General features: G+C 45.4%; 1 protein-coding gene, 1 long non-coding RNA gene and 1 pseudogene across 4 annotated transcripts; 1 reads left to right on the top strand and 2 right to left on the bottom strand.

The window, feature by feature from the left end:
• Positions 1 to 15,042: 15,042 nt before the first annotated feature.
• LOC139359822 (uncharacterized) lies at positions 15,043 to 57,033 on the bottom strand. The gene is made up of 3 exons (XR_011616296.1): positions 56,909 to 57,033; positions 36,894 to 37,093; positions 15,043 to 15,153 (listed from the first exon to the last, which is right to left on the bottom strand). It is a non-coding gene; the product is annotated as an uncharacterized lncRNA (long non-coding RNA).
• On the top strand, positions 23,011 to 74,939 carry LOC105467803 (transmembrane protein 114). 3 transcript variants are annotated; one of them, XM_011717527.3, is made up of 4 exons: positions 23,011 to 24,435; positions 24,761 to 24,841; positions 42,351 to 42,488; positions 44,876 to 46,349. In XM_011717527.3, exons 1-4 carry the CDS (start codon positions 24,216 to 24,218, stop codon positions 45,106 to 45,108), a joined length of 672 nt encoding a protein of 223 aa, XP_011715829.1. In that variant the 5' UTR covers positions 23,011 to 24,215; the 3' UTR covers positions 45,109 to 46,349. The 3 variants fall into 3 exon arrangements, with proteins under 3 accessions (XP_011715829.1, XP_070940191.1, XP_011715831.1); XM_011717529.2 differs by having other exon boundaries at positions 24,379 to 24,435; positions 24,718 to 24,841; XM_071084090.1 differs by lacking the exons at positions 42,351 to 42,488; positions 44,876 to 46,349 and adding an exon at positions 74,685 to 74,939.
• A 12,929-nt stretch (positions 74,940 to 87,868) lies between these two features.
• Positions 87,869 to 107,637, bottom strand: LOC112424267 (small ribosomal subunit protein uS11-like; annotated as a pseudogene).
• Positions 107,638 to 130,233: the final 22,596 nt, after the last annotated feature.

Below are 130,233 nucleotides of genomic sequence, written 5' to 3'. Positions count from 1 at the left end.
TTGGACCAATGTGTAATGACGTGTAGCCACCATTAAAGTATCATAAAGAATAATTTCACTGCCTTACAAATCCTCTGCTCTGCCTGTTCATCCGTTCTTTCTCCCCAACCCTTGGCTACCACTGATCTTTTCACTGTCTCCATAGTTTTACCTTTGAATGTCATACAGCTGAATGTCATAGAATTGGAATCATCCTGTATGTACCCTCTTCAGGCTGACTTCTTTCACTTGGTAATATGCATTTAAAGTTTGTCCATATCTTTTCATGGCTTGATAGCTCATTTCTTTTTAGCACTGAATAATTTTCCACTGTTAGAGGTACTTCAGTTTTTATCCATTCACCTGCTGAAGAATATTTTGGTTGCTCCCAAATTCTGACAATCATGAGTAAAGCCTGCTAGAAACATCTGTGTGCAGGTTTTTATGTGGACATAAATTTTCACTTCATTTGGGTAAATATCAAGGAGTATAATTGCTGAATCATATAATAAGAGTAGGTTTAGCTTTGTAAGAAACTCCCAAACTGTCTCCCAAAGTTGCTGTACCATTTTTCATTCATATGCTTGCCAGCATTTGGGGTTGTCAGTATTCTGGATTTGGCCATGCTAATAGGTCCCATTGTTGTTTATAATTTGTAATTCCCTAATGACATTCTTTAATTTTTTTTTTTTGAAACAGCGTTTTGTGCTGTCACCCAGGCTGGAGTGCAGTGGTACAATCATAGCTCACTACAGCCTCCAACTCCAGGACTCAAGCCATCCTCTCACATCTTTCTCCTGAATAGGTGGGACTACAGGTGCATGCCTTCATGCCCAGCTAATTTTTTAAACTTTATTTTCAGTAGAGTCAGGGTCTCGCTATGTTGTCCAGGTTGGTCTCAAGCTCCTGGGTTCAAGTGATCCTCCCACCTTGGCCTCCCAAAGTGCTGGGATTACAGGCATGAGCCTCCATACCTGAGCCGGATGACATTCTTAAAACATTTTTATTATGATATATAGCATTCATATAACACATCTGTGCAACATATACAGTACACAAAATATAACAACTAGTTATAAAGGAAACACCCATGTAATTACCAACCAGTTCAAGATATTGATATTGCCAGAACCCAGAAGCTTCTGTTTATTTCCCCTTCACTCCCTTAGAAATACTCACCATCCTTTCTTCTGTGGTTCTCAGTTGTTTGCTTGTTTTTATAGTTTTACTGCCTAAGCATGCACCCTCACAACGTACTTTAGCTTTGCTTGCTTTGAACTGTAAATAGAATCACACTGTATTGTATTCTTTGGTGTTTGATTTTTTTGTTTACTCAGTATTATAAGATGAATTGGCCGGGCGTGGTGTCTCACGCCTGTAATCCCAACACCTTGGGAGGCCAAGGTGAGTGGATCACTAGGTCAGGAGATCGAGACTATCCTGGCCAACATGGTGAAACCCTGTCTATACTAAATATACAAAAATTAGTTGGGTGTGGTGGTGCACCTGTAGTCCCAGCTACTTGGGAGACTGAGGCAGGAGAATGGCTTAAACCCGGGAGGCAGAGGTTGTAGTGAGCCAAGATCGCGCCACTGCACTATAGGCTGGAGACAAAGCGAGACTTTGTCTCAAAGAAACAAAAAATCAAAAACAAAAAGATAAAATCAAAAAACAAAAAGTAGCCGGGTGTGGTGGTTCACGCCTGTAATGCCAGCTATTCGGGAGGCTGAGGCAGGAGAATTGCTTGAACCTAGAAGGTGGAGGTTGCAGTGAGCCGAGATCATGCCACTGTACTCCAGTCTGGGTGACAGAGTGAGGCTCCACCTCAAAAAAAAAAAAAAATATATATATATGAGATGAAATATATGTAGATGAAATATATATGATGAAATATATATATGTATATGTATGATGAATCTATGCTGTGTCCCATATGGTTTGTTCATTTTCATGGCAGTATATTTCAAGGAATGAATGTAATATGATGATTTATTCAAACCACTGAGATGGACATTGGGTTGATTCCATTTTAGCTATTTCATCGCTGTTCTTGCCACAGTATTAGGCTGGGTTGACCCCACATGGAGCAAAAATGACACAGTTAATTTGCTCAGGCAACTTCCACCTCTCTTTCAGTGGTATAGTAGCACACAGAGCAAATAGCATTCTAAACTCTACCCAGTCCTATCTGGGTGGAAATGACTCATGTAATTATAAAGCATTGAGGCATCTCAGATTATCCCACCGGGTCTCTTCTTTACAGAGAATATCCAAACTAGCTCCAGAGAACATTCTGTGCTGAGTGTTAGTTACCTATTTCTTAGTGGCATCTTGAAATCTCCAGTGCGGGTGGGCAGGTGTGGTCTTGACATTTAGTAACATGGTGCCATGATGGATGACTATGGATCCATGATCATGATGGGATGGGTGGTTCTGCTCATAGAGAGGCTTTCTTGTTTGTTTCTGAGACTCCTCTGGGTGTCATAGCTGCATTGAGTAAAAACCTCTAAGAACATGTTGTGGTTTGAAATGCTGGACTTGGTGGATGGGGACTAGGCTGGAGGGTGAAGGGAAGAATGGAATCAGATCAGGAGAGACCTCAGACAGCTTAAGGGAGGCTAGGGTTGAGAGTCTGGCCTCTGGATTTGAGCAGACCTGGATTCAACCCCACCTGTGATTCAACCTCTCTGAAGGTCAGTTTCCTCATGGGTGAAATGGGACAGGCTTAGTCAATGCCTCCCTGACTGAAATGCCTTCCCTATCAGAACCATCCCCCAAGAACAAGAGTGGGGCTGCTGTTAGAGATTCAGAACACAGACTGCCCTTTTCATTGTGTTCCTGGCCTTTGTGATTTTTCCCTTTCCCCTCCAACTTGCATTTTTCTCTTTTTCAGCTGATGATATACCACGAGCCTTCAGATCTAACAGATATGCTTTGATAAGATGGCTCGCCATTAGCTCCTTTCATCTTGGGAACATTGCGCAAACCAAATCTAATCCGTACAGGACATTGAGGGCTCACGGAGGGTCCACATCTTCCAGAGCACTGCCTGGGGGCAAGATTGCATCACCTGAGTCCGCACACCTGGCTAGACGTGTCTGCCCCATACCTACCCAGTGGTTCAGAACACAGTACCCAAGGCCTGGGCTCCGGCTGCATCCTTACATACACCGTCTCGAATTATCCTGGCTACCCTGAGGGGGAGATAGCAAGACTGGCCCCATCTTGCAGATCAGGAAACTGAGGCTCAGAGATGCTAAGCCACTTACCTATGGTCACTCAGCTCCTAGGGGGCTGGCCCAGGTAGGTCTGATTCTGAAATAAATTACATGAGTCTTCTAACTTTCTGGGGTTAGATAGCCTCGGTGCAAATCTTGGCCCCGCCCCTTATTACCTGTCTTAAGTCAGATGGCCCCAGAACCGACTGAAAATGGGAATTGATATGCAAATGATTTATTGAGGAAGGCTCCCAGGAGAAACTGGAAGTCGAGTGAGGAAAGCAGACTAGGGAAGGGCAAGTTCAAGTTCAAGTGGGATTCCAGCCTCAGCCTGATTCTGTGGGTTTCTGGAGCATAAATTACATTTTAGCATTTGTCCTGCCTTGAAGCAAGTGTGGTAGTTTCCTAGACCTGTCTAAAAAATTACCACCACTGTGTGGCTTAAAACCACAGGAATTGGCCGGGCGCAGTGGCTCATGCCTGTAATCCCAGCACTTTGAGAGGCTGAGGCGAGTGGATCACCTGAGGTCAGGAGTTCAAGACCAGCCTGGCCAATGTGGTGAAACCCCGACTCTACTAAAAATACAAACATTAGCCAGGCATGGTGGCACATGCCTGTAATCCCAGCTACTTGGGAGGCTGAGACAGGAGAATCGCTTGAACCCAGGAGGTGGAGGTTGCAGTGAGCTGAGATCACACCACTGCGCTCCAGCCTGGGTAACAAAGCGAGACTCCATTAAAAAAAAAAAAAAAAAAAGAAAGAAAAAATCAACAGGAATTTATTCTCTCACGGTTCTGGAGACCAGAAGTCTGAAATGAAGGTGTTGGCAGGGTCGGCTTCCTCTACGAGCTCTAGGGGAGGATCTGTTCCATGCCTTTCTTCTAGCTTCTGGTGGCCCTGCAATCCTGGGAGTCCCCTGGCTTGTAGACACATCTGTTCCATGTGTACCTCCATCATCATATGGCCTTCTCTTATTTTCTGTGTCTATGTCTTTTTCTGTTCTTATAAAGACAGTTGCCATTGGCTCATTGACCTGGATAATCCAGGGCTATCTCATCTCAAGATCCTTAACTTAATTACATCTATGAAGACTGTTTTTCCAAATAAGGCCAGATGCACAGTTTCTGTGTGGACCTATTTTTGTTTATTTATTTATTTTTGTGAGATGGAGTCTCACACTGCCTCCTGGGCTGGAGTCCGATAGCGCTGTCTCAGCTCACTGCAACCTCTGCCTCCCGGGTTTGCACAGTTCTCCTGCCTCAGCCTCTCGAGTAGCTGGGATTACAGGCACAAACCACCACACCTGGCTAATTTTTTGTAGAGATGGGATTTTACCATGTTGGCCAGACTGGTGTCGAACCCTCCTCGTGATCTGCCCGCCTTGGCCTCCCAAAGTGCTGGGATTACAGGCATAAGCCACCCTGCCCGGTCATGAGTGGCACCATTTAACCCACGAGAGCAAGGAAACTGGGCTTTCATACTCCTACTCTAGTCAGTGATTGGCTAAGGGGCACCATGGGAGGATGTGAACCCCCAGGCACTACCAGCTTTCTGCTAGTGTAGACAGAGTAATCCAGTACCTCCAGTCCCCTCGGGAAAGTCTGTTAGAAGAAGTCAAGCTTATAGACCCTGTGGATAGATGCAAAAAATGGTAATAGGGATTCAAAAATATGTTTGCATTATATAATGTTGAGTAAAAAACTACTCTAGGCTGGGTGCAGTGGCTCATGCCTGTAATCCCAGCACTTTGGGAGGCCTAGGCAGGCAGATCACTTGAGGTTAGGAGTTCAAGACCAGCCTGGCCCATATGGTGAAACCCTGTCTCTACTAAAAATACAAAAATTAGCCAGGTGTGGTGGCGGGCACCTGTAATCTCAGCTACTTGGGAGGCTGAGGCATTAGCATCACTTGAACCTGGGAGGCAGAGGTTTCAGTGAGCCAAGATTGCACCACTGCATTCCAGTCTGTGCAAAAGATCGAGACTCTGTCGCAAAAAAAACAACAAACAAGCAAGCAAACAAAAAAAACTACTCTATAATGTAATGTCTTGTGCAACTGTTTTATTTTGCTTCTAGATCTATGGGGCAGGAATTTAGGAAGGGTTTGGCTGGGCTGTTTCTCTCTGATGGTATGGACCAGAATAGCTGGGGCTGTAGGATCCACTCGCGGGCTAGATTCTTCACTCATGTGTCTACTATATCGATGGCCCCTGGCCTCTCTCCCCACATGGCTGGTCATGCTCCAGGCCCTTTCCTGGAGGTGGTGTTCTCCTCACCACCCCTTGGCAGCAATCAGAAACTTGCCAGCCCTATGAGGGAGCCACCTTGGCAGCAAATCCTCCAGTCCCAGTCAAGCCTTCAAGTGATGGCAGCCCTGGCTGACATCTTGACTGTAACCTCATGAGACCACCCAAGACTGTCTTGAATTTTTGACCCACAGAAGACAATGGACCGTCATTATAGTTATGATTTTATGCCAGTAAGTTTTGGGGTAATGTATTATGCAGCAATAGGTAGCTGATCCAGGAGACAAGCGACAGATGACAAAGAAACAGGCAGGTGGCCACAAAGATGGGCAAATGTTGACCACATTTTAGGTGCTTAAGAAATGCTTGCGATTGAATGAGTGATACATGCGTCTACTCTTTGGGTTGGTCCCTGAGCCCTTCTCTGTGTTCCACAGTTCATTGTCACAGTTTGGGCCACCTAGTTGCTCACCTGTATGTCTGCAGTCACCAGCTACCTGGCATTTCTGATCCCAAACTCACTCCTTATAGTGTCTGATCCATTCCCTACTCTCCCCATGGCCATGTGACTGAGTCCTCACACCCGGCTAGATGTATTTCTGTATTTGTTTATATGGCTTGACTGGAAGCCCCTGAAACCAGCAATGGCTAATTTATGCTAAAAAATGTGATGGTGTGTATCTCACACCAAATGGAAAGAAAAGCTGGAAAACCCAAGCCTTGAAAAAGAAAGGGTCCAGAAAGGCTCAGGAAATTTAGGACAAAAGCAGAGACCTTCTTCAAGGCATTGTCTCAGAAACGAGTAAACCTTATGCACCAAATACTTTCCATCATTATATTTCCTGTTTATGATGCAAATTCCAGGGAGAAAGCATCCGGCCTACCTTGGCTGTAGGGGGGTGGGTCAACTTGATTGGCAGTCCGGCTAAGACCGTGCAGTGGGAAGGGATGGTTCCCCTAAGGAAAACTGGGGTACCATTACCTGAAGAAGGAAGAATAGGTGCTGGGCAGCTCCAATCGTCAGATGCCTACCTCACAGCCCCTGGTCACTCCTGGTGTGACTGCCACACTGGGCTGTTGCTTGCTTTCCAGAGACCATGCTCTACCTCTGGATCTCTGTATCTGAAATGCTCTCCCTCCTGACTTGCCCACTGATTAATTTCTGCACATCCTTCAAGCTCTCCATCCTTTGGATAGTTTTGTCCATTGCCTGAGCAGGCCGAATTAAGAGGACTCTATTCTATGGGGGACCTGTGCTTGTTTCTGTCAGCTCCCCGAGGAGGCTTGGTTTTCTTCCTCCTCATCTCTCCAGCCCCCAGGCAGCTGCTGGCCATGGTGCAAGCTCAGGAAATATTCCTGAAGGAGGGCCAAGTTGCCAGCTTCCCTTTTGTATGACTTTGGTTGTTATTCCTGTTCTGTGGGGGGAATTTTAGCCACAGGTGAAAAGGGCAGCTTGTACAAAAACAAAATTTTTGACTTTTTCTTTCTCTCTTGGGAAAATGTGTGCAGACAGAGCAATGCTGTTGAGCTCTGTGGAGAAGAGGGAGAGAGAGCTGGCATGGGCCGGGAGGGAGGGAGCCTGGGGGAGCTGGATGTGGGAGGCTAGGATACCTGGGAGCAACAGGGGCTGAAAGACCTGTAATAGGATATCCAGGGGAGGCAGTGTGATGTGGGCACAAAAGCCTGGGCTCTGGAGTCTTGGATTCAAGCTCTGCCCCTTTCCCTAACAAGGTACATGACTTTGGACAAGTTATTGGTATCTGGGTTAAGGTCCTTGACTCACTGCACCAAATCACTCTCCAGAATCATAGCAGTTGTGTTAGTTTCTTGTTGCTGTGGGTCAAATCACCATAAACTTTGTCACTTGAAACAATGCACATTAATTCTGTCACTGTTTCTGTTGGTCAGGAGCAGTTTGTCTGGGTCCTTCGCTTTTCCATCTTTCATGAGGCTGCAGTCAAGTTGTCAGCTGGGGCCAGGGTCTTATTTGAAAGCTCAACTGGGGAAGGAGCTTTCTGTACCTTTTGAATTTTCTATACCTTTTGAATTCCAAGTCACTCAGGTTGTTGCTGAATTAAGTTCCTCCAGGGCTGCTTACAGAGGATCTCAGTTCCTTGCTGGCCAGCCTCAGTTTCTATCCCTGTTGGCCTGTCCAACATGAAGTGAGCAAGCTAAGAAGGCACATAGACAGAGACCACTAGCAAGATGCCAATTACAAGCCCATGTAACATAATCACAGAAATGAAATCTCATCAACTTTGCTGCATTCTACTCATAGAATCAAGTCACAGAGCTCAACTACATTCACAAAGATGGGGTGAATACCAGGATGAGCGATCACTGGGGGTTACCACTTTTTTTTTTTTTTAATGAATTATGCTCTTTGTGTCCTAGCTAAGAAATTCTTGCTAACTCAAGTCACACAGATTTTCTCCTTTTTTTTTTTTTTTTTTTTTTTTTTTAGCTCTATAGCTTTAGTTTTTACATTTAGGTCTGGCATCCATTTACGGTTTATTTTTCTATATAGTACAAAGTAAGAATAGACATTTATTTTTACGTTTATTTTGATATCCAATGGGGTGACATAATTTTAGTCCTAAAGCACAAAATGGAAAACTCTACATGCAGGATGATGAAAATTCTAATAATCATATTTTACATGTGAGTTCTTACTATGTAACAGGCTCTGGGTAAGTGTTTTACCTGCGTTATTTTATTTACTTCTCACAATGACCCAAATGGAGGTGGAACTCGTTAAATATCCTCCCAACACCATGGAACTGATAAATTAGAAACCACTCTTGACTGACATGTAATGACCTGTGAGACGTTTTGTTATATTAACAAAGCAAAGCGTAGACTATACGCTTCACCTGTGTGAAGAGAAATGCATGCACAGATACACACACACACACACACACACACACACACACACGCACGCACACCTCTCCAAAGCTATATTTGCCTGCATAAAACAACTCTGGAAAGATAAAAAGAAATTGCTAAATGTGGTTGCCTCTGAGTAGCTGGGCTCAGGAGAGGGAAGGGGACTTTTCACAGTATGACGTTCTGTACCTTTTGAATTTTAAAACACATGCATTTTACGACTTGTGTCAATATTACCGTATAAGGAATATATAAAATTAGGGAAAAATAGGAAGTGGTCTTCTTCCAAAGACTATACTCTTACCATCCTGGCTTCCATTTCCATTCATATATATTTACATCTATTCATCCTTTTATAGTTTCATCTCTCTTTGCCTCTGTATTTTCAGCTGTTAACTAAGATGATAATAGTCCCTGCCTGGAAGGATGGCAGTGAGGATTGGGACCATGCACACAAACATTTAAAACAGGGCCCTGCACTCAGAATAAGCTCAGTAGATGCTATTATCTTTATTTTATTCATAGAAAAAGCATTGTAAAAGAAATGCACCTGACATGTTAATAGAGTCTTCTCTGGTTGTGAGATCATAGGTGACTTTTATTTTCTTATTTTCCCCAAAGTTTAAAAAAGTTACATACTATTTTTATAATAAGCATGTTTGCTCCTTCCCAGCCTGGATGACCCCAGGAGTCTCTGCTCGCAAGTTCTCTGGGGGATTCTATTCAGACTTTAAGTAATGGCTGAGGTTGGAAAAGGCCAGGCTAGTCTGGCCTGTGTCTAGACAGTTTATTTCCCTCGCCTGCTGTAGAAACGAGATGCTTCTTAATACTGGAAAATGTTTTTGAACAAAACCCCAGGCTCTGGGAGATCATAATATATCAGTGTGGGTTCATCAGTTGCAACAGATGGTGGTAGATGCTGATAATGGGGGGAGGCTATGCAGCGATGGGAAGCAGGTACACAGGAAGTCTGGGTATCTTTTGCTCAGTTTTTCTCTGAAACTAAAGTTTCTCTAAAACAAACAGTTTATGTATTTATTTATTTTTTAGATAGGGTCACACTATATTTCCCAGGCTGGTCTTGAACTCCTAGACTCAAGTGATCCTCCCAAGTAGCTGGGATTATAGAAGGCCATTATTTTAAGTGAAACAAAATTCAGAAACAGAACGTCAAATAATGCATGTTCTTTCTTATAAGCGGGAGCTAACTAGTGTGTACACATGGACATAAAGTATGGAATGACAGACATTGGAGACTTGGAAGATTGGAGGTGGAAGGGGAGTGGATGATGGCAAATTGCTTAATGGATCAAATGTTCATTACCTGGGTGATGAATATACTAAAAGCCAAGACTTCACCACTAGGCAAGACATGCATGTAACAAAATTGCACTTGGATCCCTTACATGTATACAAATTTAAAAAAATCTGTTAAAAAACAAACAAGTGATGGGCACTGTGGCTCATGCCTGTAATCCCAACACTGTGGGAGGCTGAGGTGAGCAGATCACCTGAGGTCAGGTGTTTGAGACCAGGCTGGCAAACATGGTGATACTCCGTCACTACTAAAACACAAAAATTAGTGGGGCATGGTGGCGCATGCCTGTAATCCCAGCTACTCAGGAGGCTGAGGCAGGAGAGTTGCTTGAACCCTGGAGGTGGAGGTTGCAGTGAGCCGAGATCGCACCACTGCACTCCAGCCTGGGCGACAGAGAGGGACTCCATCTCAAAAACAAACAAACAAACAACAACAACAAAAGACAAAGCCAGGTGAAATAGCGCACACCTGTAATCCCAGCAGTTTGGGAGGTCAAGGTGGAAGGATTACTTGAGCCCAGGAGTTCAAGACCAGCCTGGGCAGCATAGTGAGACCCTGTCTCTACAAAAGTATAAAAATTAGCCGGGTGTGGTTGTGAGCCTGTCGTCCCAACTATTCAGGGGGCCTGAAATGGGAGGGTTGCTTGAGCCCTGGGGGCAGAAGTTACAGTGGGCCAAGATTACACCACTGCACTCCAGCCTGGGTAACAGAGTAAGACCTTGTCTCAAACATCAACAACAACAAAACAACAACAACAACAAAAACCCTCTCCAGGGTTAGGGAGAAGAAGGAAAGCAGGTAGAGGAGGATGGCTAATGTGCTTGGGTTAATAGGCATTAATAATGCCCATTTTTCAGACAGGAGGCTGATCTTCAAGAAACGTCCCAAACATTAAAGTGAATTCTGGAATGGAGATCACCAGCTGAACTGTTGAAGTCCTTCCTGAAGCTACTGTTTTTGCCTTGACATTATGGAATTATAGGGGAACCTGGCCTGGTGTGTTTTGGTGACGTCACCTGCATAGATGTCACTCTGGCAGGCAGTGTGTAGCACTGCCACCCTGGAATGCCCTACTTATCTTGCACAGCTTATCTTGGTTCCCTCTCTTTCTGGAAGCTGTCTTCTCTGGCCTGCTCTTGACTTCTGCATTGCCTTTTGTAGCACAGTGGAAACCAGACCCAACTCCCACAGCTCAGATAAACCTGGTTTCCAATCCCAGCTACTTTTGTGACTTTGCACGCCACATTACCTCCCTAGGCCCCAGTTTCCTCATCTCTAGTGCAGAAGTGATCAACAGTCCCTACCTTATTAGGGTTTGTGGAAGGCACAGTCATGGCCCACCAAAGATGTCCACATTTTCATCCCCCAAACCTGTGACTATGTTCCCTTATATGGCAATGGTGACTTTAAGGTGGGATTGAGTTAAGGATCTCGAGGTGGGGAAATTATTCTGGACTCTCTAGGTGGGCTTGGTGTAATCACAAGATACCTTGTAAGAGGCAGGTAAGAGGGTCAGAAAAAGAAGATGGAAGGGTGGAAGCAGAGGTCAGCTTTGCAGATGAGGGAGAAGCCACAAGCCAAGGAATGCAGGTGGCCTCTAAAAGCCAGAAATGGCAAGGAAATGATTTCTCCCCTAGAGCCTCCAGATGAAGCAGAGCCCTGCCCACACCTTCACTTTAGCCCAGGGAGCCTGATTTCAGACTCCCAAGCTCTGGAATTCTAAGAATACATTTGTGTTATTTTAAGCCACAAAATTTGTGATAATCTGACACAGCAGCCGTGAGAAACTAATATAGGGTTGCTGTAAAGATGAAATCTCACAGGTTATGCGGGAGAGTCACTGGGATGAAGGCAGGAGTGGGGGCTATGTGAACACACTGGTGTAGGAAGCCCTTTTTTATTTCAGCACTCAGCAAATGGTGGTTATTATTAAATAGTATTATTTTGACTTATTTTTAGGACTACAGGTGTGACACATTGTTACATGTATTTCTTTCCTTTTCTGTTCTCTGCAGGACATTGTGAGCTCCCTGGAGGAGGCAGAGGACCTTGTCCTATTCCTGTTGTATCCTTAGTGCCTGGCATACAGTAGTTGCTCAACAAACAAGTGCTTTAAATACATGCACGGATTTTTAGACGTCTGTGTCTGACTTACCTAGGCCTGAACACAACGGAACAGGATGAGAAGAGCTCAGGAATGAAGGTGAGGATGATGATGGTGCAATGACGATGTTGGGGATGACGACAGTGATAGTCATCACAACAGCACCACTTACTAGACATGAATGCCTGCTATGTGTCAGACACTGGTTGCATCCATCATCTTTCATTAACCCAACAATCCTGGGAGGCAGATATTGTTTCTATCAGAGGTGCTGTGAGGTCTACAGTCAGCATGTGGGCTCTGCAGGCAGGCTGTGGCTGGGCTGAACCAAGATACCTTTCTTCTTGTCTTTGGTGAGGGCTTGAGTAACCGTTTTATGTCTTTTCTGGGTCTCACTTTTCTTCTCTGTAATATGATGGGCAGATGCTATGGGTTCTCCCAGCTCTGTGGTTCTAGTGCTTTGCTTCTTCCTGGATCCCCACCAAGCCGCAGTAGGGAGAAGGACAAAATCTGTCTCTCAAAGGCTCTCACTGCAGGCCTGGGCTGGGGGAGTGGGGTGCCAGTGGCCCCAGCAGCAAGCAGTTTCAAAACAACATGACTGGGGAGACCTGACTGACTCCTGTCCCCACACCCACCATCCCCTGTGATGTTCAGAATCTCTGTCAGTGAATTTCTAGCATGGCCTTCGTATGCCCTGGCCATAGATGGCAGGCAGGGGTGGGTGGAGCTGGCTGGAGGCTGGCGCTGGGCATTGATGTGGCAATTCTGGCTTTAACAAACTGTAGAGATGCTGATTCCTGGCAAACACTAAATGTTTTCAGCATGGAGAAGAGGAGTAGGCTGCCTGCTGTCTGTGGCGCTGGGGCAGACAAAGGTGTCAGACCTAATTGTTCAGATGAACACCTGGGTAGCAACAACAGCCTTGAATTTGGAGCTAGGCCTGGGTTTAAATGCCAAGTCTATGCCTTATTAGTTGTGTGACCTCGCTGGGTCACACTCTGAGCTGCCGTATGGCGTTTCATAGGAGAAGGACTTGAGCTAATAGCTGGAGCTAATGTTTACCAGCTGTTTTTTCTGGGCTGCCTGGGACTCTGCTCAGGACTTGGCATGAATGATTCCAGGTCACGTCCTTATAATCTCGCAGTCAGGATTATCTTTATGCCTCCATCTCCTAGGCTCAAGTGATCCTCCCACCTCAGCCTCTTAAGTAGCTGGGACCACAGTTGCTCACCACCATGCCCAGCTTATTTTTAGATTTTTTACTTGTAGAGAGGGGGTCTCACTATGTTGCCCAGGCTGGTCTCAAACGCCGGGGCTCTAGCCATCCTCCATACCTTGGCCTTCCAAGATCCTAGGATTCTAGGTGTGAGCCACTGTGCCCAGCCTCTCAGATATTGTCTCATTTAATTTCGACGATAATTCTGTGATTTGGTATCATTACGCTCATTCTTCTGATGAGGAAAATGAAGTTTGGAGAACTAAAACCATTGATCACTGTCCCTTGGCAAATAAAGGACGGAGGTGGCATTTGAAATGAAGTTTCTTTGATACTTCAATTCTTTCCGCTACATCTCTCATATTAAGCTATTGTCAGGCCATATGAGTTAATATTGACTGAGGCCAAGCCCCATGGCTCATGCCTGTAATCCCAGCACTTTGGGAGGTCAAGGCGGGTGGACCCCTTGAGGCCAGGAGTTTGAGACCAACCTGGCCAACAGGGTGAAACCCTGTCTCTACCAAAAATACAAAAATTAGCTGGGTGTGGTTGTGGGCACCTGTAATCCCAGCTACTTGGGAGGCTGAGGCAGGAAAATCACTTAAACCCGGGAGGCGGAGGTTGTAGTGAGCCGAGATCACGCCATTGCACTTCAGCTTGGGCGACAGAGTGAGACCCTATCTCAAAATAAATAAATAAATAAATAAACAAATAAATAAATATTGACTGAGTATCTCTTACATGTGAGTCTTGCTTTATGCTCTTGTTACTCAAATGCATGAAACCAATCCCACATTCAAAGCGTGGCTTTGAAGTTAGACAAGCTTGTGTTTGAATCCTGCCTCCTCTACTTAATAGCTGTGTGATACTGATTCACTTACTCAACCTTTCTCTGAGCCTTGAGTGTTCCTATCTGTAACATGGTTGTGTTAGGCATACTTCTCTCCCAAAATTGATGTGAAGGTTCAAACAGGAACGTGCCTGATGGGCCTGCCTCATTATCACAATTCAGCATGTATCAGCTATCGCTGGAATAGATTCCCAGAGAAGGGCTTTTACCAGCCCCTCTTACAGATGAGGAAACTGAGGCCCAGAAAGGAGAAGTAACCAGATCAGGACCTTTCAGCCGGCTAGTGGCAGAGCTGGTGCTGGAACCCAGCTGTCCTCGTTCCTGGTCTAAATTCTTTCCCTTCAGCCATGTGATGCCTGGAAGAAGTTTCTCTCTGGCTGAGGATTTCTATTCCAATTTGGGAAGAAGTTTCCCCAAGGAAAGAGAGCTCAGACTTTAATATCTTGGTGTTATGCCAGGTGGGTAATGGCAAAATTAGACCAGTGGGTTACTGATCTCTTTTCATTCTAAGCTAATTACATCACCTAGGATATGGAGAGTGGCAGCTAGCTCTTCTAGATGTCCTTAATGGATGGATAAAGGCTTTATACTTAAATGGTTATGCAGAGGTCAGGTCCAGGGAGTCCAGTTCACCAGCAGAACATCATGACCTCATGAAACTTAATACAGAGAAGAGGTTCTCTCTAGCGCAGCAATCTTAATAACTGTACCACATCCTAGCTATATTTCTAAAGCCTTCAGCTGGTTCCTTACAGTTCCTTACAGCCACACAAAATAAGCTCCGTGCTTGCAAGAAGATACTTTTTGCAGGATTCATTTATTAAACCAACAAATTTCTATTACACACATATTGTGTCTCACATACTAACCCAAAAGCCATTGATACCCATTGGATAGCACCAGTGCAATCCCTCTCTGCATCAATTCACAATGCGTTCAGTTGCAAATAACAGACAACTCTAAGTTAATGGCTTAATAGATAAGGGTTTGTTTTTTATCTTGTAACAAGAATTCTGGAGGTAGGCAAATCAAAGATGGGGCAATGATACTATTGGGTATTCATATGGTCACCCAATGGAGAGTTGCATTGTTCAATGATACTATTGGGTGCTCAGATCTCTGTAACTTTCTGTTTTTGCCATCACAGATGGTTTATCCTCATGGTTGCAAAATAGCTGCTGCACTTCTAGACATCACGTTTACATTCCAGATGGACAGAAAGCCTTCTTCTTCCAAGGTCTTGTCGTTTTTGCTTGGGGGAGCCATTTCCAATAGACTCTGTGTCTATCTCATTGGTCTGAACTATGTCACATGGCCACTACTGGCTGGAAGGTGTCTAGAAATGTGAAAGAGAAGTGAATCTGAATGGTGTTGAGTGAGCCATCCTGTAGTATCCCATATTGCCTGAATGAGGTTTATAGTCCAAAGGAACAGACACGTAGCTAGCAAATAACTTCGTTGTTAAATATTCCTTAATTGCTATTAGGAAGGTCTCTTTGAAGTTGTAAGAGTGCTAGATAACATGTCTTAGGTTGGGTTTTTCGGAAGTAGACCCTGAGATAAGGATTTAAGGGCAAGTAATTTTTTTTTTTTTTTTTTTGAGACGTAGTCTCGCTTCATCACCTAGGCCGCAGTGCAGTGACATGATCTTGGCTCACTGCAATCTCCACCTCTCAGTTTCAAGCGATTCTTCTGCCTTAGCCTCCCTCCTGAGTAGCTGAGACTACAGGCGTGTGCCACCTCACCCAGCTAATTTTTTGTAGAGATGGGGTTTTGTCATGTTGACCAGGCTGTTCTCGAACTCCTGGCCTCAAGTGATCCACCTGCTTCGGCCTCCCAAAGTGGTGGGATTACAGGCATGAGCTACCGTGCCTGGCTGAGGGCAAGTAATTTTATTTGGAGGGTTATCCTAGGATGCCCTGGTACAAGAGTGGGGAATTGAGTTGCAGGAGGGAGAAGAAAAGTAAACCAATATAAGCTGTACTATTGAGCAGGACACCACTTTGGGGAGCTGCAACTCAGTCTCCTTGGGAACCTCTGGGAGCCAGAGTAGAACATGCTCAGAGCTTTCCCCTGCCCTAACGGATGAGATCACTGGGGGCTATTTATCCTCCATTCTATTCCCTTTCACACTGGTATTTATCCTAGTGAAAGCCTTGTAGATCTAACCCTGTCTGTGTCAGCTTCTTAGAAAACCTGAACTAACAGACTGGGAGTGGGGACAGGCCTCAAGTAGGATTGTCTTAGCAAATGCGAAGCCATAAAGAAGCTGTGGGAAAATGAATGACATGTTCTGAGTTGTGTTTCATGATGACCGTGCAGGCTTTTGTAAGAATGGATGGTCATAGTGGTGGTGGGGCAATGGCAGACAACAGCAGAAGCAGGGGCACCAGTGTTCAAGTTATTAATAGCTGTGTAACAAGCTACCCCCCAATTCTCTGGCTTAAAACAACTGTTTTATTTTGTTCATGCTTTTCTGGTTTAGGAATTCAGGAAGGGCTCAGCTGGGGGGTTCATCTCTAATCCATGTGGCAGCAGATGGAGCTGCTGGAGCTGGAGGGTCTACTTCCAAGATGGCCTCTCCACTCATAAGCCTGGCACCTTGGTTCTCCCTGGCCCCATCCACCTGCTCTCTGGCATCTCATCCTCCAGCCTTTCCTCATGACCCAGGCTTCTCACAGAAGGGTGGTCTCCAGGAATTTGCATCCTTACATGGTAGCCAACTTCCAAGAGATTGAAAATGGAGGCTCCCAGGCCAGTGAAGGGTAGTGCCTGGAACCGGCCCAGCATCCTTTCTGCCAAATTCTATTGGTGAAAACAAGCACAGTCCTCCTCAGCTTTGAGGCAGTGGAGAAATACAGTCAACATTTTGCTGGGGAGTGTCAAAGTCCACTGGAGAAGAGCCTGTGGCATGGGCAATATTGCTGCTACCATGTTTGGAAATGACAGTTGGTTATAACCAGGTAGGAGGTTTTGTAGCATCCAGGCAGAGAAACAAAGAAATATTAATGACATGGCTGTGAAGATGGAGAGTTGCAGATACATAATACATTTTGGAAGTAGAACTGATCGGAGGTGGTGATGTCTTGGTTGTGGGCCTTGCAGGTGAGAAGAGCGCTGAATGGCTTCCATGTTTCTGTGAAGGCAACAGAGGACATGATAGCTCTGTTTCCTGAGGTGGTAATGTCCTGAGATAGAGAAGGAGATCAAGAGTCCAGTTCTCAGGGCACTCATGGGTGGTCATCTGTTGAGTCAGACAGTTATGCCATCTCTGCAAAGTTATTGACCTTGGGCAAGTTGCTCAAACTCTGAACCTCAACTTCCACATCTGTAAAATGGGCATACATCACCTCTCTGATTGAATAGTTGTGAGGACTTTGTGGGTGTGGCAGTGACCTGGGGTGGATGCTTTTTTTTTTCTTTTTTTTTTTTTTGAGGCAGGGTCTCACTCTGTCACCAAAGGTAGAGTTCTGTGGCACAGTCTCGGCTCACTGCAACCTCTGCCCCCTAGGCTCAAGTGATCCTCCCACCTCAGCCTCCTGAGTAGCTGGGACCACAGGTGCACATCACCACTTCTGGCTATTTTTTTTATTTTTTATTTTTGGTAGAGACTGGGTCTCATCATGTTGCCCAGGCTGGTCTCAAACTCATGAGCTCAAGTGATCCTCCTGCCTCGGCCTCCCAAAGTGCTGAGATTACAAGTGTGAGCCGAAGTGCCCGACCTTAGATGTTTAACTGATGCCCCAAGGTTTCCCTGCTGACCCATCTGGGCTCAGTCTGGGCTAGAACAAACTGTCCAGGTCAGAGAACTTCCTGGGAACTGGGAAAGGGGAAGGGAATTCATGGACTTATTGAACATCTACTATGTTTCAGACGCTTTTTATACATTATCTTATTAAATTCCTCTGCAACTCTATTTGTAAGATACATGTAGAAATAGGGAAACTGAGGCTCCAGGAAAAAGGGACTTACTCAAGTTCACATAATGGTGAGTAAAAGAGCTGGCAGCCAAATCTGGGTCTCATTAATTTTTTAAAAAATATCATTTTTTCCCTATGATGCCTCAGTGCTTCATAATAAGAGGTAACCTTTCTTCCCTACATCCTGATACCTCCCTCCCTCTTCCTTTATTCTTTCTTTTAAATATATATATTTTTTATTTTTTTAGGGACAGGGTCTCACTGTATTGCCCAGACTGGAGTACAGTGGCATGATCATAGCTCACTGCAGCCTCAAACTCTTGGACTAAAGTGATTCTCCCACCTCAGCCTCCCAAGTAGCTGGGACTATAGGTGTGCCATCACGCCTAGCTAATTTTTTATTTTTATTATTTTTTTGATGGAGATAGAGTCTTGCTATGTTGCCCAGTCTGTTCTGGAACTCTTGGCCTCGAGTGATCCCCCCATCTCAGACTCCCAAAGCATTGGGATTACAGGCATGAGCCACTATGCCCAGCCCTTTCCTTCTCTTTCTTTTAAAATATTTCCTCTTTTCATTCTTAACGTGCATTTCCCTCCACACTTCTGAAAGTGCTTTCCACTTACCTTATTTTTTGAGACACAGTCGCACTCTATCACACAGGCTGGAGTGCAGTAACGCGATCTCAGCTCACTCCAACCTCCGGCTCCTGGGTTCAAGCGATTCTCCTGCCTCAGCCTCCTGAGTAGCTGTGATTACAGGTGCCCGCTGCCACGCCCAGATAATAGACAACTTCTCTGGGCTCAGACAGCCTGTCAGATGCTGATTTAAGACTCAAAACCAGCCTCTGCAATCCTTGCTGAACGTTGTGCTCCCCCACGCTGTAGTGAGCTAGCACGGTGCCTGGTGTAGCCTTAATCTTAAACGCCATGGCTTGTTTGGATCTGGCCTTGGGAGCTTTCAGATTTTATCAAGCCTCTTCAGTTGACTGGCTGAGTAATGATATTACATGATGTTTGATGTGCTCCTCTCCTCCTCAGAATCATAAAAAAAAAAAATTACTTTCTGTTCCTTTTAGAATGACTGAGCATGATTCAGGTGGAGTACATTAAAACCCTCGGGGAAAATACATCGAAGCCTATAAGGTTATCTTTGCCCAGGAACCTGGAAGAAGGTCTCCTTATATAGATGAGGAACATGGGACCCAGTGAGGTGACAGGCCCATGGTGGGTGCAGGGGGCAACCCCTGTTTTGGCCTGCCATTGTCTGTTCTCTTGGTTCTGATAATGGCACCTTGGTTTTTCTTTCAGGAGTCCGCTAGGTTTGCTGGATACAATAGAAGCCATCTGGTTAAATTTTAACTTCAGATAACACAAAAGTTTTTTTTTCTTTTTTCTTTCTTTCTTTTTTTTTTTTGAGATGGAGTCTCGCTGTGTCTCCCAGACTAGAGTGCAGTGGCGCGATCTCGGCTCACTGCAAGCTTCGCCTCCCGGGTTCACACCATTCTCCTGCCTCAGCCTCCCGAGTAGCTGGGACTACAGGTGCCCGCCACCATGCCCGGCTAATTTTTTGTATTTTTAGTAGAGACGGGATTTCACTGTGTTAGCCAGGATGGTCTCGATCTCCTGACCTCATGATCCACCCGCCTCAGCCTCCCAAAGTCCTAGGATTACAGGAGTGAGCCACCACGCCCGGCCTAAAAGTTTTTCTAGTATACCTCAAGTATTGCATGGGACATATGCTGAAAAATTATTCACTGTTTATTTAAAATTAAAATTTAACTGGATTTCCTGTATTTTTGTTTGTCACATTTAGCAATCATAACACCTTTCAACTCAAATGGCTTAAACAACACTTTTATTTTAAATTCAAGGGCACATGTGCAGGTCTGTTATACAGGTAAACTCATGTTACAGGGGTTTGTTATACAGAGTGTTTCATCATCCAGGTATTAAGCCTAGTATCTATTAGTTATTTTTTTTCTGATCCTCTCCCTCCTCCCACTGTCCACCTTCAGGTAGGCCCCAGTGTCGTTGTTCCCTTCTATGTGTCCGTGTGTTCTTATCATTTAGCTCCCACTTGTAAGTGAGAACATGCAATATTGGGTTTTCTGTTCCTGTGTTAATATACTAAGGATAATGGCTTCCAGCTCCATCCATGTTCCTACAAAGGACATAATATCGTTCTTTTTTATGGCGGCATAGTATTGCATGGTGTAGTGTACCTCATTTTCTTTATCTAATCTACCATTGATGGGCATTTAAGTTGATTCTATATCTTTGCTATCATAGTTGAACTCAAATATTTAGGGTGGGACTGACTTCTCCCACTCTGGCTCCAGGAGTAGACGGGTGACTGAGGCTTGGCCAATTAGCACATCTGGTCCCTTTGAGTGACAGAGATTGATTCAGAGATGGGCACATGACCAAAAACAGGCCAATGAGATTGAATTCTGGGGATCTGGCACTTTTGGGAGAGAGATTATTTCTTTTTCTTGGAGTTGCTAAGCTGTGAAACTGGCTCCTATGATTGAACAAATGGGAGCCTGCTTGAAAAGTGAAGTCAACCAAGAGGAAAACAATTGAGAGATGGCAAGGAGAAGAGAAACAGGGAAGAGATTGAACCTCAAAGACATTGTAAGGGCTCCTGGGATCAGCCTCAACTGAATTTTACCTGCATCTCTCAAGTTGATGGTGAGGACTATTTGGATGATGGTGGAAGTAAAGATAATAGTAGAAGTGTGATGGAGTTGACAGCAAAATTATCAATGATGATGGTTTTGGAAAAGATCTATTTTCATCAAGATAGTGGTGGAGGGGTGATGAAACAGAATGGTCTGCAGAATCAAGGGAGGGTATATTCTTGCTGGTGATAGCTCTGCCAGGGTGCTGATGCCCTTGATAATGAAGATGAGGATGACAGTGATACAGATTAAGGTGGTAAATAGGCAAGGAAGAATAAAGTAACAAGGAAAAGGATAATTCTCAACCCCAGCCTATCACCAAACCCTACCAGTTCTACTCCCTCAACTTTTAAAAACTCTACACTTTACTGTCTGTTCACTGCTGCCCCCACCCTAGCCCAAGTCAGCAGGATCTTGCTGCTGCTTCTACAATGTCCTCCTAACTGGCCTTCTTGTTCCCTTTCTTGTCTCTCTATATTCTATATTCCACACTACAGCAAGCATAGTGAGATTTTTTAATACGTTAGTTAGAACATTCTACTTTCGTGCTGAAAACGGTTCAGTAGTTTGGACTAAAATCGAAACTCTATCGTGGATCTCAAGACCTGTGTGACCTGACCACTTCTTATACCCTCCATCTGATTTCCCTCTGCTTGCTCTTCCCTTACTACATTCTAGTCTGATAGCCCTTCTTTCGACTTCTCTAGAATGGACGAAACCCCTCATATAAGCCATTCTCTAGACATGGATACTTTTATATCCTTCATATCTCAGTGTCAATGTCACTTCCTCAGAGAAGCCCAGTGAGATCTCCCCTCTGGTACTTTCTCTCATAGCACCCTGTCTTAGGCACACTTTGATGATTCTCTTCCAACCTGACCAGCACCTGTCAACTTTTGGACCTTGACACAATGGTCCCTTAAGAATGGATCACAGGGCCAGGCACGGTGGCTGAAGCCTGTAATCCCAGCACTTTGGGAGGCCGAGACGGGAGGATCACAAGGTCAGGAGATAGAGACCATCCTGGCTAACATGGTGAAACCCCGTCTCTACTAAAAAATACAAAAAACTAGCCGGGCGAGGCGGCGGGCGCCTGTAGTCCCCGCTTCTTGGGAGGCTGAGGCAGGAGAATGGCGTAAACCCGGGAGGCGGAGCTTGCAGTGAGCTGAGATCCAGCCACTGCACTCCAGCCTGGGCGACAGAGCGAGACTCTGTCTCAAAAAAAAAAAAAAAAAAAAAAGAATGGATCACAGGAGTGCCAAGATTTTGATTCCTCAGCCATAAGGTCAGCCTTGAGGGGCCTTTAGTAGCTGTATCTCCTGAGGATTGGTCATCCCCAGTATCTAGAAGCCTCTTCTATTAATAAGCCATGCAAATATAGGTATTTTCTCTGTGTCCCCTGTGTGTAAAAGGCTGGGAAGCCTGAACCCTATACTTCTTAAGGGCAGGACTTCTTTTTGGATTGTTCACGCCTATATTCTTAACATAGACTATAGGATCAGACACATAGAAGGTACCAGAAGTATTTCTTTACAGAATAAAAGGTTTTATAGTGGTGAAGAAGGTGGTTGAATGGATAAGAGTGATGGTGATGATAAAGAGGAGAGTGGTGCTGGTGCTGGTGGTGGTAGTGATGATGATGATGGTGATGGTGGTGGTGGTGGTGATGGTAATGATGGCAGTGGTAATAGTGATAATGGTGGTGATGATGGTGATGATGATGGTGATGGTGGTATGATGGTGGTGGTAATGGTTGGTGGTGATGGTGGTGGTTGTTGTTGGTGGTGATGACGACGATGGTGATGACAATGGCAATGGTGGTGATAGTGATGGTGGTGGTGGTGGTGGTGATGATGATGGTGATGATGGTGGTGGTGTTGGTGATGCTGCTTCTGGTGGTGATGGTGGTAGTGGTGGTGATGGTGGTGATGAAGATGATGGTGATGGTAGTGATGATGGTGGTGATGCTGGTGGTGGTGGTGGTGATGATGGTGGTGGTGTTGGTGATGCTGCTGGTGGTGATGGTGGTGATGATGATGATGGTGGTGGTGATGATGATGGTGATGGTAATGATGATGGTGGTGGCATTGGTGGGGATGATGGTGATGTGGTGGTGGTGATGGTGTTGCTGTCCATGGGGATGGTGGTGGTGGTGATGATGGTGATGAAGATGATGGTGATGGTGTTGCTGTCTGTGGTGATGGTGGTAGTGGTGGTGGTGATGATGATGGTGGTGGTGTTGGTGATGCTGCTGGTGGTGATGATGATGGTGATGGTAGTGATGATGGTGGTGGCGTTGGTGGGGATGATGGTGATGGTGGTGGTGATGGTGTTGCTGTCCATGGTGATGGTGGTGGTGGTGATGATGATGATGGCGATGGTAGTGATTATGGTGGTGGTGGTGGTGCTGATGATGGTGATGGTGGTGGTGATGGTGTTGCTGTCCGTGGTGGTGGTGATGATGGTGGTGGTGTTGGTGATGCTGCTGGTGGTGTTGGTGATGCTGCCGGTGGTGATGGTGGTGGTGATGATGGTGATGTGGTGGTGATGGTGTTGGTGGTGGGGGTGATGTTGGTGATGGTGGTGGTGATGCTGCCGGTGGTGATGGTGGTGGTGATGATGGTGATGGTGGTGGTGATGGTGTTGGTGGTGATGATGGTGGCAATGGTGGTGATGGTGTTGGTGGTGGTGATGGTACTGGTGATGGTGGTTATGATGGTGATGGTGGTGGTGGTGGTGATGGTGATGGTGGTGGTGATGGTGGCAGTGGTGGTGGCTATGATAATAAAGAAAGACTTTGGGGGTACAAATGATAGATTCTGAGGACCTGGACTACCTCAGTGCTTTAGAGAACTTTTATGAAAAATTGATGTGCCTTTTCCCATTCTAGTCAGCCCAGACTACACTTGAAGGTGGATTTTGGAGGAAGGGTGCTTGGAGCTGGAGGGACTCTTGGAGATGATTTGCAAATCTTGGCAGGACTGTGAGGCCCGCCACACCCCTCCTTCCTACTGCCCCAGGTGGTCCCAAGGCCGCCTTCCCTTCCACACTCCTAGCCTCCAGCACTCCAGGGCTGGGGACCGCCCCTGTCTGTGCTGCGTGCGCACTCCGAGTTTGTCCTCGGCGGCGAGAAGGAGGGCGCAGAGGGTCAGCTGCGACCCGGCCAGAGCAGGAGCTGCGGGAAGACCCTAGAGAGCAGGGCTGGGAGTGGGGAGCTGGCAGTGTGGGGCCAAGAAAAAGGGTTAGGGCGGAAAGCCAGAGTCAGAGGCAGAGAGGGGAGCAGAGAGGGGAGCATCTAGGGTCGGGGGAAGGGTTCGTGGAGAGTGAGGCAGGGGAATGGAGGGAGTAGGGGTCTGGGGAAAGTGAGGATTTTGAAGTGAGAGAGTCCGCTTGGGCTGGGCGTGGAGGGCTGAGGGTGGAGTGGGGCTGGGGGACAAGGTGGGTTAAGGTGCTGGTGGGGAAGGACTAGGGCTTCCAGGAGGGTCTGAAGGCGGAGGTGGAGGTCGGACAGCACACAGGTGAGGGGGTCTGCAGGTAGAGCTGGCATTGGAGGGCTGGGAACGTGGACGGGGGCTGAGCGGGCGCGCGTGCAGATCGGAGCCGGCAGGTGAGGCTCTGAGGGTGGATCCAGGGTCTGAGCTAGGGCTAGGGGTCCAAAGGAAAGGCTTTCAGATCTGAGCTCGGCGGCTCCGGCGGTGGAGCTGGGAGCCCGCGGTGGCCTACTGGTGACGGGGGCGGGCACAGAGGGGTCACGCCTCGGCCGCAGGAACCCGCGGCTGCTGGTCCTGGGCTCGGCGATGCGGGTGCACCTGGGCGGGCTGGCCGGCGCGGCTGCGCTGACCGGGGCGCTCAGCTTTGTGCTTCTGGCGGCCGCCATCGGCACGGACTTCTGGTACATCATTGACACCGAGCGATTGGAGAGGAGCGGCCCGGGGGCGCAGGACCTGCTGGGGTCCATCAATCGCAGCCAGCTGGAGCCTCTGAGCTCCCACTCCGGTCTCTGGCGGACCTGCCGGGGTAAGGGTGCACCCCGGGGCTGGGAGCTGTGGCTGCGAACTCCCCCTGCGCGGTGCCCTGCTCGCTTGGGACCTGTTGCTTGGCGCGCTCTCCTCCCCCAAGTTCCTAGAATGCAATGTCTAGAGACTCGGGGGGAAGGTGAGCAGAAGGCCGGGACTGTGAAAGCCCTTCCGAGAGGCGCCCGCCTGCGATCCCAACTGCTCTAGTTCTCCCCATGCCCTCCCCGGGTGGGGCACTTAGGGTGAGCATGGGGGCAAAGCCGCAGACAAGGGTTCTGCGCAGAACTCCGGGGTCCTGCGCCCATGGATTCCTCCGTCCTATCCAGTCCAGAGTCCGTGCACACCGCTGATGAACCCCTTCTGGCTGGAGAACGTGACAGTCAGCGAATCCAGCCGGCAACTTCTCAGTGAGTCCGGGGAGGGTGAGGATGGAGGAAGCGCCCCAGTCCTAGCCGTGGGTTCTGGAGCCTTTCCCCAAACTTCAGAGGTTGCGGAGGGGGTGGCTGGGGTGGCCTCTGACAGTCCGGCCTGAGAATGCAGTGGGCATAAGACCCAGGGGTGGGGTCTCTCCTGATCCACCTGTGACGTTTTATGGTTTAGGGTTCATTCAGCTGACGTTGACTAATGGCGTTCTTTGCACCGTTTTGATTGATGGTTAAGACACAGGCCATCCCCTTAAGGAGCTCACAATGGTGCTGGGGACAAATGTGGAGATGCGCAGTTAGAGTTCAGAGTGAAGAGCAGCATGATGAGGGGAAGGTGGGAAGACCCTGCAGAGACCTAAATTAGCCTGGGGAGGTGAATGGTGAAAAGAGAGGTCTCATTCCACAGATTCCATGCCAGCGTTGTTTGTATCCACATTTCCTAGAACAAGGACTTTGCAGTAGTGGGGTATGATAAAAATTTGCATATAAATATGTGATTGGAGCCAGGCAATTAGGAGGTGGGAACAGCCCCTCCTCCCAGGGCCATTGTGTCCCTGTTATTCAGAGTTGGTTCTTAGTACCCAGCTCAGCGCCTGGAACTCAGTAAAAGTTGTGAGGACTGAAAGCAAGAAAGGAAATGGGATGAACGAGCATTTGTGGAGGGAGGGAAATAAACGTAACAGTTCAATTCATTGAGGCTTGCGATAAGCCAGACATGCAGCGAACTGCTTTTCATCTATGTCTTCATTTGATTCCTACAGCCACACCCTGTGAAGTTATCAGTATCTTCATTTCTGCCTTCATTTTTTCCAATGAGGAGGCCCAGAGAGGTTCTGTAGGACGATCTGATGAGGAAATGAAGACTGAGTTTTGTAGGCTTTGAAAATGTGGGCAGGTTTTTTTTGAGACAGGGTCTTGCTCTGTCACCCAGGCTGGAGTACAGTGGCACAATCTTGGCTCACTGCAACCTCCTCCTCCCAGGTTCAAGCAATTTTCCTGCCTCAGCCTCCCGAGTAGCTGAAACTACAGGTGCTTGCCACCATGCCCGGCTAATTTTTTGTATTTCTAGTACAAATGGGGTTTCATCATGTTGGCCGGGCTGGTCTCGAACTCCTGACCTCAAGTGATCTGCCCATCTCAGCCTTCCAAAGTGCTAGGATTACAGGTGTGAGCCACTGCATTGGTACCAGGTTTTTTTTTTTTTTTTTTTAATTAAAAAAGATATTTATTTATTTATTTATTTATTTTAAATAGTGATAGGGTCTTACTATGTTTCCCAGGCTGGTCTTGAACTCCTGGCCTCAAGTGATGTTCCTGCCTTGGCTTCCCAAAGTGTTGGGATTTCAGGTGTGAGCCACTGTGCCTAACCTTCTCCCTCCACCCAACCCTACCCAGAGACAGGATCTTGTTCTGTTGCCCAGGCTGGAATGCAGTGGCACGATCATAGCTCACTGCAGCCTCAAACTCCTAAGCTCAAGCGATCTTCCTGCCTCAGTCTCTCAAAGTGCTGAGATTATAGGCATGAGCAGTTTTTGATAGACTTATTGAGGCTGTGGATAAAAAAATAGACAAGTGCCTAGCATGGCCCACAAGGCCTGGTAGGTCCCTCTCCAGCCCCATTCTCCCTTTTACTCCTTTCTCTCCAGCTGGGCTGGCCTTGGTCAGTTCTTGGAACATGCCAAGTTTCCTCCTGCCACAAAGATTTTGCACAGGCTGTTCCTTCTACCTGGAATCTCCCTGCTTTTATCCCACCACCTTGACTTGGCTAACTCCCACTCATAGTGCAGGTTGTATGACTTTTTTTGGGGGGGGTTTAAATCTGACTCCTTCGTTAGATTGAAAGCTTCATGGGGACAAGGACCATGTCTATCTTGCCACTGCTGAATTCCCAATATTTAGCATAGAACCTGGCACATAGTAGCCCACGAGTCAAAGTTTGCTGAACAAACATGTTAGTGAGTGCAAATTATATTATGCTGTAGGTGGAGCTCAATATATGTATTTATTGTATGAATGTATGGGTTTATGGTGAACTGAAACTGTTTCTCTAAAGTCCAGAGGCATGCTGGAAATATTGAACCACTGGATCTCTGCAAAATTAAAAGAAATAAAGCCCTGGTTTGTAGCATTTGCCAATTTCTGTGGTGCAAATACTTCCACCATGGCCAATTTCAAGATACCAACATGATGTTACCTGGCTCACAAAATTCTCAAAATCTTAATTGGGTCTCGTGAGTTGATGAGTCAGCTCCTGCACACTGCTGTGTAAAGTCCCACCAAAGGAGACATACCCTAGACACCTGGAATGTGTGGGAGTTGACGAAAGGTGAAGGTACTGCATGCTCTGTCCTGAGCCCCAAACTGCACAACGGGGAACTTTGAGTGTCTTTGAAGCACTGTTTCAAGAATTATAAGAATTTGGCCAGGCATGGTGGCTCATGTCTGTAATCCCAGCACTTTGGGAGGCTGAGGCAGATCACCTGAGGTCAGGAGTTCGAGACTAGCCTGGCCAACATGATGAAACCCCATCTCTGCTAAAAATATAAAAATTAGCCTGGTTTGGTGGCACATGCCTGTAGTCCCAGCTACTCAGGAGGCTGAGTCACAAGAATCGCTTGAACCTGGGAGGCAGAGATTGCAGTGAGCTGAGATTGCGCCACTGCATTCCAGCCTGGGCAACAGAGTGAGACTCTGTCTCAAAACAACAACAACAACAACAGAAAACGAATTATAAGAATTATTGTCATGGAAGTGAGGGAAATGGGGGTCACGTCCCAGCTAAAACCCTTATAGAGGCCTTCTGTGATCCTGGGATAGGTGTCTTAACCTCTCTGGGCCTCAGTGTTCACATCCATCAAACTGAGATGTGGATACCATCAAGGGATATGGTTAGAATTCCATGAGAGGGGATAAAAATGGATGAACAAAATGGACCTTGCCTAGGACCAGTCATAAAGGAATGACCAGACTTGTCAGCAAGGAGTGACTTGACATCAAGGTTCCAGACATATGGTAAGTGCTTAGTAGGCATGAACTCTTCCTTTGCCCTTCCTTCCAGCCTCCTTCTAGAGGTAGTAACATCTATGGAGTGCTGATCCTTTGCCAAGCTGGGTGTGGGCATTCAGCCGACTTATTACATCCGTGGGTCAATTGGACAGCTAACCACAGTAGGCACTGGGCTGGCTTCCTCTTCAAACTTGACAATGCAACAACTCTGCTTGTTCCAGGATTTTGAGAAACAGCATAACTCACATGCACAGTCTATTCACTCGTTCACCCTCAGTCCTAGGGCTAACCGGCAGTTTCACCGCCAAGTAGGCACGTGACCATGGGCGTTTCCTTATTTCGTTATACCTCTCTGAGCCTCAGTTCCCTCCTGTACAAAATGAGGATAATTGTCATCTCTTTTTCTAAGGTTATTGTGAGGCTAAAACAGGAGAGTGTATTTAAAGAGCCTAATGTGGTGCCTGGCCTCCGTAAGTGTGCTATAAGTGGTAGCTGCTATTATTTCCATTATACCATCCAGGAAAAAGGACAAGCTGCCCCTTCATACCATGTACTCCTTGCAAATCACCCCCAGAAAGAGCTTTTTTTTTTTTTTTTTTCCCTCCGCATAATCTCTTTTTCTTCCAAAATGAATTTTGAGTTTGGTCCAAGCTCTTCTATTACATGAAGACATTTCATTCCTTTAAGGACCTGCTGCAGAGGCCATAGAGGAGAAGGTAGCTGACAAGCAGCATGTTCGACGAGCAGCATGTTCTCTTAAGTTCAGCCTCCTAGACAAATCCTTGTGGGGGTGTATGGGAAGAAATCTTGATTTTTCCTCTAAGAAAACCCTCACAGAGAGACCACTTCAGTGCCAAGTAATTCGCTGTAATCACCTGGCAGATGGAGGGCTGTGAGGGAAGTCCCACGATCTAACTTGCCTTCTGATACGGTTTGGCGGTGTCCCCACCCAAATCTCATCTTGAATTGTAGCTCCCTTAATTCCCACGTGTTATGGGAGGGATCTGGTGGAAGGTAATTGAATCATGGGAGCAGGTCTTTCCCCTGCTGTTCTCATGAGAGTGAATAAGTCTCATGAGAGCTGATGGTTTTATAAAGGGGGTTGCCCTGCACAAGCTCTCCTGCCTGCCACCATATAAGACGTGACTTTGCTCCTCATTCACCTTCAGCCAGGATTGTGAGGCCTCCCCAGCTGTGTGGAACTGTGAGTTCATTAAGCCTCTTTCTTTTATAAATTACCCAGTCTCAGGTATGTCCTTTTCTTTGTTTGTTTTTTGAGATGGGGTTTTGGTCTTGTTGCCTAGGCTGGAGTGCAATGGTACGATCTTGGCTCACTGCAACCTCCACCTCCCGGGTTTAAGTGGTTCTCCTGCCTCAGTCTCCTGAGTAGCTGGGATTACGGGTGCCCACCACCACACCTGGCTATTTTTTTGGTATTTTTAGTAGAGACGGGGTTTCACCATGTTGGCCAGGCTGGTCTTGAACTCCTGACCTCAGGTGATCTGCCTGCCTCGGCCTCCCAAAGTACTGGGATTACAGGGTGGGCCACTATGCCCAGCCAGGTATGTCTTTATTAGCAGCATGAGAACAGAGTAACACATCTCCTTAATTCTACTTAGCCACCTTGGGAGAGTGGAGTTGAGCAGAAATATCAAGTCCATAAACAGGTACATCCCATAACCTCCAGTCTTTCAGCCACAGAGAGAAGTTTTCAATGAAACAGGTTCCTTGTCAGCAAAATCCACTTTGCTGAATGAAGTGTTTTGCCTTCCAGATTAGCTCTGGGGAAGTCATGGGTTTGTTTCTTGGGCTAGGGACTGGAATTATTTTTGGTAGAAAGGAGGTCTTCAAATTCAGCACAGTGTAGATGAAAGAGCTATGGTTTAGAATGAACCAGGCTAGCTGTATCAGCCAGGATCTTTTTGGTGGCAAGTGACAGAAACTCAAATCTTACGGGCTTCAATAAGAAAAGAAATTACTGGTTCAGGTAACTGAAAAGCTCGTGTCTGCTGGAATCCACTGTTAAACTCAATTTCTTTCCTCTTTGTTTTGGGCTTTGCTTTCTTCTGTTTGAGTTCTGCTTTCAGCTAAATCCTCTCCCACCTTAGCAACCGTAGTAAGAGAGACGTTTTGTTTCTCAAGAATTCCACCAAACTTCCAGCTAGGTTTTCTACTGGACCACATTGGGTCACATGCTCAGTCCTGAGCCAATCCCTGGAGCCAAGGGGATGGAATATGCTGATTGGCCAGGCCGAGTCATGTGCCCACTTGTAACCCGGGTGGGTTGGGATCAGCTCCATAGATAGGGGTGGGAAGGTGGGGAGGAGTGGTCACATGGTCACAGGCAGATCAAGTTGCTGTTGTTAGGTGTAGAGGTGGTCAAAACCCACATGTGCCTATATCACTGGGGTTCAAATCCTGGCCCTACTTCTTGCTGGCTGTGGGACTTTTTTTTTTTGAGACAGAGTCTTGCTCTGTTGCCCAGGCTGGAGTGCAGTAGCATGATCATAGCTCACTGCAGCCTCCACCTCCCAGGCTCAAACAGTTCTCCTGCCTCAGCCTCCCAAGTAGCTGGGACCACAGATGTTCACCATTACACCCGACTAATTTTTGTATTTTTTTTTTTGTAGAGGTGGGGGTCTTACTATGCTGCCCAGGCTGGACTGGAACTCTTGGGCTCAAGCGATCCTCCTGCCTTGGCCTCCCAAAGTGCTGGGATAACAGGCCTGAACCACTGTGCTCGACCAGCTGTGTGACTTCTGATGAGTCACCTGCATCCACAAATGGGCTGTTCTAAGATGAAATGAGATCGCATAAATAAAGCAGCGAGCACTGGGCCTTGCGCATAGTAGGAGCTCAGTTAATGCCTCCTCTTCCTGCTCTAATTCATATTGCCATCCTGAGCCTCAAGCTTTTCATCTATGAAATAGAGCAAATCATTGCAGACCCACCAGACACATTTATTTGCTCAGTACATACTGATTTCATCCCCAGTACTGGGCCAGCTGCCTGGTGTAGAACATGGTGAGACAGTTGCTGTGTGCCGGACACTATTCTGAGCTCTTGGTTTGTATCTACTCATTTAATCTTCACAGCAGCCCAACAGGCACTATTATTATCATCTTTATTTTGCAGATGAGACATAGAGAAGTTAGGTATGGTATTTAAGTTTGCACAGTAACTGGAACTTCTAGGATTTGAACCCTAGCAGTTTCTCTCTCTCTCTCTTTCTTTCCCTTTCTCCCTCTCTCTCTTTCTCTCTCTCTCTTTCTTTCTTTTGTCTCTCTGTCTTGCTCTGTTGCCCAGGCTGGAGTGCAGTGCTGAGATCTTGGCTCACTGCAGCTTCCACCTCCTGGATTTAAGCAATTATCCTGAGCCTCCTGCCTCAGCCTTCTGAGTAGCTGGGACTACAGATGTGCACCACCATGCCCGGATAATTTTTGTATTTTTGTAATTTTAGTAGAGATGGGGTTTCACCATGTTGGCCAGGCTGGTCTCCAACTCCTGACCTCAAGTGATCCACCCACCTCGGCCTCCCAAAGTGCTGGGATTACAGGCATGAACCACCACACCCAGCCTACCTAGCAGTTTGTTTCTACTCCGTTGAAGCAATGCAACACTGATTATAGTTTCAGCGTAATGTGTGTATATTAAGACTAGAGGTCATGGTAGCCCTGAGGAGCTCCTAGCCTGTTTCTGGGGTTCAGAGTCCTGCTATCCAACATTGCCTCTTTCAGACAGGAAACCAGAGACCTGCATTACGGGAAGGAACAGCAGATTCAGAGTCATGAGGCAGGACTGAGTTTGGTATGTTCCAGAAATAGCAGGAAGACTGGTGTTTCTGGAGGCTGATGTGGAAAGTGCTTCTTCAGGGCACTTCCTGTTTTTTTTTTTTTTTTTTCTATGTCTTACCTCAGCTGTGTCTCCTAAGAGCCCGTGAGAGAGGCCAGGCTGGCCAGATGAGGACACCAGACCCAGAGAGGTCAGACGCCTTGTCCAACACAGCACGCCAGTGGTGGAAGCTGAACTGAGAGGAAGTGGTCTGGCCTGGCTGTCCTCTGAGGCGACCAGGTTGGAAAATCACAAGATTTGATTTCCAGTTTCTCTGGGTGCTGGGCTGTTGCAGTGACATGGAAAATTAAAACCGGCCCACCCACGATGCCTGGTGCAAATTGCAGGAGTGGAGGAGGTGAGGGACAGAGCAAGGATTGGGAACATAAGTGCGTGAAGAGGCTGCCTGAGCCCAGGAGGGAGGAACTCTCAGTGTGATTTACGCATCGCTGTGCTGCAGGCAAGCAGGGAGGAAGCAGGTGCCTGTGGATCTTCGCTCCTCTGGGCACAAGGGACTGGGCTTCAGGCTGCCTTTCTGAGGTGCCCATTAAAAAGTCAAGGCCACATTTTAAACTAACAAAAGTTCATATTTAAAGCAAGTCCACTTCTGGCTGGGCCCGGTGGCTCACACCTGTAATCCCAGCACTTTGGGAGGGCAAGGTGGTGGATCACTTGAGGCCAGGAGTTTGAGAGCAGCCTGGCCAACGTGGCAAAACCCTGTCTCTACTAAAAATACAAAAATTAGCCAGGCACGGTGGCGTGTGCCTGTAGTCCCAGCTACTTGGGAGTCTGAGGCACAAGAATTGCTTGAGCCCAAGAGTCAGAGGTTTTAGTGGGCCGAGATCACACAATTGCATTCCAGCCTGGGCGACAGAGTGAGACCCTCTCTCTCTCTCACAAACACAAGTCCACTTCTTGGTATCGGCCATGTGAGGCTTCTAGGAAGTTCACCATACCAGTTTGAAACTGAGAAACAAGATATATACAGCCCACTGTCCATAGATGGAGAAATGGCTAGACATTTATAGGTGTATATTCATGTAATGGAGTATTATATAGCCTGTAAAAAGAATCTACTAATGCATATTAGTATTAATATATAGCCTATAAAAAGAAAATATTAAGATGTATTGTGGAATGAAAAAAGCAAGTTACAGAGTGTTATGGGCAGTAGGATGTCATTCATTATCCCCACCTCAAAGAAACTCCCTAGTATTACACCTTTTCTGCGGGTATATAACAAAATTGTAAGATGCACGTTTACTTTATGTGCCAATAAGATAGACAAATATACTGCCAATTATGATTGTGAGGTGCTGTGGATGGTCAAACATACTCTGTTTTCAGATCTGTTAAAGTATGATAAAGGCTGGGTGTGGTGGCTCACGCCTGTAATCCCAGCACTTGGGGAGGCTGAGGCAGGTGGATCATTTGAGCTCTGGAGTTCTAGACCAGTCGGGGCAACATGGTGAAACCCTGTCTCTACCAAAAATACAAAAAATTAGCTGGACGTGGTGGCATGCACCTGTGGTCCCAGCTACTTGGGAGACTGAAGTCGTTGATTGCTTGAGCCTGGGAGATGGAGGTTGCAGTGAGCTGAGTGCCCATGGCACTTCAGCCTAGGTGTTAGAGTGAGACCCTATCTCAGAAACAAACAACAAAAAAAGTATGATCAAGTGTGCATTGTAGAATTTGAGGAATATGTGAATATATAAAAAATTATAAAGGTATAAAAACTGGGAAGATGCACCCTGAGTCATTTACAGAGGGTCACTCTGGAAAGGAGAGGAAGACACAGGGCTTGGAGTGGTGACCAAAAGGGTCTTGTTTTAATTTTTTCTTTTTTTAAATTTCTTTTGAGATGGAGTCTCGCTCTGTCGTCCAGCCTGGAGTGCAATGCTGTGATCTCACCTCACTGCAGCCTCTGCCTCCCAGGTTCAAGTGATTCTCCTGCTTCAGCCTCCCGAGTAGCTGGGATTACAGGTGCATGTCACCACGTCCGGCTATTTTTTGTGTTTTTACAAGAGACGGGTTTTCGCCATGTTGGCCAGGCTGATCTCAGACTCCTGGCCTCAAGTGATCTGCCTGCCTTGGCCTCCCAAAGTGCTGGGATTACAGGCATGCATTGTACTGGGCCTTGTTTTAATTTTTTCTAAGAAGAATGTTATCATGTGCTGATGTAAAGCAAGCTCCAAGAGGGCTGCCTCTGTGGTTGGATTTCTCATTAGTGTGGCTCGTAGGGTTATTTTTGATCCTGGCTCACCTCTCCAGCTGCAAGAGCTGAGATATTGCTACTTTGGATGTCTCCTGCTTCTGGATGTTGGCATTTTCTGTCCCCACTTTTGGGAATCCCTCTCCTCCCTCTCAGCCCAGTTAATGCCTCACCGTCTTGTCTCCAGGTCTCAGCTGAGACCTCTCCCCACTCAGGAAGCCTTTCTTAACTTCTCAAGCTCGAGTACGTGTCCACGTCTGCAGTCCCATGACCCCTTTGTCTACTTCCTTTGTAATCTCATTCCAGCTCTGACACTTCATGGCCAGTAGATCTTGGGGTATTTGATGTAAGTTCCCTGAACCTCAATTTTCCCACCTGTGAAATGGGAATTAAAAACTCCTACCTGGTAGAGTCTAAGTTGAAGATGAGAAAGAGACAAGTATTCTCATATTCGGTGCCCACGGCTCTAGAAGGTCGGAGTCCAATTGACAGGTGAGGAAAACGAGACTTTTGAGCGATGATGTGGTTTGCTTGGGTAAGAGGCAGAGTCAGGATTTGAACCCACGTCTTTGCTTGGAGACTCCTGCTCTTTCCATATTCTAATAATACCTCTTGGAGGTAGTCCCCATCCTCCAGGACAGACTCAAGGATGGATATATATATATATATATATATATATATATATATATATATATATAATTTTAAAAGCCACTTCCTTACCGGGCATAACAGGACTGCATAGCTCTGAGCTCTTTCTGAAGTCTCAAAGTCACACTGACAAGGTTAGAAAATAAAGGCGGTGATATTTCTTCCTTGTAGTAAGTGGATCCTGAGACCTTCTTGTTTTGCCAGAGCTTTGAGACATCCCTCCAGTCTGCGTAAGAGCACTGACCACCCCGGGGCTTCCCGACCTTGCAAACATCATGGAAGGCTGCTTTCCCCCTTGAGCAGCTCTTCCAACAGCACGATAATGGAGCAGTCACAAACACTTCTTTTGTTTGTTTTTGGTGTGAACATCTTTGCTGATTTCTGGGCTTGCTTTTCTCTTGACTTGCAACAAAGCATTTCGCATCTAAAATATCTCTGCACTTGAGCACACACGTTTACCATTGATGAAACAATGCCCTGCCAATATTTTATTTTATTTTCTTGAGATGGAGTCTCACTCTGTCACCCAGGTTAGAGTGCAGTGGTACAATCTCGGCTCACTGTGACCTCCGCCTTCGAGGTTCAAGCAATTCTCCTGCTTCAGCCTCCCAAGTAGCTGGGATTACAGGCCTGTGCCACCATGCCCAGCTAATTTTTGTATTTTTAGTAGAAAGGGGGTTTCACCATGTTGCTCAGGCTGGTCTTGAACTTCTGACCTCAGGTGATCCACCTGTCTCAGCCTCTCAAAGTGCTGGGGTTACAGGTGTGGGCCACCATGCCCAGCCAACATTTTAGTATTACTAGTAATTCCATGTAATAATCATAGCTATCATCTATTGAGTACCCACTGTATGCCATCCAAGACGCGGCACTGTGTGGATGGCGTCACTCCTAAAAAGATACGCTCATGAACTAAGCCCCAGTACCTGCGAAAGTGATTTATTCAGAAAGAGCATCTTTGCAGGTGTAATTCAGACTCTCGAGATGAGGTAACCTTGGACTAACTTGGTGGGCTCTAAATCCTATGACAAGTGTCCTTATAAGAAGAAGAGAAGGTGGCCATGTGTGGATGGAGGCAGGGATTGGAGTGATGTAGCCACAAGCCAGGGAGCCTCACAGATTGCCAACGGCTCCCAGGACATGAGAGAGGCGAGGAGGGATTCTCTCCTAGAACCATCAAAGGGAACATGGTCCTGCTGATATCTCGATTTTGTGCTTTTGGCCTCCAGAACTGTAAGAGACCAATTTCCTGTTGCTTGGAAGCCACCCGGTTTACCTTCATGTGTTACAGTGGCCACAGGAAACGAATACCACCACCTGGTCCAAGAACAAGGTCTCCCTGCCACTGCCCCCTGTTTTTCTGCATCATCACACTTACTTCCTTTGTGAGACATCACAACCTGCAATGGTCTTTGTTTCCTTGCTTCCTGGCTACTCTGTCTCCTGTGCCCATCTGTGAACTCCATCAGGGCAGTGGCCTTGTTCAATGTGGTGTCCCCAGGCCCTAGGACAGGGCTTGGCCCTCACTGGGGACCCCGAGGCGTTTGTTTCTGAATGAATGCATGTGCTCAGGGTTGAGTGCAGTGCTTTTGAAAACACTGCCGGTGTCTCATGCCTATAATGCCAGCACTTTGGGAGGCCGGGGTGGGTGGATCACTTGAGGTCAGGAGTTCAAGAGCAGCCTGACCAATATAGTGAAATGCTGTCTCTACTAACAAATACAAAAATTATCCAGGAGTGAGGGCGGGCGCCTGTAGTCCCAGCTCCTCAGGAGGCTGAGACAGGAGAATTGCTTGAACCCAGGAAGTGGAGGTTGCAGTGATCTGAGATGGAATCACTGCATTTCAGCCTGGGTGACAGAGCAAGACTCTATCTCAAAAAAAAAAAAAAAAAAAAAAGAAAGAAAAAAAAAAAGAAAACATTGCCAATCTGTAAAACAACCCTGCAGGGAGGTCTTAGGTCTTAAATTTTTTCTTTTTTTTTGAGATGGAGCCTTGCTCTGTTGCCCAGGCTGGAGTGCAGTGGCATGATCTCGGCTCACTGCAAACTCCGCCTGCCGGGTTCACGCCATTCTCCTACCTCAGCCTCCCGAGTAGCTGGGACTACAGGTGCCACCACCATGCCTGGATAATTATTATTATTATTATTTTTGTATTTTTAGTTGAGATGGGGTTTCACTGTGTTAGCCAGAATGATCTCGATCTCCTGACCTCGTGATCCACCCGCCTCGGCCTCCCAAAGTGCTGGGGTTACAGGTGTGAGCCACCGCGCCCGGCCAGGTCTTAAATATTTTTTACAAATGAGGAAATGAGGGCTCAGAGAGGTAAAGGGACTTACCTAAGGTCACAGGGTTAGTAAGAGTATCTGGCTGGCCTCAGACCGAAGAGCCTTCTCTCCCAAGACCATCAACAGGGGATGACGGAACTGAGGCGGAAATCCAAGGTTCAGGAAGTTTGCATTTGAGTCCAACGCAGTAGCTGCCCCCGCATCATTCCTCTCTAGCTGTTAAAGGCAGACACCTTTAACAGCTTCAGGGTCTGTGGGAGAAGGAAAGGGCCAATTAGGTCTGCAGAGCAGAGGGAAGGGAAGTGGCTCTGGATGAGAGCTTGAGCCCCAGTCATCTGCTGTGGTCCTTATGTCAAGATGAATATGGTCCATTTCCGTTTTTCAGATGAGAAAATCGAAGCTCAATGGGGCAGCTTGAAGTCACATGGCTAGTAAGAACCACACTCAGGTCTGACTCTAAATACTCCACACTTTCCTCTAAAATTCACTGCCTTAAATGGAGGGCCTGTGATCATGTGGACTTAGCCTGGCATCTCTGAACTAACACATGGCTGTCTGAGTCTCTTAAGGCACCACTTTTGCCTGACATTACAGCAATTTATGTCTACATCTGAACTTCCTTTGTGAATTATAAGTTCCAAGGAGGTGGGATTTATGTCTGATTCAACTTTGTACCTCTACAATACCCATCTCAAAATAATGCACCTATTAGATGCTCAGCAAATGCTCAGTTCCCTCCCTCCCTCCCTCCCTCCCTCCCTCCCTTCCTTCCTTCCTTCCTTCCTTCCTTCCTTCCTTCCTTCCTTCCTTCCTTCCTTCCTTCCTTCCTTCCTTCCTTCCTTCCTTCTCTCATTCATTAGCTCAGCCATCCATTGCACAGGGAGCATGTACTACCTTCTAGGTTCTGGGTTGCAAGTTATTGGGCATTCAGGATGTGCAAGAATACATCACAAGAAAGACATTATCCAGGTCCTGCTGGCCTTTGATTCCTGCCACCTCTGTCCTGCTCCATCATATCCTCCCCGCTCGCCAGTGCCTGGGAGAGCCCCTGGCCCCTGCCAATGCCCTCCAGCCAGAGACCACTGGGGACACCCCTGCAGTTCAAGTTGGGGTTGATTACTTATTGCAGCAAAGGAGAACACACACCATGGGGAGCCGTGGGGTGTCTCAGTAAGAGGTTGCTAGGAAGGACTTAGGGGATTCGGGCTTTGATCGGGTGGCTTTGGAGGGTCTGAGGAGTTGGAGGTTTGCTCTGGACTGGGTAATATCAGGAAGCGGAGACAATTCTGTGACTGAATATCTCAATCTTATCTACAGGGAGGCAGACTAGCTGTGTTGAGCAAGTAGGGACACTCATATCAGCTGGGAGAAGGAGGTGTGGATATTCTGTGGGTGGCACGGAGACCTTGTTTTCACCTCTGCTTAGGCAGCCTGTGGAGCGCCCTTGCTGGGCCTCATTGTGTTGTGGTCTCAGATGACCTCATCTGATGTCGGAGTTCTACGATATTATATCCAGCAGAATACCGCAGTCTAGCTATGAGCGCCACGCCAGTTCCCAGAAGCTGGAAACTGTTTCTTTATTTTTATTTTTATTTATTTATTTTTATTTTTTAGTAGAGACGGGGTTTCACCGTGTTAGCCAGGGTAGTCTTGAACTCCTGACCTTGTGATCCACCCGGCTCGGCCTCCCAAGGTGCTGGGATTACAGGCTTGAGCCACCGCGCCCGGCCTGGAAACTGTTTCTTTCTTTCTCTCCATCACAGGGGTTCATGAGAGGCTTGTTGATGAACGGGAATCAGGGCTCATGACCTTAGATCTGTGTTTGGTTTTAACAGGTTTTCCATATTACCAAAAGGTGTGCAAGATTTCACGCACGTTATTTCATTTAGATAGCCCAATATCAAGCTGAGAATAACAATTAACACTTTTATTAGGTTTATGATGTGACAAGTACTATTCTAAGAAGTTTGTCCATTTTATCTCATCCTCAGTACACAATCGTGTGAAGTGCATACTCTTAGTATTCCCATTTAGTTGATGAGAAAACTGAGGCTTGAAAGTTATAAAGTAACTTGCCTACAGCCCCTCAGCTAGAAGTGATAGTGCTGACATTGAAACCCTGGTGAGCATAGGTGGCAGGTGTTGCATCAGTGCTTACTGAAACAATAAACGGAGAAGTGGGGTGACCAGTTGTCCTGGTTTATCCTGCCTGGTCCCTGTAGACACCTATGGTCATGGTAGATAATTTAATACCGTTGATGATTGTTTGATTCTCAAAAGTGTAGTTTGGATGGTCAATCATACAGGTACTCCCATCAACGTGCCTGTAAGAGAGGAACTATCTGTGACTTATTTGTCTTTAGTGCTCAGTGTGGAGCTAGACTCACAGCAGACACTCTTAATATGTTTGCTGACTTTAATAAGTTGTAGGAGATCAGTGGGCAAGTATTTTTACTCTTGTTTTGCCGACGAGGCTTAGAGTGGTCCAGTCATTTGTCCAAAGTCACACAGCTTGTATGGCACAGACTCTTATTCAGTGGTCTTTTGACTGTAACCCCTCACTCTGAAACTACATATCCACCATGTCCCAAATAACCCAGCCCCCACAAAATTGGTGATGATGATTATTTTTATCATATTCACATTCCAAAGGGGAATATCTTCCCCAGGCGCATTCAGAGATGTGGCTAGCGATGGGAACATTTGCAAGTAGAACAGAACTTGGAATCAATATTATGTTCTAAAACCACAATCCTGGGGAAAAAAAACATAGCGAAGAATAGGGCACACACACAAAGAAAGCTAAACCAAATTTCAGCAGGAGATTTTACAAGTCTTTCCTGGGTAACTTGTTCTTACCCAGACATTTAATTGAATGTGGACATCAAGGCAGCTTGCAGCATGACTGCGGAACTCACATGGGGCCGCCCCGGCTGCATCAGCTCTGGGAAACCTCATTAATTTCTGAATGAGAAATGATTTCCTTTCTTGGCCACAGTCTGAGACGATGGTGTGCGGGGGATGGATTTTAAAGGACTAGGTTTTTGCATGAAATGTGGTACTTCCCTGCCCAAGATTTTTCCCTGAAAAAGAAAGAAAGAAAGGAAGACAGACCATAGGTCTCATCCCCTGTAATCACATTTCATCCCAGGACAGCCCTGGGAGGAAGTTCAGTCTTGTTTTCTTGACTCACCAAAGTTAGTGCCACTTGAGGGACTGAAGACAAAATGATTTGGTCACAGTGGAGGTCACAGACCAAATTATTATTCTCATCATCTTTATTATTGGTAGAGTTATGATTTATTTAGTGCCTGCTCTATGGGACACAAGACTACACATCTTACTACATCGCCCCATGTTGCCCTATGGTCTTTACAAGTATTATTCTCATGATAATTCTGTGAGCCGTATACTTTTACCTCCATTTCATAAGAAGTGGAAATGGAGGTTCTGAGTAATTACATGACATGCCTAGGACCCTACAGTCAACCTGAATTCGAATGCAAATAATCTGGCTCTGAAGTCTATATTTTTCATCGCCATGAGGTCATCTCTTAGGCTTCCTCAGTTTTTTTCTTATTGCCTAGAAACTGCCATATTTTTCCTGCCTGAGAGCCACACTGTCTAGCTCAAAATTCACTCATTCACTCACTCATTCATTCAATACACTGGTCAACACACATCTCTTCAGCACTTACCATGTCCCAGAACAGAACCTCTGCTAGAAACTCAGGGACACAATTGTGCACAAGGAAATAAGATCAAATAAGATCCTCCTTGCCAAGGAACTCATGTCCTGTCAGGTGAGACATAAAAGTGACTCAGATGCCCTCAATACTAGGTAATAAATGCCTGTCCCTATGGGGTACTGAGGGGGCACAGAGGAAGGGCACTTGACTGGATGGACAGTGGTGAATACAGAGTAAGGAAAGACTTCCCGGAACAAACGATGCTTAGCCTGTACTAAAGGATGAGAAGAAAGTATTTATTTTCATACTGAAGGATGAGAAGAAAGTATTTATTTTCATACCTATCCTATTGCCAAAAGGATTTAAAGATGCTTGGCATCCAGCTCATAATAAACACCCAGTACACATTTGGTAAATGAAAGGTGGATAAAAAATATAACTTTGCACTTGTTTCCCTTTTTTCTTTTGCTGCTGGGAAGCTCAGAGCCAAAGTAGTGGCAGAGGTATAGACCCTGAAACCTTAGACTTCCTCCTTTCCTCTTGCTCTTCCTCCATTCAGCCCCCACCATGGGTCTTGACTTTCATGTCATTCATTCTTTTCTACTTGCTGATTTTATAGATTATATTAATATTTGTCTTTGACCGTTTGGGCTTGGGAGTTCTCTAGAGTTGGTCCCAGATCTTATTAAAGAGGAGGCAAGAGAAATACATTCAATGCAGGACTGTTCTCCAGGTGGATCCGTTCGGCTTTGCAATCCAGGGGCAGCATCTCCCCCTTCACTTTGGTTATCCCACACATCATGTGGTCTTCATGCCCTGAGAATAACAGTGTCCCCTTTAGTTCTCTCAATGCTCAAAGCCCTTCATCCACAGAGTCCCTGCTCCCCCATCCCATCCAAAAAGCTGGCATGATGCAATCAAGGTGCTGGCAAAAACTTTAAACAAAACAAAACCCAACCCAAAAAGCTTGCACGAGGCTCCTCCTTGTGGCGACAAATATGTTCTTGTAGAGAACCGGGCGGGCACTCTGGTCAGTGAAGGATCCTTATCCTTGGGAGAAGGATAACTTCTAAATGATCAGCAAGTACTGTCCCCAAATGCCATGCTAAAGACCACAGTGGCTTTTAGATCTCTTAAGGTCCCATGGCTGTGGAGGCAGAGCCAAGCACAAACCACTGCCAGCCATCCCCCAATCCCAAGTACTCCCTACACCCAGCTCTTGTAATGAATAATTAATGATGTGTGTGAGCATCTGCACTGTGGCTCCCCTCTTGTTAGAAACCAGCTCTGGCCAGGCACAGTGGCTCACACCTGTCATGCCAGCACTTTGGGAGGCCAAGGTAGGAGGATCGCTTGAGCCCAGGAGTTTGAGACCAGTCTGGGCGACATATCAAGACCTCATCTTTACCAAAAATCAAAAAATTAGCCGGGTGTGGTGGTGCACACCTGCAGTCCCAGCTACTCGGGCAGCTGAGGTGAAAGGTTCCCTTAAGCCCAGGAGGTTGAGGCTGCAGTGAGCCATGGTCATGCCATTGTACTCCAGCCTGGGTGACAGAGCAAGACCCTGTCTCAAAAACAAAACAAACAATAACAAACAACAACAAAAACAACAACAAAGCACACAGCCTTGCACACGATGTGCCTCAACCACTGTTGCCATGGTCATCATCATCATGAGAAACAGTAGAAGTAATAGTCACAGGGGCAGTCACAGTGTGGATTTTTCCCAGCTCTAGTAGGTGCTTGGAAAGTGTTTGTTGATTGAATGAAGGATGTTAGTAACTCTCCTCTGCCTGGTATCCTCTCTATCTCTTCTAAGCCATGCATGGGACGTTTGTGATTCTGCTGCCGCTCAGCCTGATCCTGATGGTTTTTGGGGGGATGACAGGGTTTCTGAGCTTCCTCCTCCGAGCCTACCTCCTCCTTCTGCTCACTGGAACTCTCTTCCTCTTTGGAGGTAGGTGCCCACCCTGCCTGGCGCTCTGGCTTGTGGTCTGGGGGTTGGGCGGTGGCTACTGTGTATGAACCCTCAGCAAAGGAGGGGGATCCCAGGACCTCGTGGGGTTCATTTTCCCCTTCTGGGATATCAGCTGGAAGAGATGAGTGGTTTCCAGTCCAGAATCACTTCGTCTCTGGTTCCAAGACAGGAGCAGTGCAGAGGGAGCAGCTTCCAAGAATCGCTTTTATTGTTTCACCAAAGAAGCCGCGTATATTACCTTTGCCCGAACTCTTGATGGCTTCAAGCTTTAGGGCTGTGAGCTGGCAAGAGACCCTCGTTCCAGCCACCGTCAAGCTCCCCTGCTGATCAGCCGTTCTGATCGATACTGCTTTGATTGACTGAAAAACGGGCAGGACCAGGCTCAGAAAGACAAACACCTCATGGCCTCCTTTCTATGTAGAATCCGGAAGAGTCAAATTCACAGAAACAGAGAATGGAACAGGCTGGTGGGGCAGGGGAGCGGGGGGAGATGTTGGTCAAAGAGCACACAATTTCAGTTCAAAAGGAGGAAGTCCAGTGATCTATTGGGCATCACGGTCACATCACATTAACAACAGCCTATTGTGTTCTTGAAAATTGCTGAGAGTAGATTTTAGTTCTCACCACACACAAAAGAAATGCTAAGTATGTGAGGCCGTGCCTGTGTTGAATAGCTTGACTGAGCCATTCCACAGTGTGCACATGCGTATCAAACCCTTGTGCCGTGCACCATAAATACATACAATTTTTACTTGTCAAGTAAATAGCAGCACACACGAAAACAAGATGAAACAAAACAACAGGTGGACAGACATTGGCTAGGTTCGCACCATTGGTTGGTTCAGTGGACCAGAGGTTTTGAAAAATGGGACCTTGGCCGGGCACGGTGGCTCACGCCTGTAATCCCAGCACTTTGGGTGGCCGAGGTGGGTGGATCATGAGGTCAGGAGATCGAAACCATCCTGGCTAACACGGTGAAACCCCGTCTCTACTAAAAATATAAAAAATTAGCTGGGTATGGTGGTGGGTGCCTGTAGTCCCAGCTACTCGGGAGGCTGAGGCAGGATAATGGTGTCAACCTGGGAGATGGAGTTTGCAGTGAGCCGAGATCATGCCACTGCACTCCAGCCTGGGTGACAGCGAGACTCCATCTCAAAAAAAAAAAAAAAAAAAAAAAAAAAAAAAGTGGGAGCTGGCACATGGCTGGCTGCCTTAAGGCTCCCTGTATCCCTGCGTATTTGAAATGTTCCTTAAAAAAAGAAAAAAAGCAGTGATGACATGCACCCTTGGAATCCACAGAGGGAAAAAAGCAAAAGGGATGTCTGGAGGTGAAAATATTGCAAAGCTCTCATTTCCTCTAACCACTCACTATTATTATTAATACTAGCATTCATAGTTCACCCAATGACAAATTCTCAAAACCAGCACTGCCTGGTAGAAGTTTCTGTGATGGTGGAGAAGTTCCCTAGTCCATGCCGAGCATCGGGAGCTGCAAACCAGGCCAGGGCAGCGAGTGCTGATGGGGGACTGAGCTGTTAACTTTATTTAAATTAATTAAATTTAAATAGCCATGTGTAACTGGCCAGTAGCTATTGTACTGGACCATGTGGCTCAAATCTAATATCTGTGGAAAACCACCATGGGCCAGGCGCCATTCTAGGTGCTGGGGAATTGAAAATGAGCAAAACCAACATGAGCATGTCTGCCCTCTGGAAACTCATGGGAGACAGATGTTAGTTAAATAATTACACAAACACTACTGCAATCCCAGCACTTTGGGAGGCTGAGACAGGCAGATCACTTGAGGTCAGGAGTTTGAGACCAGCCTGGCCAATATCATGAAACCCTGTCCCTACTGAAAATACAAAAATTAGCCAGGCGTGGTGGCAGCACCTGTAGTCCCAGCTACTCAGGAGGCTGAGACAGGAGAATAGCTTGAACCTGTGAGGCGGAGGTTGCAGCGCAGCAAGCTGAGATTGCACCACTGCACCACCGCACTGGGCGACAGAGCAAGACTCTGTCTCAAAAAAAAAAAAAAAAAAAAAAAAAGACACAAACGAATGCAAAGTTGCAATTGTGACCTGGGCAGTGATGGGCAGCTGTATGTGCTGTGGAATCACTGCTCAGGCAAGTCCAGGAATTGAAGCCTGAGCTGCGATGTGCGGGGAGGGTAGGAGTTGTCCGTGACAGGCAGAGAAGCAGGGGTGAGTGCATCTAGTGGGGAGACCAGCAGGCGCAAAGGTCCTGCGGCAGGAAGGAACGAGGACGCTGGACATCGGGCAGCGTGGCTGGGCAGGGCGAGGAGGAGGAGGGGAGTGCTGGGGCGGGGTGGGGGTTGATCTGCTCTCCCTTTGCCCTCCCTGCAGCCATGGTGACCCTCGCTGGGATCAGCGTCTACATAGCATATTCAGCTGCCGCCTTCCGGGAGGCGCTGTGTCTCCTGGAGGAGAAGGCCCTCCTGGACCAGGTGGACATCCACTTCGGCTGGTCCCTGGCCCTGGGTTGGATCAGCTTCATCGCGGAGCTGCTCACTGGGGGGGCCTTCCTGGCAGCAGCCCGTGAGCTCAGCCTGAGACGGAGGCAGGACCAGGCCATATGAGCCTGGGCGCCGGGTCATGAAGGGGAGGAAGGGGTTTGGTCCCGGAGCTTCATGGAGCTTCATGGGCTGCGGCCTCCTTTTCCTCAAAGGCCACTTGGGGAGGCCAGACACCCCCCCGTCCCCCACAAGTCCCCATGGACTAAGCTCGGGGCCTGGCTGTTATCCTAGTGCCTGTGTGCTCATGTCCGTGTGTGTCCGTGTGTGTCCGTGTGGCCTGGAGGAGCCTGAGGGAGTGCCAAACCTCTTTACAAGAAATAAAAACGATGCTTTAATCACACACAGAGTTTTACAGATTGCAAAGTCCTTGCGCCCCCTCCGACTTCATTTCCTTCTCACCCATGTCCCTTGGATCAGCTCCTTGGTGGACCTGAGAAAGGGAGAGGGTGCCCTACCTCCTGGGCCCTGTAGTGCATTGAGCTCTCTCTGGGGAGCTTTGGCCTGGAGTTCCTTTTGCTCTAAAATAACTCTGGCATGACATTGGCTTTCTGCAGGGTCGGGTTAGGTCTGCAATATGAAGCTGCAAGACTCCCAAGAGGCTGGCCAATTGATAGAGCGCTCTTCAAGACTAATCATACCTTTTCCGTCCTTCCCCAGAAAAATCCAATCCTCCTTTCATCCTGGTGTTCTGCCCCTGGGAATGGGCGCCACCTCCAGGTCCTCTGGGGCAGTGCTGCTCCCATTTAGCGTGCCCGAGACTCTATGGGCTTGTTGGTACTCACAGGCTGATGCCACCCCCAGGGTGTCTGAGCCAGGAGGACTGGGTGAAGCCCAGGAACTCACATTTCTTTCTTTCTTTTTTTTTGTTTTTGAGATGGAGTCTTGCTCTGTCACCCAGGCTGGAGTGCAGCGGCACAATCTCGGCTCACTGCAACCTCCACCTCCCGGGTTCATGCCATTCTCCTGCCTCAGCCTCCTGGAGTAGCTGGGACTACAGGCGCCTGCCACCACGTCCGGCTAATTTTTTGTATTTTTAGTAGAGACGGGGTTTCACCGTGTTAGCCAGGATGGTCTCGATTTTTCTGACCTTGTGATCCGCCCACCTCAGCCTCCCAAACTGTTGGGATTACAGGCGTGAGCCACTGCGCCCAGCAGGAACTCACATTTCTAACTAGCTTCCAGGCGACACTGAGGCTTCTGGCCCAGAGCCACACTTTGCATAAATGCTGAGGTGGGGTGTTTGTTAAGTGACAGAGAAGGGTTGTCACCTTGCTGCTCTTAGAATCACCTGGGTGATTCCCAAAATCCTGCTGCTCGGGCTACATCCTTGATCTGATATTCTCTAGGGATGGTGTCCAGCCATCAGTGTTTTTTAAGAGCTCTCCAGGCTATTCTAACCCAAAACCATGGCTGAGATTCTGTTCCTGTAAGATTCCAAGTCATGAGATGTAGGGAAGGGCCCAGGGAGCCTTTGGCTTGGGAAACTCTGGGAGGTGCTGACGGTTTGGGGAATACTGATGTGGATTAAAATATGACAACACCATTATCAACAATATGACATCATCATCTTCATCATGACATCATCATCACCATGACATCAGCATTGTCATCATCATAGCTGACACCCACTGAGTACTTTCTATGCACCTGTGCTTTTCTCAGTGCCAGTTGGTCAGTCAGTCATTCAACAAACACCCAAAGGAAGGCCGGTACACACCAGCAACTAGGGGGCAGTGACTCCTCCAGACCCAGCCCTTGCTGTCTGGGGTGCCACACGGTTGAGGAGAGAGAGGTATATGAAATATGTAGCCCGGGATGAGGACTAGGAGATAAGCAAAGCAGGGTACAGATGAGGAAACTGAGGCACCAGCAGGTTAACATAGCTGGACTAAGGGGTTAAGGAGAGAAAGGGATGCAACTGGGAGTAAAATTCAGAACTGCCTGATCCCAAGATGGTCCTCCCTGGAGTCCCACCAACGCCTGCACTTCTTTACTGGCTGTCTGCTCCTGGGTTCAGGACGTTGCTGCGACATCCTTGTCTCATCTGGAAAGGCACAAATGAGTGGCTTGCTCACGTGGCCCCATGGGGCTAAATAAGCGCTATTGGAAAATCAGTTGCTAGGCTGAGAAACTTTTTGCAAAGTGAGGGCAACCATGCTACAGAAAGGGCGGTCTCTGCTTCCATCTGCTGGTCATATTATGGAACTGCTCCAGAGGCAAGATTTGATTCCCAAATTCAAAAAACACGTGTTCAGCACTCCTAGCGCCCAGGTGCTGGATTAAATACTGCAGCGCCAGGGTCCTCAGCTGGGGCGATTCTCTCCCCCACCTGACATTTGGCAATGTTTGGAGACAGTTTTGGTTGTTCTTAGTGCGTGTGGGGAGTAGTATTACTGGCATCTCCAGTGGGAAGAGGCCAGGGATGCTTCTCAATGTCCTACGATGCTCAGGACATCTGGTCCCACATGTCCACCTCGGGACATGCTGAGACACTCTGCTAAGCGAGCAACAATGAACAATAACAAACCAAAACATGTGCACTCCAGGATCTGACAACGTCAAAGAATCTCATTCATTCCCCCATCCATTCATGCATTCCATAAATGCCTGCCAGGTACCTACTATGTGTCAGAGACTGTTCCAGGGCCTGGCGACACATGAATGGGGGTGGCCAAGAAGATCTCCACCCTTCCTAGCTCACATGGGAACAGACGATAAACATATGAACCAATAATCTATCTGAGAGATTCAGACAGTGATTAGTGTTATGAAGAAAACAAAACAGGGCGATGAGGCTGGGTGCCATGGCTCACACCTGTGATCCCAGCACTTTGGGAGGCCAAGGCAGGCAGGTCACCTGAGGTCAGGAGTTCGAAACTAGCCTGGCCAACATGGTGAAACCCCGTTTCTACTAAAAATAAAAAAAATAAAAAATAAATTGCCGGGTGTGGTAGCACGCGCCTGTAATCCCAGCTACTCGGGAGGCTGAGGCGGGAGAATCACTTGAACCCAGGAAGCGGAGGTTACAGTGAGCCAAGATTGCACCACTGCACTCACTCCAGCCTGGGCGACAGAGCAAGACTCTGTCTCAAAAAAAACAAAAAACAAAAAACAACAAAAAACAAAACAAAACAGAAAAAACAGGGTGATGGGATGAAAGGTGTCTGGGAGAAATGCAACTGCAGGGAGGACAATTAGAAAGGGCCTCTTGGAGGAGGTGGCATTGTACTGAGATCCGCATGAAGAACCTACCTGCAGTTAGTGAAACTGTAGACCAGGCAGGTGACAGCACACGCAGAGGCCCTGAGGTGGGAGGAAGCTTCTGTGTTTGAGGGAAAGAAACAGGAGGTGAAGGTAGAGGCAGGAAGGGAGAAGGCAGTGGGCGGTGCCCATGGCCTATGGTAAGGAGGCGCTGATGATTAAGTGGGGTTGGGATGCTGTTCTGTTCTGTTCTGTTCTATCCTGATCCATTCTGATCTGTTCTGTTCTATTCTGATCCTTTTTTTTTTTTTTTGACACTGAGTCTAGCTCTGTCACCCAGGCTGGGGTGCAGTGGCGCAATCTCGGCTCACTGCAACCTCCACCTCCCAGGTTCAAGTGATTCTCCTGCCTCAGCCCTCCTAGCAGCTGGGACTACAGGTGCGCACCACCATGCACCACGCCTGGCTAATTTTTTGTATTTTTAGTAGAGACGGGGTTTCACCATGTTAGCCAGGATGGTCTCAATCTCCTGAGCTCATGATCCACCTACCTCGGCCTCCCAAAGTGCTGGGATTACAGATATGAGCCACCGTGCCCGGCTCGATCCATTCTGTTTTGATCTGTCCTGCTCTATTCTAATCCATTTGGATTGGTTCTGTTCTATTCTGATCCATTTTGTTCTGATCTGTTCTGCTCCATCCTGTCTTGTCCTCTCCTCTTCTATTTTTCTGTTCCACTTGGACTCTATCTTGAGAGCGATGTGCCTTTGAGACAGTGGTTCTCAAACCTGGCTTTATATTAGCATCACGTGGGAGTCTTATTTAAAAAAACAACCAGTTGCTAACACTTGGGCCCTAATGGAGCCAAATGCAATCAGACACTCGAGGGCAGACCTGGGCACTGTTATGTTCACAAAGTTCTCCAGGTGATTCTGCTGTGCAGGGGAGGTGAGAACCATTGCTGTAAGACCCTTAAGTCTGTTGTGTGAATGGACCGGCCTGCAGGGGTGGGAGTGGATGCAGGAAGTCCAGGGAGGGGCCTCCCAGGGCCAGATGAGAGGAGAAAGAACTCGGAGCAGGTGGAGGTGTGGTCGGATCCAGGTGTGCTGGACTAACCACGGGGTTAGAGGAGGGGATTTATATTCATGAGAAGGTAAAAAGGAGGAGGAAGAGGGGCTAGGGTGCCTGTCCCTTTGCTGGGGAGGCTCAGCCCGGATTTCTCCCCTCAGGTCCAGACCTGGCTGGAACCCCTGGCAAACAACTGGCCGCTCTCTTTCTCTCAGAGGGGGTGCTCTATCTGGCACTGAAGATCCATTCATTTATTCACTCACTCATTTATTCACTCGTCATCTACCCGTCCATTCATTTACTCACTCATATTTTCACTTATTTATATATTCATGCACACATTCAGTCTTTGTTCATTCATAAGTTCACTCGCTTATACCTGTCCCATGCTTCATTCATTCACTCACTTATTCGTTCGTTTATTCATACATTTTCCCATTAATCCATTCACTCCTCCAACCGTGCATCCATCCACCCATCTATCATTATCCATTTGCTCACTCACTCATTCACTTACTTATTCACTCAGTCATTCATTTACTCATTCACTCCCTCACTCATTCACTCCCTCACTCATTCACTCCCTCACTCATTCACTCATTCATTCCCTTATTCATTCATTCACTCACTCATTTACTCATTCACTCATTCACTTATTCCCTCCCTCCCTCCCTCCCTCCCTCACTCACTCATTTACTCATTCACTCACTCACTCATTTACTCATTCCCTCCCTCATTCACTCACTCATTCCCTGACTCATTCCCTCCCTCCCTCACTCATTCCCTCCCTCCCTCACTCATTCACTCCCTCACTCCCTCACTCATTCACTCCCTCACTCCCTCACTCATTCACTCCCTCACTCATTCATTCACTCATTCTCTCCCTCACTCCCTCACTCACTCATACACTCAGTCATTCACTCACTAATTCTCTCCCTTACTCACTCATTCACTCACTCACTTATTCACTCAGTCACTCATTTACTCATTCACTCACTCATTCACTCCCTCACTCATTCACTCCCTCACTCATTCACTCACCCATTCCCTCACTCACTCATTCACTCCCTCACTCGTTCACTCACCCATTCCCTCACTCACTCATTCCCTCACTCACTCATTCACTCCTTCACTAATTCATCCCTCACTCACTCATTCATTCACTCACTCACTCATTCCCTCACTCATTCATTCACTCACTCACTTATTCACTCATTCCCTCCCTCCCTCCCTCACTTATTTACTCACTCATTCACTCACTCACTCATTTACTCATTCCCTCCCTCATTCACTCACTCATTCCCTCCCTCCCTCACTCATTCACTCCTTCACTCACTCATTCACTCACTCACTCATTCATTCCCTTATTCATTCACTCATTCAGTCACTCACTCATTTACTCATTCACTCATTCACTCATTCCCTCCCTCCCTCACTCATTTACTCATTCCCTCCCTCCCTCACTCACTCATTCACTCACTCATTCCCTCCTTCCCTCACTCATTTACTCACTCATTCACTCATTCATTCACTCATTTACTCTTTCACTCGTTCAGTATTCACTCACTCATTCCCTCACTCATTCATTCATTCCCTCACTAATTCCTTCCTCATTCATTCACTCAGTCACTCATTACTAATTCATTTATTCACTCATTCATTTATTCACTCACTCATTCACTCCCTCACTCATCACTTGCTCACTCACTTGTTCATACAGTTATTCATTCATTCATATGTTCATTCATATGTTCATTGACTCATTCATTCAACAGTGACTTATTTGATGCCTGATGTACCAGTGCTGTTTGAAACACCAAGGATTTAACAGTGAACAAAAGTGACTCAAAACCTGCCTTTTGAAGCTGACATTCCAGGGCCTGTGCATGTGTGTGTATGAGTGCACGGGTATGACACACAGTAAACATGGCTGGTGGAATGTGGGGTATACTTCCTGGTAAGAAGTTCTATAAAGCAGATAGGGAGAAGGTAGCAGGGAAGAGTGTGTTGTACAATGAATATAATGTGCTGTCTAGTCTTTTGAGAGACCAGCAACTCTTCCTCCTAATTTTGCCTTGATTAATTAGCTCAATAAGTGTTGCCCAAGCCTGTGCTGTAGGTAAGGGAAGGGGAATCTCCCTAGGGCTGGACAGACAGGGGCAGAGTGTAAACCCAGTGATATGGTTTGACTGTGTCCCCACCCAAATCTCATGTTGAATTGTAGCTCCCAGAATTCCCACATGTCGTGGGAGGGACCCTGTGGGAGATAATCGAATCATGGGGGCAGTTTCCCCCATACTGTTCTTGTGGTAGCGAGTAAGTGTCATAAAACCTGACGGTTTTTTAAGAGTTTCCCTTTTTGCTTGGCTCTCATTCTCTCTCTCGCCTGTGGCGACATAAGACGTGCCTTTCAACTTCTGCCATGATCGTGACGCCTTCCCAGCCATGTAGGACTGAGTCCATTCAACCTTTTTCTTAATAATTTACCCAGTCTCAGGTACATCTTTACCAGCAGTGTGAGAACAGACTAATACACCCAGCCTCAGTCCCCAATGCTGACTTTGGTGCCTTCTCCTGCAGGTGAATGTTGGGACTGATGGGGGATCCCAGACATAGTGAGGGCCCCCTGAAAACTTGCCAAGCATGTTCTCATGCCCTGACTGGCAGACAGGAACCTGAGGTTCACCGAAGGAGAAGACTTGCTCTGGTAGAGGCTGACAGTGAGAGAACCCGGGATGAGACTCGAACTCCGGCCTCAGAATCTCCCTTTCACATCTCGGGCTGCCTCCCTCCCTTTCTCCCTTGAGAATAGACAACCTGCCTTTTGGAGCCTGCAGGAAGTGCCTCCTCTGTGCCCAGTCCCTAGTCGCTGAGGATGGGCCACCCTGGCTTGCAAACCTTTGTTAACATGGCAGAGCACTTTAGAGTTTCCAGGGCAAGTTCCAAGGCTCGTGTGACCCTTGCCACTGTCCTCCAAGGAGAGGATGCCCACCCTTGCTCCCATTGATGGACAAGCCAACAGAAACTCAGGGAGGTCAAGGATGCATCCAAGATCATTGGCCAGGTCGGGCATGGTGGCTCACACCTGTAGTCCCAACAATTTGGAAGGCCAGGACAGGAGGATCGCTTGAGCCCAGGAGTTTGAGACCAGCCTAAGCAACATAGCAAGACCCCATCTCTACAAAAAAAAAAAAAAAAAAAAAAACCACAAAACACCTGTGTTTGGTGGTATGCACCTGTAGTCCCAGCTACTCAGGAGGCTGAGGTGGGGGAACTGAGCCTAGGAAGTCGAGGCTGCAGTGAGCTGTGATGGCACCACTGCACTCCAGCCTGGGTAACAGAGTGAAATCCTGTCTCAAACAACAATAATAACCACAACAAGATCGTTAGCCAGAAGTTTGCAGAACGGAGACTCCAAGCCAGGTCTTCTGAGTGCCCAGCTAAGCCGCCCACTTCTGCCTCCCATTCAGCCACCCCAGGCTCCCAACTTCCCACCCTTAGGGTCTAAAGAGCCCCACAGGGAACTCAGTCCTTGTCCTGGTGCTGCAGCTTCTGTGTCATGGAAACCTGGGCTTCACGCACACGCAGCTCCTCCATCATGAGCAGCACGAAGTCAGCAGCATCGCAACTGCAGGGCTCAGGCACCTTCTCCTTGCGAGGGTGGCATGGGGCTTCTGTTAGAACATCTGCGTCTGTCCCATATTCATTTCTATTTCCTCAATGAAATGCTTCTTTTAACAGAGTACTCAGAGCCCCACAAGAGGAACAACGCTTTGATGACTGATAAAATATTCATGCATTGAAAAAGCTGACTCCCCCATCCCCTTCCACCTTTGTTCCTTGGTGGAGTTTGCTCCCTCCTGCACCCACTGGATTGCTGGGTCCTTGCTTGGAAGTAGCAGCAGGCCGAGGATTCACTTGTAATGCTTGAAGTAGCCATTGGTTTTTCTCCACACCTGGGACGTTGGTCCTGATGTGTGTGATGGAAGCAGCTAGTATCAGAACTGGGTGGAATTAAGGCCGGATTTGGTGGCTCACGCCTGTAATCTCAGAGTTTTGGGAGGCTGAGGTGGGCGGATCACTTGAGGTCAGGAGTTGGGGACCAGCCTGGCCAACGCGGTGAAACCCCGTCTCTACTAAAAATACAAAAATCATCTGGGCATGGTGGCGCATGCCTGTAGTCCCAGCTACCCGGGAGGCTGAGGCAGGAAAATCACTTGAACCTGGGAAGTGGAGGTTACAGTGAGCCGAGATCGCACCACTGCACTCCAGCCTGGGTGACAGAGTGAGCTCCATCTCAAAATAAAAAAAGAGGCCAGGCGCCGTGGCTCATGCCTGTAATCCCGGCACTTTGGGAGGCTGAGGCGAGGTCAGGAGATCAAGCCCATCCTGGCTAACACGGTGAAACCCTGTCTCTACTAAAAATACAAAAAAAATTAGCTGGGCATGGTGGCACGTGCCTGTAGTCCCAGCTACTCGGGAGGTTAAGGCAGGAGAATCACTTGAACCCGGGAGGCAGAGGTTGCAGTGAGCCGAGATCACGCCATTGCACTCTAGCCTGGGTGACAGAGTAAACTCCATCTCAAAAAAGAAAAAAAAAGAACTGGGTGTAATCATATCAGCATCTGATCTTCCACCTTTTGTCAGTGGGACCCTGAGAGGCAGGGTGACATGCTCAGGGTGGGTGTTGTAGTTGACTACCTAAAGAGGGGACTGTTGTGGGTTCCAGCATGTGCCCCCAAAACATCATGTTGAAATTGTAACTTCAGTACCTGTAAATGTGACCTTACTTAGGAAAAGGGGTCTTTACAGGTATAATTACTATAGTTAAGATGAAGTTATATTGGATTGGGGTGGGCCCTAAATCCAATGGCTGGTGTCTTTTTAAGAAGACCAGGTGAGGGTGGAGAGATGCACAGAGAGAAGGTCACGTGAAGGCAGAGGCAGGGGTTGGAGTGATGCTGCCACAAGCCAAGGAGCACCTGGAGCCACCAGGAGCTGGAATCGGCAAGGAAGGATCCTCCACTAGAGTCCTCAGAGGGTGCATGGCCCGCCTGACATCTTGATTTTGAACTTTGTTGTTTTTTCTTTTTCTTTTTGAGACAGAGTCTCACTCTGTTGCCCAGGCTGGAGTGAAGTGGCGTATGCTCACTGCAACCTCTGCTTCTCAGGTTCAAGTGATTCTCCTGCCTCAGCCTCCCCAGTAGCTGGGATTACAGGCATGCACTACACATCCGGCTAATTTCTGTAGTTTTAGTAGAGACGGGGTTTCACCATGTTGGTCAGGCTGGTCTTGAACTCCTGACCTCAGGTGATCCACCTGCCTCAGCCTGGGCTGATTTTGAACTCTGGACCTTCAGAATTGTGAGAGAATACATTACTGTTGTTTTAAGCCACCTAATTTGTGATGGTTTGTTAGGGCAGCTCTAAGAAGTCACTAAAGTCACGATATCACGAGATTATTTTAAAGATCAAAGTGTTAATAACAGCTCATATTACCAAGTGATGACGGTGCTTTATCTTATTCAGTCTTCCCACGATATCTGTGAGGTAGGTGCTGTTATTATCTTTCCCAAAATGAGGAAATTGAGGCTCAGAGGCAGGAAATAAGCCCTGGGTAAGTTGGTTCTGGAAAAGGGACCAAGCTGCTGACCAACACCTGTGCTCTTAAGGGCCACACATATTTCTTTGTAGCTGCCTAACAAATCACCCAAGATGTAGTGGCTAAAACCAGTGACCCTTGTATATTACTTGTGGTCTTTGAGAGTTGGGAATTGCGGAAGGACTCAGCTGGGCGATTGTGGTTTGGCTTCTCTCATGCAGTGGCTGGAGCTGGAACAGCAGGCAGTGGAGCAGCTAGGGGCAGGCTGAGCGCTTCTCTCTTTACATCATCTCAGGGCCTTTCCATATGGCTCTCCACATGGGCTGGACTGGGCTTCTTGACAATATGGTAGTATCAGGGCTGTTGGGAGGCTTATATGGCAGTTCCTGGGCCCAGGGCTAGTGCTCTCATGGGCAAGGTGGAAGTTGCGTTACCTTTTGTGACCTAGTCTCAGAAGTCATATAGCATCCTTTCTGCCACAGTCACAGCGTGTTCTGATTCACAAGGAGGGAACAACCTCCTACTCAACCTCCCTGGGAGGAGTAGCAAGGTCATATTCTAACAAGGGTGTGGGGGATTGGAGAGCTGCTAGAGCCGCCTTTACACAGTACAATCCGCTACCCTCTCCGAGTGTAGCCTGTTTTCTGAAGCCTCACGGACTCATTGTTTCTACCATGGGATCTCAGACACCTCAGATTTTCCTCTGATCCCCAGCAAAATCCAACTATTTATTTGCATCCTTAGCAAGAACAGAGGCTGGAGGGGTCAGCAGGGGCCACATTATGGAAGGCCACAGGGAGGAGCATTGAGATCAATGTGGAGGGTTTAAAAAATTGTTATAAAATACACATGACATACAATTTACATTTCAATCATTTTAAAGTGCACAGGGGTCAGGCGTGGTGGCTCACGCCTATAATCTCAGCACTGTGGGAGGCTGAGGTGGGCAGATCACCTGAGCTCAGGAGTTCAAGACCAGCCTGGCCAACATGGTGAAACCCCATCTCTACTAAAAAAATTAGCTGGGTGTGGTGGCAGGCACCTGTAATCCCACCTATTTAGGAATCTGGGGCAGGAGAATAGCTTGAACCCGGGAGGCGGAGGTTGCAGTGAGCCAAGATCATGCCATTGCCCTCCAGCCTGAGCAAGAAGAGCGAAACTCCATCTCAAAACAACAACAACAAAAGAGAAAGTGCACACAACTCAGTAGCATTTAGTACACGCACCATGTCATGCAACCATCACCACCGTCTAGTTCTAGAGTATTTTCATCAGCAAAGGATGAAAAGCATGAATGTCTTCACCCCTTTTCAACCCAAAAGGAAACCCAGTGGGGAGTTCTGTGGAGGAGGCGATACTTTTGTGCCCTAGAAGGATCTCTGTCTAGAAGTTGAGTGATGGGCTGGAGCAGCGGGGGCTGGTATAACTGCAGGGACAAAGGCTGGCAGAGAGGCTGATACTTGTGTAGATGACAGAATGTGGGCAGAGCTGACGAGAAGGAGAGAAGAATTCAGACTTGGCATTTACAAGGTAGAATTGATGGACGGGTGAGTGATAGATGCAGGAAGAAGAGACCGGGTTCCCAGATGAAATATGAGTGTGGATGGTATTATGATTCACAGGGCTGGAAAATGCCAGGAGGCATGTCGACAGGTAGTGTTGAAGGAGGGGAGTAGATAGTAAATTCATTCTGGAGGAAAGCGCTTGAGACACAGTAGGGACATCCAAGAGGGACACGTCCAAGAGGCAGTTGGAGATACTTCTTAGGGTTAGGTCAACCAGACTTTCCCAACTTTGGTACTAGTGACATTTGAGGCCAGATATTCTTTGTTCTTGGGAGCTGCCTTCTGCATTGTAGGCAGCTTGGCAGAATCCCTGGATTCCAGCCAGTAGATGTCCACTGCACCCCCTCTTTGCAATTATGACGACCAAAAACATCTCCAGATGTTGCCACGTGTGCCTGGAGGACACAATTGTCCTGGTTGAGAATTACCTGGTCAGAGGCATGGGGAGTCATTGACGTGGAAACAATGGTGAGATGGGGAGCAGGTGCAACTGGACCCCAGACCAGATTGAAGACTGGTGGAAGCAGGGAAGAGGCATCAAAAGACACATCCACCAGCACCACGACAGTTTACCATTGCCATGACAACACCTGCAAGTTACTGCCCCTTGCCATGGCAACACCCCCTCCCCCACCCGGAAGTTACTGCTCATTTTCTAGCTGATTCTGAAAGGCTGCTCCTTAATTAGCATATCATTAAAAGTGGGTATAAAGACTGCAAAACTGCCCTGAGCTGCTCCTCTCACCACACTGCCTGTGAGGTGTCCCTGCTCTTGTAGGAGCAGTCATGGAGCTGCAAGCCTGCTGCATCCTCAGTGCAGCTGTTTTCTTGTACCACGGGCTTGCTCTTGAATTCCTTCCTGGGCTAAGCCAAGAACCTGCCCTGCATCAGTAGTGCAAACCTTCGGGATGTATGAGGCGCTCAGAGAGTCAGTGTGACATGCGAAGAGAGAAGAGCTCAGGAAATGTGCATGATAAACACCAACTCACATGGGCAAAACCGGAGGAGACCACAAAGGTTGCTGAGAAGGAGAGACCTGGGAGGAGAGGGGAGGGAAACCCCACGAGTGGGCAGGTTCTGGTACTGAAGGCTGCCTCACCTTCTGACTTCCAGCCATCTATGTGACCACATTTCCACGTTTACTTCTGGGGGTCTGCAGAGCATGGGGGCTCAAGGCACAGGCTCTATGGGCACTCGAATACCCAGCTGTGGTACCAAGGACAAGCAGCTTAAGCTCCTCGTCCCTCAACTTCCTCATCCTTAGGACAGCACTAACATCAGTGCCTACCCTCAGGGTTGTTGCGTAAGTTACAGCAGGCAAAGTGCATAGAACAAGACTTCTCGTCTGTGAGTGCTAAGCCAGTGTCAGCTGCTCTTCTGATTCTTATTTGACTCATTTCCAGGCCTTTTGAACCTGGCCTCACTCCTTGGGCTTAAATTAACTCCATCATTCTTACATTCAGCAAATATTTATGGAAGACTTAGTATGCACCAGCAGACACTGTGGGTGGGGAGCAAAAGACAAGCAGAGCCCACCCCACATAAAGCATGGTTGGGGGTGGAGGATCAATCAAGTGCCACATGTATGATTCCAAACGGAGACAAGCGTTATGAAGGGGCTATGAGAGGCCAAGAAGGAGACCTTCTCTCTGGTCAGCAATGGTGCCTCGTTTTTATTATTATTATTATTAGAGACAGAGTTTGGTGCAATCATAGATCACTGCAGTCTTGAACGCCTGGTCTCAAGCGATGTTCCTGCCTCGGCCCCCCAAAGGGCTGGAATTGCAGGCTTGAGCCACTCTGTTCACCCCTACCCATTTTTCCCCCTAAATCACATGACCTCATCTGTTTGCAGGGCTCAGGTAGTCAATAAAGGGGAAAAAGAACGGAAGCCCTTTCAAATGCATCTCTTATTGTTCTGGAGAAAGAAAGTATTACAGTGAAGCAGTCTTAGGGAGGCCAAGGTGGGCAGATCACTTGAGCTCAGGAGTTCAAGAGCAGCCTGGGCAACATGGTGAAACCCTGTCTCTACAAAAAACACAAAAATTAACTGGGTGTGGTGGCGCATGCCTGTAATCCCAGCTATTCAGGAGGCTGAGGCATGAGAATCGCTTGAACCTGGGAGGCAGAGGTTGCAGTGAGCTGAGATCGCACCACTGCACTCCAACCTGGGTGACAGACAGACGCTATCTCAAAAAAAAAAAAAAAAAAAAAAAAAAATTAGCAGCCATAGTGGTGTGGGCCCGTAATTCCAGCTACTTGGGAGGCTAAGGTGGGAGGATAATGAACTTGAAAAGCTGAGATTGCAGTGAGCCCAGATAGTGCCACTGCACTCCAGCCTGGGTGATACAGCAAGACTCCGTCTCAAAAAAAACAAAAACAAAAACAAAAAACAAACAAACAAAAAGGTTTAAGTGCTTGAATCTCCATCTCCTGATTCTTTAGACTCTACAGCTATTTTCATTCTCCTGAAAGAGTTCTCCAGCCACAGACACCCACAGGGACCTCCCATGGCCAGATTTTCCAGAACCTCAATTTCAAAGTGATATGAAATAATGCCTATTGAATCACAGGTCTTGATCTTGGTCTGGAAAGCAGGGGCACTGAGCTGATGCCCCAGGGCCAGCTGAGAGTTTCTCAGACCAGAGAAATGAAACGGCTGCGGTCAGCACTCCTGTGCTCTCCTGCCCTCTCCATCCTGGCCTCTTCGCCAAGCAAAGGGTGAGCAACAAAGGGGAGGATGAGAAGTTGGAAGAAAAACCTGGCAGGAAGCAAGAACCTCGGCTGGATTAGCAAGTGACCAGAGTCAAGCCATCAAAGGACCTGGATAAAAGGATGGAGATCACTCGGGGAGAGTTTAAATACAGGCAGCTTAAGTGGTAAGAGACCTAAAGTGAATGATCAAAGACGACTTCAGAATCACAGCTCGGCAGGCCCTGGGAGCTGTTAAGCCGGAGAATCAAGGGCTGCTGGGAGGGGAGGGGAGGGGTTTGTGTAGAAACAGCAAGGTTTCACCTTCAGGGCGGAAGGCCAGGGTCCCTGAGTTAGAGAATTCAGGAGCGGGTAGGACCTTAGAGCACAACCATTGTCTTTTTTTTTTTTTTCCATTTATTTTGAAATAACTATAGGCTCGCAGGAAGTGGCAAAAATAGTATATAGAGTCCCTTGAACCCTTCACTTATCTTTCCGCAGTGGTGACATCCTACATAATTGCAGTACAATGTCAAAGCTAGGAAATCCACATTGCAATACTGCTAAACTACAGATCTTATCTTTGTGTGTGTGTGTGTGTGTGTACAGTTTTGTGCAAATTTCTGCCATGTATAGATTTGTGCACAGCACAATCATGAAGCAGAACTTTTCCATCACCTCAAAGGAGCTCTATGTAACTACGCTTTGTAGTCTTTTTTTTTCTTTTAAACAAATAGAGTCTCACTCTGTTGCCCAGGCTGGAGTGCAGTGGAGTGAACATAGCTCACTACAGCCTCAACCTCCTGGGTTCAAGTGATGCTCCCACCTTAGCCTCCCTAGTAGCTGGGACTACAGGCACACACAACCATGCCTGGCTAATATTTAAATTGTTTTGTTTTGCAGAGATGGGGTCTTGCTGTGTTGCCCAGACTGGTCTCAAATTCCTGGCTTCAAGAGATCCTCTTGCTTCAGCATCCCAAAGTGCTGGGATTACAGGTATGAGCTGCTGTGCCTGGTTCTCCTTGTAGCCCTTGCCTGACCACTGGCAATTACTCATCTGTCCTCTACCTCTGGAGCTCTGTAATTTTGAGAATGTTATATGTAAGTGTAATCATACAATATAGAATTTTTGGAGACTGGCTTTTCTTCACTCAGCATATTTGCTGGATACCTTTGAGATCCAACCACGTTGTTGCATTTGTTCGTTTTCATTGCTGCGTAGTATTCCATGGTTCTGATGTAGTACAGTTTGTGTATCCAGTAACCTAGTGAAGGACATTTGGGTGGTTCTCAGTTTTGCACAATTATGACCATGGGTTTTACATTTGGTACATGAGCTTGAATGGAGAAGTTTAATAAAACACCCCTAGAAACACACTGTTAAATTTTATTTCGGAGTGTTGTTTGAGATGCTCTCATAACATCAATTGTGCTATTCTATGAAAGGTTTTGAAAAGACAAATTTCTGTCCTGCCTCACAGACAGAAAGTCAGTGTTTCTTGTCAATCTTTACTATGGTTAAATCTGAGGATACTGGGAATGTTGTCACTGATAGACTTTCTGTCATTGCTTTGGCCACCAGGAAGTTGAGTTTGGGGCCAACTGTTTATTTGTGGAATTCTCTTCTTATGCAGTGCTCACCTAATTTGGCCTTGACATAGTCATCTTTGTTTTTTTACCTTAAATATTATTTTTAAGTATAACAGTATAGAGAAGGCTACACAGTGTAGGCTAAGCCACTCCCTCAGTCAGGGTCCCACCTTTACTAGGGGCTGGAGCTTGGATTCAAACACATGGTGTCTGACGAACTTATTTGAAGAACAGGCTTTTCAGAGGGTCCTGCTTGCAGCCGTTCCAGGAGCGTGAAACTTGCATTTCCCCTGCCTCATGAAATTAACAAAGTCTGGCCAAATATTTTGGCCAGAGTCTTGTTCCTGGTTCTTGGTTCTGGTAAAAACCAGAATTCTAGGGGATCCTTTCTTTGGAGAAAAAAATCCTCCAGTGCTAGAGACCAGACCATGTTTCCTGGGAGACCCATAGCTCAGTAGAACAAGGAAGAGTGAACGAACAGGATGGCAAGAGACCTCTGTCACCTTTGGAGACTTTGAACTCCTTTAGGGTCAGAACCACGTATCATTCATCTTTGTAGTTCTGCAAATCAAGTACAAGGTGAGGTGCGGAATAGCTGTGCCCAGTAATGTTTTGCTCACTCTTCTTCTACTGTGGTTCTCTCAGGAGGAGAGCAGTGGATGTTCTATCCTATGGGTTTAGGGAGGACCACAGGGTGAGGAAGGGGATGAATTGCTCTAGCAGCCACAAGCATGTGTGGATACGGGAGTGGGCAGGAGGTGGACCTTCAGAGCCCCAAGAGCTGGAGTGTTAGGAGGGACCAGTTTTTTGTCGTTGTTGTTTGTTTCTCAGACGAAGTTTCGCTCTTGTTGCTCAGGCTGGAGTGCAATGGTGTGATCTCGGCTCACTGCAACCTCCGCCTCTGGGGTTCGAGCGATTCTTCTGCCTCAGCCTCCCGAGTAGCTGGGATTACAGGCATGCACCACCATGCCTGGCTAATTTTGTATTTTTAGTAGTGACGGGGTTTCACCACGTTGGTCAGGCTGCTCTCAAACTCCTGACCTTGTGATCCGCCCGCCTTGGCCTCCCAAAGTGCTGGGATTGCAGGCATGAGCCACCGCGCCCGGCCGGGAGGGACTAGATTTGAGATTCCAGGGAACACGAAAAAAATTCTGGGGCACTGTGATGGTTAATATTAAGTGTCAACTTGATTGGCTCGAAGGATGCAAAGTATCGTTTCTGGGTGTATCTGGGGATTTCTGGCTGTTGCCAGAAGAGGTTATCATTTGAGTCAGTGAACTGGGAGAGGAAGACCCACCCACAACGTGGGTAGGCACCATCCCATTGGCTGCCAGCAAGGTTAGAAAAAGCAGGCAGAAGACGGTGGAAGAAGCTGACTCGCTGAGTCTTCTGGCCTTCATCTTTCTCCCGTGCTGGATGCTTCCTGCCCTGGAAATCAGATTCCAAGTTCTTTAGCTTTTGGACTCTTGGGCTTACACCAGTGGTTTGCCAGGGGCTCTTGGGCCTTTGGCCACAGACTGAAGGTTGCACTGTTGGCTTCACTGGTTTTGAGGTTTTGGGACTCGAACTGAGCCACTACTGGCTTCCTTACTCCTCAGCTTGCAGACAGACTGTGGTGGGACTTCACCTTGTGATCATGTAAGCTGATTCTCCTGAATAAATTCCCTTTTATGTATTCATCTATTCTATTAGTTCTGCCCTCTAGAGAACCCTGACTAATACAGGTAAAAGTTCTGTTACATACTTTTCATCATGGCAAGTAAGTCCATCAATTCAGCCACCACCTGAGCACACAGACACAGAACCCCACATACAAAAAGACAGTCACTACCGTTTCCTGTTACAACTGTCTCTCATACACGTACACACACACACACGAAGGAAAATATATCTTGGAATAAAAGGTTGAACTTTAAACAGAATGCATATGAACTTTCTTATTTTTCTCAGTTCACACAAATCTCACTTTGAGATCATGCATTCTTTTTTTTTTTTTTTTTTGAGACGGAGTGTTGCTCTTGTTGCCCAGGCTTGAGTGAAGTGGCTTGATCATGGCTCACTGCAACCTCTGCCTCTGGGTTCAAGTGATTCTCCTGCCTCAGCCTCCCTAGTAGCTGGGACTACAGATACCAACCACCACTTCGGGCTAATTTTTGTATTTTTAGTGAGATGGGGTTTTGCCATGTTGGTCAGGCTGGTCTCGAACTCCTGACCTCAAGTGATCCACCCACCTTGGCCTCCCAAAATGCTGGGATTACAGGTGGGAGCCACCACCCTCGACCTGAGATCATGCATTGTTTTTTTTTTTTTCTTTTGAGATGGAGTCTTGCACTGCTGCCCAGGCTGGAGTGCAGTGGCGCGATATCGGCTCACTGCAAGCTCCGCCTCCTGGGTTCATGCCATTCTCCTGCCTCAGCCTCCCAAGTAGCTGGGACTACAGGTGCCCGCCACCATGCCAGGCTAATTTTTTGTACTTTTAGTAGAGACGGGGTTTCACTGTGTTAGCCAGGATGGTCTTGATCTCCTGACCTCGTGATCCACCTGCCTCCGCCTCCTAAAGTGCTGGGATTACAGGTGTGAGCCGCCGCCCCCGGCTGGATCATGCATTCTTAATGCAGGCAACAACTGGATCTCTCTCTCTCGCTCTCTTTGTTGAATTGGAAGATGCTTTATTTCTTTTGAACACTAGCTCCTCTACCAACTGTATAAAATTGAAATATTTCACATGGTCATTCCCATCAGTTAAAGTAAAACAAAGCATTTTCCATATGTGGGTGTATTTTTTTTTTTTTTTAATACATCCATACACGGCATTTTTTAGCTCACTTCTCTACGGACAAGAAAAAGGACAAAAAAATGCGTATAAGATTTCATCTTTGCTCAGATAATTGGCTCTTGGGGGGGGGTGAAAAGGTGTTGGATAATACAATGGTTTGTGGCCCTGCAAAGGGTCACAGTACAGAAACAGATACACAGTGCACCTGTGCTATTATTTCAAGGGTGTGTGTGGGGTGACGATTAGGAAAAAAAGTTTGAAAGACGCATCAGGGAGGTAGTAATAATAAAAGGTTGTAAAGCCATGCCGTACATGGCTAGTATCTGAGAATCATTGACCTTGACTGTAGGAAACTATAGACGTGTCACCCAGCACTCAAGAAACACGCATTATAACCGCCAGAGTTTGCTATGGGCCAGGCACACTGCCAAACCCTTTAAATGCATCATTTCACAGCAACCCTGAGAGGCAGGAACTCATATTATCTCCTTTTCACAAATGAGAAAATCCGGGAGTGGAGAGGCTAACTAAGCCACTTACTCAGTTCGGGTCCCACCGTTACTAGGAGCTGGAGCTTAGATTCAAACTCACGGTGTCTAACTATTTGAAGAACAGGCTTTTCGGAGGGTCTTGCTTGCAGCCGTTCCAGGAGCGTGAAACTTGCATTTCCCCTTCCTCATGAAATTAACAAAGTCTGGCCAAATGTTTTGGTCAGAGTCTTGTTCCTGACATTTCTATCACCTGGACTGGGAATCATTTCCACAGCCCCAGCAAATCCAGATGTTGGAGGTCAAAAGAGCAAGCCACAGGCCCATCAAAGGAACGATGGGCCTCCCAAGCCCAGCAATTAAGAGGGGTTTCTCAGCTGTGAACTTGCCTGTTGGCATCCTGATGAAAGTCTCTCATGGTAATTAAATAACCATGACTGTGGTTCGCACTCCCCCGAGACTTCGCTCAGAGGCCACGCAACGACCTCTTTCTGCCTGAGAACACAACCTTGCCAACCTTTGTGTTCAGTAAAGAAAGCGTGCCGGCTGGGCGCGGTGGCTCATGCCTGTAATCCCAGCACTTTGGGAGGCCGAGGCGGGTGGATCACAAGGTCAGGAGTTGAAGACCAGTCTGGCCAAGATGGTGAAACCCTGTCTCTAGTAAAAATACAAAAATTAGCCAGGCGTAGTGGCGCGCACCTGTAATCCCAGCTACCCGGGAGGCTGAGGCAAGAGAATAGCTTGAACTCGGGAGGTGGGGGTTGTAGTGAGCTGAGATTGCACCACTGTACTCCAGCCTGGGCTACAGAGTGACAGTCCATCTCAAAAAAAAAAAAAAAAAAAAAAAAAAGAAAGAAGGAAAGAAGGAAAGAAAGCGTGGCTTTTCAGGGGCAATGGGAATGCATTTCAGGACAAGGAAGGGCCACCATGGAGACAGAATCTGGTCTAGAGTTCTTGCTTAACCCCTTTGGAGAAATCCTGGTTGATACATTCCGCCCTTCCTTACGCCTCATCCTCCACACAGCTGCTGGGATGGTGTCTTTAATGCAAAAATCGTGACACCTTTCAGCTCAAAAATTCCTTGACGACTCCCCCTTTCCCTCAGCCGTATTTGCCATCAGTGAGACCACACGATCCCTCAGCAGAATTCCAGAAAACAGCCTGAGAACACGTACCTGCAGCAACCATTATATGCAGACTGGATAAACATTCTAATGGGTCTTGTACATACAGGTATTTTATGTAATGCCTAGATACATTTACCCAAGGCTCAGTTGGCTGTGGCCTTCCCCTGTCCTCCCAGCTAGCTTTAGAAATAAACGCAGCCCAACCAAATAAGAACAAGCAAAAGCTATTTATTCAGAGCTTGCCGTAGCAAGGGAGTCAGCCAGCATCACTTGCGTTTTGGCAGACACTCAAAGGTAGATAGAGGAGAGGGAAACCTTTATTGCAGAAGGAAAAGAAGACTCGGTGTGCTCTGATTGGAGCTGTTGTCATGGGGAACCTGAAGGTGGGATAATTAGAAGTGGTCATCTGCTGTGATCTGGTAGGGGTGTCTGTTTAGCTTTCTTGGGTTTATCCCCAGTTGGATGCAGGGACAAAAATTTTAGGGAAGCTGTCAGTTATTTTTGGAATCCTGGGCATTTGGGACCGATTGTTACTGCGGTTGTTGCCTGGCTTCCTGAACCAGTTGCTACATAGAGTGAGCGGACTGTCTACAAGTCTGACTTACAGAGAGCGGGCTGGTGCCCTGGGCTGGTTCCTGTAGATACTGTCCGGGCTGGTCGTTGCAGATAGTTGGCTCAGGGTTCTATATAGAATCTGGCCACTGATGGTACATTCAGTCTCTCAGGTAAACATGTAAACCTAAAGAGATCACATGAAATTCTTGGCTCCTCATTTATAAATGTTTACAATTACTGACAGGTGACAATTAGAAGGAATGCAAATTATCTGTGTTGATTTACTTAACAGTTTGAAATGAGTTAAGGGATTCTTTAATGTATACACAATCAATCTTAAACATCGTGGTGCATGTAAAAGTGTTCATCGAGATTGTATGTATGTATTTATGAACATTTATGCTCTTAATGTAATTGTTTTATTCATTTTGAACATTTCTTTTTTGTTTTGAGACAGGGTCTTGCTCTGTTCCCAGGCTGGAGTGCAGTGACATGATCATAGCTCACTATAGCCTCCATCTGCTGGGCTCAAGTGATCCTCCCACCTCAGCCTCCAAGGCAGATGGGACTACAGGCACATACCACCACACCCAGCTAATTTTTAAATTTTCTGTAGAGATAGGGTCTTGCTGTGTTGCCCAGGCTGGTCTCAAACTCTTAGGCTCAAGCAATCCTTCTCCCTCAGCCTCCCAAAGTGGTGGGATTACAGGCATGAGCCACCATGCCTAGCTGAGCATTTATTTATGAAATCAAAGGTTTCAGAATTTGAAGAAGGGTAAAATATATAAGAAACCGATGAAACCATAGACGAAATGGTCATATAGTAGGAGAAGGGAGATAAGGTAGCTCACTACTTCTCAGAGTGTGGCCCCTGTGGATCAGTGGCATCAGCCTCATTTGGGAATTTGTTAGAAAAGCAAATTCTCAGGCCTCACTAATGATCTACTGAATTAGAAACTCTGAGAATGACGCCCAGCAATCTGTATTTGAGTAGCCCTCTGGGTGGTTCTGATACACATGAATATTTAAGGACCACAAACTTAGATTAACACATCAAAATGTAACTTGACAGCAATAGATGATGATGATGGTGATGATGTTTTTTTTTTTTTTTTATACAGAATATAACTCTGTTGCACAGGGTGAGTGCAGTGGTATAATTACAGCTCACTGCAGCCTCAACCTCCTGGGCTCAAGCAATCCTCCTACCTCAGCCTCTCGAGTAGCTGGGACAACTACAGGCATGTGCCACTATGTCTAGTTATTTTTTATTTTTTGTAGATAAGGGCTCTTGCTATGTTGCCCAGGCTGGTCTTGAACTCCTGGATGCAAGTCATCATCCCACCTTGGCCTCCCAAAGTGTTGGGATTACAGGTGTGAGCCACTGAGCCTAGCCAACAATAGATTAGTGATCAAGAACATAGGAGAAAGAGGAGAACAACTAGAAAGAAAAGAGAAAGGGTGCAGCATAGGCCTGATTAAACAAAAGACAGGAGCATCCGATAAAACAGGTCCACGAGTTATAACCACACTGGCAACATGCACTGTGGAAACTGCATTTCAATGCCAAGCCTCACAAGATAAGATATTAGGGAGAGAGACAGAGAGAGAGAGAGAGAGAAAAAAAAAAAAAGGAAAGATGTTGAGGAGAGAAGAGCAACCACTTGGAATAGACACATTCATATTTTATTGATATCTCTGAGGGGAGCAGTGTATGTTTTGCTGGGCGCAGCTATTTTTCAAATGTCTGTAAATTTGATTGGGTTGAACAAAGTACAAATTAATTTAAATGCATCACTGAACTTACTATGACTTTTGCTGTCATGTGTTTTTCTCAGTCGATTTGCACTGAGACTACTGCCATGAAATCTCTGAACACTGAAAAGGGGTCCCCCTATGTAAAACAGTTATAGACCAGTGGCCTGTAGGGCAAAGTCTAAACTTATCAGCAAGGTCTGTTCCTAAGTATCTTATGAGCTATCCTTCCTTGTCTCAACAGGTTGGTTGTCTGCTGACTGCTCATTCACATGTGTCTTGTAGCAATATCAAGTCACTTGACGTTCTTAAAATTCAGCAGGTTTTGTTTCTTCTGCTAGTGAACTCCTACATATCCATTAAGACTCTGCTCAAATATCACCCCCTTTACTTCCCAGTAAACAATGTACTCCTTGAGTGAGGAGACCATGTGTTTTCTTCTGTATCTGCACAGGACCCAGCTTAATGCCTGGCTCAGTTAATGCTCAACAAATATTTGTTGAGTATTCATTTGCCACTTAGACACTTGTTACTTATCCAAAAGGTGTGCTTGTCTGTTAAATAAGACATAAAGCAAGCATGAGAAGGCTTGCATATATCCTTTACTTGGTCTTTGCAGTTTGCCTATATAAAGTTGTTGCTATTAATGAGTCAGTAAATGGGAAACAGAAAACAAAAACAGCAACAAAATCACAGTGAAGGAAAAAGAAAATCAGTCAACAAAAACAAAACCTAGGCTAATACTGTTGTTATTGTTTATCATGGCATTTAGCTTTGAGCTTCCTGGCAGTCTAGGTGAAAGGAAAATATTGGATTACATAAGCCAGTTTGACCAGTGAATCACAGTGGTTTATGAAGAGAGATGCATGGTTTTTTACGCAAGGAATTTACTGTGTAGGTTCCTATGTTATTGAAAAAGTGTTAGGTTACTCCAGTAGCTATAGAGAATATTTATTTGTTCATTCTTCAAATATTCTTTCAGCACGTGTCCTATCCTAGACATTGTGCGGATCTTGGGCTATAGAAATGAGTGATACGTTCACATTCTACAGGAGGAGAGACACAGGTGGATTCATGCAATATAGGGTGATACAGTCCATGTTAGAAGGAAGGTCAGGAGGGTCTAGGAGCCCAAGGCAGAAACCTTGGCTGTCATTGAGAAAGGAAGGCTCTGGGGAAGAGAAGACATCTGAGCTGAGTTTTAAAGAATGAGTTGGGTTGGCCAGATGAAGTTTCAGTGGAGGGGTGTCCTGGTAGATAGAACATCAAGTGTAAAGTTTTGGAGGAATGAAGCATGGTGCAAGGTGCAGCATTGCATGATGCAAGCGACTCAGTCACACTAGGGCACTTGGTGGGGAGGGGAAGCAGGTGAAATTGACAAGGTAACAAGCAAGTGCCACACCGTGAATTATCCCCAGTGACACCAAAGGACCTTGGTCTTTGCGTTCTGCAGGGCAGGGCAAGGGGGAGCTATAAAAATAATTTAAATAAAAAAGGGACATAGTCTAAGTTATGTATTTAAAGATGAACAAATGTTCCTCATGCCGTCTCTCCTTAGTCCCCCACTGGGGCCCAGCTTTGCTCTGTAGGCAATCTGCCTGATCCTAAGTTTCTTCGCTACGAGGCCAAGCACTTCAGAAACACGGAAGCCTGAACTGACATCAATTATGCTGAAAGGGGGAAAAATTAATTAAAAGTTTTCGAAGGGCCGTGTTCTGTATTCTTCTCTATTTTCGTGTTATCAGCAACGCTGCCTTTTCTCCTGGCTGGGAGTTATTACAGTATAACATTTTCATGTTGCTTGTAGGGTAATTATGTCAAATATATGGGAGATGATAAGCGGCAGTTTGTATTATTCTGTGATTAATCTCCATACATTCTGGCATTTCAATCTGGTCTAAGAAGACTACATTTGCTAAACTCTGGTGCAGAGGGAGGATGTGGGGAAGAGCCGGGAGGATTAGCGAGTCGAGACTGAGGAGATTCTGGTTGGAAATATCCCAGTTCCCTCAAAGAACCCACCAACCCCAGGCTCCAATTCCCCTGTTCCTTCCAAGGCTCATTAAGCGTAGTGCTTCTGAAAGTGCACCTGGCTTGCTTGTGTACAAAGCACACTCCTACCCCTTTTGCTGGCCTCCCCCACCCCAAACCCACAGAATCAATATTTAGAATGTTATAAAGCCAAGGAATTTGCATTTCCTACCACTCCCTGCCAAATCGTTCTTACATGTTTAGAATTTTTGAAAAGCAGGTCTAGCTCTGTCAGACCCAACCCTTTGCAAACCTGAAATCGGATATGAAAGTTTTCCAAGATGGTGCTGGAGGAGCAGACTTGGGAATTTAGAATGACCTGGGATGACCCAGGGAGACCCTTGCATCTCCTTATCTGGGCTTCTTTAAAAATGTGAAATAGATGGAACTGGTTTATTGTTACCCAGAGGTAGGATAAGGCATCTCTTGCAAGATGTTAGAACAGGGAAAAGAACATTTCAGTAGAGGTTCTAGACACAAAGTTTGGGAATGAGCCCTGCAGTTGGAACAGAGTCTGAAGCAGGAGAAATCTTGGCAGGGAAAGTAGAGGGGTGCCTGGTTTCACATCCTCTTTGGTCAAGGGACCCCCCGCCCTGAATCATCCTCAACATCTCAACCAGAGAGGGTGATAGCAGATGACTTCTCCAGGCACACAATGCTGTGCTTCTGCTGCATTTCAACCTAATGTTGGGGTGCTTTTTTTTTGAGACGGGTCTCGCTCTGTCACCCAGGCTGGAGTGCAGTGGTGCGATCTCACCTGACTGCAACCTCCACCTCCCGGGTTCACGCCATTCTCCTGCCTCAGCCTCCCCAGTAGCTGGGAATACAGAATCCCGCCACCACACCCGGCTAATTTTTTGTATTTTTAAATAGAGGCGGGGTTTCACCGTGTTAGCCAGGATGGTCTCGATCTCCTGACCTCGTGATCTACCCACCTCGCTGGGATTATAGGCGTGAGCCACCGCGCCCGGCCAGGGTGCTTTTTCTTGATCACCACGCTGTTCTGGTTTCTGAAAGCTGCTTCGCAGGGTGGTGGATCCCTTAGAAGTAAGGTTCATATGGGGCCTCTGTGTTACATCTCTCTAAGCCATTCCCATTGGGGCCGGATCCCTTTTGTCCTCACCAGCGTGACCTCTTGGGCCCTGCAGCATTCCAGATTCTTCCCAGTTCCCAAGTGGAACCCTCTGCCAAGTAACCCCTTACACAGACAGGCAAGGAATATTGTGGCTTATGTTGAGTTCTCTTTAGTTTATGATTTATTGATGGAGAGTATGAAATTTTCATTAAAACAGACTGCTGTTTCTCACTCATTTGTCACATTTTTAATTTGTATTTTGAAACATTAATAAAACTGACACAATTAATTATTTTTCAAAATGTCAAATATATTGAAGATATGGGACTGGAATGAAGCTTCGTGTTGTAGCAGAAGGAGGCATTGGTTCAAGAAAATGATCTCCTGGTTACACTGAGATCTTTCCCCTTCCTGAACCTTATGGTCAGATAAATTGTCTCTGAGCTCTTAACAGATATCACTGTTTACAAAGTACTTTCATTTAAAAAAAAATCCTGAGATATTGTCCAGTAGTGCTTGGGGCAGTGCTGGGTTATGTCTGTGGTCTTAGTGTTATTAATAATGTATCCCTGGGCTGTCCTCATTTGTATGACAAATTGTATGATGTTCTGAGTCTAAGACTGTAAGGGGTCTTGAGTTAAACATAACTGGTTCATGTCCTTGGTAGCCACATGACCTCAAGCCTGTTTCCCCATTTGTAAAACGCAGAAAATAATAACACTAGCTTCATGGTATTGTCATGAGTTTAGATGAGATGATATAATATGCCTGGCATATAGCAAGAGATCAATATACGATTGCTGCCACCCTATTTGTGGCCATTATTATCATTAGACCCTGCATAGGGCTGGTCCCGACTTTGCTCTCAGCCTCACCTCACTCTACACTCCCCGTTGCAGCCTCTCTCTGGCAACTGTGGACTTCTTTCAGTTCCATGTGTATGTCTTTGCCACAGGGACTTTGCACCTGCTGCTTGATCTTTTAACCTGAATCCCTTCTCAGCTCAAACATTATTCCCCAGGGAAGCCTGCCCTGATCTCTCTCATTAGATCAAGTCCTGTCGTCAGCTCTTGAAACATCCTACATCTCTCTTCTGTAACTATTGTCATTGTCAAAATTTAGCAGTTATTCGTGTGATTCTTTGGTTTATGTCCATCTCCCCCTCCAGTCTGTAAGTTCCAAGAAGATAGGAACTATGTCCGTCTTTGCTTACCACTGGTTCCCAGTACGCAGTGGAATGCTGAGCTATAGTGAGTGGTCAATAAAAATTGGTTCAATGAGTGAATTGAATTTCACTGCTTCCTGACTTATCAATTCTACTTCATCTGTTCCTATTAATGCCCAGGTCTCCCCGTCTTTTTCTGTATCTTTCACTGACTATCCAACCTTGGATAAAATGGGTGCTATTATAACAGTAATAATAGCTGAGATTTTTGGAGTGCTTGCTCTATACCAGATATTTTACTTGCATTATTTTATTGGAGACTTATGACAATCTGATGAATTCAATGCAATCATCATGACTCTCATTTCACAGATGAGGAAACTGAGGCTGAGGTAATGATACCCAGCAGGTGAGTGACAAGCTGGGATTCCCGCACAGATGGCTGGACTCCAGAGCTCTTGCCTCTAGCTGAGACTGTTCTGTTCCTCCTGTAAACTATTTTATGAGAAAATAGTTCATCACTGTATCCTTAATCTCCAGCCAAGTGTCTGGAATATAAGGAGTGTGATAAATATGTACTCAATAACTTGATGTTTGAATGAATAAATAAATATATTCTGATTATAAAATGCCATATTTGTGGCCCAGCATGGCGGCTCAAGCCTGTAATCCCAGAACTTTGGGAGGCTGAGGTGGGTGGATCACCTCAGGCTGAGGTCAAGAGTTCAAGACCAGCCTGGCCAACATGGTGAAACCCCATCTCTACCAAAAATACAAAAATCAACTGGGCATGGTGGCACCTGCCTGTCATCCCAGCTACTCTGGAGCCTGAGGCAGGAGAATTGATTGAATCTGAGAGGTACAGGTTGCAATGAGCCAAGATTGTGCCACTGCATTCCAGCCTGGGTAACAGAGCGAGACTCTGTCTAAAAAAAATAAAAAAATAAAATAAATAGCATATTTGTGAGTTGTAATTTTTTTAAAGTTACTTCCATTTTTTTTTTTTCTTTTTTAGTTTAGTTTTCCTGTCACAATCTGGGATCGCCATGGAACATGTGACCTATATGAATAATGTCTGTCTTATTTGCGGTGGTGAATAAATATTTAAGAATCCCCGGGCCAATTGCATTCAGGGTGCTTCCAGCTGGTATAACCTGGAATCCCAGGTTGGGATCTGAAAGAGTGAAGACTCAGGGGTAATTTTCCTCTGAAGGGAGTCGGGGCGTGGGAGGATGGAAGGAGAAAGTGGTGTGAGGCTGCGGGGAAGATCTGCCCAGGCATCTGAGCCTGCGTGCAGGAGGCAGAGCCCTCCTTTGGGTCTGATGAGGGTCAGAGAGAGAAGGAGGCTCTGCGGAGCTGAAGCAGTCACTCGGGCCAGGGGCAAGTGTTCTGGGTAAGTGGGTCTTGGGTTGGGATTCTGCTTTTAGCTTCCCTACCTCCCACCCCTCAATTCCCTTCTCAGAGGAAAAGGACCACTGAATCTTGTGTCTTCCATATCCCATCCTGGAATTCCAGATCATATCAGCTGGAAGCACCCTGAGGGCAGTTGGCCCAGGGATCCTCAAACATTTATTCAGCACCGCCCACAAGGCAGACGTTGTTCATATGGATCACATGTTCCATGGCAATGCCCAGATTGTGACCGAACACCCAAACTGAAAAAAGTGGAAGTAACTAAAAAATATCGCAACTCACAAGTATGCTATTTAATAATCAGAATGTATTTATTCATTCAAACATCAAGTTATTGAGTACATATTCATCGAGCTCCTTATATTCCAGGCATTTGACTAGAGGTGGAGGATACAGTGATAAACTGTTTTCTCAAAGACACAAATAGATACACTATAAACGATATAATTTAAATATCACACAAATTTATCTACTGTATACAAATAAAATACATACATACACACACATATGCAATGAAGTATATACAACATGAAAACACAGCATGGCCGGGCGCGGTGGCTCACGCCTGTAATCCCAGCACTTTGGGAGGCCAAGACGGGTGGATCACGAGGTCAGGAGATCGAGACCATCCTGGCTAACACGGTGAAACCCCATCTCAACTAAAAATACAAAAAATTAGCCGGGCGCGGCGGCGGGCGCGTGTAGTCCCAGTTACTCGGAGGCTGAGGCGGGAGAATGGCGTAAACCCGAGAGGCAGAGCTTGCGGTGAGCCGAGATCGTGCCACTGCACTCCAGCCTGGGGACAGAGCAAGACTCCGTCTCAAAAAAACAAAAAACAAAGAACAACTAACAAAAAAACCCCACAGCACACTCATTCTTTGTCTAGGTTCATGCAGTCATGTGGTCTAAAATTCCGTGGGAGCTACAATAGGGTACACAATGACCCTTCTCTCTCCTCCCTCGGGTCTCTGTCTGCCCCCTGTCTTATCTCCCAGCACAACCAGCACCATCAATTCTTTGGTTTCCCCTCCAGAGCAAATACGTTTATCTTTTTTTTTTTTTTTTTTTTTTGAGATATGATCTTATTCTGTCACCTAGGCTACAGTGCAGTGGAAAGATCATGGTTCACTGCAGCCTCGGTTTCCTGGGCTCCAGTGAACCTCCTACCTCAGCCTCCTGAGTAGCTGGGACTACAGGCAGGCACCACCATGTCCAGCTAAGTTTTTTTTTTGTAGATACAGAGTCTCACCATGCTGCCCAGGCTGGTCTCGAACTCATGGGCTCCAGAAATCTACCTGCCCTGGCCTCTCAAAGTGCTGGGATCACAGGTATAAGTCACCACACCCAGTCTCAGGGCAAAAATGTTTAAATATTGCCCCCCGCTGCCCCCGCCACAACACCTTTCTTTTTCTTTTCTCTCTTGTTTTACACAAATGGGAGCAAAGTAAACAGTGTTCTAACCTTGTCTTTTATGCGTATACATATCTTGGAGGTGGTTCATATCAGTACACAAAAAGCTTTCTTGTTCTTTTTTACAGCTGCTTTTTGATAGCTCCACAGATGTCAATGGTGAATTATTAACAGGAAATCAATAGAATGGAAAACTTCTGCAGGGCTTTCCTGTTATGGAAAGAAGTTCCTGGTATAAAACAGAATGGGGGAGAAAACCAGATTGTAGTTTCACACCATATGATATATGATATTATCATGGTTATGAAAAATAGAATCTACACATATATGTGAATAGCTATATGGATTGGGAAGAATGTTTATTAAAATACTAACATCAGTTATATCCCAGTGGCAGATTTATTGTCGCGTGTGTGTGTGTGTGTGTGTGTGTATACACACACACACGTACCATATATATACACACACACACACACACACACACACACACACACACACACAGTGTTTTGTTTTGTTTTTTTTTGAGATGGAGTCTCGCTCTGTCATCCAGGCAGGAGTATAATAGTGTGATCTTGGCTCACTGCAACCTCTGCCTCCCAGGTTCAAGCCATTCTCCTGCCTCAGCCTCCCAAGTAGCTGGGACTACAGGCATGCCATTCTCCTGCCTCAGCCTCCCAAGTAGCTGGGACTACAGGCATGTGCCATCACGCCGGGCTAATTTTTGTAGTTTTAGTAGAGACGGGGTTTCATCATGTTGGCCAGGCTGGTCTTGAACTCCTGACCTCAGGTCATCTGCCTGCCTTGGCCTCCCAAAGTGCTGGGGTTACAGGTGTGAGCCACCATGCCTGGCCTGTTTTTGTTTTTTGAGACAGGATTTCACTTTGTTGCCCAGGATGGAGTGCAGTGATGCAATCACAGCTCACTGCAGCTTCAATTTCTGAGCACATGCGATCTTTCAGCCTCAGCCTCCCAAGAAGCTGGGACTACAGGCATGCACCACCACGGCCAGCTAATTCTTACATGTTTTGTAGACATGGGGTTTCATCTTGTTGCCCAGGCTGGTCTCCAACTCCTGGGCTCAAATGATCCTCCCACCTTGGCCTCCCAAAATGATGGGATTACAGGTGTGACCCACCACAACTGGCCTGTATTTTTAATAAAAGTAAAAATGGGTGATTCCTACAGCCATGACAAAGGAAATATTATCTTTGTTTTGAAACAAACAAGTGCCCTTCACAGCTGCTCTGCCTTTTACTACTGCTGAGGGTGGATAATTAGCGCGATTCCCAGGGCCTCAACTGTGAGTCCTCCCCTTTTTCTTAGCTCAATGCCTGGCACATGATTAAAACATGGAAGCAAAAAACCCAAAACAAACCCAAACAAACAAACAAAAAACAACAACAAAAAAGAAAAAGAATAAGCATCTGAACTTAAGGGAGCAAGAATGGCTTTGTCAAGGGAACTTTGAATCCACTTTAATTTGCTTTAGCAATTCATTGAAGACTTCATTACTTGAGCTGATTTTAGTAATGAATTGGTTGTGACTCTCCCCATTGCTAGTCATTATTCCCTAATGTTGAGATACCAAGGTTGCAAGCCTTCACCCAAGTCAACCTTCTCATTTTAGAGACGAGGATGTTCAGTCCCTCAAAGTGCCCGAAGAAGACGTCAAGGCGTGGTGAAGTTAGCGATGTACAAGTTATTATATGAAGAGCTTTCAAAACATACAAGTACCTGGGGGCTACAAATAATAAAATGGGTTGTTAGAGATGAAAGAGTTGGGATTCAGGACCTGTTTCAACCCCTTCTTTTTTTTTGAGACAGTGTCGCTTGGTCACCCAAGCTGGAGTGCAGTGGCGCAATCTTGGCTCACTGCAACCTCCGCCTCCTGGGTTCAAGTGATTCTGCTGCCTCAGCCTCCCGAGTAGCTGGGATTAGAGGCGCACGCCACCACACCCAGCTGATTTTTGTATTTTTAGTAGAGACAGGGTTTTGCCATGTTGGCCAGGCTAGTCTCCAACTCCTGACCTCAGGTGATCTGCCAGCCTCGCCCTCTCAAAGTCCTGGGACTTTGAGGCATGAGCTACTGCGCCCTGTCCAACCCCTTCATTTTTGATGCTTTTGTCTCTCACTTTGACCACGAGGACTTGAGAAAACACTTGTTCAGGATCAAACCAAAGAGCCAGGGCTAAAACCTGGGTATTATGATTCTCAGCCCTGGGACTTTCTTCAACATTGTGTTCCATACACCCCAGGCAGCACATGAAAGATGGCAGGGCTCCCTATGCAGTGAGTCTTCCATACCTTCACCTTTACTTGACTTGATGAGAATTATGCAGGAACCAAAATTTGCAGGTGACGTTCCTACGATGAAGGATTGGCTGCAATGCCACATTCATCACAGAACTCATAAGAGCAGTGCCTACAGTTGGGAAATCCTTTTTCCTTGACAAATGATATATTTCATTTATTTCCCATGATCTTCTTGCATTATTTCAGTATTATTAATACTTGGCAAATATATTAAAAAAGTAATAAACTGGCAATTATGATTGTGCTATGGACCCCAAACTGCAATTATTCATTACGTTTCAATTATTAACTTCCCTTCAAATGTCTTTCAGTGAAGATTGTAAGAAGAAAAAAAAATCCCGATGAAGCTCTGTACCCTAGTTCCTGGAGATCTATGTTTCACTCTGACTTGACATTTTTCTGATTTATCTGCTATCTCAGGGCTATAGGAATCAAAATAATAATAAAAAAGTCCTCGCTACTTAATAAACAATAACCATCAACACCTTATATTTATATAGAGCTTTTTAACTCTTCCTAGTGCCTTAGTATCTATGACTGCATTTTATTTCAAAACTAGGCTCATGAAGTATGTGGTTCCAATATGTGCCCCTGTTTATTGATGGGGGACACAGAGACACATAGAGACTCAGAGACTAGGCACAGAGGACACTCAGACGGTGAGACTTCCCACCACTCACACCCCTCCACCACCACTCCCCACCATAGCATCTCAGCACCAGCCCCAGTTCCAAGGCGAGTCTTGACCTAAAGAGAAAGTCAATCACTGAGACTGATGGAGAAGGTGATGATGACAGGAGTAGCTGTTCTCTGAACTTGCACAGGGACCTGAGTGCTGGGCACATGTTACTTTGTCTAATCTTCCCAAGATCCCAGTGGGGAAGATATAGTAATAATTCTACTTTATGGAAATCTTAGGAGATTTGCCCAAAGGCCCACAGCCAGTATCTAGGAGTACAACCATAGTGATGATAACCCTGATTATAGTTGCGTGAATTCAGTGTTGACCATGTGCCAAGTATATTTGTAGATTTTATAAATGAGAGTCCTGAGGATCAAAGGACTTGCTCAAAGTCAGTAACAACCACCATGTTGCTCACCTCTCCACCAGCACCTCTGCCTTCAGCACCCCCACCAAGCACTTGTGTGTGTCATCCCATCTGATGTGCCACCTCATTACTATTTTTGCTTTAACTGCCAAAGGAAAAGTAGTGATGGGAACAGGAAAGAGGGATGTCTATGGATGTAGTTGCCTTGGAGAGACCCTCCCACCAGAATTTGGCTTATGATTAGCCCTCAAAGCAATTCTACACCCTCCACCTGCTCCCACTTCTCACATTATCCCTGTAGGAGTACGATAAGTGATAGCTATAAAGGACATGAAGAATTCCTTTTTTTTTTTTTCAAATAAGCAAATTGCATTAAATTTTAATGATGGCCATTATGGACTGGTTTGTCTTTGGTGCTTAAGCGAGTCCTCCGGTCCCCTTTGAAGAATTACATTTGCACAGATTAATTGTCTGCAATTTTGTCCGGCACATCCTTATCCCAGTCATCACACTGCGAAACCTTGTCCCCATCTGGGCACAGCTCAATGATGTAGCACTTTGGCCTTTAAAATATGCACAATAAATATTTCAGATTTTCTGATGAATGACTTGCTCTCATGGCAAGGCTGCAGGGATAGAGTTTTGCAGGGACAGAAGGAGGGAGAAGCGAAGCAAATCTCAAAACGAGAGTCACTTTCAGGCTTCACAAAGAGGTACTGGGTGCCAGGCAGAAGGGGTGGCTTTTGTGGTCAGATGCCACAGCAGCAGGAGTCACGCTGGAGTTGCTTTCTGAAATGCCTGACTGTGTCCTTCTCCTGGACAGGTGTCACTTTCCCAGGATGACTCTCTTCCAAGGAGCACATTTAACCTTCCCAGTCTTAGGAACCCTATATGAGACCAAAGTTCCTGCTGAAAGAGATGTGTGATTTTCGGTAAACCGGTCCATGGAAAACTCAATGAAGTGACCAATGTAACATTCAAGCTAACAAGTGAATAGTAAATGGGACACTCAGTTGAATAGTCTGTGGAACCCTCAGTGAAATAATCAATGTAACATTCAATTGGTACTTTGTACTCCATTTATTCAACAATTCAATTTTCCATAAAGCATCCACTTGGTCCTTTAAAGCTCTGGACCAGATCGTGCCATTTACCTTTTAAAAATATTCCGTGGTTTCCTATTACACTTAGAATAATATACTAACTCCTGACCATGTACCTAAGGCTCTGACATGAACCATAACCACCTCACGCATTCATCACCCCTCACAATACTCCATCCTCACGGGCCTTGGCCCATCTTCCCTGAACTCACAGAGCATGTTGCTGCTCCAGAACCTTGACACTTACTTCTCTCTCTCCCCAGAATACTCTGCCTTGGGATCTTCCCAGGGCTGGCTTCTTGATGTCATCCAGGTCTCAACTCAAACGTTCTGTCAAATGTCTGAGGATATATTCTTGAACTAATCTAAGGCAACCCCTTCATCTCAACCATTCTCCATCAATTACTTTATTTTATCAGCTCTCATCACTATTCCAACTTGTTTGCTTTGTTTATGTGTGCTTTGCTTATTGGTTATCAGTCTCTTCCAGTCCAATGTAAGTTCCATGAAGGTAGGGACTTATTTATGTTGTTCATCGTGGTATCCCTACTGCTTAGAATGTAGCTCATCACCATGTCAGTGCACAGAAGACATCTGTTGAATGAATGAATATTTCTTGAGCACTAATGACATGCAGATTGTATGTTGAGCACCTGGAATATAGCACTAAATGAGACACGTGGTTCTTTTTAATGGATCCCTTTACATTCTAGTAAGGTGTTTGTTCTTTCATCTTTCATGGCCTTGCACAGCAGCTCTGGGAGGCAAACACACCCAGATAGGAGTGACTGGTGTCCAATTTTGATCATGATGCTAGGGTCAGATTCAGAAGTCCTAGAGGTTTTAGTGTCAAAAGAGTTTTTAGAGATCACGACATCCGAACTTCCTGTTTATAAGTCCCAGAGAGAGGATGTGGCTTAGACAAGTTTACACAGACGGCTAGCGGCAGAGTGAAAATTAAAATGCAGGACTTTTGACTCCAGGAGTTATGTTCCTTCAATTTTATTGTCTCAACACTAGGATCTGGGTTCTGAGCAGCCTACGCATTGTTTCAAAAGAAAAATTTATAGTAGCACATTCTAATTAAAACCCATCAAATCAAGATTGGTGTATTGGAGCTGAACCCCAGGTAGTACCACAAAAGACCTTACTAGGGGCACCTGAGCCAGGTAAGCATTCCCACTGGCTCTTCCATAAGCAATCCACCTCTCCATTGTTTCTTCCAACAGATTTTCAGTGCCTCACTTATATTGGGACACAAAAACAGCTAGAGCTGCTATGAATTCAACTTTACTTCTCATCTACATGAGGTAGGTTCCCTATCTCATAATAGAGGTATCTGCCAAGAGAATGTTCCTCATTTCTAGTTCACAAAGAATTCTACAGCCCTTTCCATTAAATATCCGATTGACAGTCCCTCTGAGTGCTTCACAGACTATTCAACTTTTCCATGGACTATTCCGTTGACTGTTACATTGGTCATTTCGTTGAGGATTCCACAGACTATTCAACTGGGTGCCCCATGAATTATTCAATGGTTACCTTGATTGTTACACTGGTCACTTCATGAGTTTTCTATGGATGAGTGCACCAAAAATCACACATCTCTTTCAGCAGGAACTTTGGTCTCAGATGGAGTTCCTGAGACTGGGAAGGTTAAATAAACTTCTGCATGAGTGCAAGAGGCCTTTCTATCTCTGTTATCTTGTTGTGGCAGAATCCTTCAGTGCCCACTCCTTGAGGAAAACCAACATGGCTTCCCTTGTGATAACTCTCACAGCAGTTTCAAACGTGGCCATAAAAAGCAGCACTTGATTTCCCAGCTGAAACACTTCTTTTTCCAGTGTCCCAAGGAGGGGGTTGGAATGGGATAAGTTATGTGTTGTGGTTTTAGGCATTAATGAATATGAGAAACTAAATTATTGAATTTTGCAATGCAAATTATATTTTGAACAGAAATTCTTCATTTCTGAATGCTAAGGACTCATAAAGAATGTCAATGGTTTATGAATTAGGCCATTAGCATGCAATTTGTGATTCAAACAGCACACTAGCACTGTGTAATAAGTAACTATATAAAGAGTAGTGTTTTTGTCTACATTTTCAAAATATTTTGCTTAATGCATTAGAAAGTTTTCAAAAGGCTGCAGTGGGCCTCCCTTCCTTCCTCACTCCTCCCTCCCCGCCTTCCTTCTTCCCTCCGTCCTTTTCTTTTGAGACAGAGTCTCGCTCTGCTGCCCAGGCTGCAGTGCAGTGGCGCGATCTCGGCTCACTGCAAGCTCCACCTCCCAGTTCAAGCCATTCTCCTGCCTCAGCCTCCTGAGTAGCTGGGATGATAGGCGTATGCCACCACACCCTGCTAATATTTGCATTTTTAGTAGAGATGGGGATTTCTCCATGTTGACCAGGTTGGTCTCGAACTCCCAGCTTCAAGCAATCCATCTGACTCGGCCTGCCAAAGTGCTGGGATTATAGGCGTGACCCACCATGCCCGGCCACTCCTTCTTTTCCAAGCTTCCTCCCCAATCCCAATTCTCTCCCTCCCTCCCTCCCATCCTCCTTTATTGGTTAACTACATTCCCCTCCCTTCCTTCATCCCTCCCACCTTTCCTTCTTCCTTCCTTCCTGCTTTCTTTCCCTCCTCCCTCTCTCCCTCGCTGTCCTCCTTTCTCTCTCCTTCCCTGTCTCCTTCCTTTCTTTCCTCTCTCTCATTCTCTTTCCATTGGCTACATTAGCTATTACTCCTATGCTTCCCAGTCTAGTCCTTCCCAGATTAGATTATGGGAGCTGAAAGAGTTTTAAGAACTAATCTAGACTAGTCCCACTAGCTCTAGAGATGGGAACCCTGAGACCCAGAGAGTGAAAGGTCATGTCCAAGGTCCCACAGGGATAGATCCAAGTGGAGCCAGGTCTCTGCAATACTCACCCCCTCAATTGACTCCATCATGCCAGTGAGCAATCGACTTATCTAAGATACTTTACTGAGAGTGGGTTTTCACGGAGGCAGAGAGATTAGGGCACTGGCTATCAGGTGAGATGAGAGGGTGGGAAGGAGACGAGAAACTGGAGGTGAAGAAAGGGTGTGGCAGGAAAAAGCTAATGCAAATTTCAACTGTACAGTTTATTAATTGGGATGACTTGATCTCAAGGCAACTGGGACCAGGAAATAGCATTGGTATGGAGTAAAATTTCAGTTCAGTTGAAAAAATGAGGTTTTGCAATTAGAACCATCAGTCAAAGAAGGAAGTACCTAGTGAAGTGGTGCGCATTCCATCACTTAGAGAATTTCAGGTTGAGTGCAAATACTAATACATAGAAATCCAAGAGCCTAAAATTATTCTAGCTTAGTGGTGGTCAACCTTGGCTGCACCTCAGAATCACCTAGGGGAGATTTGAAAACCCTCTCCATGCCCGAGAAACACTGTCAATGAAATCGGAATTTCTAGGGGTGCGACTTGAGACATCAGGACTTTTTTTTTTTTTTTTTTTTTTACGTTTTCTTTTAAGAATTCCAGTGTTCAGCTAGGATTCAGAAGTACTAGTAAGCCCAGTGGTTCTCAAATTTTAGTGTGCATGAGAAACACCAATGAAGCTAATAATCAATGTAGGTTCCTGGGTGCCTCTGCCTACCTATTCCAATTCAGTTCATCCGAAGGGGGACCTGGGAATCAACGTTTGAACAAACAACCCAGATGACACTGATGCTGCTGATCTGAGGACCACAGTCATAGAAACACTCCCTGTGTACTTCTCTGTGTGACATTCGATTCTCTTCAACAAATGTCCCTGCTAGTTATCCACCCGCCACTTTGCTACTTCCAGAAACAAGGAGGAGCCAATTCCACTAATGGGTTAACTGCACATGAGAGAGCTCTGACTCAAGGCCAACAGTCTCAGATGGCTTTGGGGAGTCCTGGTCAGAATCATTTGGGAATAGACGTATTCAACTTTTAGCTACAGGGATGCACACATAATCCTAGCCTTGAGTGGAAAGCTAGCGATAAGAGAGAAATAACCTTCATCCAAATCTAGCTGTTCTCTTCCCATATTGATGGAGGATTTTTGGTCATCCTTGCTTCTCACCCTAGCCAGCTGCAGTCTCTTCCAGGTAACCAAGATGCTGAGGATTTTGCTGTCTTCTCCAAATAATTCTCTAAAGCTTCTGAGAGTGCCTTTCCCACTTTGCAGGAAAGACCTTCAAAGTCAATAGTCCTGTGTTAGCTGTAATGAAATAGACAAGATCTAGAGTCTGCCAGGGATTCCTGCAGCAGCCATTTTCCAGGAAGATGGCAAACAATAGCATTATTCAAATGACCAGAGGCAAAATATCCCCCCTACCAAGAGTACCTTGCAGATTTGCACATTCTGTAATGGACTGTCTTCAGAAGCACACACAGAGAGTGTGCTCTGTGAGTGATGGCCAGAAGGCAAAGAGCTCACCTTGGGCTATGAAATATTTAGAAGTTAACTTAGCACCCTCATGCTTTATAAAGAAGAAAGTTCATGCATTTTTAAATTATTTTGTAAATCATGTTGAAGGCTGACAATGCAGATTTACCACCACGGCTGCGATTTAAATACCAGGTTATCCTCTCATTATGTTAACAGAGTGAAGAGAAAGAGAGAGTCATTCCCTCTGATCTGTCAAAAGCCTGTTGCGCTCCTCTTGGTGAAAGCATGCCCCCCTCCTCAACTCTGGCTTCCAGGAGATGCTCCCCCTTGGTGTGAGAGGTTGAGGAAGGGTGTGATTGGATGCTTTGAGAGAACTGTCTGTGTTTGGGGGAGCAGGTCAGAAGGGGCGGCAGAGCGTTCATGCCTATTAACTAGAACAGCATGGTGCATGAGCCAGGTTACGTCTTCTGCAGCAGAGTGGGGCAGCGGGGTGACGTGAGATGCATCTTCCTCCTTTATCAGAACTTGTGAATTCCTTCAAAAGAGAAAGTGTGTGTGTGTGTGTGTGCGCGCGCATGCATTTTGGGTGAACAAATTCATATCAGAAACTATCAGGAAACTATTTCTGGAATGGTGGCTTAAACCATGAGTTCTAGCACTTTGGGAGGCCAAGGCAGGCAGATGACTTGAGCCCAGGAGTTCAAGGCTAGCCTGGGCAACATAGCGAAACCCCATCTCTACCAAAACTTAGCTGGGCATGGTGGCATGTGCCTGTGATCCCAGCTACTCAGGAAGCTGAGGTGGGAGAATAAAGTTGAGCCTGGGAGGCAGAGGTTGCAGTGAGCTATCACACCACTGCACTCCAGCCTGGGCAATACAGGGAGACCTTGTCTAAAACAAACAAACAAACAAACAAACAAGAACAAACTATCAGGAAACTGGAGACCCAGTCTAGGTGATGAGGAGGGGGAAATAATAACTTGCAAATAGCTCACAGACCCCACACTCCACACCCCGTATTGGGTGGAGACAGAGTCATGGTGTGGATTTACAATCAGATGCTATTTAGTAGCTGTTTGCAGCTGTGTGGCTTTGGACAAGTTACTAAACCTCCCTGAGCATAGTTTCCTTTTCTGTAAAGTGGGGCCCAAAACTACCACCCTCAGTGGTCCCATGTGACAATAAAAAGACACAGCACAAGAAAGGGGCTTAGTACAGGCGCAGAGTACAGTCTCAATGCAGTCTGGCCAAAAACACGCAAAATTCCATGATTAAAAAAAAATCTTACTACAGACTAGAAATTTGTTTGGGCTTTGCAGTTGTTATCTTATTTTGTGCTCACAGCAAACCCACGGGGAACTGTCCATATTATGCTTATCTCACAGACAGGACTGAGGTTCAGATAAACAACGAGCCTCAAAGCACACAGACACTAACAGGCAGAGGCAGGATTTGAATTTGGGTGTCCCTGACACCAAAGCTGGGGCTTTTCCACTTTCCCCTGCTGTCTCCCTTCCCTGGAGAGAAGATCTCATGGCTTTATGAGCTTAGGAGCTGTGAGGGCCCATGAGTTGAGCAGTGAGGGAATATTTATTTATTTATTTACTGAGACATAGTTTTACTCTGTTGCCTAGGCTGGATGGAGTGCAGTGGCATGATCTTGGCTCACTGCAACCCCCAACTTCCAGTTCAAGTGATTCTCCTGCCTCAACCTCCGGAGTACCTGGGACTACAGGTGTGACCACCATACTGGGCTAATTTTGGTATGTTTAGTAGAGTTGGGGTTTCACCATGTTGGCCAGGCTGGTCTTGAACTCCTGACCTCAGGTGATCCACCTGTCTTGGCCTTCCAAAGTGCTGCGATTACAGGCATGAGCCACTGTGCCCGGCCCACTTAGCATGTTTTCATGTTCAACGTTTAAAGTATTGGTGGCAGGAAAATGTTCATGGGTTGGAGAGAAATCACCAACTTAACTCATACTCGTTAACTTTTCTTGTAGACCAGGGGATGGGTGGGCATTATTTTGGTGTAGCTAGATTGGAGGGTGTAACCATCTGCTCTTGCATTGCTATAAAGAAATACTTGAGACTGGGTAATTTATAAAAGAAGACGTTTAATTGTCTCACAGTTCTGCAGGCTGTATAGGCTGTATAGGAAGCAGAGCAGCTTCTGCTTCTGGGGAGGCCTCAGGAAACTTACAATCAGGACAGAAGGTGAAAGCCCGAACTCTCATCTTGATCATGATACAAAATAAATATTGGCTATATCAGAACAATTGGATAGTCTTGTTTTTGTCAGTCATAACATGGTAAGTTCAACCCCCATGTCAATTTCTGAGATTGCAAAATCAGCAATAACTGAGGCAAAGCACTGTTAATGGACAATTTCATCAAGTAAAATCTCGCAAATAATATATTGCTGTTTGTCATCAAGACACTTAATACATCAGGGGCTGCTCCCAAAGCTCCCACAATCAATTTTTGCTAATTTACCAATTCTTTTTTTTTTTTTTTTTTTTTTGAGACGGAGTCTCGCTCTGTCGCCCAGCCCAGGCTGGAGTGCAGTGGCGCGATCTCGGCTCACTGCAAGCTCCGCCTCCCGGGTTCACGCCATTCTCCTGCCTCAGCCTCCCGAGTAGCTGGGACTACAGGCGCCCACAACCGCGCCCGGCTAATTTTTTGTATTTTTTTTTTAGTAGAGACGGGGTTTCACCGTGGTCTTGATCTCCTGACCTTGTGATCCGCCCGCCTCGGCCTCCCAAAGTGCTGGGATTACAGGCGTGAGCCACCGCGCCCGGCCTAATTTACCAATTCTATGGCTCTGTGAGGATGCTGGTAATTTCATATTTTACACACCCACAGAGGTTATGGTAATTGATTCAGTTCTAGAAAGTACTGTAATGACTTTGAAGCATAGCAGCTTCTGCTTCTGGGGAGGCCTCAGGAAACTTACAATCATGGTGGAAGGTGAAGGGGAAAGAAGATGGGGCTTTAGTACTAAGGAGCCCCAGAAAGTATTGGATAACCAAGAATCAATAAAGGCAAAAACCAAGTCTGCTCTGGGACATGAGCTCAAGAATCCATGATGCTTCTCATTGGAGTGCATTAGATCCAATGACATGCAGTTTCTAACTCTTGGTCTTCCAAATATCAAATTCCCAGTGGGGAATCCGATTTTCCCAGGTCCAACCAGGTGCTCATGCCTGGGATCATTCAGCTATGACTGGGTTGGCAGAGGAAGGGGTTCCTATATATAGTGGGGTCATTATTGGAGCCAGATAGACATCCCATAATGTCTCAGAGTGCTAGTGCTGGGAGGTATTGTCCACATTCCTTTGTTTTTCTGTCTCCTTTCCGAGAAAAGACAATCTGAAGCTTATCTTTCTGCTTTGAGACAAATCAAGACATAAACCAAGAAAGCAGCAGGAACTAGAAGAATGCTACACGGGGAAGACAGACTTTTTTTTTTTTTTTTTTTTTTTTTGAGACAGAGTCTCACTCTGTCACCCAGGCTGGAGTGCAGTGGCGTGATCTTGGCTCACTGCATCCTCCGTGGCGTGGGTTCAAGTGATTCTCCTGCCTCAGCCTCCAGAGTAGCTGGGACTACAGGTATGTGCCACCATGCCCAGCTTTTTTTTTTTTTTTGTATTTTCAGTAGAGATGGGGTTTCACCGTGTTGGCCAGGATGGTCTTGATCACCTGACTTCGTCATCTGCCCACCTTGGCCTCCCAAAGTGCTGGGATTGGAGACACTGACCTTTTAGGGTACAGTGATCCTGCCCTTAATCAACCTGGCTCAGAAAGTGGATCCATAGGATAACATGGGGGAAGGAGGGTAAGAAATGAATTATGAGAAGGGAGTGATGAGAAGGACAAACAGCTCTCCCACATCGAAAGTGTTTAAATAATAGTCTGTTCTCTACGTATGACCCACGGTGTCCAGAGAGGAGAAACCGTGGTAAGCTCATTTGGAAAGCCCAAACTCTCATCTTGATACAAAATACATATTGGCTCTATCAGAACAATTGGATTGTCTTGTTTTTGTCAGTCACAACATGGTACGCTCAACCCCCATGTCAATTTCTGAGATGGTAAAATCAGCAGTAACCGAGGCACAGCACCGTTAACGGACAAGACAATTTCATCAAGCAAAATCTCACAAATAATATATTGCTGTTTGTCATCAAGACACTTAATACACCAGGGGCTGCTCCCAAAGCTCCCATAATCAATTTTTGCTAATTTACCAATTCTGTGGCTCTGTGAGGGTGCTGGTAATTTCATATTTTACACACCCACAGAGGTTACGGTAATTGATTCAGTTCTAGAAAGTGCTGTAATGACTTTGAATGAACTTGAAAGGTTTTGCATTTGTTTTCAGAGGCTGTTAGAGAGAGTGATTCAGACTCTGCCACACGGGCACAATTTGTAAAGGTTGGACATGAAAACGACGGATTAGCTTTTCTCGGAGACAGCTATCTTCTTGTTATAACCTCCCTGCTCATGAGGCAGGCTGGGCTTGGCACTGAAACACTCGACTTCCTTTTTATCTGTATCTCGATGGTGGCGGAAATCATCTCTGAACATCTGAAGGGAAAAAAGGCAATTATTGAAAAATCCTCCTAGAATGACTTGGCTTTTTGAATTCAGTTTCTTTAACAAACACCCAAAAAGTAAGTTGGCAAAGATGAGAAGTTGTAAAAATTTCCTTCTCGACTTTGGCGCTTCTGAAACTATATATATTCAGCTTCACTTTGGCCCTGAGTGTCTCTTTTAAGCTGGTTAGGCCTGACTGTGAAGACAATGTCAGGAGGAGAAACCCGGAGCTCTGTTGTAGTGGCACCAGCAGCATGGTTATTGCCATTTTTAAGGAGTGTTTTCTATGTCCCTGAGACTGTGCTAAGCACTTTGTACAGTGAGAGCACTGAAGCTGAATGCATCCCTTTCTGGCGGCTCAACCCATTTTACAGATTACAAAATTGAGGCTCAGCAAGGTAAATGTGTGCAGGCTTCCCAGTCTGTCTGGTTACAATGCCTGTGCCCTTCACCACCCTCCTGTTCTGCTAGTCTACCAGCAGTGTGCTGGTAAATGTTTAACAACCAGCTTTCCGAAAACACAAACAAAAACAATGGAACTCTGATATGTAGCGTTTGTTTATTACTGTGGTGTAAATACTCCCACCACGGTTAATTTCAAGCTACTGATGTGATGCTGAGAAATACGGAAGAGTTATGCAAGTGAGGTAGGAGGTGGGACTTTACTCTGGACCAGACTGAAGAGTGGCTGAAACAGGGAAGAGGCAAAAGCACCTCTCCAGAAGGCATGCCCACCAGTGGCAGGTCAGTTGTTCATTGCCATGGCAACACCCAGAAGTTACCACCATTTTTCATAGCAACGACCGGGAATTTGCCATCCTTTTTCTAGACACTTCTGAAAAACCTGCCCCTTCCTTTGAGTGTAATTAAAATTGGGTATAACACATTTCAAGACCTTACCTAGGAAACAGCATTTGTGCAAGAGAAGAGTATGGTTTGATGGGGCCATTCTTTTTTTTTTTTTTGAGACGGAGTCTCGCTCTGTTGCCCAGGCTGGAGTGCAGTGGCCTGATCTCAGCTCACTGCAACCTCCGCCTCCCGGGTTCATGCCATTCTCCTTCCTCAGCCTCCTGAGTAGCTGGGACTACAGGTGCCCGCCACCACGCCCGGCTAACTTTTTTTTTTTGGTATTTTTAGTAGAGACGGGGTTTCACCGTGTTAGCCAGGATGCTCTCGATCTCCCGACCTCGTGATCCCCCTGCCTCGGCCTCCCAAAGTGCTGGGATTACAGGCTTGAGCCACTGCGCCCGGCCTGCTGGGGCCATTCTTTAAATGTTTTCCTGGTCCTGGCAGGCTGAGGCGGGAGGATTGCTTGAGCCTGGGAGGTCGAGGCTGCAGTGAGCTATGATTTCGCCACTGCACTCCAGCCTGGGCAACAGAGCAAGAGCTTGTCGCTAAAAAAAATAAAATAACTTTGTGGTCCAGAGCTCCATGGATGCACATGAACAGGCTCTTGTTTAATTGACAGCCTAGGAAGCTCTTTTTTTAATTTTTTGGTCTTTTCCTGGGGATTTTCCTGCTGACACGGAGAAGATGCCTTCATCTTTGCCCTTTAGAGAAAATGTGACAAGTATCAGAAAATAACCGACAGTTGTTAATTCTCACATTCTAAACGCAAGGGTGAACGATTTAATTCCAGAGTTAGAAATAAGGCTCTAACTTCACATTTACAACCAGCAGCGAGGTCCTAGGATAACTGCATTTTTGTTTCCTAAGAAACAGGCTATGTTGATGGGAAAAGGCTGTATTGCAATGCTGTGTCCTTATTCCTCACCCATATGCCTCATAGGTTAAAATCCATTAACTGAGGTGAGATTTGCGTAAGTTACTTTATCCTGCTGGGCCTTGATTTTATTTTTTCATGTATGAAGTAAGTTTGATAGAGAAGAGAGAAAATAATTCCTCCTTTTCTGGGTTATTATGAACCTTGAGTGAGAAAGTAAGGTGAGCATGTGCAGAGAGCATGTTAAATGGCGATGTCACCCAGGTACAGTGTGGTAGTTAGGATATAGATGCTGGTGTCTGACAGGTCAAGGGTCTGAAGGCCAGCTCTGCCATTTACTAATGGAGCAACTTTGCAGAAGCGTTTTAGCCTTTCTTTCTCCTTTTTTTTCTTTTCTTTCTCTCTTTCTTTCTTTCTTTTTCTTTCTCTCCTTTCTTTCTCCCTTTTTTCTCCTTTCCCTCCCTCCCTCCCTCCCTCCCTCCCTCCCTCCCTTCCTTCCTTCCTCTCTGTCTCTCTTTTTTGAGACAGGGTCTCACTGTGTTGCCCAGGCTAGAGCACAATCATAGCTCATTGTAGCTTCAAACTCCTGGACTCAAGCAGTCCTCCCACTTCAGCCTTCTGAGTAGCTGGGACTACAGGTTACTCAGCTAATTTATTTTTGATACCTGGCTAATTTATTTTTTATGTTTCTAAAGATGGGGTCTAGCTATGTTACCCAGGCTGGTCTCAAATTCCTGGCCTCAAGTTATTTTCCCACCTCGGCCTCCCAAAATGCTAGGATTATAGGTGTGAGCCACTGTGTGTAGCCTGTTTTAGCGTTTCTGAGCCTCTGTTTCCTTATGTCTAAAAGAGAGATGTTAATGACACTGCCTTATAGGGTAGATGTGAGGATGACATGGGATAACGCATGGAAAATGCTCAACACACGGCCTGGTATGTAGCAAACATTTAGTAAATGGCAACAACTGTTGTAACAGGGACCTTGTCAGTAGTCCATCAAGTGGCTTCAGTAGGAGCCAAGAGGCAGTGAGGGTGGGGACGAGGAAGGCGGGTTGGAATGTGGGGTAGGGGAGATCACTCCCCACTGGAGGAGTCCAGGAAGAGTCTGGGGACTCATATGGTTTGAGTTGGGTGCCAGGACCAGGAAAACATTTCAAGAATGGCCCCATCAAAAGTTGGGGATGAAAGGAACCCTATTGATCAGTTACGTTCTATGGACTCTTTGAGACACTTTCGTATATAAGACTTCCCTTAACCCTTGAACAAAACCAACAAGGTAGTGTCATTATCTCCATTTTACAGATGTGAAAATGGAGGTTCATGAAAGTGAACTGTATCAAGGGTAGAGTAGGTGATTGAACCCAAATCTCTCAGCTTCTTGGAACTTGGTGCTGTGTCCACTTTGTTCCAAAAGGGGGCTTTTGGGAGAAGCAATCAGAGAGGACACCCACCATAGCTCCTGAAAATGCCGGTGGGCTGGTCCTCCTTCCACCCCCAGGGGATCCGAGGCAGCCCAGGGCCCCAGCTGCGTTTCTGATGACCACAAGGCCCCTTACTTGGTTCATTCTGTCTCTCTGCATGCCCAGTCCCAGCAAGACGCCAGTGGCCTTCGCTAATGTTCCTGAACAGACCATTCCCAGACCCAGACAAGAGCCCAATTATCTCTGGCCAATCAAAGGCCAGCTCCCTGCTTGGGCCCCACATCTAAAGGCGATTTCTCTTTCTCAGGAGAGTCAGCCAGGGACCTGCGAGCCGCTGTGAAGGTTATTAGGAAAGTTTGGCTGTGGCAACCTCTCTCCCCCTCCTGCCATGGAAAGGAAGGGAGGGGCTCTGAGAGGAATGGGGGTGGCTTTTCTAGGCAGCTGCCTTCACTGAGCGCTGCGAGTCAAATAAGAAGAGATAAGACAGAAAAACGAGTCTGTCCATGTGCATTCATGGAGCTCTGGACCACAAAGTTATTTTATTTTTTTTAGCAACAAGTTTTGCTCTGTTGTCCAGGCTGGCGTGCAGTGGTATAATCATAGCTCACTGCAGCCTCAACCTCCCAGGCTCAAGCAATCCTCCCATCTCAGCCTCCTGAGTAGCTGGGATTACAGGTGCACATCAGCATGCCCAGCTATTTTTTAAAGTTCTTTATAGATACGGGGGTCTCCCTATGTTGTGCCAGCTGCTCTCGAACTCCTGGCCTCAAGCGATTCTCCTGCCTTGGCCTCCTAAAGTGTTGGGATTACACGCATGAGCCACCATGCTCTGCCCTCAAAGTTATTTTTCACGTGTCTTCAAAACAGGCTTGAGATGAGGATAAGCATGTCGTCCCCACCCAAATTGGCTAATGTAGTCATTAAGATAATAACTGTGGCTCCTTCTCCATCCACCATACCCAGGAACCATCTCTGCTTCTTCTCTTTTCTTTCCTATTCAAGTCCTGCTCCAGCAGCAAGCTTTATCAGCTCTGCCCCAAACAGACACACTGAATTGGATAATTTTCCTTTGTCTCTGATGTGCCTTAGTCTAAGCCACAGCCACCCCTTGTCCAGATCACCGTGATGGTTTCTTAATTCTGGACAATCCATTGGAAGTAAAAATTAGGTTACTTGTCACTGCCTTGTTTCAACCCAACAATGACTTCTCTTTGCTCTTTAAAAATGGATGCATGATAATGGTACATATTTAAGGGGTTCACGTGATATTTTGATGCAAGCATAAAATGCGTGATGATCAAGTTGGAGTATTTAGGACGTCCATCACCCCGAATGCCTGGGCAGGCTGATCGGCTGTCTGTGAGCTGACCCAAGCCTGTCTCTCTGACATCAGGTCCTCATCTTCCTCCGTCCAGCAATTGCCTGTTCCAGGCACTCTGGCCTTCGTCATGCTCCTTGAAAATGCCATATCTTAGGCCTGTGCACCGTCTGTTCCCCTCTGTCTAGACTTCTCTTACCCCGGCCTATTGTGTGGCTGGCTTCTTCCAGGCCTGATATCATCCTTATAAATAGGTCTTTCCTGAACACCCTTTCTTTTTTCCTTTTTTCAGATCTTTTTTTTTTTTTTTTTTTGCTTACTTAAAAAATTATTATTATTTTTAACTGACAGATAATTGTACATATTTATGGGGCACAGTGTGGTATTTCCATATATGTAGAGAAAACGTCAGGATCATGTTTAGAATATTCAAAACCTACTTTTCTAGCTATTTGAAAATATACGATAAATTATTGTTTATTATAGATACTTGATACTGAACTCCCTTTCTAAAGTAACAACCTGCCTGCACTCCCCAATAAACTGTGTTCCCATGCCCTCTTTATTGTCTTTATAACATTTATCATGGTCTGAAATTGTTTTATCTGTTGTTTGCTGCCTTATGGGTTGTCTCGTGGTTGTCACCACGAGAATAGGAGTTCCATGAAATTAGGAGCCTTTCTTGCTAGCTTTTCTTTTCTTTTCTTTTCTTTTGAGACAGAGTCTCACGCTGTCACCCAGGCTAAAGTGCAGTGGTGTGATTTTGGCTCACTGCAATCTCTGCCTCCTGGGTTCAAGCGATTCCCTAACCTCAGCCTCTCGAGTAGCTGGGATTACTGGCGTGTGCCACCATGCCTGGCTTTTTAAAAATTTTTTTTAAATTTTTGGTAGAGATGGGGTTTCACCATGTTAGCCAGGCTGGTCTTGAACTCCTGATCTTAAGTGATCCACCCACCTCAGCTTCCCACAGTGCTGGGATTACAGGTGTGAGTCCCCGTGTCTGTCCACTTGGTTGCTTTTCGTAGTATTGCCATCACCAAGAAGATGTGCTTGAAAAAACATTTGTCGAATGCATGAATGAATAGCAGATGTGAGGCCAAGTGGTTTTTAAACCGTGCCTTATTGTTCTCCCTGCAGTCCGATGAGTTGAGGACTATTTTCATTTCCATTTTACCAGGGAGGAAATGGAGACACTGAATATACAAATGAACAATGGCCAGACCATATATGACAACACATCTGTGACCTGGCACCTCTGTAGTCACCAGCCAAGGAATCAAAGCACAACCTCTGCAGAAATCAGCCCAATATGGTCAGGGTCAAAACTTGGTCAATAAACTGACAGCTTCCCTAATTTTTGTTCCTATTTCCAACTTAAGACCAACCAGAGAAAGCCAAATATGCCCTCTAACCAATCACATAAGATGACCACTTCTAATTATTCCCCTACCGCTTCCCAGTGTTGACAGCTTCTGATCAGGCAGACCTGAAGCTACCCCTTTTCTCCACGGTGACACTTTCCCACTCCTCTGTCTGCTTTTGAGTCTCTGCCAAATGCAAGTAATGGTGGCTGACTCCATTGCTACAGCAAGCTCCAAATAAATAGCCTTTGCTTGTTCATATTTGGACGGTCTTCATTTATGTCCATAAAACTGAGTCTGTTCCATAAAAAGTAACGAGATTATGTCCTCTGCAGCAACATGGATGGAGCTGGAGGCCATTATCCTAAGCAAACTAACATAGGAACAGAAAACCAAATACTGCATGTTCCCACTTAAAAGAGGGAGCTAGACATTGAATACACATGGGCACAAAGAAGGAAACAACAGATACTGGGGCCTGCTTGAGGGTGGAGGGTGGGAGGAGGGTGAGGATCAAAAAACGACCTATCAAGTACTATGCTTATTACCTGGGTGACAAAATAACAGGTACCCCAAGCCTCTGTGACACACAATTTACTCATAACAGAGCTGCGCATGTACTCCTTGAGCCTAAAATAAAAGTTGAAAAAACAACCAACCAACCAAAGCTGCTCTGAAGGATTGATTGGTAACAGCTCAAGGGCACCCAGCTAAGGAAGGGCAGGACTAGGGCATGGGCTTGCGTGTTTGGCTCCATAGGCCCTTTGTGTTCACTGTGCCATGCTTTATTTCAAAGAGATTTCTCTCTCTCTCTACCCCAAACTATGGAACCAGTGGTGTGGCTCCAGAAATAAGAATATGTGGAAGTGGGGCAGGCAGAAGAAGGCATCTTGGAGGGCAACAGAGAGAAATAAAAAGAAGCAAAGGGTCCCAAGACGGTGGCAGGCAGCTTGGCACAGGCAGCTCAGTTGTGGGACTTCAATCTTCTTCCTTATTTCCAGTCCTCTTCCATTATTCATTTGGCAAAACAAATGCTAAATTTCATCAGGTTCAAGCCATGTTTCATCTCTGGGGCTGAAAAGGGGAGGCTGGGCCAGTTCTCACCCAACCATAAAGTCTAGGAGCCAGGGAAGGGCCCCAAGGGGGTCATAATCCCTGGGAGCAATGAGGTTACACAGCTGGATTTATTAATGTAGAGAGACCTCTGAAAAGGGGAATCTGTTGGGGTCATCTAGTATTAGCCCTAACTTCTTTTTGTAACTTAATTTTTTAAAAAATTTCCTTAGGTTATTGGGGAACAGGTGGTGTTTGGTTACATGAGTAAATTCGTTAGTGGTGATTTGTGACTCTCAATGATTGAGAGTCAGTCATTGGCCTTTAGGTTGGTATTTGTCTAAAGGCGAGTATGGCAATGGAGAGATTTGTGGGAGAGGAGCAATCAGTACTCCCATTCATCTCAATGGAAGATAATAATAATATTAATGAATAGCCATACCAGGGTGCAGTGGAAAAATTTAAAGGTCTACAAATGGCAGCTCTTCAGGGATCATATCTTTTCTAACGGCCTCTCTCATAGTTGCCTGTTTGTGATGGGAAAAAGCAGAGACTGTCTGCCTCTTCCATTACCAGTAACCAGTTCCTAATTCCTCATACTGTCATGCCAGGTGTAGGCGTATTTCAGGGACAGAATGTAGAGCCCCGAAATGCTGGCGGGCAAGGACTAGGGATGGGGACGGAAGGACCCCAATGGAGTCATAATTCCTTGGAGCAAGGAGTTTACACAGCTGGATTTATTAATGTAGAGAGAGCTCTGCAAAGGGGAATCTGTTGGGGTCATCTGGCATTAGCCCTAACTTCTTTTTTTTTAACTTAAATTTTTTATTTCCTTAGGTTATTAGGGAACAGGTGTTTGGTTACATGAGTAAGTTATTTAGTGGTGATTTGTGGGATTTTGGTGCACCCATCACCCAAGCAGTATACCCTGCACACAATTTGTAGTCTTTTATCCCTCACCCTCTTCTCACTTTTTCACTCTGAGCCCTCAAAGTCCATTGTGTCATTTTTAGGCCTTTGCATCCTCATAGCTTAGCTCCCACTTAGGAGTGAGGACATGCGATGTTTGGTGTTCCATTCCTGAACTACTTCAGTTAGAATAATAGTCTCCAATCTCATCCAGGTTGCTGCAAATGCCATTAATTAATTCCTTTTTAGGAATGAGTAGTATTTCATTGTATATCTATATATTTCATCGTATATCTATACCACAGTTTATTCACTCACTGAATAGTATTCCATCATATATATATATATGTATGTATAAATATAATATTACAGCTTCTTTATCCAAACTAACAAACACAGCCCTAACTTCTGATTATCGCAAAGCATTTTCCTTTGGGGAACTGCCCCTCCCTGGTTCCTAGTCTTTATGGTTGGATAAGAACTGACCCAGCCTCCCCTTTTCAGCCCCAGGGATGAAACATGACTTGAACCTGATGAATTTGCATGCATCACTCCTTGAGTCACTACAATTGGTACAGGGATGGTCAAAGAAGAGACCCTGAGGTTGTTAAATTAAAGGTTTGGAGAAGGCAAGCAATGAGAAATAAGAATGACCATGGTGAATTCGTGGGTTAGAGGTATTCCTCTTCCTTTACGTCTTACTGGACAGTCACTTTATCAACAACTTTTGGTTCAGCCTCCCAGATTGTCAGCTTGGCTATTCTAACTGGCAGATTATTCAATCTTTTATTTATCTACCTTCTCAGGGTACATTTCCATGGCACGGTGCTGGGTAGGTATTAGTTGAATGCACGAATGGAGGCTGGGTGTTACCTCCTACGCGCTATGCCTACAAATCAGGTTGCTCTCTTCATATGGATGGTGGTACTTACCCATGGTTTATCATGGTGGTTAAAATAGCCTAGGTGTGGCTAATCGAGTAGAAAGTGACAACCTCAGGGAGAATCTCACAATTCTACTATTATAGAAAAACAAGGCCAGGCATTGTGACTCATGCCTGTAATCCCAGCACTTTGGGAGACTGAGGTGGGCAGATTACTTGAGGCCAGGAGTTTGAGACCAGCCTGGACAACTTGATGAAACCCCAGCTCTACAAAACGTATAAAAATTAGCATGGACATAGCCTGTGTCTGTAATCTCAGCTACTGGGAGGTTGAGTGAGGTAGGAGGATTGCTTGAGCCCAGGAGGCAGAAGCTGTAGTGAGCCATGATAGCACCATTACACTCCAGCCTGGGTGACCTTGCCAAGAAAAAAAAAGAGAGAAACTAGTTATGGAAATGACAATATTTAGTATTATTTGCATGAAACAAAGTAAGAAATAGATTGGTCATGAAATAAAAAATGCAGTGAAATTCAAAGAAATATTACATTTAGGTATATATTGCAGCTTTCTTCTTAATACCCATTGTTATTTACCCCAGTCTCCGGCTTATACTATCACAGACTGGAGTTTAAAACTTACGTTGACTTAGGTTCCAGGACAATGTTTCTCAAAGGGTGGTCCATGAACCACCTGCACTGAACAAACTGAACTGGGATCTCTAGGGTGAGGCAAGAACCTACGTTTGAAAGACACTCCTAGGTGAGCTTATGCAGGAGAATCCCTGGGAACAATGTTCTGAATTCATTCCTGAACAGGCATTATGGTGCGTGTTTCTCATGGCCATGCATATCTGAACTCAGTGTGATTCTGTATTATCAAGGGGAAAGGGTGGAGGAGAAAGACAAACACAACCTCTCTTAGAACAAGGCAAACAGATGAGCTCATAAAGCAAGGTGCTATGGGAAAGCATGAAAGGTGAGATGAATTCTGCCTCAAAGGACTTTAATGAGGATTAAAGAAGAAAGGTGGGTTTAGAGTGAGATTTGCAGGATATTGAGGTCATGTGGTGTGGAAAAGGAGTCCCCAAAGGAAAAAAAAAGGAGGAATGGGTTATAAGATCTGGGCAAAAAGGAATGTGTAACACCACAGTCTGCTCCACAGGCTGCAGAAATAGCTTGAGTAAGGGACGATGATAAAAACAGACAAACGTGGACTATGTTTTTTTAGTATTGAATGTGTGGCAGGAGCATTGCAAGTATCAAGAATAGAGGGATAAAGCTGGAATTGTGGACAGGAACAGTAAAGATCCTGAACATCATGCTGGCAATGGAAAGCTATTTGTTAAATACATAACATCAAATTTGCCATTTTAACCACTTTTAAGTGTCCAGCTCAGTGGCATTAAGCAAATTCAGATTGTTGTACAACCATCACCACCATCCATCTAAAACTCTGCACCCATTCAACATGAACTCCCCATTCTCTCTCCTCCCAGGCCCTGGTAACCTTTATTTTACCTTCTGTCTCCACAAATTTGACTATTCTAGATACCTCATATAAGCAAATTATACAATATTTGTCCTTTTGCGTCTGGCTTATTTCATTTAGCATAATGTCTTGGGAAGTTTTATTCATGTAGCAAGTATCTGACTTTCCTTTATTTATTTATTTATTTATTTATTTTATTTTTAATTTTTATTTTTGAGATGGAATCTCGCTCTGTTGCCCAGGCTGGAGTGCAGTGGCACAATCTCAGCTCACTGCAACTTTTGCCTCCTGCTTCAGTCTCCTGAGTAGCTGGGACTACAGGCACGTGCCACCATACCCAGCTAATCTTTTTCTGTGTTTTTAGTAGAGACGGGGTTTCATCGTGTTAGCCAGGATGGTCTCAATCTCTTGACCTCATGATCCGCCCACCTTGGCCTCCCAAAGTGCTGGGATTACAGGTGTGAGCCACCGCGCCCGGCCCAACTTCCCTTTATTTTTAAGGCTAAATAGTATTCCTTTGTAGATGCATACAAAACATTTTTTAAATCCACTCATCCATTGATGGACATTTGGTTTCTCATTTAATGTTTTTGAAACAAGGACTGTTAACATCTGGGAATTGATGGAGAAATAGGTATTAGGCAGGTTTTTTGTTTTGTTTTGGTTTGTTTTTTTGAGACAGGGTCTCACTCTGTTGTCCATGCCGGAGTGCAGTGGAGCCATCTCAGCTCACTGCACCCTCCACCTCCTAGGCTCAAGCAATCCTCCCACCTCATCCTCCTGAGTAGCAGGGACTACAGGTGTGCCTCATCACTTCTGGCTAATTCAAAACATTTTTTTTTTTTTTCATAGAGACAGGCTTTCACAATATCTCCCAGGCTGGTCTTGAACTCATGAGCTCAAGCGATCCTCCCAAGGGGGTAGGTATTTAGAATGAGGAAGGTACTGCAAGGTCTTCTTTGTGGCCAGACGAAGACTCTGGGCTCTGGCTAACCAAAAGAGATAAATATCAACTAGTAATGACTGCATGGCTACTGTGTTGAAAAATCCCCGTGATTGATTAGCTATGCCTTCCACACTCATGGAGGGAGGAGTGACACCTGCCAGGTATGTGCATTCCTGGTCTAAATTGTTTGAACTTGGGTTATCTTCATAGCCCCACTGGGGAAAGAGGTAGCATCTCTAACCCTTTAACCAGAGACAAGGGAGGATCTTGGCAGTGTCTGAAGGGTCATTTCCAGCTTCCGATTATAGCTCTGGCTTAAGAGGCATGAACAATTCAGCCTCCGCCCTTGGCAATATCTCGAACTGAAGAATCAATGGTTTTTTTATTTTGTTTTCTCTTTCCTCTGCTGAATCATCAGTGGTGAGAATGATGATGAGTGGTGAGAGTGCTGGGATTCTTGATCACAGGAATCCGGGTGAGTTCTTCTTCCAGAAAATAAGCATCTGCTTTTTGACCCAAAACTTGTATCAAAGTGAACTTTCTGGGACGGGATGCTTTTGAAAAGCAGGGAGTTTTCATTTGTGCCTGTCACCCCAAGCTATGTTGATTCATTCATTCATTTGTAATGGGCTTCCCCGATTTTTCTAGCAATTCTTCTCTCTTTTTCTGTGGTGACAGTGCTTTGCTTTTCCCCAGGGGAAGTGCTGCTCTTCTATTCTCTCTGGCCTCAGTGGGGCTTTCCATCAAGGTGTCCTGCCCAGTTCCAGCTCCCAGCCACAAAGATGGTTCCAGGATGAAGACTGGCCAGTCAGAGTTTTTTACATCCCTGGCCCCAGAGAGTGATTCAGGGAGAAAATCATGTCCCAAACATGTCCTTTGAGAGTTTACACTCATGCATGGCAAAAGTAGAGATCTTTCACTTAGGTCAGGGATTGGCAAACTTTTTTTCTGTAGAGGGCCGGATGGTAAATATTTTAGGCTTTTTGGGCTATTCAGTCTGTGTTGCAGCTACTCAATGCTGCTGCCTCTAGTGTAAAAGTATCCATAGACTATAGATACTTCAATGAATGGGTGTGGCTGTATTCTAATACAACTTTATTTACAAAAATGAGCAACGGGCCTCATTTGACCCATTGGGAATCCTTGTCTTAAACTAAAACCATTGGAATGTAGGAATCTAGGACCTACCTCATGAAGAGAGCCATCTTGAAATGAACTCAGGGGAAAAATTAAGAGAGAATGAGCTTGGACAACAGTCGCTGACTCCTGGATTTAGCCATGCCTGAAGGCAGCTGCCCCTTGGACAAGCCAGTTATGTCATCCAACATGATCTTTTACTGCTGGTGGTAATTTGATACGGGTTCTTTCATTAAAGAGAGTCCTGGCTCCTAGGGACCTCTCCAGCCATCTGGTCTGGGAGTCTTAAAATTGTACAATGAACTGTACCCACTTATAGGGTACAACCAAGCAGGAAGAGGACAGGGACTTTTCAAAATCTGAGTTCAGAGGCCTCCACTGAACTTTCCCATTGGCCAGAAGCAGGGAGGCTGATCTTGTCCACCTATCCCCTGCCCCCACCCAAGTCCTATATATTCTTTCAACCATTTATTGAGTGCCTAGTATTTGCCAGTCCCTGTGGCTTGACCTAGAAGGAAGGGAAGAATGGACACATGTTCCATTGTATAGCACATGCCCAGTGTGTGTGCTGTGGGCACCTGCATACCATATTTCATGCCATCCTTCCAGCAGCCCGAAGAAATAGGATTGTTATTTCTATCTTGCACATAAGAAATCATCAGCAATAGAGCTGAAGAGGGTTAAGTGATTTGCTCAAAGTAACGCAGATAGAAAGTGACGGATCTAGGATATAAACCCAGCTCTGGAAGTTCAATCCATTTACCCCACCAATACCATTGCTATCTTCCCTAAGAAGAGGCCGAGAGTGCCGGCTCTGGTCCTTGTCATAGAAAAAGCACATTTATAATAAGCCTGCATCTTACACGGATGAGGAAAAGAGTGAAGGAAAGTCAACGGCACCTGTCACCTGGCTCACCGGGAGCATTATAAACAAGCGTGGGCCCATTAGCTGTAAATACAGACCGGCTATTCTTTCAAGTAAATTGGTAGTGCTGTATTAGAAAATCTCTCTCTGCAAAATGCTAGCAATGCAGTGGTGCTTAAATTTTATGTATGCAAGATGATGACTAGATATATAAAATGGGAAGAAAAAAAATCTGCAACTGACAAGAGTTGGATACATAATTATTATTTTTTCCCCTCTCTCCCAGTTTCTTTCCCAAACAGTTCTGGAGTGAGAGTTTCCTTATGGAGAAAGGTAACAATAAAACTGCTGACTATAAGTGGGTACAGGGCACTGTATGTTTCTCAGCATGTGGGGATGCTGAGAAACTGGCAATCTCTGCTTTTCTGGAGAAGAATCAAAGACTTTTGTCACTGGTAACATTGCAGCCTATTTAAAAATAGTGATGGTTCTTACCAAATGGATGGAGTCTGTCTTTGTCGTCCAGGCTGGAGTGCAGTTGCACAATCTCAGTTCACTGCAACCTCTGCCACCTGGGCTCAAGCGATTCTTCTGCCTCAGCCTCTAGAGTGCTGGGATTACAGGTGCCCCCCGCCACACTCAGCTAATTTTTGTATTCGTAGTAAAGATGGGGTTTCATTATGTTGGCCAGGCTGGTCTTGAACTCCTGACCTCAAGTGATCTGCCTGCCTCGGCCTCCCAAAGTGCTGGAATTACAGGTGTGAGCCACTGTGTCGGTCCTGTTAATTGATATTGATGCTACCTCCTTCCACTCCAAAGATGCCACTTGCAGACATGCATAAATAGTCAGTTTTCAGAGTCCACTTGTGAGATAAGGTTTTGATGGGGACATGAGGGGCTCTTCTCAGACCACGCCCACTGCAGTGCCTGGATCAGGAAGAGCCTTGGGTTCTTCAACGAATGAATCATGCTTGTGTACAAGGTCAGCCTGGTCAAACCCTCATTTTCATGAGCAACCGCAAATGTCCTGTCTTATCAGGATCCCAGCGAGGGAATAAGCAATAATGGTAGCAGTTTTACTCTTGACTGCTGCTTTGCAAAATCACCATTTCATCTCACCTTGTCCTTCCCTCTCCTTGTCTTTCTGTCTTCCCCTCTGTTCTGCAGAGCCAGCCTCTCCCGTTTGCTCTTAAAATTAAAAGGGACTAGCAAATGGCTAGGAAGCCTTGACACACTCTTGCAGCATCAAACACTCTGGTTGGTTTGGGGCTGCTTCTGCCAGGGGCAATCAGCCCTGAAAGTTCGAAACAGTTGTCTAACAGGAAGTTTCAGGCCTCACCATCTGTGGGCTGGGGCACTGCTGTTGAGAATAATGTCAGGCAGCCTGTGCCATCTTCAGATTCAGCAGAAAAAGAAAACACAATAAAGATATTTTCATTTGCAGAAATAAAAAGAGATCAGCTTCAGGCTGTGAACTGGTGCAGCATCTGAGCAAATCTAACAAGATGAGTTCATCTTGAAGGAATAGAGGGAAGCTATTTAGAGTGTTAGCTCTGAAGTTGGGTGAGAATCCTAGCTCCACCACATTGAGACTCTTACTGAAACTCTAATACTTGTTTTTCCCATCTGTGAAATGGGTTATTCGGTCCTTAGCCCATAGCAGAGAGGAATCCATTTCTGAGAATGGTTTTATGGCCCTCTTGGGGTGAGAGGCTAGAGGAGGGTGAACCCTTGAGTGAAGCTGCTGGAGGCACCATATCGGTATAGACTCTGTCAATATTTCTTGCAAAGAAACTCACAATGTTTGTAAAGTTTGTAAAATCAAAAACTGATTTTGAAAAGACCTATATATTCCACATCTTTCAGTTGAAGAAACTCTGGGTTTGTGACCTTGTGCAAATCGCTTTAATATCTCCATGCCTCACTTTTCTTAAACGTAAAATGGAAGTTACTAGTGCTTACCTCGTAAAATTGTGTGGATTTGGCCGGGCGCGGTGGTTCACGTCTGTAATCCCAGAACTTTGGGAGGCCGAGGCGGGCGGATCACGAGGTCAGGATATCGAGACCATCTGACCAACATGGTGAAACCCTGTCTCTACTAAAAATACAATTAGCCAGGCGTGGTGACATGTGCCTCTAATCCTAGCTACTGGGGAGGCTGAGGCAGGAGAATCGCTTGAACCCAGGAGGCAGAGGTTGCAGTGAGCCGAGATTGGGCACTACTGCACTCCAGCCTGGTCGACAGAGCAAGATTCCGTCTAAAAAAAAAATTATGTGGATTTAATGAGTCAAGACAAATGAAACACTTAGATTAGTGCCTGACATACAGTATGTGCCTAATAAATTAGATATGGTTGTTAGATTGTCATCAGTACTCTTGTTTGCAAATGGCCAGCCTGACTGGATTCATCTAGGGCAACAGATGGTGTGTGGATTATGGGCATAGTAACCCAACTATGGACAGGATGGAAATACAGCAAGAGAGGGGTTCTCTTTCTCCTCCTACCTCTCAGCTTTCTTCTATATTCCTGCCAAGCATTTATTTTGTCTTTCTGAGAATGGCTTTCATTAGCCCCCATGGCCACCAATAGGTAAAAGTTAGACTTTTCTTAGGTTTTCCACCAGAGAGGGCAGTATCCCACTTCCAGGCCCAGGTAGAAAAATCCTGGGGAAGAGGAATGATTGGGTTGGCTTCTATCACGTTCCTGCCTCTTAGACCAATCACTGTGGCCAGGGTGGTGAGGTCCTATGATTGGCTGAGTTTTAATCACATGACTGTTGGACATCGTATAATTGGCTCAGTTTTAATCACATGACTAAGGTCCCATGATGGGCTCAGATTCAATCGCATGACTTTTCTCGGGGACTGTATGTGTGATTGATATGAAAGAAAGAGCATTTCCCCAAAGAAAGGACATGCGGGACAGACAGAGGAATGGATATCTGTTATAGTAGAAGAAGAGCCCAGCATATTTTCTAGCATGCAGCAGGACCTCAGCAGATCAGCCTTCATCTGTTAGTCCCAGCCTCAAGGGTCCTTCTCTGTAAAATGGGCATCTCCTATTACTACTAGTGAGGATGAAATAACATACTTTAGTACCTAGTAGTGCAGAAACGTATTAGGTGCTTTGTGAATTTCTTTGTCCTTCCCCTTTCTACAGCCAGAGATGTAGGAAGACCACCATATGAATAACTCAAATTATACACTGCTGGTGGGCATGTAAATTAGTTCGGCTGCTGTGGAAGGCAGTTTGGCGATTTCTCAAAGAACTAAAAATAGAACTACAGTTGGATTCAAGAATCCTATTACTGGGTATATACCCACAGGATCACAAATCATCCTGCCAAAAAGATATATATTATTGTAGTTCATCACAGCATTATTCACACAGCAAAGATGTGGAATCAACCTAGATGTCCATCAGTGGTGGGCTGGATAAAGAAAATGTGGTGCATATACACCATGGAATACCACGCAGCCATGAAAAAGAACGAAATCATGCCTTTTGCGGCAACATGGATGCAGCCGGAGGTCATTCCTCCAAGCAAATCAATGCAGAAACAACATCAAATACCACATGCTCTCACTTATAAGTGGAAGCTACACATCGGGTGCACATGGACATAAAGATGAGAACGACAGGCACTGGGGACTACCAGAGTGGGAAGGGATGGAGGGGGTAAACGCTGACAAACTAGGTTGGGTACTATCTACGCTCATTACCTGGGTGATGAGTTCAGCCATACCCCAAACCTCAGCATCATACAATATACCCAGGTAACAAACCTGCACATGTACCCCCTGAAACGAAATTAAAAAGTGAAAAAGAAAAAATACCCAAAGCTTCTGAAGGAAATGTGCTTGAGAACTGCCTCCCTGCACGACCTCAGAAACTCCAAAGCAAATGTAAGTTGAGAAACACTGCACTTACCACTTAGTAATTAGGCCGTGATTGTTGTTCATCTGTGCGCTGTACTGTAACTCCCTCTGCCTGAGGCTGGTGCTGGAGCTCGGAAAATACAATTTCCTCCAAACTAATTTAGTTTTAAGAGGAAAATGAAAGTTTAAAGTAGTTTAATGTTTCAGCAAAACCATAATGGCTGGGGAAGATTGGATGATGTGAACCAATAAAGCACCCTAATTCTGATAATAACTCAAGGCTTAACTCTTCCCACATCAAAACCTATCCTGAAGCTGACACTTGGCACGGACAACATGGCTTCAGCCGATAGTTGAGCAGTCATTCTTCTTTATTTATTTTAATTTATTTATTTTTAATCAACAGCATCACTTTTGACTTTAGTAGAGTGGTAAAGACACAGCTGTTAATATCATTTATGGAGCCCTGTAGTTACACCTTTAGAGACGACCTCAGGATTTATTCGTTTCCATCTGCAAGTTTTCCCCAGACCTAGGGTTCTCAGGAGGAGTCCCATCCTCGGGCTGAACATGTAAGATAGTTGTTGAAAATCCCCGAGTCAAAACATTAGTTCTAAAACTTGAAACCTCTGAGAGTCTCAGTTTCTCATGTACAAAATAGGCAGAAAGAGAAGGAATTTGTAGGGTTGTTGTGAGAATTAAATGGGATAGTGGTGATACTAGGCACTTGGCCAATAAGAGTGAAGTGGTGGGTTGTGGGGGAGAGAGAGAGAGAGAGAGTAAGAGAGAAGGGAGAGCAGGAGGGAGAACTAAGAACACAACATCCATTCTTTTGCTACACATTTTTATTTTTTTTTCAACTTTTATTTTAGATTCAGGGGGTATATATGCAGGTTTTGTTTGTTTGTTTTTAACCTGGTATATTGTGTGATGCTGAGGTTTGGTGTGTGATTGAATCCATAACCCAGGTAGTAAGCACAGTATCCAATAGTTAGTTTTTCTAAACCTTGTCCCCCCTGTTCTCCCTACTCTAGTGGTGTGCAGTGGCTATTGTTCCCGTTTTTATGTCCATGGGTACCCAATATTTAGCTCCCACATATAAGTCAAAACATCTGGTATTTGGTTTTCTGTTCTTGTGTTAATTTGCTTAGGATAATTGCCTCCACCTACATTCATATTTCTGCAAAGGACATGATTTTTGCTTTTTTTTTTTTGTGGCTGCATAGTATTCCATGGTACACATTTTCTTTATCCAGCCCATCATGGATGGGCCCCTAGGTTGATTTCATTGCTATTGTGTATTGTCTTTGCTATTGTGAATACTGCTTTGATGACTGTGTGAGTGTACGTGTCTGTTTGGTAGAAAGATTTATTTTCCTTTGGGTATATACCCAATAATGGGGTTGCTGGGCTGAATGGTTGTTCTAAGTTCCTTGAGAACTCTCCAAAGTGCTTTCCGCAAACAACTAATTTACATTTTCATCAACAGAGGTTAAGTCTTCCCTTTTCTCCACAGCCCCACCAGCATCTGCATTTTTTGACTTTTTAATAATAGCCATTACGATTGGTGTCAGTTGATGTTTCATTGTGGTTTTGATTTTTTGCCACACTCCATGGCTGGCATTATCACAGTACCTGAAGATCCGTGAAGCCACAGAACATGGAACCTGACTCAAAGAGTTTCCGGTCTCACTGGGGATATAAGCAAGCAATCAGAGGATCTCAGTCCTTCAGTGCTCAGTGCTGCAGTGTTCTCATTTCTAAAATGGGAATAATCCTGGAACCAGTTTCGTAGGGTTGTTGGTGGATTCAATGTGTCAAGCTTTTAGAAGAGGCTCTGGCATATAATTAGTGCTCAGGGCATATTGGTTGGCTTTTTATTTTCTTACAGGAAAGCAATTTATTAACAGAAAAATATTTTGAGGATTTCTGTCCACAGACGGCAACCACAGTGACCCCCCCTTCCTGTGAGTGCTGTCAGAGGGGACTGGAGTGACGTATTCATTCTGCCAGATCTTCATACCTGAGCAGGCAAGGGGCTCTGAGGGACATCTGGGCCCCAGGTCCAGGGGTCTTGTTCTTATTTCCTCCTGTGGCCCGGAGTTTCATGTGTAGGGCGGAGATGCCCCGCTCCTTGCACCTCTGGGCTACATCCTGGGTGGCCAGCATGGCAGCATATGGTGAGGATTCATCTGGGCCTGCCTTCACCTTCATCCCACCAGTAACAAGACAAAGGGTTTCTTTACCAGAAAGATCTAAAAGGACAAAAATCATGCCCTTTGCAGCAAATGGATGCAACTGGAGGCTGCATCTTCCAGCCATGGACAAAAGTGATATGGATCAAAGTGTCAATGAAGGATGCAAAAATTTGACAGACACCAAATACATTCTCTCTCCTACACCCACCTGAGGTCCAAGGCTGATGATTTGCTCTTCCTTTTTTTCTTTCCCTTTCGAGGTGCCATTTCTACATGTCATCTCCCACTTGTTGGATTTTAAGACTGACAGTTCGCAAATGCTCCACATTGACAAGGGTGACCTAGAACTGGCAAATGTCTTAGATGGCCGTTTTCTGAGAATCTCCAGTTCGTGGGGCTGGCAGTGTTCAGCATTCAGAATTTCCTTATATACCAATGCTTGCATCGCTGATCTTGGTTTTGTGTTTTTTAAGTATGTTTATGCATTGATACTGAGAAAACTTCCTTGTGATGATGTGACAAAACTGATTATTATCAAACTTAAAGTATAAAACTTCTACTCCCCCCAGTTAACCACTGTTCTGGTTTCTTTCACTATGTATTAATTTTGCCTCTTTTAGAATTTAATGTAAATGGGATCATGGAGTATGTCTTCTTTTGAGAAAGGCTGATCCCCAGCAAGGTATCTTTGATGCTTATCTGTGTTATGTGATTTGCATTACATGTATCAAACTTTTTATTGCTGAATACTATTCCTTCCTTTCTCAGGGAGAGTGCTACTGGTCTTGGATTTGAGGACCTGGGAATCCATGCCTCTGAACTCTGGTGACCCTTCTAACAGCTCTCAACTCCACCTGGTGGCAGAGAGGTAGGAGAGAGTATGTGTGGGCTTTGGTTCTTGCAGATCTGAGTGACTCTTGTCTCTGCTACTCACCAGTTGTGTGATTCATCATGTTATTAATATATAAGTCCATCCTCAGTTTTTTCACCTGTGAAATAAGCAGGTTGGTACTTAGTGTATGGGTCATTGTCAAGGGTAAGTGAAATAATTTCCACTGTGGCTACTCAAGTCCAAGCTTCTATTATCTTTTGCTGGGGCAACTACCATGGTTTTTATGCTTACTCCTTTGTGCTTTATTATCACTCTATTGCCCATACAGTATTTATAGCAATGATTAGTAATGTAGATCAGATCCCATCTTTCTTCTCAAAAACTTCCAATGACTTCCCATCACATCAATTGGTTGATTTACAGACAGGGTCTCACTCTGCCACCCAGGCTGGAATGCAGTGGTGCAATCACAGGTTGCTGCAGCCTTGACCTCCTGGGCTCAAGTGATCCTCCCATCTCAGCCTCCTGAGTATCTGGGACCACAGACATGCACCACCATGCTTGGTTAAGTAAAGAACATTGCTTTTTTTAAGAGACAGGGTCTCACTATGTTGCCCAGGCTGGTCTTGAACTCCCGGTCTCAAGTGATCATCCTGCCTTGGCCTCCCAAAGTGCTGGGATTAGAGGCATGAGTAACTGCACCCAGTCCCCGTTGCATTTAAATAATATCCAAGCTCTTTACCTTGGCCTGCCAGGCCCTTCGTCATCTGGCCCGTGCCCTTCTCTCCAACCATATTTCCTGACTCTTCTTCACCATGATGTCCCAGCTGCATTGACCTTCTTTCTGTTCTTTAAAGCTTTGAGCGTGCTTCCAACCTCAGGGTGTTGCTCCTGCATAGAATCCATATTCCCTAGATCTTTGTAAAATTAGCTTTTTATCTGGTGTCAGGTCAAGTGTCTCCTCTTCAGTTTAAATGTCACCTCTTGCCTGACCAGGCTAAAGTTGACCCCTTCTCCTGTTGTAGTCCATTTCCTTCTCTAGTTACTCAATTTTATTTTCTTCATTGTTGTGTCATCATTAACAGATCCATCTGTTTATGGGTTTACTATCTCCTTCTATCACATAAGTTCCATAAGGACAGAGATCTTGCCTGGGGTGTTCACTGCTGTATCCTCAATACGTAAAAGGGTGCCTGGCACATAGTTGATGCTTAACGAATATTTGTAGAATACATGAATGAAATGATGTCTTCAAGGTGCTAAACAGAAAACACAAACCACAATAGTTGGCTTTCCTATGTTGACTACTGTGATTTAGTTTTATTTATGTACAAATTTAAAGTGTTTCAGTGTTTATTTAGGGAGTCACCCAGACATTCCAACTACTCAGCTCCTTAACAGGCCTGCACGGCTTCTGAACAGCTCTCTCCTTTCTTGACACTTCACTAGAGAGCTCCTTGCTTCTTGGTGGCTTCCATCACCTATCTTGTCTCTTAAAGTTGTAGGTGTTTTAATATTTGGTTTCTATGGCATTTCATGAATGCTCATACAGAGACCAGATATTACAAGGACATTAGATCTGCCACTCCACTGCCGTCTTGGAGGGGGATCCGAGTCTGGATCGCTTTGAATTGTTTGTTGTTTGCATAATGGCTCTCCTTTGTTCTCTGTTAATTGTATTAGAGTACCTTGATTAAACAAATGTGCCTTCAGGCAGTGGAGCCAGTTATAGCACCTCTGTTTGCTAAGCTTTCCATGGAAAAATGTGAAGCATGCATGCTTCCAGTGTTAAAAATACACATTTAGATGTTTAAAGCTGTGGTCAACTTGGGAATTCACATCTCTCAGGACAAAAGTGAAGTTCAAAGAAGCAAGTTGTGTTTCCTTTTAAGGTTATCATTGTGATTGGAGGGGAGTGGATTGAGGAAGTTATTGCATAATCTCACAATTATGTTTGGTCTGTGGTTCACATTTATGGGAACGTAATAGGCAGCCAATAAAATCTTCTAAGATTATGACAGTTGAATGGTCTCTGCCTTGCTTTATGTCTGACCAGGACCCTGATGACTATAACTATGTGGTAGGATAGGTCTTAGCACCCACTTGACTTTTGTAGCTTTGCTTCCTGCCATTTGTCCTGATATACTCTGTGTTTCAGCCAATTAACTTTTATATATACATGAGGGGTCTTCAGAAAGTTCAAGGAAATGTATATTTTCCATGCATAATGTAAAAACTATGCTTGGATTTCTTTTTTTTTCCCCCACCAAAATAAACTTGTTTTAACTTGTTACAGTATGTTTAAACTCAATCTAGTTTTAGACATTCAGAAGAACAAGACATTCGTTTGAAAAGAGCCCCTCTCAGAGCAACATAAATTCTGCTAACATTGAAGCAAGAACAGACATCAAATTTATGGTGAGACTTGAGTGGAGGAATGGTGAGATCACTGATGCTGCGTGAAAAGTTTATGGGGACAATGCCCCAAGGAAACCAGCAGTTTACAAATGGATAACTGGTTGTAAGAAGATATGAGATGATGTTGAAGATGAAGCCCACAGTGGCAGACCATCCACATTGATCTGCGAGGAAAAAATTAATCTTGTTATGTCCTAATTGAAGAGAATCAATCGTTAACCACAGAAATAATAGCCAACACCATAGGCATCTCAATTGGTTCAGCTTACACAATTCAGACTCAAAAATTAAAATTGTCCCAGTTACTTGGGAGGCTGAGGCAGGAGAATGGCGTGAACTCGGGAGGCAGAGCTTGCGCTTGAGCAGAGATGGCACCACTGCACTCCAGTCTGGGCAACAGAGCGAGAGTCCGTCTCAAAAAAAAAAAAAAAAAAAAAAAAATTGAAATTGGAGACCGGGCACCGTGGCTTATGCCTCTAATCCCAGCACTTTGGGAAGCCGAGGTGGGCAGATCATGAGGTCAAGAGATCAAGACCATACTGACCAACATGGTGAAACCCTGTCTCTACTAAAAATACAAAAATTAGCTGGGTGTGGTGGTGTGCACGTGTAGTTCCAGCTACTCGGGAGGCTGAGGCAGGAGAATCTCTTGAACTAGGGAGGCAGGGGTTGTGCCATTGCACTCCACCCTGGTGACAGACTGAGACTCCATATCAAAAAAAAAGAAAAAAAAATCGAGCAAACTTTCTACTTGATGGGTGCCAAAACTGTTGTGACCAGATTAGCTGCAGGTAAGAGAAGAGATTTCAATGAAAAATTTAAACAAACGGGATCAAGATCCTAAAGCATTCTCAAAGAACTGTAACAGGACATGAAACACAACTTTATCAGTACAATACTGAAGACAAAACACAATCAAAACAATGGCTACCAAGAGGTGGAAGTGGTCCAGTCAAAGTAAAATGGACTGGTCAAGAGCAAAGGTCAAGGCAATACTTTTTTGAGATGCTCAAGACATTTTGCTTGTTGACTTTTTGGAGGGTCTATGAATGATAATATCTGCTTATTATGAGAGTGTTTTGAGAAAGTTATCCAAAGCTTTAGCAGAAAATCACCTGAGAAAGCTTCACCAGAAATTTCTTCTCTATCATGACAGTGCTGCTGCTCATTCTTCTCATCAAACAAAGGCAATTTTGCAAGTGTTTCGATTGGAAATCATTAGACATCTCCCTTATAGTCCTGATTTGGCTACTTCTGACTTCTTTGTATTTCCTAATCTTAAGAAATCTTTAAAGGGCACTCATTTTTTTTCCCCAGTTAATAGTATAAAAAAGACTACATTGAGATGGTTGAATTCCTAGGACTCTCGGTTCTTTAGGGATGGACTAATGGCTGGTATTATTGCTTACAAAAGTGTCCCGAACTTGATGGAAATTATGTTGAGAAATAAAGTTTATATTTTCAATTTTTTTTTTTTTTTTTTTTTTTTTTTTGAGACGGAGTCTCGCTCTGTCGCCGGGGCTGGAGCGCAGTGGCATGATCTTGGCTCACTGCAACCTCTGCCTCCTGGGTTCTAGTGATTCTCCTGTCTCAGTCTCCCAAGTAGCTGGGATTACAGCTGCCTGCCACCACACCTGGCTAATTTTTAGTAGAGACAGGGTTTCACCATGTTGGCCAGGCTGGTCTTGAACTCCTGGCCTCAAGGAGTCCTCTTCCCTTGGCTTCCCAAAGTGCTGGGATTACAGGTGTGAGCCAACGTGCCCACTGGCTTTTAATTCTTTTAATTCCATTTTTACATGAACTTTGAAGCCGTCATGTGTGTGTGTGTGTGCATGTGTGTGTCCTAAAATATCTAAATTCCAGAGAAAAAATCTTTCTCTTTTATGTGTGCTTTAATCATGTGGTATCATTTCTGTCTTCAGTGTATTTTGCCCTTCTTTCACCTGGAAAACATTCTCCACGATCAGGCTAAAATTTCATTGGCTTTACCAAGTCTTCCCAGATTGTGCAGAGGTAGTTCCTTGCTGTATTAGTCTGTTCTCGCATTCCTCTAAAGAAATACCTGAGACTAGGTAATTTATAAAGAAAAGAGGTTTAATTGACTCATGGTCCCACAGACTGTGCAGGAAGCATAGCTGGGGAGGCCTCAGGAAGCTTACAGTCATGGTGGATGGTGAAGAGGAAGCAGGAATATCTTACAAGCCTGGAGCAGGCAGAAAGGGGCAGGGGAGGTGCTACACACGTCTTCTTTTTTGACGGAGTCTTGCTCTGTTGCCCAGGCTGGAGTGTGGTGGAGTGATCTTGACTCACTTGCAACCTCTGCCTCCCAGGTTCACGCCACTCTCCTGCCTCAGCCTCCCTAGTAGCTGGGACTACAGGCGCCCGCCACCACGCCCGGCTAATGTTTTGTATTTTTAGCAGAGACGGGGTTTCACTGTGTTAGCCAGGATGGTTTCGATCTCTTGACCTCGTGATCTGCCCGCCTCAGCCTCCCAAAGTGCTGGGATTACAGGTGTGAGCCACTGCGCGTGGTCGGGAGGTGCTACACACTTCTAAACAACCACTTAAACAACAGTCTTCAGCCACAGACTGAAGGCTGCACTGTTGGCTTCCCTGGTTTTGAGGCTTTTGGACTCGGATTGAATACTACTGGCTTCTTTCTTCCCCAGCTTGCAGGCAGCCTATCATGGGACTTTGCCTTATGATTGTGTGAGTCAGTTCTCCCTAAGAAATTCCCTTTCAGAGAGACATATATCTTATTAGTTCTGTCCCTCTGGAGATTCCTGACTGACACAGGCTCCTTGGGAATCACTTTCTTTCTCTTTGTGTATCTCCCTGTGGACTCTTCAGCATAGCGGCTCCAGGGCAACGAGGCTTCTTACAGGGCAGCCCAGGGCTCCAAAGAAGTGTGGGTGGAGGGAGGGGTGCAGGGCTGTATCACCTTTTGTGACCAAGCTTCAGAAGTCGTGCAGCCTCACTCTATCACATTCTATTTATTGTGGTGATCCCAAAGGCCTTAATTCAAGGAAAGGGGGCATAGACTCCATCTCTTGATGGGAGAGTAACAAAGTTCTGTAGTAGCATGTGGGGCCAGAAGCATCGTTGCTGATGACGGATTTTGGAAATGCAATCATAATCTGCCTTCTGGTCATGATCATTCTCAGCCCTTCCACTTGCAAAATACACTCAACCCCTCCTCTAAAACACCTCGATGCCATATCATTTTATGCTATTAACCTTGTGCTTGAGGTCCAGGATCTTGTTATCTAAGTGAAGTTCAGGTGTGAATGAAGCTTCCTGAGCGTCTCACCAACATACCATGGTGAGACAGGCATAGATCATTATAGACACTCGCATTCAAAACATGGGAAAATAGCAGTCACACAGCACTCATTGGTCCATAGACATTTTGAAATACAGCTGAGTACATGTTGCTAGTTCTTTAATTACTATTTAGCTCTATTTCCTGGGAATAATTCTCTATGCAATGGAATCCTGGTTCACCTTCTGAATTATCCTTCCTTCTCTATAAAACAGCTGGTGTTTGCAGCTGAATAGTTGTTTTTTTTTTTTTTTCCAGCCTGATTCCTATCCATAGTACTTTTTGGAGGGAGTGTCTAAAGACTCCTTTTTGCTTTGTATGAGTTCTGTCCAGAAAAATAGGTTGGCAGAACATCACCAGCTTCAACTATGAAGCTGGTGATGTTTTTGCCAGCATAATTTTCTTAAAAACTTTGAGGATTTTTTTGTGACTCTTATTTGAGTTCACTCAATTAGCTACAATCAATACCCACAAATCTTGTTGATAAAAGTGATTCTCTACCTTGGGCTCCCTGGAAAGCTGCTGTGAAACGTTGTCCTTATTGTTATGAGTTTAACGTTGATGAAGTTCAGTGAGGAATGTCTCAGAGGCATGCCTGTAAGATCCTTAGAGGACCTTTTGTTTGCTGCAAGGGTCTGTGAGGCACCACCTTAAATTTTTCTAAAGCCTGAAGAAAGGATCTCATAGTTCTACTCTGGATTTGATTTTTGTTCTAAGGTCATTTCTTAATATAAGAATTTTTTTTTTTCATGTAGAGAGGCTAGAAATGAGAAACAACTTTATTTTCAAACCCATCAGTCCAGGATCCTTCACAACTTGCTTTAAATTTGGTTGAAAATCAAACAGTTCCTTTTTCAAGTCATGTTTCTCCATACTTTTATTGATTGATTGATTGACTGATTGAGACAGGCTCTCACTCTGTTGCCCAGGCTGGAATGCAACAGCACGATCTTGGCTCACTGCAACCTCCACCTCCTGGGTTTGAGTGATTCTCCTGCCTCAGACTCCTAAGTAGCTGGGATTACAGGTGCGTGCCACCACGCCTGGCTAACTTTTTTGTATTTTTAGTAGAGACAGGGTTTCACCATGTTGGCCAGGCTGGTCTCGTACTCTTGACCTCAAATGATCTGCCCACCTTGGACTCCCAAAGTTCTGAGATTACAGCTGTTAGCCCCATGCCTGGCCTCCATCCTTATCTACTAAAAGAAACTAGTATCAACATTCTGTTTGGAATTCTAATCTCTTCATCCAAATTAAACAGTTAATTCTGTATATTTTCTAGTCTCTACTTTGGCACAGGTGACAGTGCTGCTAAACCTTTCATAATTACATAACAAGGATCATGACATTTTCCTAACTTTACTAAGCCCTCACCAGCAGCCTCCTCAAGGGCCATCAAACCTCGGCTAACATTTCTCAAAGCCTTTGTAATGTGTACACACCCCCGTCTCAAAGCCATTACTGCAGTTTAGGTTTTGTTATGGCAGCCTCCCACTTCCAGAGACCAAAGTCTGTTTCTGTTATCTGTTACTGAACGGTAACTCCTCACTTAATGTCATTGACAGGTTCTTGTGAACAGCAGCCTCAAGTGAAATGACATATAAGGAACCCAATGTTACCGTAGGCTAATTGATAGAAACAAGAGTTAAATTACTGCAGCATATTTCTGGTCACAAAAACATCACCAAACTCCTAAATAAAGACCCAGAACACTTCTAAAATCTTGACATAAGTGTGAGCTATATATGTATTTAAGAAAGATTAATAAAAACAAGTGAGAGAATTATTTATCCATTTTTTGTTGTTGTTGCTGTTGTTGTTTTTTGAGATGGAGTCTCACTGTACTCCCAGGCTGGAGTACAGTGGTGCGATCTTGGCTCACTCCTCCTGAGTAGCTGGGATTACAGGCGTCTACCACCGTGCCAGGCTAATTTTTGTATTTTTAGTAGAGACGGGGTTTTACCGTGTTGGCCAGGCTGGTCTCGAACTACTGGTTTCAAGTGATCTGCCCACCTTGGCCTCCCAAAGTGCTGAGATTACAGGCATGAGTCACCGTGAGCCTATTTATTCAATTTTTGGTTAATCGATGAGTGATAGCTTTTGGTTAAATTGAGGAATCAAGGAATAAGTGTTTAGAAGTGAAAATTGAAAGGAGCACTTCTTGCCACCACACAGTTAATAAACAATCACAAGTCGGGCGCAGTGGCTCACGCCTGTAATCCCAGCACTTTGGGAGGCCAAGACAGGCAGATCACCTGAAGTCAGGAGTTCGAGACTAGCCTGATCATCATGGAGAAACCCTGTCTCTACTAAAAATAGAAAATTAGCCTGTAATCCCAGCTACTCGGGAGGTTGAGGCAGGAGAATCGCTTGAACCTGGGAAGCAGAGGTTGAGGTGAGCCGAGATTGTGCCATTGCACTCCAACCTGGGAAACAAGAGTGAAACTCCGTCTCAATTAAAAAAAAAAAAAATTACAAATATGGCGGGCTTGCAGAGTGCTATTTTACTGCATCGTTTATTGTCATGCATTTGTATGATTATCATATACTTTATGAATTTTTAACAATAATTTATATTCATTCATTTTTCTAAACTGCTCATTCCAGTTCAGGGTCTCTAGTGGCTGGAGCCTCCCCTGGCAGCTCACAGTTCAAGGCAGAAACCAGTCCTGGACAGGACCAATCCCATCATTGCCAGGTGCACTCACACACTCCCCTACAGCCACTCAGACTGGGACCAAGCAGACACGCCAACGAGCCTAATGTGTACATCTTTGGGATGTTGGAGTAAACTGGCGTACCCAGGGAAAATCTATAACAGACATGGGGAGAAGGTGCAGACTCCATACAGACAATGCCCCTGGCTGAGAATGGATTCTTTCTCTCACCAATGTTATAATGAAATGACATTGATTGAAATGATGTTATTTAAGGAGTTGCTGTATAATAGAATACTCCAAAAGAGTGGCTTGGAATAACAATAATTTTATTATAATCTCTCACAGTTCTGGAGTTGCTTTACCTCAGCTACTAAATGGTTCTTGCTTGAAGGTGCAACCTAATCATGGAAGTGACAGCCCATGATATTCCTAGGTCCTACCACCCACAGAGTACCTGCATCAGGGGGCTGGGATCTCGAGGTCCCTCTTGGAGTTCTGCCTACTCCAAATTAATACAGTGGTTCTCAACCGGGGCAATTTTGCAACCTCCCTTTTTGGGGGAACATTTAACAGTATTTGGAGACATTTTTGATTGCCACAAGTGAGGGTGGTTAAACAGAGACCAGGGGTGCTGCTAAATATCCCACCATACACAGGACATCCTCCCAAGAAAAAGAATTAATCTGGTCCCAAATGTTGATCATGCTGATAATCATTGAACTAGAAGAGGAAGGAGTTTGGGGAAGGGGCTTAGAAGAGTACTGGTGGATGGGTTGGTTCTGTGGATTCCATTTCTTACCTGGCTCTATAAGCTGGGTTTGAATGCCTTTGATTAGAGGAGAGGTGGTCAGAAGGTTAGAGAAAATTTCTTTAAAGAGTTTTCAGACTCTGTGCAGGCTGATTTTGGCCCCAGAGTTGGAAAAAACATAATTTTCTGTCTCCTAATGGAATCCAACATCACTCTGTACCCTTTCTCCTGAACTTAGCAAGATTGCAAGCCAGGGGGGCTGCAGGAGAAGTTCTTGGCATGGCCTTTGAGTAGTAGCCACAGTAAAGTCTGCCTTTGTGGGTTTATGAGCAGCAGGTGTACTCCAGCATGATCTGCAGACGGGGAGCGGGAATGGGATGATTTGACTTGGTAATTGCAGCAAAGAGGCTGACAGGAGGCACTAGGAGAAATTAATCATTGGAGATCACTTTTTAAAAGGCTAATGTGTAGTAATCAGGCTAGAAGGGACACAAGGATCATGATTTGGTCATTAGAAGGAAATATGTTAGTTATTAGGGAAATGCAAGTTGCTGCAATGAGATACCACTTCACCCCCATTAGGATGGCCATAATAAAAAAGACAGACAATAGCAAGTGTGGACAAATTGGAACCCTCCTACACTGCTAGTATAAATGTAAAACAGTGCATCTCCCTTGGAAAACAGTCTGGTCATTGCTCAAAAAGTTAAATATAGAGTTACCATATCACCCTGCAGTTCTATCCCTAGGTATATATCTAAGAGAATTGAAAGTATGTCCACAGAAAAATCTGCACACCAGTGTTTGTAGCAGCATTATTCGTAATAGCCAAAAGGTAGAAACATTCCCTATGTCCATTAACTGATGATTCGATAAATACAATGTGGTCTATACACATGAAGGAATATTATTCAACCATTAAAAAGGAATGAAGTTTTGATACATGCCACAACATGGAGGAACTTTGAATACGATATGCTAAGTGAAGGAAGCCAGACACAAAAAGACACACGTTATATGATTGCATTTATTAGAAATTTCCGGAAGAATTAAATCCACAGAAATAGAAGGCAGATTACAGCCTGGCACTGTGGCTCATGCTTGTAATCCCAGCACTTTGGGGAGGCCAAGAAAGGAAAATTGCTTGAACCCAGGATTTCTAGACTGGCCCGGGCAACATAGTAAGACCCTGTATCTACAAAAAAATGCAAAAATTAGCTGGGCATGGTGGCATGTGCCTGTAGTCCCAGCTACTCAGGAGGCTGAGGTGGGAGAATCACCTCAGCCCAGGAGGTTGAGGCTGTGGTGAATGGTGATAGCAGCACTATACTCCAGCCTGGGTGACACAGTAAGACTCTGTTTCCAAAAAAGGAAAGCAGATTACTGTTGAATAAAGGGGCAGTGGGGGAGTGATGATGATGGGTACCGGGCTCCTTCTTAAGGATGATGAAAATGTTCTGGAATTAGATAGTGATGATGGCTGCCTAACTTTGTGGACTATACTGAAAACGACTGAATTGCTGGGTGCAGTGGCTCATGCCTGTAATCCCAGCACTTTGGGAGGTCAAGGTGGGCAGATCACTTGAGCTTAGGAGTTTGAGACCAGCCTGGGAAACATGACAAAACCGTGTCTTTACAGAAAATGCAAAAATTAGCTTGGCTTGGTGATACATGCTTGCAGTCCCAGCTACTTGGGAGGCTGAGGCAGGAGGATCGCTTGAGCCCAGGAGGCAGAAGTTGCAGTGAACCAAGATCGCATCACTGCACTCCAGCCTGGATGACACAGTGAGATCCTGTCTTACAACAACAACAACAACAACAACAACAACAACACAAAAAAACCATTGAATTGTACATTTTGAAAGGGTAAATTGTATGGCATATGATTGATATCTCAAGAAAAAATAATGTGAAAAGAAAATGTGATCTTATTTTGTGGTCTGTGTAGCTGAGGTCTGAGACAATTACATATGGAAAGTCATAATTTCTAGGAGGCTTCTTGACTTGTCTGTGAGAGCCCGTTCAGAGGCTGAGACACACCCAGCACTGTTCTGGCTCCACTAGTCTTTCCTTAACAAATGTCCTTCCTTTGGATTGTTTCCTATGCAAATCCTTTTATTCCGTCAAGGCAGAATACAAATTCCTACAGGTGGTGTTTTATATTCCCTTCACTTTTTTCTGAACTTTGTATATATATGTTTATGTAAAATATATATTTATAGATAAATTGTATGCATTATATAATTTATAACTATAAATATATAAATTATATATTTATATATGTATCAACACACTTTTTTTTTTTAAGGTGGAGTTTTCACTCTTGTTGCCCAGGCTGGAGTGCAATGGCGAGATCTCGGCTCGCTGTAAACTCCACCTGCTGGGTTCAAGCAATTCTCCTGCCTCAACCTCCCCAGTAGCTGGAATTACAGGTGCATGCCACCACACCCAGCTTCTTTTTGTGTTTTTAGTAGAGATGAGATTTCACCATGTTAGCCAGACTGGTCTTGAATCCCCGACCTCAGGTGATCTGCCCGCCTCAGCCTCCCAAATCCCAAAGTGCTGGGATTACAGGCGTGAGCTACTGCGACCAGTCACATATTTTAATATACATATTTATATGTGTGTGTGTGTTTACTTATGGCATTTGTTGTGTACTATTACGAATTATAAACAAATTACCTTATTGGATTATGTGTTCCTCAAGGGCAGAGTAGCCACTAAAATTCTTTCTGTTGAAAGTGATATAAAGCTGGCAGGGTGCGGTGGCTCACACCTGTAATCCCAGCACTTTGGGAGGTCGAGGCAGGTAGATCACTTGAGGTCAGGACTTCGAGACCAGCCTGATCAACATGGTGAAACCCCATCTCTACAAAAAGTACAAAAAATAGCTGGGTGTGGCAGCGCGTGCCTATAATCCCGGCCACTTGGGAGGCTGAGGCAGGAGAATTGCTTGAACCCAGGAGGCGGAGGTTGCAGTGAGCCGGGATCATACCACTGCACTCCAGCCTGGGCGACAGAGTGAGACTCACTTTTGTTAGGGGGAAAAGAAACGTCTAATGTCTGGGTTACTTTTCCATGTGGCTTCATCTAGGGCTCAATTCCGTCTTTGTATCTTTTGGCTCCATTTCTCAGTCTTTGCTGGAGATTCACTCTCTGTCTTTGCAGGTTTAACTCCAGTGGCAGGTAAATGCAGGACGCTCTTTCTGGGTTGATCTAGCTCAGCTCCAAGATTTATTAATAGCTCGGACTGACCCTTCCCTGAAGCCATCTCTGTGGGCGGGAAGATGGGTGGGAAGCACTGAATGGCTGGTCACTTCTTGGTCTCCGGTGCTGGGGACTCAACCTGATCAGAGGCCTTGGCTCAGGAATAGGAATAGAAAAGTGAGTGGTTGGGGCGGAGCAAGATGGCCGAATAGGAACAGCTCCAGTCTCCAACTCCCAGCGCGAGCAACACAGAAGACCGGTGATTTCTGCATTTTCAACTGAGGTACTGGGTTCATCTCACTGGGGAGTGCCGGACGATCGGTGCTGGTCAGCTGCTGCAGCCCGACCAGCGAGAGCTGAAGCAGGGCGAGGCATTGCCTCACCTGGGAAGCGCAAGGGGGAAGGGAATCCCTTTTCCTAGCCAGGGGAACTGAGACACACAACACCTGGAAAATCGGGTAACTCCCACCCCAATACTGCGCTTTAAGCAAACAGGCACACCAGGAGATCATATCCCACACCTGGCCGGGAGGGTCCCACACCCACGGAGCCTCCCTCATTGCTAGCACAGCAGTCTGTGATCTACCGGCAAGGCAGCAGCGAGGCTGGGGGAGGGGCGCCCGCCATTGCTGAGGCTTAAGTAGGTAAACAAAGCTGCTGGGAAGCTCGAACTGGGTGGAGCTCACAGCAGCTCAAGGAAACCTGCCTGTCTCTGTAGACTCCACCTCTGGGGACAGGGCACAGTAAACAATAAAAAACACAGCCCAAACCTCTGCAGACGCAAACGACTCTGTCTGACAGCTTTGAAGAGAGCAGTGGATCTCCCAACACGGAGGTTGAGATCTGAGAAGGGACAGACTCCCTGCTCAAGTGGGTCCCTGACCCCTGAGTAGCCTAACTGGGAGACATCCCCCACTAGGGGCAGTCTGACACCCCACACCTCACAGGGTGGAGTACACCCCTGAGAGGAAGCTTCCAAAGCAAGAATCAGACAGGTACACTCGCTGTTCAGAAATATTCTATCTTCTGCAGCCTCTGCTGCTGATACCCAGGCAAACAGAGTCTGGAGTGGACCTCAAGCAATCTCCAACAGACCTACAGCTGAGGGTCCTGACTGTTAGAAGGAAAACTATCAAACAGGAAGGACACCTACACCAAAACCCCATCAGTACATCACCATCATCAAAGACCAGAGGCAGATAAAACCACAAAGATGGGGAAAAAGCAGGGCAGAAAAGCTGGAAATTCAAAAAATAAGAGCGCATCTCCCCCGGCAAAGGAGCGCAGCTCATTGCCAGCAACGGATCAAAGATGGACGGAGAATGACTTTGATGAGATGAGAGAAGAAGGCTTCAGTCCATCAAATTTCTCAGAGCTAAAGGAGGAATTACGTACTCAGCGCAAAGAAACTAAAAATCTTGAAAAAAAAGTGGAAGAATTGATGGCTAGAGTAATTAATGCAGAGAAGGTCATAAACGAAATGAAAGAGATGAAAACCATGACACGAGAAATACGTGACAAATGCACAAGCTTCAGTAACTGACTCGATCAACTGGAAGAAAGAGTATCTGCGATTGAGGATCAAATGAATGAAATGAAGCGAGAAGAGAAACCAAAAGAAAAAAGAAGAAAAAGAAATGAACAAAGCCTGCAAGAAGTATGGGATTATGTAAAAAGACCAAATCTACGTCTGATTGGGGTGCGTGAAAGTGAGGGGGAAAATGGAACCAAGTTGGAAAACACTCTTTGGGATATCATCCAGGAGAACTTCCCCAACCTAGTAGGGCAGGCCAACATTCAAATCCAGGAAATACAGAGAACGCCACAAAGACACTCCTCGAGAAGAGCAACTCCAAGACACATAATTGCCAGATTCACCAAAGTTGAAATGAAGGAAAAAATGTTAAGGGCAGCCAGAGAGAAAGGTCGGGTTACCCACAAAGGGAAGCCCATCAGACTAACAGCAGATCTCTCGGCAGAAACTCTCCAAGCCAGAAGAGAGTGGGGGCCAATATTCAACATTCTTAAAGAAAAGAATTTTAAACCCAGAATTTCATATCCAGCCAAACTAAGTTTCATAAGTGAAGGAGAAATAAAATCCTTTACAGATAAGCAAATGCTTAGAGATTTTGTCACCACTAGGCCTGCCTTACAAGAGACCCTGAAGGAAGCACTAAACATGGAAAGGAACAACCGGTACCAGCCATTGCAAAAACATGCCAAAATGTAAAGACCATCGAGGCTAGGAAGAAACTGCATCAACTAACGAGCAAAATAACCAGATAATATCATAATGGCAGGATCAAGTTCACACATAACAATATTAACCTTAAATGTAAATGGACCAAATGCTCCAATTAAAAGACACAGACTGGCAAACTGGATAAAGAGTCAAGACCCATCAGTCTGCTGTATTCAGGAGACCCATCTCACACGCAGAGACATACATAGGCTCAAAATAAAGGGATGGAGGAAGATCTACCAAGCAAATGGAGAACAAAAAAAAGCGGGGGTTGCAATACTAGTCTCTGATAAAACAGACTTTAAACCATCAAAGATCAAAAGAGACAAAGAAGGCCATTACGTAATGGTAAAGGGATCAATTCAACAGGAAGAGCTAACTATCCTAAATATATATGCACCCAATACAGGAGCACCCAGATTCATAAAGCAAGTCCTTAGAGACTTACAAAGAGACTTAGACTCCCAAACATTAATAATGGGAGACTTCAACACTCCACTGTCAACATTAGACAGATCAACGAGACAGAAAGTTAACAAGGATATCCAGGAATTGAACTCATCTCTGCAGCAAGCAGACCTAATAGACATCTATAGAACTCTCCACCCCAAATCAACAGAATATACATTCTTCTCAGCACCACATCGTACTTACTCCAAAATCGACCACGTAATTGGAAGTAAAGCACTCCTCAGCAAATGTACAAGAACAGAAATTATAACAAACTGTCTCTCAGACCACAGTGCAATCAAACTAGAACTCAGGACTAAGAAACTCAATCAAAACCGCTCAACTACATGGAAACTGAACAACCTGCTCCTGAATGACTACTGGGTACATAACGAAATGAAGGCAGAAATAAAGATGTTCTTTGAAACCAATGAGAACAAAGATACAACATACCAGAATCTCTGGGATACATTTAAAGCAGTGTGTAGAGGGAAATTTATAGCACTAAATGCCCACAAGAGAGAGCAGGAAAGATCTAAAATTGACACTCTAACATCGCAATTAAAAGAACTAGAGAAGCAAGAGCAAACACATTCGAAAGCTAGCAGAAGGCAAGAAATAACTAAGATCAGAGCAGAACTGAAGGAGATAGAGACACAAAAAACCCTCCAAAAAATCAATGAATCCAGGAGTTGGTTTTTTGAAAAGATCAACAAAATTGACAGACCGCTAGCAAGACTAATAAAGAAGAAAAGAGAGAAGAATCAAATCGACGCAATAAAAAATGATAAAGGGGATATCACCACCGACCCCACAGAAATACAAACTACCATCAGAGAATACTATAAACACCTCTACGCAAATAAACTGGAAAATCTAGAAGAAATGGATAATTTCCTGGACACTTACACTCTTCCAAGACTAAACCAGGAAGAAGTTGAATCCCTGAATAGACCAATAGCAGGCTCTGAAATTGAGGCAATAATTAATAGCCTACCAACCAAAAAAAGTCCAGGACCAGATGGATTCACAGCTGAATTCTACCAGAGGTACAAGGAGGAGTTGGTACCATTCCTTCTGAAACTATTCCAATCAATAGAAAAAGAGGGAATCCTCCCTAACTCATTTTATGAGGCCAACATCATCCTGATACCAAAGCCTGGCAGAGACACAACAAAAAAAGAGAATTTTAGACCAATATCCCTGATGAACATCGATGCAAAAATCCTCAATAAAATACTGGCAAACCGGATTCAGCAACACATCAAAAAGCTTATCCACCATGATCAAGTGGGCTTCATCCCTGGGATGCAAGGCTGGTTCAACATTCGCAAATCAATCAACATAATCCAGCATATAAACAGAACCAAAGACAAGAACCACATGATTATCTCAATAGATGCAGAAAAGGCTTTTGACAAAATTCAACAGCCCTTCATGCTAAAAACGCTCAATAAATTCGGTATTGATGGAACGTACCTCAAAATAATAAGAGCTATTTATGACAAACCCACAGCCAATATCATACTGAATGGGCAAAAACTGGAAAAATTCCCTTTGAAAACTGGCACAAGACAGGGATGCCCTCTCTCACCACTCCTATTCAACATAGTGTTGGAAGTTCTGGCTAGGGCAATTAGGCAAGAGAAAGAAATCAAGGGTATTCAGTTAGGAAAAGAAGAAGTCAAACTGTCCCTGTTTGCAGATGACATGATTGTATATTTAGAAAACCCCATTGTCTCAGCCCAAAATCTCCTTAAGCTGATAAGCAACTTCAGCAAAGTCTCAGGATACAAAATTAATGTGCAAAAATCACAAGCATTCTTATACAGCAGTAACAGACAAACAGAGAGCCAAATCAGGAATGAACTTCCATTCACAATTGCTTCAAAGAGAATAAAATACCTAGGAATCCAACTTACAAGGGATGTAAAGGACCTCTTCAAGGAGAACTACAAACCACTGCTCAGTGAAATAAAAGAGGACACAAACAAATGGAAGAACATACCATGCTCATGGATAGGAAGAATCAATATCGTGAAAATGGCCATACTGCCCAAGGTAATTTATAGATTCAATGCCATCCCCATCAAGCTACCAATGAGTTTCTTCACAGAATTGGAAAAAACTGCTTTAAAGTTCATATGGAACCAAAAAAGAGCCCGCATCTCCAAGACAATCCTAAGTCAAAAGAACAAAGCTGGAGGCATCACGCTACCTGACTTCAAACTATACTACAAGGCTACAGTAACCAAAACAGCATGGTACTGGTACCAAAACAGACATATAGACCAATGGAACAGAACAGAGTCCTCAGAAATAATACCACACATCTACAGCCATCTGATCTTTGACAAACCTGAGAGAAACAAGAAATGGGGAAAGGATTCCCTATTTAATAAATGGTGCTGGGAAAATTGGCTAGCCATAAGTAGAAAGCTGAAACTGGATCCTTTCCTTACTCCTTATACGAAAATTAATTCAAGATGGATTAGAGACTTAAATGTTAGACCTAATACCATAAAAATCCTAGAGGAAAACCTAGGTAGTACCATTCAGGACATAGGCATGGGCAAAGACTTCATGTCTAAAACACCAAAAGCAACGGCAGCAAAAGCCAAAATTGACAAATGGGATCTCATTAAACTAAAGAGCTTCTGCACAGCAAAAGAAACTACCATCAGAGTGAACAGGCAACCTACAGAATGGGAGAAAATTTTTGCAATCTACTCATCTGACAAAGGGCTAATATCCAGAACCTACAAAGAACTCAAACAAATTTACAAGAAAAAAACAAACAACCCCATCAAAAAGTGGGCAAAGGATATGAACAGACATTTCTCAAAAGAAGACATTCATACAGCCAACAGACACATGAAAAAATGCTCATCATCACTGGCCATCAGAGAAATGCAAATCAAAACCACAATGAGATACCATCTCACACCAGTTAGAATGGCGATCATTAAAAAGTCAGGAAACAACAGGTGCTGGAGAGGATGTGGAGAAATAGGAACACTTTTACACTGTTGGTGGGATTGTAAACTAGTTCAACCATTATGGAAAACAGTATGGCGATTCCTCAAAGATCTAGAACTAGATGTACCATATGACCCAGCCATCCCATTACTGGGTATATACCCAAAGGATTATAAATTATGCTGCTATAAAGACACATGCACACGTATGTTTATTGCAGCACTATTCACAATAGCAAAGACTTGGAATCAACCCAAATGTCCATCAGTGACAGATTGGATTAAGAAAATGTGGCACATATACACCATGGAATACTATGCAGCCATGAAAAAGGATGAGTTTGTGTCCTTTGTAGGGACATGGATGCAGCTGGAAACCACCATTCTTAGCAAACTATCACAAGAACAGAAAACCAAACACCGCATGTTCTCACTCATAGGTGGGAACTGAACAATGAGATCACTTGGACTCAGGAAGGGGAACATCACACACCGGGGCCTATCATGGGGAGGGGGGAGGGGGGAGGGATTGCATTGGGAGTTATACCTGATGTAAATGACGAGTTGATGGGTGCACCACACCAACATGGCACAAGTATACATATGTAACAAACCTGCACGTTATGCACATGTACCCTACAACTTAAAGTATAATAATAATAAATAAATTAAAAAAAAAAAAAAAAAAGAAAAGTGAGTGGTTTCAGGAGGAAATTGGGATGGTGTTGCCAAAAGAATGGGAGAGGAACACGGACTGGCAAAAATGAACTAGTGCCCACTGTGGTTCCTTTTTGAACCCCCAGTGCTTAGAATGGAACAGGCATTTAGCAAACACCTACTGAATTAAATCGAACCCTGAAATACAGATATTGGCTTCCCAATGACAGTCTACAGGAAGGAATGAACAGCTTTGAAAGTTGGGCCAAACAGAGAAGATATATGATATTAAACTCCCAAAGTACTTTTGTATCTAAAAAGCACATGCTCTGAAGCTCATTTTGGACATTTCTTTTACACCAGTGAAGATGTTCCAAACAGTTTTGAGAGTCCAAATTAGGGGTCTCAACCTTTTTGTTTAGTGACATAGCTATGGTTACTCTTTTAAAATTCAGTGAAAGCTGGTGGGGCCTGGTGGCTCATGTTTGTAGTCTCAGCAGTTTGGGAGGTCGAGGCAGGAGGATCAGTTGAGGCCCAGAGTTTGAGAGCAGCCTGGCTAACATGGTGAAAACCCATCTCTACTAAAAATGCAAGAATTAGCCGGGTGTGGTGGCACATGCCTGTAATCTCAGCAACACGGGAGGCTGAGGCGTAAGAATGGCTTGAACCTGGGAGGCAGAGGTTGCCGTGAGCCAAGATGGCGCCACTGCGCTCCAGCCTGGGCTACTGAGAGAGCTTGTCTCAAAAAAAAAAAAAAAAAAAAAAATTCAATGAAAGCCACAGACGCTTTCCACAAAATGTTTTACATTATAGACTGATTTACGTGGAATTTTGGGAGTCCCTGGAACCCTTGGAGTGCCAAGTTGGGCCGCTTTGTTGTGAATAATTACATCCAGTGTTAGATTTTGTGTATTTTATAATTCCCCATTGTTTTCAGAATCTTTTCTCTTGGAATTACCCTGACTCAAGACTAGAGGGCATTGTGTACCTTGAAACCACATCAGACACAGTGCAAGAGCTCCTTAGATTTTCATACAAAAAAGCTTGTTCACTGCTCAGTTAACAAGTGAGTCCGTCCTGCTCCCAGGAGGCAACGAAGTCAGCTCCCTGTGAAGAAAGGGATGGGGACGAAGGGAGAAGCATTGCCTCAACGTTTCCCTCATTTGTATGTTGATGAAATGTTGGCAATCTCCGTAGAGTTCAAGTGCCTGGTTTGGATTGATTTCCCAGCAAGGATCCCGGTGTGTTAGGAAGTGCTGCATACTGGGAGCGGATGAGATTGAGAGTCCCAGCCTGCCTCTGGCTTCCTGTGGGGTTTCAGGAAGGTTCCTTCCCTTAGCTGTGCCTCAGTGCTCTTATCTGCAAAATGAGGGGATGAGATTAGCTGCTCCCAAGCTCATCACAGTATATGATGCTTCACAGGTTCAAATGTTTCAGGAGTGGTGCAGACATGAAGAGGAAAAAAAAATGCAGCCAAGGAAAAGTGTGGTTAGACTCAGAAATGAACATGTCAGGTGATCCCGTGAGGATTTGGTCCAAACAAATCCAGTGAATGAATTTGGAGGGTTGAAGGAGAAGGCCCCTCCGCAATACTAAATGGTTTGTATATGAATGCAGCCTGTTTATCCAAAAAGAAAAGTACTGCAGTAGGCAGCCTCTATGATAGCACTAAAAGTTCCCACTTCCTTATGCAATTGTCTTCCCTTAAATGTGACTCAACCTAGTGACTTACTTCTAGCCAATAGGATCAGGCAAAAGTGATGGGATTCACCTTGGAAGGAAGGTTCCAAAAAGATGGTAAATTCTATCTTGCATACTCTCTAGCCTGCTGCTGTGATTAAGCCCAGTGCCAAGTTGTAAGCTGCTAAATGGAGAAGCCCCTATAACGAGGAACTAAGGAAGGCCTGTGATGAATGACCAGTGAGAAACTGAGGCCTGTGGTCCAACAGCTTATGTGGAACTGAGTTCTGCCAACCACCCCATCAATGAGCCTAGAAACAGATTTTCCTGCAGTCAAGCCTTCAGATCAGACTGCAGCCCTGGTGGACTGCTTGATTATATAGACTCTGAGGGACCTAGAGGCAGAGGCACCCAGCTCAGCCATGCCTGGATTCCTGGCCCACAGAAACTATGAGATAACAAATGTTTGTTATCTGAAGCTGCTAAGTTTTGGGATAATTTGCCATATAGCAATAGATAACTAATGCATCTATTAAGGCAGGAACTTTCAAACAGTTTTCCTTCCTAGCAGAGTGACTTTGGGTAAGTGTTTTACTTTCTCTAAGCCTTGGTTTTGTCTTCTGTCAATGGTCCCTACATCATAGGATTGTTGTCATATCTAAATGAGATCATGCATGAAAAGTGTTGACACATGTTTGGGATATGAACATTAAATTGTCATCATCATCATCATTATGGTGTTCATCAAAGAAATCCAGTAATAGAGGGATGGAAACCAGTAGCTGTTTCTTTAAAAAATCCATCCAGAGATCTTTCCTATTTTTCTTCCTCCATTAACAGTCACTACAATTGTGTGCAAATAACTGGCCAATCAGAGAGCCCCATCCTTTAGCAACAATGGTGGGTCCAAGGGACGAATGTTGACCCCAAAAGACCAATTAGAGTCTTTTTCTGAGATTTACACAGTCTCTGGGAGGGGAAAAGGCTTCTGGAGTGGGGCAGAATTTCTAGTGGTCCTGAAGCCATAGAGAGAAATCTTCAAATCTGACCCTCAGAACAGTAATTTGCAGAAAAGCTCTTTGATATTTATTTTACTTTTCATGGAACTAAATTCTAGTGATTATTGACGTCTTTGCAAAGAAACAAACACAACAACAGAAATCCCGCCTCCAAAATCTATCTGCAAATAATCTCTCATGGTTTAATTGGCCCTTTAGGTAAAACCTCTCATTGTTGCAACAAAAATAGGTCCTTTCACTCCAGAGAGTGCTCAGGGCTGATTACCTTTGAAGAATGAGACTTGCAGGCAGATCACACAGTGAGTTCTTTTATCCATCCCTGTCCTGGAAGCAAAAGCGTCACCATGGATGGGTGGGGAGGAAAGCACTCCTTTCTCCCAGATTTCCTGGGAGTCTCCTAGAAACCCTTAGTGATTCTCCCAACTTTTGGGTACTGATGTTTTTCTCCTGGGTAGCCAGGAGGGATAATGGCAGATTGCCAGAAAGACACTGACTTATAAAATAATCCAACTCTAAATTCCCTCCTTGGAATTTAGAAAAGGCTTATTTATGTACAGATTTTTTTTTTTTTTTAAATTGAGGAAACTAGGAGTTTAATTTTGGACATGTTGAACTTGAGACACCTAAAATGCGTGCAAGTTGCAGTATCAAGTAGCAATTGGCTGGGCGAGTCTGTAACTCAAGGGAGAGTGTGGCTGGGTGTGTACATTTGGGAGTTATAGTACGTGGAAGCCGTAGGAAACCACGGCACTGGATGAGAATAAAAAGGGAAGGGAAGTTTGCCTCCCACCCCAATTCGTAGGCACCTCTTCCTTTTGGCAGGTGAGC

Source organism: Macaca nemestrina, chromosome 18 (genome assembly GCF_043159975.1).
Source record: "Macaca nemestrina isolate mMacNem1 chromosome 18, mMacNem.hap1, whole genome shotgun sequence".
Lineage (NCBI taxonomy): Eukaryota > Metazoa > Chordata > Mammalia > Primates > Cercopithecidae > Macaca > Macaca nemestrina.
This window is presented reverse-complemented; position numbering and strand designations above follow the sequence as displayed.

Bases quoted from the DNA above. Each gene is read 5' to 3' on its own strand.
- LOC105467803 (XM_011717527.3), top strand. From the start codon at position 24,216: ATGCGGGTGCACCTGGGCGGGCTGGCCGGCGCGGCTGCGCTGACCGGG. The intron at 24,436-24,760 runs GTAAGGGTGCAC...CGTCCTATCCAG, and splicing joins TCTCTGGCGGACCTGCCGGG to TCCAGAGTCCGTGCACACCG. The intron at 42,489-44,875 runs GTAGGTGCCCAC...CCCTCCCTGCAG, and splicing joins AACTCTCTTCCTCTTTGGAG to CCATGGTGACCCTCGCTGGG.